The sequence below is a fragment of the Patiria miniata genome, unplaced genomic scaffold (assembly GCF_015706575.1).
Source record: "Patiria miniata isolate m_02_andy unplaced genomic scaffold, ASM1570657v1 HiC_scaffold_1, whole genome shotgun sequence".
Classification (NCBI taxonomy): domain Eukaryota; kingdom Metazoa; phylum Echinodermata; class Asteroidea; order Valvatida; family Asterinidae; genus Patiria; species Patiria miniata.
This window is the reverse complement of record NW_024037047.1, coordinates 31,278,240-31,403,630: the sequence shown is the minus strand read 5'-3', so window position 1 is coordinate 31,403,630 and position 125,391 is coordinate 31,278,240. Positions and strand designations below refer to the sequence as shown.

General features: G+C 41.8%; 3 protein-coding genes, 1 long non-coding RNA gene and 1 pseudogene across 4 annotated transcripts; 2 read left to right on the top strand and 3 right to left on the bottom strand.

Moving 5' to 3' along the window:
- Positions 1–4,292: 4,292 nt before the first annotated feature.
- Positions 4,293–20,662, bottom strand: LOC119728849 (polyketide synthase-nonribosomal peptide synthetase hybrid himA-like). Its single transcript, XM_038201258.1, has 4 exons — positions 20,392–20,662; positions 10,553–12,021; positions 10,130–10,223; positions 4,293–9,969 (listed from the first exon to the last, which is right to left on the bottom strand). Exons 1-4 carry the CDS (start codon positions 20,660–20,662, stop codon positions 4,418–4,420), a joined length of 7,386 nt encoding a protein of 2,461 aa, XP_038057186.1. The 3' UTR covers positions 4,293–4,417.
- A 12,316-nt stretch (positions 20,663–32,978) lies between these two features.
- Positions 32,979–40,780, top strand: LOC119732781 (annotated as a pseudogene).
- Positions 40,781–53,882: 13,102 nt separating this feature from the next.
- Positions 53,883–54,344, bottom strand: LOC119732772. The gene has a single exon (XM_038206382.1). It carries the CDS (start codon positions 54,342–54,344, stop codon positions 53,883–53,885), a length of 462 nt encoding a protein of 153 aa, XP_038062310.1.
- A 26,238-nt stretch (positions 54,345–80,582) lies between these two features.
- LOC119732742 (patched domain-containing protein 3-like) lies at positions 80,583–89,595 on the top strand. Its single transcript, XM_038206375.1, has 3 exons — positions 80,583–81,600; positions 83,881–85,476; positions 89,462–89,595. The coding sequence occupies exons 1-3, from the start codon at positions 80,583–80,585 to the stop codon at positions 89,593–89,595; spliced, it is 2,748 nt and encodes a 915-aa protein (XP_038062303.1).
- A 5,941-nt stretch (positions 89,596–95,536) lies between these two features.
- LOC119722402 lies at positions 95,537–97,148 on the bottom strand. Its single transcript, XR_005270444.1, has 3 exons — positions 96,963–97,148; positions 96,090–96,247; positions 95,537–95,799 (listed from the first exon to the last, which is right to left on the bottom strand). It is a non-coding gene; the product is annotated as an uncharacterized LOC119722402 (long non-coding RNA).
- Positions 97,149–125,391: the final 28,243 nt, after the last annotated feature.

The window sequence follows — 125,391 nt, the reverse complement described above, 5'->3', positions numbered from 1 at the left end:
GCAGTTTAATCAGGTTTATGGACGTGCGGACACCTCGAACTTTTTTGAGAAGATCCCTTATCTCGTTGTTTACGATTATGTCACACGCTGAACGCGTGAATAACTGGCGGTAATTGGTGGAAAGTTCTTCCGTGTACAAGTGATTAGCACGCAATAGTTTGGCGTAGCGTCATTCTCGATTAAACCTCTGACCGGAGAAAAGGCAACAGTTTTGCCCATTGCATTTCTGAATACCATTTCGAGTTTATTTCAGCGGTTCCAAAACATCGTTTGTACTGAGAATTGATATAATAAACATTGGAGGAACAATCATGCTTTTAGGAATGCAGACTTTTTATCCAGAAGCAAAAGTATATTAAATACCTTTTTATTGCCATACAATACACCACGTATTCAGATTTTTTTCCCATGAGTTCTTTCCAATACATAGGCCTAGTGTGCTCAAAATTAGTACGGGTTTGGATGATAAAAAGTATTGTAAAGATGCGTTCCCCGCGCTACTTTTTTCGAGTTTCACCTCGAAAAATAAAATTGTTTTCTTCTCTTTTTCTCCCTAGCAATATAAAAAATATTAAATTTTAAATGACACATCGAATGAAAGAAATCCACCCGCTCTCAGTTATTGAATTATTTCTTTACAACATTTGAATTATTAACTGCCGGATAATAAATCATTGGTGCGCAAAATAAAAGCCCCTTTCAGTGGGTTGCGGACGCCCAAAACTTGGAATAAACAATTTTTTGGAGATAAAACAAAACATTAAAATTAATTAAATTAAAAACACAAACAAACATTTCTTTTAAGAGCACGGGGTATGCAACTTTAACATGGCAAAGAAAGAAATCTTCTACTTGTTCAGTACTCAACGACCATGGTGTGTAGGATAACATAACATTGATGTATTTGATTATTACAATTTTTCTGATCATAATATGAAACCATAATTGGTTGGTAAGCTTGGAGCTTCTAGGGTTAACGACAGCAAAACACCGTATAAAATCGTCTGTTCTAATTTTCGTTCATTTTTTGAGATAAAATAGGGATTGTCTTTCAGAAACAATTAGATATTAATATTTGCAAAAAACCTCCACCAATGCATTAATAAAAGTGCACTGTTATCGTACATTATTAAGCGGTCGCATGAGGCAAAGTGATGACTTTAAAATAGCTTACAAACAAAACCTCACAAACGCCAACCTATACGATAATATTTTGTTGTGATATAATTATCTAATTTACTAAAACAATTAAAGATATCCATATGTTTCTTAAATTGTACTTAAATGCCTCATCTCCGAAAAGCGTGCAATATGATCGTCCATTATATATGATATAAGTAAAATCATTTGTAATTTGCAAAAGGCCCTGTTATTCATAATCGTAGCTTGTGACAAACACCTGTAATAACAATTGACAACTGTACGTTTTCTAACAATCATTCATTTCAGTAAAATAGTTACACACTGTGAAAACTAAATATTCCCATAAACGTCGTGTACACGGAGCAGAATTACCATTCGTACATATGCATAATTAATTCGCCATAATTCCAAAACCATTTGACCTATAGTCATAAAATTTCTTGGGTTTGTTCATGATGAGTTGCTCTATGCATGTCACGATTTTCGAAAATGTTCGTCACTCGATGGCTGAGATCTTGGGGGGAAGGGGGCGGAATCCGCCCCCCCCCCCTCCCCCGGCTGAGTGATGGTCAAAATAACCCGGCCCTGTTCGGGTTAAATCTGTTTCTATCCATTTACCCGTGGAACCTATAGGAATACGAATAATTATTTTGTTCATTAAAAAAATTCAAAACAAATGTTATCTTTCCACCTAAACTTACTTTTCTCCTAATACCAATCTTCTCTTTACAAGAGTAAGTATCTGCATTTCAATCGATATTAACAAAATAGAATAATAATAATAATAATAATCAGGGCACTCATATAGCGTTCTTACACAAACTGGTATCACAGCGCTTTACACAAGAAAACAATTAAAGTGTATAATACAAAATGATGACAGGAAATAAAAACAACCTATGGGGCAATTAAGTCTGGAAGAGATGTGTTTTCAGCAATGTTTTGAAATCAGTGAGGGAAGTGGCATGACAGATTTCATAAGGAAGATTATTCCAGAGGTTTGGAGCAGCTGCATAAAAACCTTTTTCTGAGATTGAAGAATGAGTTTTGGGTTTAATGAGGATTCTGGTATCGGAACTGGAACGCAGGGTACGATTCGGCTGGTATGGGGTGATGAGTTCAGTGAGATAAGACGAAGCACCGTAACTCAAACAATTATAAGTGAATAAACATTGGGCAATAAAACACAAGGTTCTAAGTTAACACAGTCGCTAATTAGATTGATATTATGTTAAAACAAACTACGTAAAAATCAATAATCTGAGCATACTATCACCTGTTTAGTTCTAAAAAACCATGGTGAGTTGGATAATCCGAGGTCAAAATACAAAGTTCTAAGTAAACATAGTCGCTAATGACATTGATATGTTAAAACAAACTATGTAACAATCCATTATCTGGGTATAGTATCACTCGTTCAGTTCTTAAAAAGCATGGCGTGTAGCAAAATCTAAGTTAAAATACAAAGTTCTTAGTCATCACAGTCACTAATTACATTGATTTGATGAAACAAAATAATGATATGGGTACACTATAACCTGTTCAGTTCTCAAAAACCATGGTGTGTAGGATAATTCAAGGTTAAAATACAAAGCTCTAAATTAACTATAAAACAAAATATGTAACAATCCATTATCTGGGTATATTATCACTCGTTCAGCTCTCAAAAACCATCGTGTGTTGTTGACACAATTGCTAATTACATTGATATGTTAAAACAAATTATGTAACAATTCATTATCTCGGCATACAATCACTCGTTCAGTTCTCAAAAAGCATGGTGTGTAGCATAATCTAAGGTTAAAATACAAAGTTCTTAGTCAACACAGTCGCTAACTACATTGATTTGTTAAAACAAACTATGTAACAATCCATTATCTGGGTATCACTCCCTCAGTTCAGTTCTTAAAAAGCATGGTGTGTAGCATAATTCGAGGGTAAAATACAAAGTTCTCTGTTAACATAGTCGCTAATTACATTGATATTATGTTAAAACAAACTATGTAAAAATCAATAATCTGGGTATACTATCACTCGTTCAATTCTCAAACAGAATGGTGTGTAGCATTATCCAAGGTTAAAATACAAAGTTCTTAGTCAACACAGTCGCTAACTACATTGATTTGTTAAAAACAACATATGTAACAATCCATTATCTGAGCATACTATCACCTGTTTAGTTCTCAAAAACCATGGTGAGTTGGATAATCCGAGGTTAAAATACAAAGTTCTAAGTAAACGTAGTCGCTAATGACATTGATATGTTAAAACAAACTATGTAACAATCCATTATCTGGGTATATTATCACTCGTTCAGTTCTTAAAAAGCATGGTGTGTAGCAAAAGCCAAGTTAAAATACAAAGTTCTTAGTCATCACAGTCGATAATTACATTGATTTGATGAAACAAAATAATGATATGGGTACACTATAACCTGTTCAGTTCTCAAAAACCATGGTGTGTAGTATAATTCGAGGTTAAAATACAAAGCTCTAAATAAACTTAGTCGTTAATTACATTGATATGTTAAAACAAAATATGTAACAATCCATTATCTAGGTATATTATCACTCGTTCAGCTCTCAAAAACCATCGTGTGTTGTTGACACAATCGCTAATTACATTGATATGTTAAAACAAATTATGTAACAATTCATTATCTGGGCATACAATCACTCGTTCAGTTCTCAAAAACCATGGTGTGTGGGATAATCTGAGCTTAAAATACAAAGTTCTAAGTTAACATATTCGCTATTTACATTGATATTATGTTAAAACAAACTATGTAAAAATCAATAATCTGGGTATGCTATCACTCGTTCAGTTCTCAAAAAGCATGGTGTGTAGCATAATCCAAGGTTAAAAAATAAAAAGTTCTTAGTCAACGCAGTCGCTAACTACATTGATTTGTCAAAACAAACTATGTAACAATCCATTATCTGGGTATCACTCCCTCAGTTCAGTTCTTAAAAGGCATGGTGTGTAGCATAATCCGAGGGTAAAATACAAAGTTCTCTGTTAACATTGTCGCTAATTACATCGATATGTTAAAACAAAATATGTAACAATCCATTATCTCGGTATACCATCTATCGTTCAGTTCTCAAAAACCATAGTGTGTAGTTAACACATGCCATGTTTTTGTTCATCTTGGAAATGTTTATTTCAATTAAAGCAGGAAAAATACAATCGGTGAAGGGGTGTGGAATGTGTACTGAAAGCACGGCATCCTGTTTAATGCAGAACTGAATGGAATAGTATATTTTTGAGTAGTTCAGTTAATGCCTACTTTCTTGCACGTAAGACATATTTCCTTCACAATCTCTGCCGTGTTTGTCAGAATGTACATATGCCTCCCGGGCAAGGTGATCTTCTTAAAGTTATGCTTCTTGGACCTCTCCAACTCCCAGCCGTCCAGGAGTTCAGGTTGAACAAAACCGTCTTGTTTCCCACCAACAGCTGTGATGTCACATGGCAACGGCTTCTGGTGTTTGCCATCGTAGCTTTTTACCATTTGAATGGCGGCCTCAATGCAAGGTAACAACCGTCTCATGAGGGCGGTATTGAAGAAGGCTCTATCATCCATGAAACTGAACTTCACTTGTTCCATCTTTGCTAATTTTGCAAAGAGCTTTGGGTGGTTCTCCAGGGTTTTCCTCAACCTTTCAAAGGTTTCTGGTGAGATGTTAAGCTCTTCTTGATGAGGATAAGGTGTTGTCGGTGCGTACCAAGCACTGACGAACAGGTGGCGGAGGCAGAAGCTTTCTTCCTTCAGAAGGAGATGAGAAACTTCGAATGCAATCAGGCTTCCCATGCTGTGACCGAAAAATGCACAGGGAAAGCCTAATATATGTGGTTTGAGCTCATCGTGGACAAGCCGTGCAATATCTTTCATGTCTTTTAGAGGTTGCTCGCTTTCACGCCCTTCCCAACCTGGCAGCTGTATCATCAGAACTTGGATTCCGAATGGAAGTAGATGCTGTATCCATTGTGAAAACAACGAAGGTCCTGCGCCGTTGGAGGGAAAACACACAAGTTTTACTCCCAACGATTTTGGTACCTCACCCTCGACGATAACATTTTTCTTTTTGGAGACAAACGAGACTTCATTGTTGAAACCTGTTGGGCTGGTTGAATCTGCCTTCGCCAGTATTTGTCTTGCGATGTTTTTCGAAAGCTGCTGGATAGTGTTCTTGTCGTTTAGTAGATCCACAGCTCCCACCGTGACCTCAAACTGCTGGCTGATCATCTGGCTGACCTCTGAAGCCATGAGGGAATCCACACCAAGGGCAATGGGAGAGGCATCTTTCGGAGGTTCATCAGACAATCCAAGGTGCTCACTGAGAAGCTTGGCCAAAGTCTTGATAACAACCTCTCTGGCTTTGGCGAACGGAAGCTTCAAAATTGACTGCAGCAGGGTATCATTCGTGGCAGTAAGATACACATCTCTGTCTTGAAACAACTCCTTCATCAAGGAAATGGTTCCATGCTTTTCTCTAAAGTGTTGCATCATGAGACCACGATGCGTCGCTGCATATAACTTCCGATTAAATAAACCTGAGATACCCAGCTGTGATTGACGAACCGACAAAGCACAACCGATCACACCAAGAGCTTCCTCAGGACTCATGCTTTCTACGCCCGTTTTCTCCCACATTTGAACAAGATCGTGGCGAACTGCAAACCCAACACCATTTATCAGACCAAGCTGAACTGCCGTCGCTGGTAAATTACGCCTGAGTCGATACTGGGCGAGGGCGTTTAAGAAGACATTGGATGCACAGTAACTGGCTTGTCCCGCATTGCCCATCAGAGACACGATGGAAGAGGTCATGATGAAATGATCGAGTTTGATGCCAAGCTTAAGCGTCAGCTGGTGTAAGAGAAGTGCCCCATAAGCCTTGGGAGCCATGACACTGTTCCAAGACTCTGCTGTGATATTTTGGATGAATCCATCACTGAAGACAGCGGCGCAGTGGAATATACCTTTTAAAGCCGGCCACTGGTCATCCTTCATTCCCTGCAGTGCCTTTTCAACGTCTGTGGCGTTAGAAACATCCAACTGAATGTGTCGTACTGTGGCACCGACCTCTTCTCCTTTATGAATTACCACTTGTAATTCATCATTTATCACCCCTCTCGAACCAGTGTAGATATATCGAGCTCCTCTTTTGATCAGCCACTCTAGAAGTCTGAGACCAAACCCCTTGGTCCCTCCTGTGATGAGGTAGGCCGATTCTCCATCAGCAACGAAACCATCGTTCTCAAGAGAAGGTGGCAACATAAGCTCCGCTGCTCCTACCTCGATGACCTCAGATTTAGGAATGTCAGCATTTTGTGCAAGCAGAGAAGACATTTCCTTAACATTGTAGGTCTTACATGTCAGGTGACTACCTTCCACATTTGGGTCAAACATTTCCCAGAGATTCGACAGAGTAGCTGATATCTCGCCACTCGATAATCCATCAACTGCTGACTGGAGATCAGTATTGAAGGTAACAATCTTCATCTTTGAAGGAAGCATAGGTAGTCTTGCATCTTGTCTCGGTTTCTGCATTATCACAACAGTGGCGTTTCTTCTCAACTTTGGCAACAACGACTGCACTGTGCGACCGAAGGATGGCGATCTGCAAGACAAAAAAAGTGCATCAACTGAGGCATCATCTATCTCACTGAGGCACCTCACATGTATCTCTGTCTTAGTTTCCGCAAGATCATCACGGCCATCAGATAAAAGGACCACTTCGGCTCCCAATTTTGTTGACAGATGAATCATTGCGATGCCACAACTATCGAGAGGGTCGAACTTGAAGACGAGACGCATGCCTGCAGATATTTGAAACGCCTCATTGAAGAAGACGGCGGTTGGGAAATAATCATTCACGATACTGACAGCCTCTTCAGGGGTGAGATGGGAAGGTACTACATCCTGTGACAAAGTGGGCATATATGATTTGACTTTACAAGAAGTAAGACCTAAGTACGTTTCACAGACATCGTTTGATTCCGATGGGTCGACTCTACCAGCGTACACGAATGTGTTTGGTCCTTCATGGCTGTCCCCTTCCAACTTCGGCCTGTTACAAACACTGAAAGCTTCGACCTTCACGTGGACAGTGTCTGGATTTGTGTTATCAAACTTCTCGGAAGGCGTTTTCTGAAAGAAGACACGATTACGATCAGACACTTTTTGCTCGCCAACTGACCAGAACCTTGTTGGCACAACTCCAGAAGCTTTGGAGATATTTTCCATTTTCAAGCGAGGTGAACGGAGATCCCATATTAGAACCCGATCGTCTTGGTTTGTGGAGTTTGATGTCCTTACGGCGATTACATTTTCGTTTTTTAGATAATGATCTTCCTTGTACATTATTTCCCGAGCAATCTTTGCGCACTCAAGACTACTTGCGTTCATCGGCAGGTCTACACCAAGCACTCTAATTGAAGGCTCTTCATGACCGACTGTAACTGCAATGGTATTCAGGATCGCTGCAAATGGGTTGACGTCGTCCTCTTCTCTGGCACGTTGCGCACCCTTTGTGAAGAGAATCACCTTCAAGTTGTTCTTTATCCCCTCATCAAGTATGGCCTTTAGGACGGAGTAGCAAAACAACATGCCTTTTTGGCACTCCTCAAACTCATCCCTTGACATGACCGTTCCCGAATTCAAATGGACATCATAAACCTCTGTTTTCATGATGATCACAAGCGTATCAGATTCATTATTGTCTGAAACGATGGTAAACGCCTGTTGCACAGCATCAGTCTGTGTTGTGTCAACGACTGTAACATCCCAGGCCTGTACGTTCACCAGCGAATCAACAAATGATGTACTTACTTCGGTATCATCCGGGAATAAGACCACCTTCTTTTTAGTCAATGGGAATTCCGACGGTCTGTTTGTAACAACTACTGACCCAACATTTTCCGATGATAGACTCCACACCTGGGGCTCCATCTTGTCAGTTTGAATTGTTTCAAACACAAGTTCCCTAACTGAACAGAATACTTTCTTCGTGTCTGCATCAGCCACATCAATATCACAAAAACGCTGGTCCTTTCCACCAATCTTCATGTGGATACAAACATGCGGTGAGGTTGGAGCAGAGATAGTGAACGTCTTGATGCTTCTTGGAACCCTATACATAGGTTGAAGTGCTTTTCCAGTAGCCTCAATTTCTGCTTCTGTCGCTAATAACAGAAGTACGGCAAAGGCTTGCAAGAAACTATCCATAAAAGCTGGATGGTAAACGTAACGATGAAATTCTCTCTGCACACTGGGCGGGGCGTCAGCATACAATAAGCATTCTAGAAAGTCTCTCGACATTGACATATTCTGGACTCCTCTGAATGTTGCTCCCAGTTCAAACCCAGAACTTGCTGCCTTGGTGTAAAATTCCTCACCCTCTAGAATCACTTCACACCTTGCGATGATGCTCTCTACGTCAACTATAGTTGTCTTCAGGTCACTAAGATTGGCTACAGATGGAGGAATAATTTTCAGATGACAATGCTGGATCCACGTTCCTCTGGATGCGTCGTGGCTCCTGAGCGTAAAGAGAGATTGATCTGGTGTCTTCTCCTCAACTGTCGTCTCCAAAGTTCCTTCGCAGTTTGAGGCAAACATGAATCGATCGAAGGTCAGTCCACTTAGAATCAGTGGATAGGGATCAGAGCTCATCGATCGAGCTGCAGCAAGAGCCGTCTCTGTGTAAGCAGCAGCAGGGACGACTACAGCACCCTGCAGGACGTGATCCTGAACCCAAGGTACCCGTGATGCATTCAGGTCAGCTCGCCATATCTTCACAGGACTTTCTCGAAGATAGAAGGTGTCCATTGGCTCTCCAAGGAGAATGTGGCGACCATCACCCGCAGGAAAGAGCAATTCCTCCTTTCCTTCCGAAGAAACATTCGTGCACTTTTCTCGCTGCCATGGGTAGTGTGGGACCGACACGACTCGGCGAAACGTGGACATGAACAAGCTATGGAACTTCGCTGGAATGCCACTCACATGAAGCCTCATCTGCGCCAACAGGAGATTCTCAGAATCGTTGGCCAATGTGGTGGTGTCTCGGGGCCGTAGTAGAGATGCAGTCGTGATGAATTTATCATCTGTAGCCTGAACGGCAGCCAGTGTTTCTCGGAGGGCCGGCAGAAGCGAAGAGTGAGGACCTATCTCGACGAACACACGGTAGCCATCTTTCGCAAGATTCTGAATGGATTCCATGAAGGAAACCTTCTGTCTGATATTCTGAAACCAGTACTCAGGAGAGTTGGCCTCCTCGGGCGTCAAATAACGCCCAGTCACAGTTGACATCATTGGAATCGTACGTTGCCGCTCTGCCGAGTTTTGTACCTTTAGAAACTTACCCACTTTCTTGAGGAAAGGCTTCTTTACAACCTCTTGCTGTTTGCTGTGAAAAGCATTGTTTACCTTAAGTACCACACGTTGTATGTTATCTGCAGTCAGTTCCTTAGCTATACCCTCTACAGCAGAGGTCTCACCAGAGAACACGATTTGGCCTGGGCTGTTGATAGCTGCAACATCAAGCACTTGCCCATGCTTTCTTTGACTGACGAATGTGAGAACGTCTTCAACACGATGTAAGACAGCCACCATCTTCCCAGAGCCACTGGTCTTACGCAGTTCTCTTCCTCTCCGGTATATGAGCTTGACTGCATGCTCCAGACTAAGTAAACCTGCTGCGTAGGCTGATGCGACCTCTCCTACACTATGACCAACCACTGCGTCTGGAACCACACCGTGCAACTTCCAAAGATCGACAAGACCGATCGCAACCGCAAAGAGGCAAGGCTGGCTGATTTCTGTTTGAATGAAGAGAATTGAACACCTATTAACAGGGTGCTAAACGAAATTGTATAAAAGCATGTTTTGCAAGACGATGGTATTCAAGATGATTTTTTTTGAAAAATCTTATTCACAAATATCACAGACCACGCTTACAATGAAAAGTCATCATGTTACCTGTTTGATTTATTCTCTCACGGTCCTGTTCCTCAGACAGCATGCTGACCAATGACCATTTGGCTCCACATTTCTGCAACAGCTTGTCGACAACCTACAAATTAAATAAAGAAACTTAATGGAAGGTACAATGTATTCGCCGGATAATTGCATTTCTATTAGCTCCAATGCTTTGTATTACTCTTCCAACTGCGAAAAAGACTAAGTATCCGGTTTCATACTCTTGCCGAACTCATTTGTGTTTCATAACTATCTGAATACTTGCATTTTTAATTAGCTCCAATGTGTTTTTTTTACTCTTCGAACTGCGAAAAAGACTAAGTATCTGTTTTCATACTCTTGCCGAACTCATTTGCGTTTCATAACTATCTGAATACTTTCTTTATTAAGCAGAACTATTATAAGCCAACGTACTGTGCTCACCTTCATCTTTGAAAAAAAGGCAGGGTGTGTATGCATCAGCTCTCTAGCCATGCCCCACCACTGAGTCCCCATGCCAGAGAAGACAAAAACAATCTGCCGTTCGGTGCCTGTGGCTGATGGCGCTACACCTTCAACAGACCGGTCCGAGGTCTGCTGAGTTTCAGCTTCAAGCTTCATTCGAAGTTGGTGGATCGCATCTTTCTTGGAGTTGATGGCGAAACCCATCCGGTGTGTGTGATGCTGTGAACGACAAGCGGCCGTGTACAGACACGAGAAGAAAGTTGCACCAGTCATCTGTTTGTCGTCGGTAAGAAAGTGGAGCCAATCTTTGACTTTCTGATGAAGAGCATCGGAACTGGATGCAGACAGCAGAAGGCAGCTCAACTTTTTATCCATCTTTATGAACTGACCATTTCCGTGGGGATTAGTAGGACCTTCAAGAACAATGTTAGCATTCGCTCCACCGAAACCAAAAGAACTGCAGGAAGCTAAGAGGCGTCCGTCTCTGTCTGGCCATGGTATCAGCTCGATTGGGACCTTTATTTTCAGCGCCTTGCAGTCGATGTTTTCGTTCGGTGTTTTAAAGTGAACGACTGGTGGTATCTTGCGTTGATACAGACACAAAGCGGCCTTGATAATACCAGCGACTCCTGCCGCACCTTCGGAATGACCCACATTAGATTTGACAGATCCAATGTAGAATGGAGGATGTTTGGGTCCTCGTCTGCGTCCCATAGCCTCACCCAAAGCACCTGCTTCGGTTGTATCCCCAACCTGTGTTCCTGTACCATGAGCCTCTGCGTAGACAATTTGATAAGGGTCCACTCTGGCGTTGCGACAAGCGCTCTTCACCAAATCCACCTGCGCATCGAAACTAGGGTTTGCAATGCCCGGTGTGCGGCCATCATTACTCAGTGCACCTCCTCGCAGTACAGCGTAAACACGATCACCATTCCTCAGAGCCTCAGACAACGGTTTCAAAACCACGACCCCGGCACCCTCGCTGCGTGAATATCCATCTGCCGATTGGTCAAAGCTTTTGCACTTCCCGTCTCCTGACAACATTCCAGCCTGACAAAACCCAATCGAGGTAACTGGTGTGAGAATCAAGTTGACGCCTCCAGCAAGAGCCATTGTACAAGATTTCTGCTTGAGTGCCTCACACGCCAAATGGATTGAATACAGGGAGGATGAACAGGCAGTGTCCACGGAGAAACTGGGCCCACGTAGGTCAAATTCGTATGAGATGCGGTTGGACACCATGCAGGAGTTGGTGCCCGAGTTAGAATATTGATTCATGTTGTGGAGTGGTTTAAAGGCAAATGATGAGTACTCCTGTGCCGTCACGCCCATGTAGACACCAGTCCTGGAACCTCGAATAGAGGAAGCTGGTATCCCAGCATTCTCAAGCGCCTCCCACGTGACTTCAAGAAGGAGTCTTACTTGTGGATCTAGATGAGCTGCTTCGTCTGAATCAAATGAACAGAAAAATGAATACGCACTCAAACGCTAATATTTGAGTCTAACGTCCAGAGACCAATTTGCCCTTATATAATTATAACATAATCAAATAATTATATTATTCTTATCTGAACACTCCATATGAAAATGTACATTTTTGAAGTCGTTTATATATTTCGTGTTTTCTTTATACAACACTATGGTACGTGAAAAGGTTTGACGTATTCAGGCCACAATCACTTCAGCTATAACCCGCCCGGACTGATAGACGACTACTATTTTAGCCATTATTATTGATGCAGATCCTGTTTTCTAAAGCGTTATCAATAATAAACATTGTGTAAATAATTTGACAAATACATAGCTGTTGACAAACAATCCGGCAAAAAACATTGGTTATCGCTCTGTTGTGATAGTCATAGCACGTCTAAATAAATTTATAAATATTAAACCTATTATTGTCCAACATATGTAATAAATACTTCGAAATTCGGCCACACATTAGATAGTTATCCCTGGCAACAATGCACGTTAACACATGCCGATACTTAGGTATTTGCACAAGTTATGAAATATGTGTGACGTCATCAAAAATGCAATTCTTGAAAACACATATTAGGGAAATTCCGATCGTCATGAAACTTAGTGGATAGCTAGATTATGGTACACGTATACATTATCCAAAATGACGTCACAGTGACGTCATCGGTTGTTTTTAATGATTTTTTTTTTAGTTTACAATTTCATTCCGCTTCCAAAATTTAACACTTTCTTTCATCAGATTGACTTCAAATTTGCTACAAACCAAGACCTCAATGCAAAAATATTGAATGATAAGTGTTATCAAGGTGACGTCATAAAGGTGCAATTTTCAAAGTCTCATATTGAGAAAACCAACAGTCCGATTGTGTTAAATTGCGTACGATGTAGTCCGAAACGTACGTGTTATACAAGTAATTTTACCTGAAGTCGTGATAAAATATCTCCGTGTTATATCATAAATTTGAACAAAAAGTTCAAAGGCTCTTTTAAAGACAAATAAGTTGGTTTGATATTGGACATTAGACATTCCTGTTCGTTTGTAAAGCGAATGTCCATGTTGCTGTTTGGATCATTACAACAAGTAAATGGCCATTCTTTATACAAACGATCAGCGTTGAAATACGCGCTGTATTCACACACACACATGGGTATAGGCTCATGCATACACCCTTGACTTACTGAAACCATAACTCCTAAAAGAAACGGCTACTGAACAAAGTAACTGTACCCCATGTACATTTAGTTTGTCTGCTTGCTGTAGAAACCAGATTTTTCTGCTTGTGGAAAAATTATATGTACGTACTTTTCGAATTCAAAACGACAGCAATTGCACTTCGGGCGCACTGACTCTGTCAGACATCCATTAAAACATGCGATTTAGGTGGCCGATTCGCTCGGCCAGATGGTATACGGGGCAGTCTATTTGCCTGTCACTCTGATTATTCATAAAGTAACTGCACAGCTAGTTGCTGTCAACTCTAGTGAATATTCAAACCAAACTTGAATGAAATTCACAAAAATTGTATGTAGGTACTTCTCAATATTCATAAAACCATTAATCAATCTGAAGCAGTGTTGGAGCAAAGGCTTTGACCCTCAAGGCCAAGGCCAAGGCTTTGACCCTCAAGGCCAAGGCCAAGGCCAAGGCTTTGACCCTCAAGCCTCGAGGCCAAGGCCAAGGCTTAACCCTCAAGGCCAAGGCCAAGGCCAAGGCCCTGTTCTATGAAATGACCACTAATATAGATCTAATTATAGTCACATCATCATGCAAGGGCGGATCCAGAACACAATTTGCGGGGGGGGGGCAAAGAAATTCTGGTCCCCAAAAAAAGTGGGTCAAAAAATTACGGCTTGGGCTTCGGGGCCCGCTTAAGGGCACCGAAAAAAATTTGGATTCGAGATGCTCTGTGGTGCGATTTGAGGCAATTTCTGACCATTTTAACCGATGTTTTTTGAGGAAAAGATGGTGGTGTATTCATTGCCTGCCTTTATTACGACGTCACATAAAAAAGGGGTTGGGAGGGGGGCATGGCCTCTTTTGGCCCCCTGGATCCGCCCGTATCATCACGAATTGCTCGTTACGAAGAACAACATTTCTTTACTTGCAATCAACATGCTCGCATAGGCCTACACCGTTTTATGACTGCATTGTGTCTATTAAAGTATAAGTTCAGGTCTTCAATATGGTTTAACTAAACAAAATAATGATTTACTTCTATATTGACACACAATTCTCCCAAGTGTAACAAAAGGGGGATTCAAGAAACTGATTTGGGAAATTTTTATTTGCTGGCCCAACTTGGTCAGAAATATCAGCATTATCTAAAACAGATACATGCAAATCTTTAGCACTTATCAGGGAGACATATAAATACAACCAATCAGATCTATTCCATAGTTATATGCAATTAAAGTGATCATCTCATTAGCCCCACAAGTGTACGGAATATTTTTGCAGCAAATCTACTACAATGGTAACAAAATGTGATGCTACAAAAGTGGAAGTGTGCCCAACACACAAATCTATAGGGTGCTTCCCTTCTCCATGGTAATACGATTAAAATGGTAACAGCAAAATTTCGAACAGATTTATCTGGAAAATGCACAAATCTATGGGCCTTGAAGAGCCTTGACTCAAAATTGCAAGGCCCTGAACCCTCAAGGCCAAGGCTTTTGCCCTCAAGCCTCGAGGCCAAGGCCAAGGCCCTAAAATCCAGCCTTAAGGCAGCCTTAAGGCCAAGGCCCAGCATCAAGGCACTACATCACTGATCTGAAGTTGATCGAATGTATAATCGACCGATAACCCAATTTTGGCTTGTGTAGGTGTGTGTGTGCGCCGGGTGCGCGCGCGCGTGCAACTCGCGGCGCGCGTGCAGCTTGTTCTTCACGCGCGGTACTGCAGGCTGATTGGCTAATGGTCATTTGTTTACTTCGTTTGCACGTGGCTAAATCAGGTCACCGCGTATTCGCTATAATTGTATGTGTATTCATTATACTTCCCAAACCTGTGCACGCTGTAATTGGCTGTATGTAAATGAAATGATATCAGAGCTCATTAAAGTTTTTCACCTCGCCCGTTCGTACTTGTTGTAATGTATTGGACATTAGATATGTAAATAGTTTTGTACAGTGAATGTCCATATTTTATTTAAAGTCCAGGAGGAGGCGTGATTGTGATCCCCCCCCCCCCCCGCCGTGAATCGCGCCGACGGATCCCACGAGACGCCCTTACAAGTTTGTCTGGTGATTCACGGACATTGGATATGCCCATAGCTTTGTATGGCGAATGTCCATATTTTATTTGGATATTCGACATTCTACATTCATTATTATGTTTGTATAGAGAATGTCCATATTTTCAGACAGGGGCCAAGTTCCAGCAACCATACTTCGAGAGTGCAGACTGAGACCTGAAAAACTGAAATATGTATGAAAAGGAACAAAGTCACGAGGAAAGACACTTCCGGGGAAGACGATAACAAGATCGCAGGAGCAAGACAAACCTCCATACTGGAACACACTTGGAAACGCCAAGAAACGACAAAGTCAGAAGTAGCGTCCCATCGAAGAACAGTTTACAGGATCCGTCAGAAAAGGTCAGAGCGTAAGAATATCAGCCCTGTAAAAGACGACGACGCTCAGTCTGACGGACCGGAACGGCTTCAAAAGAGAAAAGACCGATACAACCGTAAACAGCGTCAACGAAAAAGAAAGCACTGCCTCCTCTAAAGGGAGGGGTAAGGAAAAGTAATTAAGAGTATAGCCTAACATTAGTCAATGTGCTCTATGAAACTTATCTCCTGTAATGTGCGCGATCTAAGAAACTCATATTTATTTCTCATAAACTTCATTTACCTTTCTTTAATAATAGACATAATTTCCAGCGCTTTGAGTACCTAATTGTTGCTAGTACAATTGTAACACACATCTTGCTTGTTCTTTATCCTGGTTGGCTGAAACGCGGTCAAGTGAGATTCACTAATATAGGCTAGTGCATGAAACGCGTAAGCGTGAACTAGGCACACGTCGAGAAATCGCAAGCACATAATTTCCGGGAGTATAAAGTGCCCGATCGGGTACTATACTCATTTTTTTTAACTTGTAATAGCGCCCGCTGACAAAACTCAAACTCAAAAAGTTAATCTAGGGAAACTGAAAGCGTCCCTTTAATTGTTGAATCGCTTACAGTTTAATTGCTCGTGAGTTAATTGTTGAATTAAAACAGTTGAATGATAAAACCCTGAACGGTTTTATTTATTTTATATTTAAGACGGAGGTGAGTTATAAAACACATATGGATTGGCATAAATTGGTCCCTAGTGCATGTCTATGCCCCCTTGGGCCTGTGAGTGACTCGAAGAGGGATCTATTTCTATAAATAGGACCCTCTCCTGGTCACTCACAGTCCCTTGGGGCGCATAGACGTGCACTTGTGACCTCATTGCCAGCCTATATGACAAGACGTTCTTGCATCAAGAAGTCAACACGTACTACTTTCTCTCATTAGTCCAGACCAAACGGGATTTATGAAAGGTCGATTTATTGGCGAAACATCAGACTCATGGAGGAAATTATTCGCCAGTGTGAAAAATGTAACATTACAGGTGTCGTGCTTTCATTGGATTTTAAATAGGCTTTTGACTGTATGGATAGGAAGTACGTTTTGAAGGTCCTGGAAAACATTAATATTGGTCCTTCCTTGAGAAAGTGAATTGTTTTACTGTGTATAATGATTCCATGAGTTGTGTAATCAATAATGGATGGGTCTTACGTTATTTCAAGCTTCACAGAGGAGTAGAGCAAGGTTGTCCGCTCTCGCCTTTACTCTTTATACTTGGTGTGGAAATATTAGCGGCTAAGATCAAACAGAGTCCAATAATTACAGGTATTTCATTGCCAAAAAGGGATTATCCTATCAATACAGTCACCCTCACTCAGTACGCAGATGATATGACTCTTTTTTTTGTCAGTAGCGATCATTCTTTTATTCCTGTTTTTAGTTTTCTAGAAGAATTTCAATATGTGTCAGGCATGTCACTTAATAAAAATAAGACAGAGGCAATGTGGATTGGTAGAACAAGACTGGACCATCACATTGACGTTAGTTGGAAGACAGATATCACCACCTTCGGTTTGTGTTTTCTAGCTCCACTCCAGCTCAATACATTGAGCAAAATTGGGCAGGGAGACTAGCCAAAATGAGGAGTATTTATAAAACGTTGGCTATGCAAAAACTTACTATGAAAGGTACATTTATCGAAGTGAATTAATTGTTTTTCTCACGGATTCTCTACCCAGCTTTGTCTTTAATTGTTCCTGAGTCTGTTCAAAAACAGAAAAGTTAATGTATTTTCAAATTCGTTTGGGATGGAAGCGAAAAGTACAGAGAAACAGCATAATAGGTGCATATGACCAAGGTGGTTTAAATATGATTGATGTGAAACATGTAATTAATACCTCACATTTGAAATGGGTTGTAAAAAGACTAGCAAATGATGATATTCATCCCTGGAAGAACTGTGCTTTGTTTGAATTTGATGAACTTGGGTTAGATCTCTCCGTATTTCATAGTAATTGTAATGCCAAAGTTTGCTGTGCTGTTCCGATTCTTATACCCTTGCGCCTTTCTATAAGAACATCATTTTGTTAGAGCTGGAAGTCAACCCACGGGCAGAGGCTGCAGACATTAACGAAATACCGAAGCATATAATTTGGAACAACCATGCAGTCACATTCAAGGATAAACCAATTTTTCTGGGAAAAAAATGGATCTCGGCTTGTGTCATTTCCGTTCATCATTTTTATGACAACCAGGGCAATTTCAGGAAGAAACTTACTGACAAAAAATTCACCACCCCTATAGCAGAGACTTTCTGTAAAACAAATACCCCAAGCATAACTTTGTCTGGGATGTAAAGGGAAAAGGCTCGATTATTGCTGTCCTTGATAGTAGGTCATTTTCAAATAATTGGAAAATCATACATAATTGTTACCCCACGCAAGTCTGGCTTTACGAAAGAAAGAAGAGCAATTCGCAAATGTGTACATTTGGTTGTATGTAAATGTACATTGAGCACTTGTTCTGGTCATGTAAAGCGGTTAAGCCCCTTTAAAACGAAATCGAAAAGATTGCAGCTTCGAAATATGGTAAATCAATCACTCTATCAGTGGAGGATATTCTTTTCGTATGAAACACTTAATAGCTACCGGTAATTAAATACTTTAATTAACATAGGTAAACAGACAGGGAACCGTTTAAAAGAGCAGAAACTCGAACTTCGTCATGTGAAGTAAACTTGTTTTCATGTAAAATTAGATGTGCCCGTAGAGACAACGATTAACTGTACATACTGTTATTTATTTGTTGATTGAATCTTTGAATAAAATAGAAAAAATACATATCTTCAGTTTCGGCATCCACCTTTAGATGATGGTCCTACAGCGCAAACCTAATTTGATTTAAATAATGGTGTTTGACTAAGCAAAGTTTAAAGCTAATCGGATTTGAAATAATTCCCCAAGTGGCTTGTACAATAAAAATGTGTAGAAAGCCTATGAGGAAAAGTGAAAAAAAAATATAAATAAATAAAAAAGGGAACAAATCTTAACAAAAACAATAGCTAATTGTGGGGTCACGTAACCTCCATCCATGTACCGGCTGCCCAGATACAAGGTTATATTTAGACCCATGTTGTTGTTTACGTGTGACCTATTCAAATGTGGCACTTATTAACTCAATGTCCCTTCACTCTTAAAACAAGTAGGTCCATAGTTTTAGAGGGTTTCTTCTACATTTTCTTATTATAGTTGTATAAGAATTACAATTATGTGTATAGTCGAAGTTCTTTTGAGCATATCATGTCAATTCCGGTGTAGTTAATCCGTAACAGAATTTGTTGAGGGTGCAATCATATTTTAGAGGCACTTGGTGATGTGTCCGCATCGTGCGGTAGCGCGCGAAACGGGCACTGCTTGTCTTCCAACTTTTGGACGGCAGTCACTTATTTTGTAGCCGGGAATTTCTCGGTGAGATTTCACCTAATCATATGCTGAGAGGGAAGGTGGGCGCCTCTGGAACCTGTGGTGAATGTCCTTTTTATCATAACTTTGCGGGAAACTTGCGTTTTTGTGACACTTTCACTCACGAACTTTCCAATTTTGCAGCGTCGTCGTCAAAGCTACAGTCGTGCATATTCCCACACCCACCCACCCACACTTAGCATATGGGGTTTATGGGGTACCTCTTTTGTTTGACCCTAATCCCCTTCTTTTGTTCTCCTTTGTCTCCTTAGAAATCGCAAAATACATAGCGCTACGGCTATGGGGTACTTCAATTTCTAAAGACAGACTTGCGGGGTACCATTGTCCCTATTTTTACCCTTTGTTCCCGGTACCCCATAAGTGCCAATATGTAAGAGCACGTTGTACTTGTATGCACAGCGCATGAATTCGCGTTGTGTCTGGGTGTGTGTGTGTGTGTGTGTGACCTTTGACCGCCATTGTGTGTACACATTCACCATGTATTTTGACCGTAGTTTGTCTTGTCTTATTTTTCCGTAGGCAATATGTAGGCGCGGTCTACTGAGACCTTCATTTATTGCACCTTGGGATCTTTTCCGACCTGGTGATCTTTATCATATTGATTCTTTTTCAGCGATCTTTACTGGATCTTTTTCAGCGATCTTTACTATACGGGATCTTTTGTATTCTGATTCTGCTGATGATTGAATAAATTCTCCATTAATTGTTGAAGATTTAATCTGGTGATGCTGTGTAATTCATCTAGATAGCCTCCAAGTTCCAACACACTTATCCTAATTTAGTTTGGGATCGAACTCCCTTCATCATGCTGTGACACCGCAGTACTGAAATCACTTCATAATAAAGGAAAAACATCTTAACGAAAACAAAAACTGTTCCCAATTGAAATTGGGAGCAGCTAAAAAAGTCCAGGCATGCTAATTGATTTTAAACTTTTCGTATATTTCAAACTGACAACATTTATGATCATGAGACAAGATAAGTTTGCGGTAGCACCATGGGAAGAAATCTCTTTTCTGAGTATGTGTGGTTCTGAAAAGAACCGGAGGGACTCAACGTTTCGAACAGTATGCTCTGCCCGTCATCAGGAGAAAGGAGAATGTTCATGGTCACACGTAAGTTTTTAACACTATAAATATACACACGTACAGCTGCTCAGCTGCTTTATTCCTTAAAAGAGTTTCTAAAGTTGCTATACAAATTACCGAAACTCTTTTATCATGTAAGACTTGATAAGGGTCTCATCTCAGTGTAACTATCGACTGACGTTGAACTGTTTGACCAAAAGAACTTACCGGGTGGCATATGGAAAAACTGCCTGTCGAACATGTACGGGTCCTGAGAGATGTAGCCACCGTTCTTGATGTACATCTTGCCCGCCCTCTTCTCTCCAGGACTTAGGAAGTAGCTGGCATCGAAGCGATCTGCAGGTACCGACGTGGTGCAGTCCAACCCCTTCACCAACATCTCCCAGAACTTCCTGACGTTGTCGATCCCGTTGCCATAGCGACAGCCTATGCCCACTATGGCCACTTTCTGGTTGTTGCGGGAGAGTCCCGCGTCCATAACGCGATCCTGAATCCAAAAAAATGGACGACAGGAGTTAACTCCATGGAAAACCACAAACGATACTGCATCTAGTTTTTATTTATTTATTTATTTATTTTCTATTTTTTTGTATTAGGGCAGTCACTGGCGGGCACCAGACTAATCCTAAATGCAAACGTATTCAAAGTTTTTTGATATGCAAATGATCCAATACCAGGGCGAGAGAGCATGTAGTGGTGGGAGTGTACTGCTCGACACCTACAGAAGCATTTTTGGGACACGACTAATATATCCTGGCTTACTATTCCACGGGCGGGTTACTATTTTCTGGGCGGGGAATTTTCCGACATTTTTGGGTGATGGACCGACAGGTCTTGTTGTCTGTTAAAGCCCTTGTTTTCGTTATTTTTTTTCTTAGTTTGTCTTCTTTTTCAGTAGTCGGTCCAAAGCATTTGTACACGTTTCCTTTCTTCCCGGAGTTTTGGACACTTACATCAATCCGATTGCCTTTATACTTGCTACACAAGTGGAACAACATCCGTAGATAAATGCCGAACATTGACGTCATCATGTGTCATGTGGCATCACATTAAAGGTGCATTTTTTGAAGGCCTTTATCCACAGAACAACCCGTCCGATTTGCTGGTGACTTGGTACCTTGACCGGGATGTGTTACAGATTAAAATGGAAGTGACGTCATGATGACCTCAGCACATGACATGTGACTTCACTTTAAAGGTGCATTTTTTTAAGGCGTAATTTACATTACTACAGTTCTGATTTGGTTGTATTTTGGTGTATACCTAAGCTGGAATGTATTAAACATGAAGACTGAAATGACGTAAGAACGCGTAATCACATGACATGTGGCGTCACATTAAAGGTGCATTTTGTAAAGGCCTATCTCTACAGAATTATTTGACCGTTTTGGTTATGTAACTACAATCCCGGTCAAGATGCTTGGGACACTTCCTTAGCCTCCCACGGTCACCCAGTCCCCCGCTCCCATGGTCAATGTTGTTCACTCCAGCTGACCATGGAGCACACACCGTGTTATGAAAGAAAACATTGAGCGGGGCCCGGGGGGTCGGGACCTAGCGATATTTGGCCAGAAATATCTTAATTTCTTCAAAGTTCAAAATGTGAATGACATGCCGTTGGGGGGGGGGGGGCTGTTTTCCTAAAATTTGTTTCCAAAATATGAAATGGCGGCCGACAGTTGAATGAAAGAACACATATATATTTGGCCAGATGAAGAATTGAAAAAACGACATATATTTTGTAGTGTACGCTAACACGTATGGGTGATAAACAAGGTATACTTTTCACTTCCCGAGTGCTGCGGGAAAACAATCCACATGTATTTATCTCCGGTGAGATTCAAACCTCTGATCCCTCCACTGTTGAGCACATGTCTCAACTGACAGACCATCGAATGTACCGGCGACATTATTAAAAGGCCATGTTGCAATCGTATAAAATCACAACGTTATTGTAGCATTTTCAAGAAAGCATGTTTTACTATCACGCTTTAAAGCGGCAAAGCACTGTTTTGGGTTTGATTTTGCCCCTTTTTTCTGTTTTTACCCCCTTTTTATTCCATCGCAGATCCCATAGACTTTGTACACGCTTATTAACAGCGGCATTTTTAACCTTAAACAAATCCGTATAGTAACCTATTTGAAGACCCCAAAGTGAGTTTGTGTGCCAAAGATTGACGTCATGATAATCACGTGTCACGTGATGTCATTTGAAATTCTAAGACCCTATATCTGAAGAACTGTAAGTCTGAATGGGTTGAAACTTGGTATGTAGATAGACCGTAGATACATGTAGATACATGACGCCGTCATGTATTAAATTACAAGCATTGAAATGTTCTAGATTTTATCTTAAAAAAATCAATATAAAATCAACCGTGGGAAACCTGAACTTGACTTTAGCAGGAATTGGTACAATAATCCAGGATTTCATTTGATCTCGTGTTTGGCAAATCATGTGACACTTCCTTTTGATCCAAAATTCGTGCCGTATAATTTGAAAGTGGAAAAAGATGTGTTGAAAACTTCTTTTCAACGATTTTAGTTTCTGGCTAGGTTGTACTTTACAAAAGATTACCAATGATGTCATAACATGTTAGAGCTACCTCTAGCGGTAGGTTGAAAAATGTTTAATATAATCAGTTCATGTGTACGCTATATATATATGAAAACCTTTATGCAGACAACATCTGTGCGCCCGAAAAAAAAATGATGACGTCATCCGACCAGAAATTTAAATAAAAAGACCTTTTTCTGCTGCTGACCTACAATGTACACTGTGTACATTTGTACATTGTGTACGTGCTGTGCATGATGTTTTCAAGCAGAGGCATTGTCATCCTGAAATTTTATGTTTGAGCTGGGCATATTCAAGCCCACTTATTGCAACGAAATATCGAAGTGTTTTAGACCCACCCTTAGAGTGACCTTTAAAGCAAAAATTAATATTAAACTCTCAGGGTTGATTTTTCAGAAACATTCAAAGGAAAATAAGTTTTCCTTGTAAAATCCGGTCTGAGGACGTCATCATTTTTTTTCGCGCACCGGTATTGTCTGCGTTGAAGTCATCATATACACAAATTTTGAAGTGATTACCGCAAACTTCGCCACAGACATCGACTGAAAATTAATTCAACCTGCCGCTTGAGGGCGCTCTTACGTGTTATGACATTTTTGGTATTTTTTTTTGTGAAGGACAACCTAGCACAAGCAATTTCACCTTTTTTTTGCCAATTTCAAATTATAAGGCATTCCGAGCTACTCTCGGCTTGGACCGGAAGAAGGGGTCACGTGATTTTGCTTACAGAGATAAATTAAAGATCTTGGATTATTCTATCAATTCTCGCAAACGTCAAGTTCGGGTATCTCACGGCTGATTTTATACTGATTTTCGAAGATTGAACCTATTAATCTTTAACGTGACGTCACCTGACCCATGATGACGTCATGATAACGTCACTCTTCGGGACACAACTATGCTATAAAGACAAAACAGTGCTTACCAGTTTTTGTTTTTTCTAAAATTTCGGACTCTTGTCCTTCAGAGTGTAGCAAAGTTGCAAGGTTGCTACTTCATTTGTGCTACCCAGCACCCCATTTTGTTATATGATATAAGGACTATGCCTATGCTGACTTTGAATGATGTACGACTGTTCACGACCATTATGTCCGTTTGGTCGATTACGTCCGACAACAGATTTTATGCGATTTTATGCGACAGTGATTATGTCCGACCCATTATGTCCGACGGCCGATTATGTCCGACCCATTATGTCCGACGGCCGATTATGTCCGACCCATTATGTCCGACGGCGATTATGTCCGACCCATATTGTCCGACGGCCGATTACGTCCGACCCATTGTGTCCGACCTACGATTGTGTCCGACCCATTGTGTCCGACGGCCGATTATGTCCGACCCATTTTGTCCGACTGCCGATTATGTCCGACCTATTGTGTCCGATGGCCGCTCGATTTTGTTTAACTTGCATGTCTCTACCCCGTAGTGTGACAATTCGGCTCTATTGGATACCAGGAATCCGATTTTCTCTGACCCAATTTTGTCCGGTAAACTCTGAAAGTTTGTTGTCATTATAGTTTGGCGTCCTATGAAATTTGATTTATTTCATCCTCTATTTTGTGCTCTAATTACTCTCACCAGTGACTTTTCAATGTCATTATGTTACTTTATAAAGGAATCTCTTCATAGAGTGCCGAGGACTGCGTTGACCAGAGGCTAGCTTTTTCTATACCATAAAGTCGGTCCTACATGGATGATTGCGTCGTATGGGGAAATACATGTACATTTTGTACATGCAATAATATAATGTATAAAACAACTCAGTGGAAGGAAAAACGGTTACAGATATACGGCCAAAACCACTGGACTCCCTACCTCTTGCCATGAACTAAAAATTCTTCGAAGCCATTGGATCCCAATCGGATGATCCGAGAATTCGTGGTCATTTTGATGAACTGAGTGATATCATGCTTGCATGTTCCGTGTTGCCTTGTTGTTTGGAGCGGGATCGGCCATTGCCGGACTTTGTCTGGCACCGTGGTATTAACAGTGATAATGCGTGGATACTTCTTCCGTTGTGTGGAGCGGGATTGGAACTATACTTTGCCCGTGCCTAACGGCAGGCAGTCTGGCACTGTCTGGTCGCATCGCGGTGTTTGCTCGGCGCGCGCTTGGACAGTGCGAAGGTCCGGGGGGTTGTAACTTTTGGTTATTAGTGGTAAAAACCTGATTCAAAAATCAAGTTGTTGTTTTAATGGGGATTCCTATGATATTAAACATTTTGATAGGTTTGGAAAATAACATTTTATAAAACATGCTAAAAGTAAATAATGTAAATCTTACAAAATAGAAACTCCAAATTTGGCCATTTAAATTGTATCTCCAATGAGGTTGAATCAAACGCCATTGATTTTGTTGTGTAATTCGCTTTTCAGTGATACAAAACTTGAGATTTCTTTCTTTAAAAAAAAATTCGCCGGACTCCCTAAGAGGAAACACATTGCAAGCTGTAAATTTGTAAGCCAGGCACTCCAAAACTCAGTGAATTCAACTAAAAAGATGTTAAAACTCCAACATAATCTTAGCCTTGTTTTAGTGATTCATATCTTATTACGTGTTTTTCTGGCCTCGGAGGTGGTGGCCTCGGCCTTGGCCTCGGCCTCGCGGTTGTGGCTTCGGCCTCGGCCTTGGCCTCGGAGGTTGTGGCCTCGACTACAACACTGGTAAAGATCTGCATATTTTTCATTTAAACGGAAGGGCACAATTTTCAAAGTGAGAGACCTAAAGTTAGAGATAATCTTGGAAGATAAGAAGAATATCATACAAAAAAGGTCACGTATTGTTAGGTTGTGCGTTTACATTTTTTTAATGGATGTGAGCTTAAATCAGGAGTGTGGTTTCGTTTTGGAATATACAGAGGTGAAGGGAAAACTGTTGTTGCGAAAATGTGTAGGTACACGATGATCTTTGGGCTATTTTTGCCCTTCTGGTAGCTACTTCGGGGCAACCTTATGACCTCAAAATAACGTGGACAGCCCCACTAAAAATAGTAAAGCTACTGACGACTTTGGGTATTCTAAATATTGATAACAGTAGTAAATGGTATTTCGAATATTGATAAAAGTAATTATTCAACGCAATCGACACAATTTTAATTAAATCGGCTTTTTAATCCTTGCCAATAAGAATAAGAGTAAATATACAAATCCTCCACTATTTCTTGTAACCGTCTACATGTATACCAAAATGTCTGGGCACTGTAGGAAAAATCTGGTTTAATCAGTACTTTTTGATGATGAAAATCATATCATTAAGTGAAAGGAGATGGTTCATACATAAAATAACAGTAATGATTTGCACTTAATTTGATTTAACAGGAAGAAGTATCTAAAGAAATAAGTTAGGCTGTTGTGGTTTTAATTGTCATTGTCTTTGGTTTTTCTTTGATTCTCCTCTGCCAACGTTAACTGTACATTTGCATCGGCTTATTAAATAATTTTCACTAAATTATAAGTTTTAACTACATAACAAGATCTTCATAATAATCATGTAAATAACAAAAGTTTGAAGTATTAAAATGAGACTCAGAAACGTTAAAACACTTTAATATTTAAATGGGAACATTTTTAACAGTGATGGAATTGTTCATTTGATGATAAAAGCAGGGAATTTGGCACACAGTCAGCGTATGTCTTGAGAAAGATAATTGGCTATATGGCCATTGCAGATTTGTCCTGAAAAAAAATATAGGTATAATAGCAAACAATGGCAGCCATGTTAAAAATTTAGAAATTACTATTCTACCTTTAGTTTTTCAAATGCCTAATTCCATGCTTTTATGAACAATTTAATCATATTGTGCACCAATCTGCCAGACTCCAACGTTCTTCCAAAGCAACATGGGAAGCAATTCAGTTATCCCATCACTCCACTTGGATCAAAATTATGCAATTTGAACAATCTGAATCCAAGTGTACAAAAGAACACCATATTGACAAAAAGAAATGAAAAGGGCAAACATAATTCCAATCATACGCAAAACTACTGACCAGAAAAACTAACAATTTCAAGTGTCCCGCGCTTCGAATTTGTCGACCATCTCCAACAATGTTGAGAAAAATGAATTGTCCGTGACAAACTATTGGTGGCGCACTGCATTGTAAATCGCCCGAACACTCCAGTTACCATCCAAAGATAATTTAATAATGTCAGTACACAACCGAATGAATCCAGCGTGATCGACCATCTTAAAACAATAGGTCGGACGTATCCCATCGTCGGACACAATGGGTCGGACATAATCGGCCGTCGGACATAATGGGTCGGGCATAAACGGCCGTCGGACAATGGGTGGGACATAATTGGTCGCACATAATCGGCCGTCGGACAAAATGGGTCGGACATAATCGGCCGTCGGACACAATTGGTCGGACATGATCGCCGTCGGACATAATGGGTCGGACATAATTGGCCGTCGGACACAATGGGACGGACATAATCGGCCGTTGGACACAATGGGTCGGACATAATCGCCGTTGGACATATAGACTTGGTCAATGCTCTCGTCGTTATTCGTCCCGTACGCGGTCAATCGTCGTCATATATCCTCACGCGCTGTGCACATGCATGTAAATATACAGCGCGAACAGCGACCTCATGCGGCCACTATTTTTATATGCAAATCAGTTGGGGACGATCGAGAGCCTTGGTTCAATCGTCCATGTGAGGTTTTTTGGGTGGTACTCATTATGTTAATAGCCTTAGCTGACCTTAAATGTCGTTTTCTTATTGGTCGATCGTTGCGTGGAAACTTGCATAGTGAAACGTGGCACCGTACATAATCCATACACGTACACGCTGTGTGTCTCTGCACATGGCACCAATGCACAAAAACTGTGGTTCCTGTCACGTCCGCAAAAGGCGAATAGCTGCAAATAATTTGATGACGTCCGGATTTACCAAGGTGTGATTGGACACTCCACATATTAGCCCCGCCTACACTTATCTGTATTCGCATACGAGGTCGTGCGCTAGAAATCCAGCGCAAAAAAAGAAAAACATAAGCTTTTGCCGACGATTGAACCAAGGCTCGAGATCGTCCCCAACTGATTTGCATAAAAAAATAGTGGCCGCATGAGGTCGCTGTTCGCGCTGTATTTTTACATGCATGTGCATAGCGCGTGAGTATATATGCCGACGATTGACCGCGTACGGGACGAATAACGACGAGAGCATTGACCAAGGCTATTGGACATAATGGGTCGGACATAATCGGCCGTCGGACACAATGGGATGGACATAATCGGACGTCGGACACAATGGGTCGGACATAATCGGCCGTCGGACATAATGGGTCGGACATAATCGGCCATTGCATGTCAAAATCTGTTGTCAGACGTAATCGACCAAACGGACATAATGGTCGTGAACATACGACAAAGATTAATGCCAAAAGCGGCGTTGAGAAAAGACGTGTACAAAGTCTATGGGATTTAAGCGACAAAATGAAGAGAGAAAACTCAGCACAAAAGAAAGGCTTTTCCGCAACTGTACGGAAGAGCCAAGAAAAATCAGAATAAAAAGAAACGATTTTCCGCAGCTATGTGGTTAAGCCAAAACAAATAGTAATAATATTCAAGGGAAAAAGCTTGTTTCGCAAATTTACGGAAAAAAGCCAAAAAAAATAACCAAAAGAGCCAATGAAAAAATGTTCTTGCTACTCGTAACTGTGCATGAATTTGAAATCTGCTCAAAACAGTGATCGAGGTCTGCAGAACCAGAAAAGATATCTGGAAAATTGCAATCGTAATTGCTACCTACATTTTGGTCTGACCAAAGAGCGCATATAATGTGACACATCAACAACAGAAGAAAGATGGTTAATGTCAAAATCATATGGAAAAAAAATGAAATGACAGCAACACTGGGGGATAGACTAAAACAACAAAATTATACAAATGTACACCTGAGGCTTTCCCCATGTATTTCTATCCGTGTCATGTTCCGAAATTGTGACCTGCATTCTCCACCATATTTTATGACTACGTGGCAGCGCAGCACGACATGACTGGCATACCCAAGAGGGAGCGACACTTCGAAAAGATACAGTTCGTAAACATGTTTCTAGAACAAATACCAACTACTTTAATTGAAACAACTTCAACAAGTGTTGACTAAATTCTGATAAAAGCTTTGTGGGCCCGAGCAACCCGGCGGCACGTTGAGGGACACAGACATCGAGGTCGTATTCGAAATCCCGTTCTCGTGTTGAATGAGCACGAAAACAGGTTCCGAATGACGTGACCAACACGCGAACGGTGTTCGCGAACAAGATTCTCACTCCCCACGTATTGCAGAGTAGCTAAAGAACGTCAAGAACAAAGATGGCGGAGGCCCCTACCGCAACTTACGTTAATATTTTGTGTATAAAGTTTAAAGCATTCATTAAGTGTAGGAGCAGTAACGGTAAAAAAAATGAACTTATAGAGTTTCGTATTAATTCAATTAATTGCCCCTTCTTGTCATTCGGCGTTTTGATACGACGGCTGCCATCTTTTGTAGCCCGGCTGCACTCCACACGCACTTGCGCATTTCGTAATCGGCAACCCGAGAACACTAGAAAAGAGTTTCGAATACGCCCCGAGCGTCCAGAGCCCAGCCCTTTTTATCACATTCTATGAATCTGCGTTATAATGTGGGCAGGTGCAGTAGCGCCACAAAAATAGAGAAACCTGTATTTTACTTTAAGATCACCACAGTTTAACTCTGACTTGAAAGCATGTATTTTCATGTCCATGGCACATGAGGATTAAACAAGTACATGGTTCCATACAAAATTGGTGATAAATGTGTTAAGATTAGAAAACTCACCTATAGGCCTGGCAGCACTGATAGTCAGACTTTACAATCGTCAAATTCTTGCACGAGTCAGTTTGGCTGATTGGCTCGCAATGACCGCCTAACTTCAGCCGGTATGTTCACCTGTATTTAAAGGACTCTCCTTTGACAACGCGCGGTTGGTGTAATTGCCATTGAGTTAGTCTTGTGTATACTGTACGGCAGATCACGGTCACCGAAAACCAATTGTAAAGACTCTGTGACGCACTCAGCATTATTTGATGCACGTCTCAGTAGGAAAATATAAACTCCGGTCTTTTGTGACGTACACTTGGGGTATCCAAAGTTCTACCTTTTGTTGTGCAAGTACATACAACATGCAGTACATGCAGTACACACAGTTCAAGTTTGTCCTTGCTCCAATATCGTAAGCGATTTGCGTTCCCCGTATTCTAAAACAAATTCGCTGTGAGATAGGTCCTTTTTATTTCTCCGTTTTGTTGATACTATTTTTTTTTCTTGACAATTCGTTGTAATTCTCCGCGAATTTTCTTCTAAACGATGCATGTACAACTTGAAACTTGGAAGACATCAACCATGACCTCAAGGTGTACATGTTACTGTGACATCATGGATAACGTCATGTAATATCAAATTAGCGGCGATTATAGTTTCAAATATGACCATTTTCATTTATATATAACTCATGAACAAAATAAACAACTATCTTTCTACTTTGTAATCTGATAGACCATTCTTCGATGAACATTTTGTGTCGAATACGTGAAGTTGCTTGACCTTACTTGAAGGTCAAAGTTAAGTGAATTACAAATGCAAACATAATCATTAAATCAGAACAAACTATCATTTCTTTCAAACCGTTCACCGGATGATGTTAAAACCTGGTACGAACTTGAACCCTAGTTCAAAGATGTGAACAGTAATGTGATGTCATCATGGAATCACCAGGTATAACATTCCAAGCGGTTTAAGGTCAAACATATTTTGGACTCAAAAAGCCATTTGATTATTACTTCTGGTGTTACAGAACGTGCAATGAGAATTTGATATTATTTGAAAACTGAAGCATTTTACTACAATTAAAGAAATTATGAAAACGTTTAGTAAGGGATGCCAAACAGAAAAACGGAACGATGGCGTCATCACCCAAAAGGGCGCCATCTAGCCGCAAATCAGAGACAAATAATTGTGTTTCTACTTTAAAAACCATTAGTCACAATTTTACTTAATTGTCCATAAATATTCTTTGGACAACTACAAAATATTCAGGTTTTAGGATCTTGACGCCATCAACCGGAAAATGATCAGTATATTTTTATTAAAATTGTCCATCATTTTGATCCATGTCCAATGACGATGTTTGTAGCACGGGTATTGATATCTGCTCCTGTGAAACCTTGGGTATCCTAATTTTGTAAAGTCGTCAAATCGGAATGTATGTGTTATCAGCTTTCGTCGTAAACATCCTCAGTATATACTGCACTGCTGTACGATGTCGTTTGAAAACTTCCTTACGCGCGCGCACGCACGCACCCCTAGTAACTGTGTTGCGTACGCGCGCGTCAGTCTCACGCGATGGGGGTTGAGCGCATGTGTAGTGCTCTATTGTTACAAGCTACCACAGGACTGTTACTATTATTTTGACAAATCATTGGCTTGCCTGGGGCTGAACGGGGCTGGATCAATGCTGGTTCAGGGGCCATTTATTCGCTTGATCTTTGAAGCCGGTCCATTATCACCGTTAATGCCCGGCCACGTGATCGAGTCTCGAAAAATCAGAAACCATCAACTCTCCAAGGTATTTATTAATCATTATTAATAATTAATAATAATAATGATCAAAATAATACTGGAGTCTTGTATAGCGCACGTATCTACGGACAATGAGGTACTCAAGGCGCCGAGAATTATGTTTATTATTAAATACAGGTAAATGAAATTTATGAGAAATATGAGACCCATTATGTTGCACTTTAAAAGGGTTGACAAGGTGCTGCGGCGCATACTGCAGCCACTGTAAACACCTTCTCTTAGCGATAAGTGTTACTGGGTTCTTTAACGTGCATTACACGACACACGGGACCTACAGCTTTACGTCCCATCCGAAGGACGAAGCAATCATGGTAAAGTGCCTTGCTCAGGAGCACAAGCAACATGTTCCCATGGTCAGGATTCGAACCCATGGTGTGCCACGGCACACGAGTTGAACACTGTAACCACTGGACCACAGCACCCCACATTTTTGTTATTTTTTTCATTTTCAAGATTGTTCAATTCGTTAAGAATATGTATCCTGTCTGACCTAGGCCCTCAATCAAATTGAGTTTGCTCATTATCAATTGAAGACGTCATCAAACTGGGAGTAACGTGTGCTTATTGATAGAATGTAAAATTGTGGAGAACTGAACAACCAAAAAACTGTTCCAATCTATATTTCGTCGTGTGCCCGGCAGAAGGTCAAATGCACGTATGCCCTTATGCGCGAACGCGTAATCACCAAAATGTTCCCAGCAAAAGGGCACATATGCGGAAAACTGTCTCTATTTCAATGAAATTTAAACATTTTTATCAGAAATTAATACAAGCGTTGTTCCGAAACTTATGATTCATACGTGTGACAAATTTCAAATTCACATGATTTATAATACGTGTGGGAGAGCATTGGATTTATAATACGCGCGGGGGAACAATAGAAACTTTCAATGCAATTTTCTTGAAAGTGATTTTTGCGTCAGAACGCTCATATGCCCTTCTGCCGGGCACCCGACGATTTTGTCTTTCGCAAACAGTCCTCCATGTGGCTTTTGAATTTTGAGAAGCGTGTCTTTGAATCGTGTTAAAATCTTAGCCCAAACGATGAGATAAAAGGACTCCCATATCGAAATAATGTCCCAACTGATCCAGCTCAACAATTGTGGATGTTTTTGAATAAACTGACGTGTGAAGTGTAGGATTATTTGGTCTGTAAAAAAAAAAAACAGATTTGGTGAATCATCATACACTGTTACTGTATGTCTGGACGTTATTATAATTATTAATGAGCAAGTCATGAACATTTCTAACAACGTCACCGTTGTCACGGCCTTAAAGCGCATGAGCAATATCAAGTTAGACACATACCGCACCTATGTATAACCAAGCAGTAACCAAGCAGAGCGACATGGCCTCAAACACATTAGCGAGCTGTGTGACGATAGCTGTGTGACGATGGCGCTTGGAAATGGTTGAAGTCTCCGATGACAAAACAGTTTTCGGGAAAAAACCTAGGCAGTGGCCTAATTAATATGTGTGTTAGACGATATTTATATGTATGTTGTTTGTAGTTTTAAATGTCTGGGATTGCAAGCTGCTTTGTTAGGCGTTCTTTGCACGACCGCAACGCGTGAACACACAGACTGTGGCCGTAACTATAACGATACCTTGTTCAGATTCGAACAGAGTCCAACGTGTAGAAATAAAATGGCGTTCGGTTGCAGTGCATTCGACTGCATCGAGAAATTCATCAAGTCGTTATTCCTCAACTACGGTGGTTTAATCGCGAGACACCCGATTCCCTTTCTACTGGTGCCGCCACTGCTGGCCGGGGCACTGGGGGTTGGGATGATGTTTCTGACGGAGGAACAGAGCGTGGAGAACCTGTACACTCCTGAAAATGGCCAGGCCAAGACAGACAGAAACACGGTGGAAACATTGTTTGCCAAATACGGTGACAATGACACGCTGGTGTCACGTCTAACGAGACTTGGTCGGGCTGGCAGCGTGATTATACGGCACAAGGATGGACAGAACCTCCTGATCCAGGCGGCCATTGATGACATTTTAGATTTACACGAGCAGATCATGAACATCAGCATCACTCACGACAGCAGAGACTACACATTCACTGATATCTGCGTGAAATGGGACGGTGTTTGTAACGAAAACCCCATACTCGCTGCCTATGATTACAACTCGTCTAAGGTTCCGTCGACCACCCTAACATTTCCCTTCTATACCTCACCAACCGTTAACCCCGTAACTTATTTTCTTGGTGGAGGACTAGGCGGAGTGACTTTTGTATCAGGTTCTCCAGATGATGTCCTCTCGGCTGAGTCTATTCAGTTGTCCTACTTCTTGCGGTACGAAGACAGCGTGGAGAACCAACGAAGCGCCTTGTGGGAGGAAAAGTTTCTGGAAGTGGCTGAGGCTTTCACGTCATCGGTCATCACAGTAACTCGCGAGGTGTCTTCTACTCTGGAGAGCGAGTTGGATAAAGCCAGTTCCAGTGTCATTAAGGACTTTACTATCACGTTCACCATCGTGATCACGTTCAGTATCTGTTCTTGCGTGATGCTAGACTGGGTGCGTAGCAAGCCCTGGCTTGCCGCTTGTGGTGTCCTATCTGCCGGCCTGGCCGTGCTTTCATCATTCGGGCTGATGAGCTACATTGGAGTACCATACATTAATGTCGTCGGCTCATCACCATTCCTTATCCTCGGTAAGTAAAGATTAAAGGTAATGAAGTTCTTTTTATTATCTGCGTGGTATTTAATCAAATGTCATCATATTCTTACGTCAAATTATTTTACTGCAATCTCACACATTTGATTATATGTAGGGCGGCGATTTTGTCATGCAGGCCTTAGGCCCCCCGCCCCCCGCCCCAAAAAAGTCTCCGGTTTCTGGTATGCGCGCGCGTCGCCGTAGCCATGCGCGTCGGCAAAATGAAAACGTTTTTCTTTCAATGAAAGATGATGTCTCAAAACTGCCAAACTCACTGGTTAGACTGAAATCCTGCTGCTGCACAATTTTAACGTGTTTTTAGATGGGGTTATGATCGAGAATAAGCTTTATGTGGCCGCTCTGGACTCACCAGGTATTTGCACTTAGTTTAGTCGGGCACCATTTGCAGTCATCAGCCTACATTTTGAGGCAAAACAAATCAGGTAAAAAAAAAAAAGCCGCGTCGCCGCACCACTTTTTGGGCAAGCTCCATACCAGAAACCGGAAACTTATTTTTTTTGGCCTATATATTTTCCCGGCCAATTTCCTAAAATGTTCATTCACTTCTGAAAATCGGTCATTCATTTTCGTCTGAATTTGAATGCACGTCTTTAATCCCATTTCTATTCAACAAAAGTTCAATCGTTTTCATTGTCCGTGCATTCGGTTTTGAGAAACAGACGGCCAATAACGTTACCTGTGCATTCATTTACGCGAGCATACCTTTTCGCGCAGAGTTATGGAATACAATTTCGTGAATGTGCAATATAAAGTACGTTTTTCTCATTCAAACTTAGCAGATTGCATCACATAACATTTAACTAAAAGTGAAATAAAATGACTAATTTTTGAAATCGCCCTCTAAAAGCGAAAAAGGACATCTTGTAAACGAATCTGAATGAGCAAAAACGAAACGTGCTGCTCAATCACTTAATTGATTGAATGGAAATGAAATCCAATGCTCTGATAGCGAAAATGCATGAAACGCGTGTTCAGAGCGATTCTCCAATTCAGACGAAAATGAATGACCGATTTTCGGAAGGGAATGAACATTTTAGGAAATTGGCTGGGAAAATCTATATATACCATGAACAGAGCCCCCTAAAGTCATCTGGTGTGTCCAGCCTTCCCCCTTTCGCCCCCGAATTTCCACAAGTGGAGGATTTGGGGTCATATCCACCCCCAATCTTCGACACGGATGTACCCCATGGCCCACGGATTACCAAACACTAAATACTGAATTTACATGTTAACTATAAACTTCACCCCCCCCCCCAAAAAAAGGAGAAAATGCAACCGACTTCCCTTTTTGAATCCCTGCAATTACAATGAAAATCACGAAAACACAAATTCAATGGAAAGCCTTGTGCCGAGATATAGGCCTAATTAAAGAGACAATCTTATTTACATTGATTTCGGCAATAATATCAAGTTTGAATGACACAACTGTAACATAATTATTATTTTATATTTTAAAACAACAGAAAACACACTTAAAACGAACACGTGTGAATACTTTTAATCACAATCCATATAGAGAAAAGTGCAGCACTCAGAGCAAACTGCAACACTTGGTATATTAAATAATTTTCCATCAGAAGGACCATCAAAATACATGCATTAGCGCATATAGCCAGCACTTCTCCAATTCATTAATTGTTTAGTCTTTGCAATTTGCAATCTTTCTCCTTTTTTACACAAATGTTCATAATTCAAAAAGCATATTTGTAATGTGTGTTTCTATTATAACAAAATTCGGTCTTGTGTTTCCATCACACATCTCTAAAAAATAAATCCTACTATTCAGGCCACCTTTGTAACATGCACTGCGTTTATATATGAACATGTATGTTTACCATAAACGCCTGCGTGTTACTAAGGTAGTGCGAATAGGCCTAAGCCTACACAAGTTCAACCCTGAACGCCGTACTTTTTTTCTCGTAACCATTTCAACATTTATTTTTAGCTGCACCACCCGGATGGTGAATCAAGTGCTGTCAAACCAAAGTGACATGTGTCATTTGCATTATTGTTAAACCTAAACTGCGAGGGGAATTTCAGGCGACGACTTTCTTTGATCTCATTTGCAATTGTACAATTAAAATGACAGCAACAAAATATACAATTAATATGAAACATGAAACAACAACGACAAATTAATTTACATGTTAAAGGCAGCAACATTATAAAACAAACAATTAATTGAAAGAGTAATTAAAACCAATGTTTGTAACGACGAGGTGTCCATAGATCATCATTCGATATATTTTTCAGAACAGCGATTCGAACCTTTGCGTTTTAGTACAGTTACAAGGCTCCCATTCTCATCAAACAAATTTTGAGCATGGATGAAATGGTTATCAACTTCAATATGTTCTCTTTGCATTGATTATCTCGTACGTGGCAGTTATCTTAAGGTATAAATGTCACTACGGTAGCCAAAAGTCATTGAAGAGTGAACAACAATGCAAGGGTAAATGTTAGGTTTGAGGTAAGATGTACCTTTGTTGCATGTACCTTTCTTTTTTGCTGCAATGCATTTTTGGCCGGATCTTTCTATTAAAAAATGTGGCTTTAACATCCATTTAAATTAAATCTAGACATATTATGTTGAAAAATGGCAACTAATTTGAGACAAGATGTCGTTAAATGTAAAGTATTTGTCTGACCGTGCGCAGGGAGATAGTACTCACAGCCCAACGTTGTGTCATTTTTATGGGGGTGGAGAAAGTGCGTGAAAAGGGCACTCGCACATCCATCATGTAATGTTGACAGAGTTTAAGTTATCCTGACACTTGGCCTCCGTAAAATGCAATAGTGGGGGTGGGATGGGGGGGGGAGGGGGCAGGACCATCTTTCATTCGGGACGCTGTTAAAAAAACGGACCATCCTGCACACTATCAGATGGCGCTTTTCAGGGCGGCAAGACTGCTAGCCTTGTTCCAGGCGGTCTCTCGGCTTTTTGTCTAAGGGAGATAATTGGGCCCTGCACCCACAATCAACGCGGCTACGTGCGTGTACCACCGACCCTTGTCAGTACGAACGGTTCGGTACTAACACAACCAGCAAGCACACACACGTGAGTACGGACTGTACGCATGGTGTAATAAGGCAGTAAATGTAGGCCTACTGTGTTCTGCGTGTGGGTGTACGTACGTACGTGTGGGGGATATACGCGCCGCGTGGCCTGTCGAACACGTGGACTAGCTCATGCATGTACTGTGTGTGCATGGCTGTTGCACGAGTACGTGTGTGTGCGTGCGTACGTACATTGTACAAGCATAGCCTTGCTGTATGGTACAAGTTAATTTCTCACTAGCAGCGTACGGGCATCGATATGTGCACGCAATTATGCCTTGCCAGCCAAGTTGATTAGGGATTTTTTTATCGGCGATTTTTTTTTATCGGCGAGTCGATAAGCCCAACGCCTTGGTCAAGGCTACAAGACTGCCGGCAGTCGCTCGAATCTACACATAAGGGAACTCGTACAAGACCACTGGTTAAAAATGGCACTTGTTTAAAAAGGGACACTTGTTTAAAATAAAGAGTACTTGATATAAAACAGCACTCTTCACAAATATTGGAGGGGGGGGTAAAACGCTGGTGAAAGGGGCAGAGGGCAAAACGGTGAAAAGGGCACTTGAATGGACAAGGGCAGTCTTTACAAAATATTCTCTGGGGGGCGGGGGGGGGGGGTAAATACAACCCTTAACCCCCCCACCCCCCCCCCCCCCCCAGCTGGGAACGAATATGTAGTGTGATTTATTAATGATGATTCCTTTAAAACGCTTTGGTGGAATTCGCAGAAGAGTGATTTGGTACCTTTATAAATAATTTTCAATGACATTTGTCATTTAACACATCCTCGATGCGGTGGGGGGGGGGTGTAGGGGGGCCTGGTGTCGGTATTCATCGGCAGTGAAATATTCACCCAAAGTATCCTCGACCAAACAAGAAAGTATTAACCGGCCTTTAATTAACCTATTGCGGTAGAATCGAGTCAACGCAGCTTGTGAAATATTGTCCAATAACATGATATGCAAATGGACGCGGAACGCGCAAAGACTAAGACAACAGAATTTAACGTACACAAATCCATAGGGTTGTTTAATGGTGTGGCTAACTTGCAAACGTCGATAGGTCAATTGACCGCTTCATGTTTTGTCAACGTCACCAATATTGTTCAGACGTTGACTTTAGTGCGCAAAGTGAACCTGTCATTCGTAACAAAGAAAATTTGCGGTTGCAAAACATGTATATTAATGAAGAGAGCGAAATAAATTGAATCCGTTGGAAATTGGAATAGCCATTTAGGTAATGAGTTCTTAGGCGAGACAGTACAAGGGGAAAAAAGTGAGTAATATCTCTCGTAACCTGCCCTGGTGATAACGCCCACACTTATGTTATTGTATTTATTTGGTTGTTCGAAGTTGCATAGAAGAGTTAAAGTAAGGAAAAAAAAAAAAAAAAAAAAACGTAAACAAGTTGCAAACCATTTTCTATATCGCGTCAAAAAGAAAGAAATCAATTTAAATAAGAATCGATTTTTCTCTACAGAATATTACTTTTTAGTCAACTTGAATGACCGACTGACTTATTGGAATTTTGTTTAAAAAACATGTCTGCCGAAAATATTGATGAGAAACTAAAAGAAACTAAAACCCGAAAAAAATTGAAGGAGGAAGTATCAAGACGTAAGGTCTAGACGTGGGGAAACGTACCGAGTTATTTCCGTTATCATAGTAGTTGTTGTCAGAAGATTTTATTAGGCGAGGCTTTCTTTCATTTGAAGATAGTGTATTAATATTTTGGACTTCAAGAAATCACTGAGTTAGATGCTAATAACATTGAGATTTTTGAAATATTTCTATCTCTTTCTTAATAGGTGTTGGAGTTGATGATATGTTCATCATGTTGGCTGCTTGGCGACAGACTGACGTCACATGGTCAGTGGAAGGACGCATGCGCGATGCCTTCTCTGAAGCCGCCATGTCTATTACCATCACGTCCATTACAGATGCTCTGGCCTTCGGAATCGGCGCTATAACGTCCTTCAGATCCGTCCGTATTTTCTGCATGTACACGGGTGTGGCCGTCATCTTTGACTACGCCTATCAGATCACTTTCTTCGGCGCCTGTATGGTGCTGACTGGTCGTCGCGAGGCAGCTAACCGACACTGTATGTCCTGCCTCAAAGTCCGACCTAAGAGTGAGTCTAATTCCAAAGCCTACAACATATTCTGCGCAGGCGGTTCGTCCCAGCAATCTACTGACAGGTTTGGTGGGTACACTAACGATCACGCCCTCATGCTGTTCTTCAAGAATTACTACGGTCCCTTTATCACGCGTTGGTGGGTGGTCATTCTGACAATATTACTGTTTCTGGGCTACCTGGGCACCGCCATCTACGGATGCACCCAGGTTCGTGAAGGTCTCACTCTCCGCAACCTTGCCAGGGACAACTCCTACGCAGCCGACTTTTTGGATGATGAATCGCAGTATTTTACGACCTACGGTCCTCAAGTCTCGCTGGTCTTCACGGAGCCCAGAGACGTGTGGAATCCTGTGGTGCAAGATCTCATTGAGGAGACCTTAGCTAAGATGGAGGCGAGTGAGTACACGTACGGTAAGGATCAGAATCTGACTGTGTCTTGGCTGAGAGATTATCTGGAGTTCCTGCAAACCATCGGCCACAGTAATCAAACCCAGACTCAGTTCATAAACATTCTGCGCCAAAATTTCCTGAAGATTCCCGCCTACCAGAAATACTCCTTAGATATCGTCTTCGGTGATGATGACACTACTGTGGCAGCGTCACGATTCTTTGTCACCACCAAGGACTTGGTTTCCACAGACAAAGAGCGATCCATGATGACAGATATGAGGGAGATAGCTGAAAACTCAAAGCTTCCTGCTATTGCTTACCATCCGGAATTTATTTTCTTCGATCAATACATAGTCATCCTACCTAACACACTGCAGAACATGGGTATCGCGGTGGGCGCCATGTTCATCGTGGCCCTGCTTATGATCCCCAACCTCATCTGTTCTCTCATTGTCACCCTTTCCGTAGCCTCCATCGTCACAGGGGTGGTCGGGTTCATGACCCTGTGGCAGGTCAACCTCGACTCCATCGCCATGACCAGCCTTATTCTCTCCATAGGTTTCAGTGTGGATTTCTCAGCCCACATAAGCTATGCTTACGTATCAGCAAACACAGGCTACCGTCGTGACAGCGTCATCGACGCCCTGTACTCCCTCGGCATGCCGATAGTCCAAGGATCCCTTTCCACCTTACTCGGTGTCGTAGTTCTTGCCTTCACGGACTCTTACATCTTCCGGACTTTCTTCAAGACCATGTTTCTCGTGATCTCCCTGGGAGCGCTGCACGGCCTGCTCTTCCTGCCAGTATTTCTCCTACTCACGATTCCCGTTAAATCTAGCAGAGTGGATGACTCCGGTGAGAATCTGCAAGATCACCGTGTTGCAGCAGTCCATCACGAGAGTCAAAAACACCTTGACATGGAGCAATATTCTCCTCCCAACTCTCCGTGAATCACCCTCAAAGATCAGCGTCCGTGCCTTACGACATTAGAAGAAAGTACTGTGGGTCCGAACCCCTGTGACGTCACCTACAGACAAAAACCACCACCAGCACATGGTGGCAATTGGCAAAATTGGGCCCTGTCTGGCAATTTTAATATTCCTAGTGTGAGGCCCACTTCGGTTTACTAATCATAATCTATTAACAAAAACAGAAATGGTTCCAAGGTGATTGAAGCAATTTTGGTTGGTTGTTATAAACCAATACCAGAACACCAGAAAGTTAATGTTAAATACCACCAATAAAACTGATTGTATGGGTTTTTGATATCACACATTCAACATGTTCTCGGGTCTTTGAACTATAAATGAAATGATAAATCTTTCTTACGGCGATTTGGAACAAACAAATGTTTGTAGTGTTTGCCCTTGAGAATGAACGTTTTAATTGTTGTGTCTTTTGATGGAAAATACGATGGAAAACAAAATTAATCTCGCTTAGATGCAATGAAGTTATTATGATTTTTTTTTTTTAAATTTGATCACATTATCTACGCCGTATTGGTGTTTTATATGAATAACATATACATTTTACTATATGTTATTGCTTGTATTATTATCACTTGGTTCTGGAAATACTTAAGAATTCAATACAGATTTTCTTTTTTATTTAGCTATTGAAAACTTAAGAATGCATTCCCCAAGCTATTTATGAGACATCGACCGAAATAAAATCGGCCCACGTTTAGTTATAAAATGTATTACTTTACAAATTTAGAACTATTACATATAAAATATTGTATACAATTATACCGTTCCCGCAGGTTAGTTGTACTGGTTCTCATCCAGCAATCAGTATCTTTACCATGTAAACACCGGGAGCCAGTCTGCTCGTACGGTAGTCTGGTTCCCTAGATCTGACAATTATTCCCGACGCTCAAATTGTAGGTCAGGCAGCCTCCGTGGCTAAAAATAAACATGACAACATACATTGACGGCCCTTTTTTCAAAACTCGGCTTCGTTTCCGATTTCGCTTTATCACTTATAGCTTTTAATGTTCTGATCAAATTTGTAAATAAATCACTTGCTTCGTAAGATCACAGTTATGATAATACAGTTTGATATTTCTGTAAGATAACATTGACTAATATTGATCTGGAATCTTCGAAATCTGAAGCACCCAAATAGCACTGTTAGCAGGCGGAGCCGAATAAAGACCGAGTTTTGGAAAATCTTGGTAACGGTCGTCAAACTCAAAATAGTACATGACGCAGCAAACCGTTCGTCATATACGATCGGAGTATACCTGATGTACAAAATCGTCGTTGAGTTTCAAGTTTTCTTAATGAAAGCAATGAACATTAATTATCAACTCATTAAAACAAGTTTTTAATAAGCAATTAGCAGTAATTAAACACTCGGAAATCCTCGGGCGTTATCCAATTGTCGACGAAATGAATTCGGTAAACTTCGGACATTTTGGGGGGAAAAAATTGGCAAAAGCGCCACGGGTTTATTGGGAAGGGGCGTAATCATACATGCCGCAACTACATCAAAAAATAAAATGGGAAGGAGAATGGTCGCCACCATGAATTCTTATTAACCACAGACTTTAATTCTTTAAGAAGTAATTTTATGGCTGAGAAAATAGCAAGGCCAAAGAAAACCGGTCAGTGCAAGCAACGTTCAGGAAATAAATCGTCGATACTAATTTGTTGTAGGATAAATCCAAGATTATTCCAAGAGAGTTGCTGCCGTGAATCAGAGTTTATAAAGGAGTGGGGCTCACTATCAGCGCCATCAGGGCCGTTCCTCATTTCTTTACATTTCGTGGGGTGCAAAACAATTACGAGGATGGGAGGCTCTGTGAGCTGATGCATTTTTTGAAGAGTTTTTTTTCCTTCCGACTAGCATGCAGAGAAGAGTTCCGTTAATTTGAGACTAAGTTCACCCATGGGCGTCGCGAGGGGGGGGGGGCAAGAGGGGTGCTTCCCCCCCCCCGAAAAGCACCCCCCCCCCACAAAAAGGAAGAAAAAAAAGAGAAAAACAAGAAAAAGAAAAAGAGGCGCGAAGTCATAGTGGTGTAAATTTAATGAGTTGGGGGGGGGGAGGGGCAACATGTCCCTGTCCCCGTCTAAAACTGAGAAATCGAGAATTTGTTGAGAAATACAAGAATTTTTTGGGAAAAATATGTTTTGCTCCCCTCTAGCCAAAATCCTGGCGACGCCCATGAGTTCACCGGTGTGTATACCAGTGAAGGCACACGATTAAGCTGCCCAGAGTATGGATATAGAATAAGAAATAAAAAAAGAAATTAACTTAGAACCTAGAACTCATTTGCCCACCCACCCCCGGCTCAAGAAACCAAGAAGCCGAACAAGACCTCATGATGCTTAGCGATAGCGATGATGAGTTGCCCTGTGGACAGTCTTCCACATCATCGCAGAAAAATATCAGCCTGCAGGGCAGAAAGAGGGCTTGTTTCCGGCATCAAATAGTTCTGTATTCACCCGAAACAAACCAAACGGCTCTTTTCAGAGCCACCAAATTTTCATAGAAGAGCTTAGAACTGTGCATCTGAACGATAACACTTCTCCTTTGTTTAGTGTCTCTCCCTTACCCCCCCCCCCCATTGTTTTAAAGTTAATTTCTTTCTTTCTTATTCTATATCCAAAGTCTTCGCCTGTGTTACGTTCCTTACATGAAATCCACAGGCTAACCTCCTCTGTCGAAAGCGTTGCAACTGTCTAATAGAACGATCTATTTCTCGATTTGTGAGTTCTCTTCAACTCAGTCGTGTTTATTGGGAAGGGGCGTAATCAAACATGCCGCCACTACTTCTAAAATTAAATGGAAAGGAGTATGGCCGCCACCAGGAATTCTTTTAATCACAGACTTAAATTTTTTGAGAATTGATTTTATGGCTGAGAAAATAGCAAGGAAAACCGGTCAGTGCAAGCAACGTTCAGGGAAGAGTTTTGAAAGTCCCACTCTGCAGAGCATGGGAATATCTAACCTAATGGGCCCGCGGGCGAGTTGTTACGTGTTGACAAGCCTTACCCACCCACTACCGCAGCCCTGCAGGAGAGCCTTAATTGACTTCCTAGATGTGTGTGATATACTAAAAAAGAAAAAAAAATAACTCATACACTCTGGGCAGCTCACTTGTGTGCCTACACTGGTATACACACCGGTGAACTAAGGCTCAAATTAATGGAACTCTTCTCTGCGTGCTAGTCGGAAGGAAAAAAAAACTCTTCAAAAAAATGCATCAGCTCACAGAGCCTCCCATCCTCGTAATTGTTTGCATCCCACGAAATGTAAAGAAATGAGGAACGGCCCTGATAGCGAGTCACACTTTCCCTCCCCTTTATAAACTCTGATTCACGGCAGCAACTCTCTTGGAATAATTTTGGAATTATCCTACAACAAATTAAAATCGACGATTTGTTCCCTGAACGTTGCTTGCACTGACCGGGTTTCCTTGCTATTTTCTCAGCCGTAAAATCACTTCTCAAAGAATTAAAGTCTGTGATTAATAAGAATTCCTGGTGGCGGCCATTCTACTTCTCATTTTATTTTTTGATGTAGTAGCGGCATGAATGATGTATGATTACGCCCCTCCCCAATAAGACCGAGGCGCTTTTGCTTTCGCCGTGGCGCTTTTGCTTTTGCCGCGGCGCTTTTGCGCTTGCCGTGTCGCTTTTGCTTTTGCCGTGGCGCTTTTGCGCTTGCCGTGGCGCTTTTGCGCTTGCCGTGACAGTGACAAAAGAAAGCTCACAAATATTGTTAATAAATCAAAGCATTCTTTTGCTTGATAATCGCCGGTTTCGATGAAAATGAGTAGGAAAGGGAGATTGGGTCTAGTTAACGATAACAGAGGTGTTGCATCGAACCGCTTTGAATCAGCAGTAGAGAGAAAACGTAGTCTGATCAAGTATTGTTCCTTGTGCACTGTGTGAGCATAAAAACATTGTAATGTACATGCACTTGTACTGGTTTATATTGATTGAATATTTTGCGTTTTTGTATTTCATGCCGGGCTCAATTTGAAGTGACATGAGATTGCATGAATAAACTATTAGATCTCCCAAACAATTTGTATGTGGTATAAAACAAACAAATTGCTAGAACTAACAGAATGATATTCTCAACAATCATTACTTAAATTAATCTCTACCAACCGAGCCATTGTTGACACTTTGGCATTAACTGTTGCCATACATTTCTTTTGGAGACTCCAATTGTCCACTGGAGGCCAGTGGCTGAACAGGTGTCTCCACATCTTCAACGGGCGGCAAGTCGTTATTGCCGGGTTCCTGCTTGGCGAGAGATCCAGTTTGTGACTGCTCTACGGAATGCGTGGTCCAGACTTGGCCCACCGGTCCAGGTTGAGCAGTGGGCGTGGCAATGTAGTTGGAGGTGTCAGATATGGCTAAGACAGGCATTGACACTTTATAAACTGTTTTTGAGGTTTTTTAGTTGTGTAAATGAAACGAAATGACATAAACGAACTATGGTACGATTGTAATAAAATAGCCTTATCTGAATAGTCGCCAATTCATACCGACATAAACAAGTTAAAATAAAATACCTGTTACGCTTTTTGGATTCAGTGTTATTGGTGCTAGCTCTTTTCTAAAATGAGAGAAAAACATCTTTCTTTAAAGATTACACTCTGTCAAAATTCTGTTATATTCAATGTAACCCCCCCCCCCCCCAAAAAAAGGAACCCGGTTCAAATAATGATAATACATGTTTTAACCCTACCCAAGCTGTTCTGACTTTTTAGCCTCAAGCCAAGCTTGCGCTTCTTTTGATACCAAAAACAAAAAAAATCGGACCACGGGTTACCGCGCAGCGAATCATTTTAAACTGAATTTCCCAATATACGTAGTGTACACTGAGCATAATTACCAATCGTGCATATGAATAAATAATTTGCCATGATTCCAAAACCGTTTGATCTTGAGCCATGAAATTTCTTGGGTATGTTTAGATAATTTCATTGAGAGTTTTCACTGGAGTGACACTTTTCAAAGTACATGTATTTTAATAAGACATTTACTTCCTCTGTAAATCTGCAGATCCCTCCCTCTTTTTCAAAACGATAACATAAACGATATTTTGTTCACCACCCTGTACATGTAATGCAATTCCAAAAGTAACTTGCAGCAGTGTCAACTCAGATATGTACGCCTGTACATGATGTACATACGTGCTACATGTTCAAACAGCGTTTCAATAGTCGTCTGGTGACCAGCACCCCCCCCCCCTCAAACACACACACACACACACACACACACACACACACACACACACACCCACCCACCCACCTACTTGTTTCACATGACTAGTGTGGACTTTCCATTGCTTTCGTGTAGTTAAGAAAAACCAGTGAAAAAACTCATTTTTCTCAAACTGTGAAAACTCTTTCAACCCAATTTTTTTTCTATGATTCCCTTTAGTGTTTCTCTTCATTCTGCTACAGATAAACCTAACCCAAAAATGCCTCTAAACCTGTTTTCCAGAAATGGGGAAACACTGTGTGGACGTGGGGCAAGTCCACACAACGTCGGTGCTACCTACATTATGTGGACGTCTTTTGTTCGGAAGTCCACACTGCGTATGTAAGACAAACTCACCCACACCCACCCACCCACACCCACACCCACACACACCCACACCCACCCACCCATGCTCTCAAATTTGTTTCCTTGTGGAGACATTTCTTTGTTTGGGTGTAATAAAGTGTGTGTACTAAAATTTTGCAACGTCGCACACTAATGTCAAAATCAGTCGAGACCGGATAGTCCGAGACCGAGACCAAGACCGAGACCTGAAGCTGCGAGACCGAGACCGAGACCGAGACCAGCCCCTTCAAGGCGGACCGAGACCGAGACCGAAACGGTCCGAGACCGAGACCGAGACCGAGACCGCGGATAATAAATATAATCTAAATAAACAACAAGACACTAATTACAGCTGAACAGTCTGTCCTTTAGATGTTGATGTTCATGGGGATGTGAAGGAAGTGATTGAAAGTTAGGAATCACTTGTACCTGCTTAATTGTGTCATGCGAGTGCTCTTCGTGTTTGCTTCATGCCATGAATTACAACATGGCAACAGAATCTGTTATTGTCACAATCAATTAAAAAAATATTGTTTAACTACTATAAAGGGTAAATCTGATGAAAAGACTCTAACTTAGGAGTACGACAATTTGTACTAGTTTTTGCAAAACTTGAACATGTTGAAACTTGACAAAAGTAAAAAGTTAAAGGTGTATGTTTCATCTGTTATAGGAACTCGGACCCTAAACTCCAGAGCCAGCCCTTGGTTTCAGCAATGACCACTAACGGATATTTAAATGCAACTTTAATTTTACATTGGACCTCCTTGTAAACCTGATTCGAAAACAATTTGGAGCAAGAAAATATTGATTTATTTTTTAAAATTTCAGTCATGGAATATAGATTTGTACATGTAGACCAAAAATTGAGAGATGGTAGCCAGATATGGATAGGTCTGCCCCCCCCCCCCCATCCCTCTTTGTGATTCTCCTTCCAACCCTGCATGTTTGTGTGTCCCCTACATGTTTGTTTCTTGTTCCTCTGTCATTTACCTCTGAAGAAGGCCTGGCTAAGGCTGAAATGTAATGCCACTTTATTTTTGTTTTATGTCAATAACGTTACATATACCACAGAAGATCGATGAACCATATTTGCCTGATCTATCTTCTGTTCATCTGCCCGCCGTCATCATCGTCATAAGTCTTTTAGAGAATATGGCCGACACAATAGAAGGGCGCTGTAACAAACTGAATGTGGTGGGCAAGATGCACTTTTAGGATGCATGGCTCGGTGCGCACGCCTCTCTACTTTGGCTACTTTGCCGGGCAATTTACTTGAGTATTTTAGTGACAAGTACGACATTGCCAATATTCTAATCGCTTATTGTGATGGCCGTAAACAGCATATAGCGATTAATGAAACAAAAGTCTTCTCGACTCATGCAAACGCAATTGACATTTAGGAAGGAGACGAGGCAGGCAATAAGACTCTATTTTTGTGTGACCATGGCAGTAGCTCAATTTGTGTTTATCACAAATGAAAAGATGAATACATGGCGAGTCAAAAAGAAAGTGACCGTATGATAAAAAAAAATGGCACGCTCCATTTTGTAAAAAAATATAATTGGGATAAAGAACATGTTATTGAGTAGTAACTGTGAACATTTCACGTAATTTGCGTACTATTCCCAAGTCGTGACTAGTTTAATTAAGAGATCACAAAATTCAGCTGTCCACCACTAATACCAATTTAACGGTCTACGAATTGATGAATATCAATTAATAAATATAATTTTTTTAAAATTTCTATAAGTTAAAAAAAAAAAACGTTTTCTTGCCTCCACGAATAAAGGAAAAATTGAAAAGGAAAATCGAAAAAAAATCACCAATATTTCTAGGGAAAAAGAGTTGAATTGTTCCCCATATTCAAAATACAAAATCTGACGGTAAAAATAATGTTTCAGTCTTGATTCATAAGATTTAAATCTCAGTTGTATTTGGAATCAGTGAGGATGGGTATAAAGTGCTTGTTTCAACATATCATCCCACAATAAAAACGAGAAATAAGAAGAGGAGCAATGGTTATTGGACTATGCCTCACTCACTAGAAAGTGAAGAGAGACATGTCCATTAGCATCACACTGCAGTCACATTTGCCCTAAACTGATTCTTTACTTAACCCTAAAAGGGCCGTGGCGGAATACCCCCCCCCCTCACTTTTTGGCTGGTCTCGACTCGAGACCAGCCAAAATATCCAGACCAAAGGGGACCGAGACCGAGACCAAGACCGAGACCGCAGCTCCCGAGACCGAGACCGAGACCGAGACCGGCAAAAAGTGGTCTCGAGACCGAGACCGAGACCGAGACCGAGACCGAGACCGGTCTCGAGACCTACAACACTGGTCAAAATGCTCTTATTTTAACCAGAGTTAATGTCCTGGGCTGAAATTCGGACTTAATATCCCTTTTCTAAAACTATTCCATTTGCGACGTATCAACCCACCTTGGAAATTCCTAGTTTTCGAGTAAAATCTATATATCTATTTCGTGAAAAACTTGTGGGTCACCAAAACGGTGCCCCGCCATATAAGAAAAAAAGGGGGGGGCGGGGTTTTCATTATGCCCACCCTGGAAATATTGTTCCCACACTCATAGAGAAATGGAACTTTCCACAAACATTGACATTCATGAGAAAAAAATTCCAGATGTAGAGCCATCTCGAACACACCCTTTCAGGGGCGTGGCGACCATATAAGAAAAAAAGGGGCGGGGTTTTCATTATGCCCACCCTGGAAATATTGTTCCCACATTCATAGAGAAATGGAATTTTCCACAAACATTGACATTCGTGAGAAAAAAAAATTCCAGATGTGGAGCCATCTCGAACACACCCTTTTAGGGGCGTGGCAGCCATATTGAAAAAAGGGGCGGGGTTCTCATTATGCCCAACATGGGAAAAATGTGCCCACATCTCATAAAACGAATGAAGCTAATTCCCACAGACACTAATACTCACGAGAAAAAGATCACACGTGGAGCCATCGTAAACACACCCTTTTAGGGGCGTGACAGCCATAATAAAATCGGGGGGGGTAGTCACGATGCCCCTATAAAAGAAAGTTGTGCCAACCTTTCATAAATGGATTGGATTCCACTCGGACAATATATTCATAAAAATCTTCTTTTTTTATGTGAAGCCATCACCAACCTACCTTTTTAGAGGCGCGGCATCCATTTTAAAAATGGGGAGGGGGGTACTCAATATGCACAACATGGAAAATTTTGACCGCGTTTTATATAATAAACTCCACCTCAGATAGCTGTTCAATGTGTTGGAGTAGGGCCGCCTTTATAGTTGGAAGTTACTGTAGGCAAACCCTTTGTTTTCTTACTCTATGCATTATTGCCTCATCTATATTAACCCAGTTACTGGTTCCGTCGTCTGTAGAATTATTTTTAACCTTTCAACTGCAGCAATATCTGAATTGGGGTATAAACTGGGGTACCTTAGTTAGTCCTGGAAAGACTAGTGTTACTTCTACAAATATACATTGTTTCCTCTGCCATTTTTTTCTGACAGACCAAAAGGCATATGCAGTGTCGCACCTGTATAAAGTATAAACAATTTTAATGGATTTGGTCGGGGTAAAAAAAAACCACTCATCAGAGCTTTTTTTCAACATGGCTGCCTCGCCCCTAAAAGGGTGTGTTCACGATGGCTCCACATCTGGAATTGTTTTTCTCATGAATGACAATGTCTGTGGAAAGTTCCATTTCTCTATCAATGTGGGAACAATATTTCCAGGGTGAGGATAATGAAAACCCCGCCCCCCCCCCCTTTTTCTGATATGGTTTCCACGCCCCTAAAAGGGTGTATTCGAGATGGCTCCACATCTGGATTTTTTTTTCTCATGAATGTCAATGTTTGTAGAAAGTTCAATTTCTCTATGAGAGTGGGAACAATATTTCCAGGGTGGGCATAATGAAAATCCCGCCCCCTTTTTTCTTATGTGGTTGTCACGCCTCTAAAAGGGTGTGTTCGAGATGGCTCCACATCTGGTATTTTTTTTCTCGTCTGTGGGACGTTTTATTCGTTCATGAAATATTGACACAATGTTTTCCAAAGTGGGCATAATAATTACCCCCCCTTTTCTTTTAATTGCTGCCGCGCCCCCCAAAAAGGTACTTTTGTGGTGGCTCCGAATCTGGAAAACACTAATAATCTATATAGTTATGTTTTGTGAAGTTTCCTGCTTTTGTAATAAGTGGGAAAAATCATTTTCACTGCGGGCACAACAAGTCCCGCCCCTTTTTTTTTAATGGATGCCACTCCCCTAAAAGTGTAAATTTGCGATGGCTCCACATTTAAAACATTTTCTCGCATGACTATAAACATCTGTGCCAAGTTTCACGCTATTATGCAAAAGTGCACAATTCATCGATATTTTGTCACATATCCGCTGGACTAACACAGCATAATTCACGCATTCGGTTGCGAAGGGCGATTTCTAAAGGTTACGTAACTCATTTTGAATGAAACTACATGTGCACGTACATGTTCACGTTGGCGGGCGAAATCTTTGAAAATTAATTCCTCCCGTTTGGAAGACCGTATCTTCATGCAATTTTCAGGGTTTACTTTCCTCATAATGATCCAAGTATGCGCTGAAAATCGTTGTGATGTGTTCATTATACTTTCGTTGAAATTGGACAAATAGGCCTGGCTACGTGCATCATTGAAAGTTGTAACACTGACGTTTGCAATAGCTGTCAATCTTTTCAAGCCTCACGAATATTAATAAGGTTCATATCCATTAAGGTGTGCAGTAAACATTTTGAGAAAAGCCTCCTTCACGAGTTATTAATTGATAAATATCAACCTTTTCGCCGGCTTCCATTGGTCGATACCGAGACCCACGCCAAAACACGCCGAGGGACGCTAATGAATATGTTAATCTACAATACGATATTGTGTGGCTTGGCCGAAATCGGTCAACCGTAGCGCCTAAGACGCTTTGCTGAACAATGCATGTGACTTGGGTTGGCAGAAATCAGCGGCGAAATTTTCAATGGAGACCGTTAAAATTGTAGCACTAGCGTTTGCAACAACATATTAAGCTGAAATTCGGAATATACTTATGATATAAGCGTTCAACTGCTCGTGAAATAACAATTTTGGGAAATTCCTAGAAAAAGATATAAATACAGAGACTTGGGGAAGTTTTCGAACGATTTCTTCCAGACTTAAAGGTCAGCTATACCAGTAACCAGTATTGACGTTTCGGCATCGATGACGGCGATTTTTTTCACTGACATGAAGCTAAGCATTTCTTCGTCCGTTACAATTTAACTTTTCAATTATAATGTGCATATTTTCTGAGAAACACAACGTTCAAAAGGCCATGTTTTTGTGGTGCATGAATTTAACTGCTCTGCTATAGCGTCGAAGTACGTAATCGGATTAGCTTTGCCTAACAACGGTAGACGCTTTGCCTCAGCAACCACATGACTGAATTATTTGCCTGCAATTGGGACCCCCTATTGTCCCTCTTTTGTTTGTACACTTTTTTTAGGAAGACCTCCCATATGCTTTGTAAGCGATCGCCAAATTGGGGACCTTTGGGAATTGAGGATCATATTGTCCTCTATAGTTCAATGTCCCTTTTGAATGCAGAATCAAATTCACAAACACACACGACTTAGCCTTTTCGCGACCCAAGCTTTTATGACTTTTTAGCCTCGAGCCTTGCGCGTCTTTTGACACCAAAAACATAAAAATCGGACGAGGGTTTGTCCGGCGCTACGCGCCGTGAAAACTAAATTTCCCCATATACGTCGTGTACACAGACCAGAATTGCCATTCGTACATATGAATGATTAATTAGCCATAATTCCAAAACCCTTTGACCTTTAGTCTTGAATTTTCTTGGGTATGTTTATGAAGCTCTATGCTCTATGCATGTACCGAGTTTCAAAAATTGTCGTCACTCGATGGCCGAGATCTGGGGGGGGGGGCGGAATGAGCCCCCCCCCCACCCCCCCCCCCCCCCCCCCCCCCCCCCCCCCCCCCCCCCCCCCCCCCCCCCCGGCTGAGGGATGGTCAAAATAACCCGGCCCATTTAGGGTTAAGAAAAAACGGAGAAAAACAATCTTATTTTACTCCCACTGTTAACACTCTTTCAATCCAAATGTTTATCATGATTTCATTGATGTTCCTCTTCATTTTGCGACACATAAACCTAACCCCAAAATGCCTCTAAACCTGTTTTCCAGAGAGAGAGAAACCTAGCCCTGGTTCGAATCGGATGTAGCAACGGGTACAGCTATGAACTATTCATAAAAGATGGAATTTGCGTCTGGGTGATGTACATCATTTTAAATAAAAGCATAATAATAAACGCGGGCTTGAAAGAGCTCGCGTGGTACACGTGCAACCAAAATAAGAGGACCCACCTAAAAGGTTTTGATAGATTTTGTGATTTTTGAGACTTGTATGAAGATTAACACAAAATGACACTTAAAACCTCTTTAACTGCATTAAATACACTCCATCACAAGGAGAGTAAAAAACCGCACATGTTTATATATGGATAGTTTAAAAGACATATGCAATATATGGGTAGTTTATGATATTAAAGGGCCATTTCTGGCCAATATCATGAAGTTGTTTTTCAAAACTTATGTTTTGTAAAAAGATTATCCAAGGTTCTCAGCTAGCAAAGTCGATAACCATTAAGTTTTACTACATGTGTAATGTATTTCGATAAAAGTTTCGCCGGTTGCAGTTTTCTAATCATATCTGAAAATATGGTATTGACAACCGTCTAAGATTAAATTAAAGATAGTTATAAACTTATTCCTTCCTTTAGTGTTCATTCATATTTTAGATAAAATGGGATTTAATAACTTGATAGCTTAGGCCAAAAAAAAAACAGTCTCCGGTTTCTGGTATGCGCGCGCGTCGCCGTAGCCATGCGCGTCGGCAAAATGAAAAAGTTTTTTTTTTCAATGAAAAATGATGTCTCAAAACCGCCAAATCGATGGTTTGACTGGAATCCTGCTGCTGCACAATTTTAACGTGTTTTTAGATTGGGTTAAGGGGGTCGAGAATAAGCTTTATGTGGCCTCTCTGGACTCCCATATATTTGCACTAAGTTTAGTCGGGCTCCATTTGCAGTCATCAGCCGACATTTGAAGCAAAACAATCAGGTAAAAAAAAGAGAGACTTTTTTTTGGCCCTATTCGCCACTGAAAACACGACTAGCCAAGTCAAAAACGGCTGCCGTGTTAGGTGTAAAGAGAACCGAGATTTTCAACATTTTCTCCGTTGACGTAAAGTTTGCATTTCAAGGCAAAAGAAGACCCAGACAGCAAGCTGCAGGGCGTGCCACGTCTTTTTCTGTCACCCGAGTGTATGACCCACGGCTTTCGGATGGAAAAACAAAACCTTTTACTCGAAAATGTGCAGTATTGAGATAAGACCGCTTCAGGGCATATTGAGGGCGCTAATATCTTTTTGAAAGTTTTAATGTCTTGTATACATAGTTTTGAAAATGCATGACCCATCTTACACTCTGTGTGAAATTTACCTGATTGCAAAAAAATATATATCTTTGAGTTAAGTCATGCATGTGTCTCTGGTTTTCCATGGCAAAACAGCCTATTTCTCAATTAAGAAGTAGCTAACATGATGCGATGCGATGCAATGCGAGGGTGCAGCCTAGCCTACACCAACTCGGGACTTGGTCGCCGCCCTCCACTTATCCCTATCCAGCATTAGGGACCTCAGCTCCCCTGTGTCACTGAGACCAACCGTGTCGATGTACGTAGCTGGTCTCCGCCCCCTCCTTGCAGTTCCATGAGTCGGCTTCCACAGGATGGTGTTGTGGACTGCTAGCTCCGGGAGGCGGATGCAATGTCCTGCTAGAGCCATCCTCCTCTCCCTGATCTTGTCTGAGATGTGTGGAAGGCCTCCATCATGGTCGATGTTGCTGATGTGGTCTTTCCATGAGACATTCAGAGCCATGCGCAGCATCCTCGTGTAGACGCCATCAAGCGATTTCTCCTGCTTTACAGTAAGGGTCCACGATTCAGCTCCGTAAAGCAGTACAGACTCGACCATCGCTACAAAGAGTCGCCTCTTGAGGTCGTCATTGAGCTGGGCTTTCCACACTTTCCTCATTGAGTGGGCCGCACTCAATGCCAGAGCCCTCCTGACCTTCAGCTCCTTCTCTATTGAGGCGATGTAAGATCCCGATGTAAGGGGGCCAGTGTGTCACCCTGCAGTACTCAAAGTAAGGAGTCTCTCTATCAGGAGAGAGCACCTTGGCGCGAGTGCCCTTGTAGCCAGCTGCAACTGCCCGGACCACCTTCTCTGGTACACCATAATTATGCACGTAGGATATGTATCATTTTTCCTCTTTGCACAGTGTCGAAGGCTTTGTGGAAATCAATGAAGGTGGGCACTGCAGGTAGGCCTCACTCTTCCATGAAGGTGCCAACATGAAGGTGCCAGCTATGAACAAATATCATACGAGGAAGATAAGTTCAATGTGTGTACACTTTAGAGATGCGCTTAAAAAAAATTAAGTCTAAATTAATTTAGATTGACTGTTTTACCTTACAAGGTATTAGAGTTAAGTACTTGTTATATTTTGTGGCAAAGAATGCCAATTCAAAATTATATTTAAAAACCTTCAATCCATCTATGATCCAATTTGGAGAAATACACAATACAACTTTCCTATATTCACGGGTTCTTTCGGTCTTCTACCCAGTCTCATATCACAAAACGTCAAATGTTTAAACTTGAGACTCAATTTTATCGAAATCCTATTTTTCGAGTTCAGCTGTTTTGCCATAGGGCCTTCACAAGGTCTGCCTATAAGCATCAGTTTTGCGACGAAATGTTACGAGAAAACTGAAAATCTAAATGTACGGCGTTTGCCCAGGACCACTTGAAAGCTAACCCTGCACACATTCGACGAGTTATTTATTAAACTATCCTTTGATCGATAACAGACAGAACAAACAAAGCAAGGACAGAGTTTAACTGGAATTTCCCCTGGAAATCCCGGTCGTTTGCGATAACATTCTTCTGAACGTACCGAAGTTTACTCAAGGACTATTAATAATATTACTGGAAATTCACCTGAAATTCCGCATCAGTATTTATTACTGCCGTTAGGCCTCGCTCTTTCATAAGGGTGCCAACATGAAGGTGCCAGCTATGAACAAATATCATACGAGGAAGATAAGTTCAATGTGTGTACGCTATAGAGATGCCCTTAAAAAGATAAGTCCAAATTAATTTAGATTGACTGTTTTACCAGCAAGGTATTAGATTGAAGTACTTGTTATATTTTTTTGGCAAAGAATGCCAATTCAAAATTATATTTAAAAACCTTCAATCCATCTATGCTCCAATTTGGAAAAATACATAATAAAACTTTCCTATATTCACGGGTTCTTTCGGTCTTCTATCCAGTCTCATATCACAAAACGTCAAACGTTTGAACTTGAGACTCAATTTTATCAAAATCCTATTTTTCGAGTTCAGCTGTTTTGCCATACACAAGGTCCGCCTATAAGCATCGGTTTGCGACGAAATGTTACGAGGAAACCGAAAATCTAAATGTACGGCGTTTGCCCAGGACCACTTGAAAGCTAACCCTGCACACATTCGACGAGTTATTTATTAAACTATCCTTTGATCGACAAAATACAGAACAAACAAAGCAAGGACAGAGTTTAACTGGAATTTCCCCTGGAAATCACGGTCGTTTGCGATAACATTCTTCTGCACGTACCTAGGTTTACTCAAGGACAATTAATAATATTACTGGAAATTCACATAAAATTCCGCATCAGTATTTATTATTAGAGTGCGAAGTTTATTCAAGAGCAAAAGCTTAGCCTTCACGAAACCTGCCGTTTATGCTTTTAAATTATCATTTTAAAAAAAAAGGTATTGCCTCATAAATACGCTTTAGAAGAAACTTACAGAGCCCATTTGACCCTTCACATTTGGAAAAATTAAAAAGGCATTTAAAGATTCGTTCCCCGTGATATTTTCGAGTTTCACCTCGATTTTTTCCCCTACCAATATAGAAATTATTCAATCTTGAAAGCGACCTCAAAACGAAAAAATCCACTGACGTTTAGTTATAAAAAACCACCTGATGACGTAACTATCACGAATTTCTTCTAGGACTATCTTTTGGTGGTGACCTAAGTATGTACTAAGTCTGAAGGCGATCAGATTTACGAAAGTGCCCAAAGTAGGGTGTTTTAATCGTGTACAAGCCCTCTGGGGAAAATGCATCTTTAATGTGACGTAACCTGACACCTGATGACATCACGATCACGACTTTCATCTAGAACCATCTGTGGGTGGTGGTCTGAATATGTATTAAGTCTAAAGTCGATCGGATTTTTACGAAGATGCTAAACTGGAGTGTTTTAAAACGTGTACAAAACATATGGGGAATAAATGCATGACGTCACGATCACAAATTTCTTCTAGGACCATCTGTTGGTGGTGTTCTAAGTATGTACCAAGCCAGTATGAAATCAATCAGATTTTATAAAAAGTGCCGAAGTGAACTGGTAGAAGAAGCGTGTGCAAAACCTATGAAGAAAAAGTCTGAAAAAGGAGAAAAAAAGAAGGAAACTAGACTTGTGTTTGTGGACAAACACAGGGCTGTTTCGGTAACTTTTTGTGACATGTGACTTGTAAAGTTTCAATATTAAGTTCCATCCAGGAAGGATGTGTAGTTCTGTTTATAATAACTGGTGGCATATAATATGTGATTACATTCCCATGGCTTTGAATCATGACGTCACATGCGACGTGATGATATCATGATGACGTCACATCAATTTTCATCTATAAATATATATTTTGTTAGTAAATAACAACTTAGCCAGAGCATACATCTTTCACCAATTTGAAATTATAAGGCACTTCCGGTTTCAGCCGGAAGGAAGGGTCACGTGATTTTGCACATAATATAAAAAATGAAGACCTTGGATTATTCTATCGATTCCGGCAAACGTCAAGTTCAGGTCTCTCATGGTTGATTTTATATTTATTTTCAAAGATTAAATATATTAATCTTTAACGTGACGTGACCCATGATGACATCATCGTTGCGAAACTTCAATTTTCATTTATAACACATCCCGGTTTAACCCTAAAAGGGCCGGGGGGGCGGAATCCGCCCCCCCCCCCTCAACATTTTCCGTGATAGCCTCTAAAAAAATTTTTTTCGCGACCCGAGCTGTTATGACTTTTTAGCCTCGAGCTTTGCGCATCTTTTGATACCAAAAAGATAAAAATCGGACCACGGGTTGCCGCGTAGCGAAAAATTTTCCGGCGCTACGCGCCGTGAAAACTTAATTTTCGCATATACGTCGTGTACACAGAGCAGAATTGCCATTCGTACATATGAATAATTAATTGGCCATAATTCCAAAACCCTTTGACCTATAGTCATGAAATTTCTTGGGTATGTCAAGGAAGAGTTGCTCTCTGCATGTATTGAGTTTCAAAATTTTTCGTCACTCGATGGCCGAGATCTTAGGGGGGGGGCGAATCCGCCCCCCCCCCGGCTGAGAGATGGTCAAAATAACCCGGCCCCTTTAGGGTTAAATACATACTAACTTTCAACCCAATCGGACCTGTAGTTCTGTAGATATAGGCCTTCAAAATATGCATTTACATTGTGACGTCCCCGGTCACGTGATGACGTCATCATGACGTCAAGTTAATTTTCATCTATAAGATGGTTAAAGGTTAAGGATGTGCTGGGGCGGTATGGAGAATCGAGCAGCTCCATTTCCACTGAAGTACTCCATTGTATAGCACGGCGTCTCAACATTAGCCTCTCCTAATCAAATCCTACTGCCTGGCTTCTCGTGCCAACTCCCGTTTTTACAGAATGGCAGAGGGTGTCAGCGAATTTCTGGCGCTATAACCAGTTGCTCCGGGTAGGTGGAGCTCGTCAACCTTGGTTGGTAGTCCGCCTAGGAGAAGGACAACTCTGATTCCAAACACGGGTAGGTGGAGCTCGTTAGCCTAGGTCGGCGATCTGCCTAGGAGAAGGACAACTCTGATTTCAAACCCGGGTTGTTGGGGCTCGTTAGCCATGTAAGGCAGCCCACCTAGGAGAAGGAAACTCTGATTTCAAACCCGTGCAGTATCGGCCTGCTTATATCTGTATGGTCACGGATCAGAATATGACCATCGCTCCCCACAGCGTGACGTAGGAGTCGTCTTGTGGTTGGCGTCAGGAAGGGCATCCAGCTGTGAAATCTTGCTCCAATTGTTCAAACTATGGCTAGTAATATGAATAGGCGGGGTACAGCCTCAAGTACTCCGTGGGCCGCTTCACCAGCCTTCGTCAAACATAGAGGTGGAGGAGGAGGCCAAGCCGCAGTAAGTTATGACGGCTATTCGCCCGATGTCCTGCGGGGAGGTCAGAACAGGAGGGGGGTTGAGCGTTTGAGGTTGGCAACGTGGAACATTGGCAGCATGTCGAGGAGGTCTGGGGAGGTGGTGGATGCGATGGTGAGGAGGGGAGTGGATATGTGCTGTGTGCAGGAGTCAAGGTGGAAGGGAGGTAGTGCAAGGTGGCTTGGTAGGAGGGGTGAGCGGTATAAGTTCTTCTGGATGGGCACTGATGACGGAAGCGGAGGTGTCGGGATGTTGCTGGTAGAACGGTGGGTTGACCAGGTGATGGCGGTTCAGCGAGTCAGTGAACGGATCCTGTTGGTGAAGCTACTGGTCGGGAGGAGAGTGGTCAACGTTATCTCGGCCTATGCCCCACAGGTCGGGAGGTCACGGGAAGAGAAGGATTCCTTCTGGGATCAGATGGTTAGGGTAGTCTCGAGGCTGCCACAGAGAGAGGGTGTCATTGTGGGAGGTGATCTCAATGGCCATGTGGGTGCGGCTGCAGATGGTTATGATGGCGTGCATGGAGGCATGGGTTATGGTGACAGGAATGTCGCGGGTGAGCGGATCCTCGAGTTTGGTGACGCGGTCGGGCTGGTGATATGCAACACATTCTTCAGGAAGACCCCCAACCAGCTGGTGACGTACAGTTCCGGTGGAAGCAATAGTGCTATCGACTTCCTGATGGTCAGGAAAGGGGACCGCACCATGGTGAAGAATGTCAAGGTCATCGCAAGTGAAGAGTGTGTTTCACAACACCGTCTTGTCGTTGGTGACCTGGCTCTGGCTCTGGTTGGTGCTAGGAAGGTGAAGAAGAAGCAAGTGCCGAGATTGCGAGTGTGGCGGTTAGCCAAGGAGGATGTGAGCGAGAGGTTTAGAGCAAGGGTGGAGGAATTGGCAGAGCAGGCTGTGATGGAGGAAAGTGTGGATAGTAGGTGGTCTGTGCCCAGGAATATCTGGTTGCAAGCTGCAGAAGAGGTCTGTGGGTGGACGAAGGGTGAGCCTAGGCACAAGGAGTCATGGTGGTGGACCGAAGAGGTCAGGAATGCAGTTGATGAGAAGAGGCGCCGCTTTAATATATGGAAGTCATCGGGCGAGAAGACGGATAGGTTAGCGTACCTCGAGGCAAAGCGGATATCACGGAGACAGGTGTGGATGGTACAAGATGCCAAGAGAAGGGAGTTTGCAGCGGATCTACGGAGTGGTGAGGGTAGGAGGCAGTTCTTTAAGATTGCCAAGCAGATGGCAAAGGAGCGGCAGGATGTGACTGGTGCGAGCTGTGTCAAGGATCAGGATGGTAATTTCGTGACGGATATTGAAGGTGTGCAGGAGGTGTGGAGGAGATACATGGAGCGGCTGCTCAATGTGGAGAACGAGTGGGACAGGGAGGTGGAAAGTAAAGTGGTGGAGGGTCCATTTTGCCTCATCGAAGAATGGGAGGTGGCTCAGGCACTGAAGCACACCAAGTCTGGGAAGGCCGCTGGTCCATCTGGAGTGGTTAGTGAGATGATGAAGGCCTCTGCAGGTGTCAGTGTACAGTGGATGACGGTCTTGTGCAATTCCATTTTAGCAGAAGGCCGTATTCCCACAGATTGGCAGAACAGCATCTTGGTTCCCCTGTTCAAGGGCAAGGGTGACCCTTTAGAGTGTGGCTCTTTCAGGGCCATCAAGCTCCTGGAGCAGGCAATGAAGGTGTGGGAGAGAGTGCTTGAGGTACGTCTGAGGATGCAGGTGGAGATTGACGAGATGCAGTTCGGCTTTACGCCGGGTAGAGGAACTACTGACGCCATTTTCATTGTACGACAGCTGCAGGAAAAATTTCTGGCCAAGAAGAAGAAGCTCTACCTCGGGTTTGTGGATCTTGAGAAAGCTTTTGACCGGGTGCCAAGGGAGGTTGTGCGATGGGCCTTGAGGAAGCGGGGTGTGGAGGAATGGCTGGTGAGAGCAGTGATGATGTTGTACACTGGTGCTAGTACGGTGGCGAGGACAGGTGCAGGGGATAGCAGGAGTTTTGAGGTGAAGGTTGGTGTACACCACGGCTCGGTACTGAGCCCCCTGCTATTTGCTACTGTGATGGACGTGGTGTCCAGTGAGACGCGAGGCGGGCTGCCTTGGGAACTGCTGTATGCGGACGACCTAGTCCTTATAGCAGAGACAAGGGAGCAGCTACATGCAAAGATTGCAGCATGGAGAGTGTGTCTGGCATCTAAGGGTCTGAAGATCAACGCCGGGAAGACCAAGGTGATGGTTAGTCGCGTCAGCGGTGGGCCAATGACGAGCTCTGGTGCATGGCCGTGTGGTGTGTGTGGGAAAGGTGTAGCTGCCAACTCAATCCAGTGTACAACGTGTAGGAAGTGGGTTCACAGGCGATGTAGTGGCTTGAAGGGTAGTCTTCAGGCTGCTAGCGCCACGTTCGTTTGTAAGAGATGTCGGGGTGATGATCTACGGCCAGAGGAGAGAGAAGCGGGTCTGGAGGTCTGCGGTGACACGTATGAGGTGGTGGAGTCGTTCTGCTACCTGGGTTACATGCTGGGTGCTGAGGGAGGAGCAGATGCAGCAGTGACATCACGCGTGAGGAGTGGGTGGAAGAAGTTCAGGGAGCTGGCCCCATTTTTGACATCCAAGGCGCCGCCCCTGAAGATGAAGGGCCAGGTATACACCGCCTGTGTCCGAAGCAGTATGGTGTACGGCTGCGAGACATGGCCCACAAGGGTGGGGCACATCCAGCAGATGGAACGAGCAGAGATGAGAATGATCAGGTGGATGTGTGGGGTGTCTCTGGCTGACAGGCTGTCAAGCGAGGAGCTGAGGAGGAGAGTGGGAGTGGAGGGGATCGGCATCGTATTGAGGAGGCACAGGCTGAGGTGGTTTGGTCATGTGGAGAGAAGGGAGGATGTCAACTGGGTCAAGAGGTGTACCAACGTAATTGTGGGTGGGCCCACACCCGTCGGCCGACCGCGCAAGACTTGGCAGAGCTCCGTGTCAGATGACATGCGACTGCTTGGAGTCAATGCGAGGGATGCGACGGACAGGGCCAAGTGGAGGAGAGCCATAGGGAGAAAGCAGGCCAACCCAGAACAGACTGGACAACGGCCTTAAAACCGACATGATGAAGACATCCCGGTCTAGGTACATACCAACTTTCAACCCAATCGGACCTGTGGTTCTAAAGATATAGCCCAATCTGTCATATCTAGCCGACTTCTGCTAAAAAAAATTCACATCAAAAAAATCGCATATAATTTGACGTCAAGTGACTCATGATGACGTCATGATGACGTCAATGTTCGAGGATCAATTTCAGATGCTGGTCTTATTGTGTGCAGAGTATGAAGGCAATCGGATTGATTTTAGGGGGCAAAGTGCCGGTAACAAAAATACGTGTACAAATGCTATGGGCAAAAATGACTGGAAAAAAAAACCCTAGATTTATGTCAAGTATGTTTGTGGACAAACATAGAGCTGTTTCGGTAGCTTTTTGTGACATGTAACATGTAAAGTTTCAAGTATAAGTTCCATCAAGGAAGGATGTGTACTTTTGTTTATAATAAATGGTGGAATATAATAGGTGGTTACAGTCTCATAGGGCTTTGAATTTTGACGTAACATGTCACGTGATGACGTCATCGTGACGTCACTTAAATTTTCATCTATAACACATCCCGGTTTAGGTACATACCAAGATTCAACCCAATCGGACCTGCAGTCATGGAGATATAGGCCTTCAAAATATGCACCTATATTGTGACGTCACATGTCACGTGATGATGTAATCGTGACGGCACTTAAATGGTCATCTATAACACATCCCGATTTAGGTTTCAACCAAATCAGACGTGTAGTTCTGTAGATATTGGCCTTTAAAATATACATTTTTTTAATATGACGTCACATGTCATGTGATGACGTCATCGTGGCGTCACCTAAATTTTCATCTATAACACATTCCGGTTTAGGTACACACCAACTTTCAACCCAATCGGACCTGTAGTTCTTGATATATAGCCCAATCTGTCAGATATAGCCGAGTTCTGCTAGAAAATGGTCACAACAGAAAAATCGCATATAATGTGACGTCACGTCATCTATAACACATCCCGGTTTAGGTACATACCAAGATTCAACCCAATCGGACCTGCAGTCATGGAGATATAGGCCTTCAAAATATGCACCTATATTGTGACGTCACATGTCACGTGATGATGTAATCGTGACGGCACTTAAATGGTCATCTATAACACATCCCGATTTAGGTTTCAACCAAATCAGACGTGTAGTTCTGTAGATATTGGCCTTTAAAATATACATTTTTTTAATATGACGTCACATGTCATGTGATGACGTCATCGTGGCGTCACCTAAATTTTCATCTATAACACATTCCGGTTTAGGTACACACCAACTTTCAACCCAATCGGACCTGTAGTTCTTGATATATAGCCCAATCTGTCAGATATAGCCGAGTTCTGCTAGAAAATGGTCACAACAGAAAAATCGCATATAATGTGACGTCACGTGACTCATGATGACGTCACGATCATGTCAATGTTCGGCAAAAAACTTCAGATGCTGGTCTAAGTGTGTGTCAAGTATAAACTCAATCGGATTGATTAAAAAAAAAAACGTGTACAAATGCTTAAGGCAAAAATTACTGAAAAAAAAAAATAATAATAATAATAAAAAAAGACCTTTAACGACAACAAAGGCTGTTTCGGCTGGTTGCCGAAACAGCCCCCCCCCCCCGAAAAAAAAATAAATCTTAACGAGAACAAGATCTGTTTCGGTGTATACACCGAAACAGCTAATTAACATTACCAAAAAAACTCTACCAATGTATAAATAAATGAACAAGTGCACTGTTATCATTATTAAGCGATTGTTTGAGGCAACGTGATGACTTTAAAAGTAGCTTACTACATTGTTATATTTTAAATATTACTTTTTTCTTTTACATTATTTAATAGCAAACAAATTTGTCAAATCAAATTTCGTTCATTTAAAATAAGACGTATTCGTTCATATGTGAAAAAGGTCATTTTATGTGACTGCACATGGACTAAAAATGCATAAACTCATAAAAAACCATCAAAATGCAGAAAAGCCCATTATTTCTGTTCATCGAACAGACATATACCTGTAGCATTTCCGCCAAGTTGCGGAAAAGCCTTTGGTTTTGTTCTGAATTTTTGTTCTTTCTTCTTCTTCCCTCTTTTTAAGTTCTTTCAAAAAAGACTTTGTATACGCTTTGGACGCAACATTTGGCTTTCATCTTTGTCAAACATCATTCAGCAAAGTTGTGGCCCAAAGAGTGTGTCATTGTGACGTCATCATGGTTTATGTGGCGTCATCTTAAAGGCGTATATTTAAAGATCAATTGTCTAGAAAAATATAAGTCTGATAGGGTTCAACCTCGTTTACATGGGTACGAAATCTTGCTGCGCCATTTTTCCCATCATGCCTTGCGCGATCTCAACCCTTGGAATTGTGCAATTTAAATGTGTCAAAATATGTGTTTAATGTTAGTGATTTTAAGAATCAATACTTTCAAACATAAAGTTTGGACGTTGCGTTATTTAGCAAAGATTTGTATTAAATGTACGTACCCCTTTCGTCCCTGTACAACGGCAGATACAAAGTTCAGTTGTTTTAACGAAAAATGAGGCTGCAATAATCCATATCGTGGAGGCATCGCTAGTTTTGAATAACAATTCATAAATACCTGAGACAGTTTACGCATTCCTATGAAATCCGGTGCCTTTTAACGTTTCATTGGTTGAACGTTCAAATTCCTCCCGTATGCATGCGCAATGTACTACCAGTGAATCAGTATTTCATGGTCTGAAATTTACACTTCACCAGCCCACCTGCGTTTTGCGCGTCATCGTGCAGTACGCGCGACGCGCACGCCGATGTCTCTATAAGGTTACGAGTTGTGGAGGGGCATTCCATATTACAGTCAGAGGGGTGATTCGTAAAACATGATGTAAAATTGTTTTGTTTTTGTTTTTTTGACCGAAAAGGTATTTATGAATGGGAATAAATGTATGTTCGGTCGGTAGTAATTACCCTCGGTTTCGCTTCGGCTAATTATCGCCCATCCAGACTCAAACCGGTCTTAAACAGAGTGTTATAATATCTCCCAAACACACATTTATACCCTTAAAAATTGTTGTGCGTGACGTAACATGCAAAGCACGCGAGCGCATTATTATGGACGCGCAGGGCGGGATATCTTCAAAATGCGCGCGCATATACGCTCTGAATAGCCAGTCAGCATCGTTCACGTGTTCATCACGGACAGGGATTAGTGAAGGAACGCGCACGCACCCATGGAGTCGAAATTGGATTGGTTTGAAACTTGGTATGTAGTTTAACTGGGATGTGTGATAGGTAAGAATCGAAGTCACGTTCTGGTGACGTCATCGTGGATTTTTATGTCATTTTAAATGTAAAAAATGTGAGTCGCCTATCTTTTTGTACTGCGTCCCTCTTCAACAGGTCGAATACCCACACTACTAGCTGACTCGCAGCAAGCTCTGGATGACGCACACAGTGGCTTTCCAGCCTCATCCTCCACTCCCTGACGTGAGCTGAAACTCTGCGCAGGGTGTTGTAGAGCTGGATGTTGGGCACACGGTCTTCCCAACTAACGTTGACTGCCATCTTAGCATTTGCCTGTAGACGCCGTCTAGCGCTCTCGTGCTTTGCTGTCCTCGTCCACATCTGAGCTTCATAAAGAGGTAAAGACTCAACTGTAGCCACAAACAGACGTCTCTTGATGTCGTCGGTGAGACCAGGTCTCCATACTCGACTCATACCATGAAAGGCCTTCCACGCTAACGCTCTCCTCGCTCTCATCTCGCTCTCAGTTGTTCTTATAAGGACTTCGAGGTATTTCAACTCCTCAACGACCTATCGGGGAGCGCCATTTCGGGACCTGATGATTCTGTCCTCATAGTTGAACGTCATCACTTTGGTCTTCTTTGAGTTAAGCTGTAGCCCTCCTCGGCAGCACTGGAGCTCCACAGCTGCAAGCAATGCAAGTGCTTGGTCCACCGTGTCGGAGAGGAGACTGATGTCATCAGCAAAGTCGAGGTCAGTGATCACCACTGGTGGCACTCTCCGACTTCTACGACAGGCGAGCGTACAGCCATGCTCTTCCTCCTTTCTCTCGACGGCCCGTCTCAGCGCAAAGTCTAACATGAGCACGAACAAGAAGGGCGACAGCGTGTCCCCCTGCAGGGCTCCGACCTGGATCTAGTAGAGGTCCATGGTACCGTCTGGGGTGACCACCTTTTCCTCCTCATCTTGCCAAGATTGCCATCACCAGCTTCTCTGGAACACCGCACGCGCGAAGGATCTCGATGAGCTTGTCTCTTTGCAAAGTGTCAAATGCTTTTTTGAAATCAAAGAAGGTGATGACACACGACAGGTTTTTCTCCTTGACTCATTCCAATAATCGCCGCAGGGCAAGGATCTGCCTGACTGTAGATCATTTCGGGTAAAAGCCGTTCTGCGAGTCTCGCAAGAGTGGATCAGGCACAGGGCGTATGCGATGCAAGATCATACGGTTGTATGTCTTTGCAACAAGCGAGGACAAACTGATCTCCCGGTAGTTTTCGGGCTTTGAGAGGTCTTCCGACTTACGTACCGGTACGATGTTGAGAGTAACCCACTCCCAGGGATTTCCTGAGGGTCTAATTCTGACTCGATTGCACCAAACGTAGGCTTTGTTTATGAGAGTCAATACTGTGTCGTCTAGAGGGACATACTTCAGTGGTTCAGGTGTTACCCCGCCCCACCAAAGCTTTTCCTAGTTTTGATGTACGACTTGGCCTTCTGGTACTCCTTCAAGGGGAAGGGACCTTCAGGTATAATCAGGTTGCTAAGCACTTGGACTACTGGTGTGTCCTCATCTACTATCTCTGGCGGATTTCCTAGCGGCTTCTTAAAGTGGGCATGCCAGAGCAGCACTATCTCCTTAGCGCTTTGGGCTTTGAGCTGGGCAAACTGGGAGCTACGAGAATCTCGATCTCTGTTGAAGGCGCAGTATATGTGCCTCGAGCAGCCTCTACCTCACCGCGGCATCTCTTGGTTCCTTGCTTCTCTCCTTCTTCCGCTTCATCTCTACTTGCTTTAGACAAGCTTCCACAGCCTCGTGGTTTGCAGACAGAAAGTGCTTGTAGATGTCCGAGAGCTGGTCATCGTCACTTTGCAGTGCTTGGTACCTATTCTTGACTTCGACAGCGAAGCGAGTCTGTAGCTTTTTGTTTACGGCTGGTTCGCACCACTTGTATTTGGCTTCCTTGGTACTATCAAGCTGAGTCGCACTGTTACTGTCACCACTCTGTGATCTGAGTATAGGGACCCAAAAGAATTGTAGACTTCACAGTTGCTGACAATCGTCCTCCACTTCCTACGCACAAGTACGTAGTCCAGCTGGTGGGTCGTATCCTGCGGTGACCTCCATGTCCACATCTTGCCTCTCCTCTTCTGGAACAGAGTGTTGGCCGCTAGAAGCCGGTGATCCTCCATGACTTCGAGAAGTCAGCTATTGTTATCGTTGGTCTCTGGGCTGGCTGTGAACGCTACATCTTCAGGGCCTAGCCTGGCATTGAAGTCGCCAAGAACAGCCAGGAAGTCAGGTTGAGCAACTGACTGACATTGATCCGAAACTTGGCTCAGAGGTTGGCATTGAAAAATGACGTCGCCACATGTCATGTGACCTCACCTCAAGGTTGATTTTTCAATGTCCATTATCTAGAGAGATGTTTAAAATTATGAAAAGTGCGTCAGACGTCATCTTTACGTCATCAATAGAGAACATTTCTTAAAAATATATCTAAGAAATGATCGACGTAAAAACATTGGTGGTAATAACACTTTGTTTGAATTCATTACCAACATTTTCTTTAACCCTAAAGGGGCCGGGTTATTTTGACCATCTCTCAGCCGGGGGGGGGGGGCGGATTCCGCCCCCCCCCCCCTAAGATCTCGGCCATCGAGTGACGAAAATTTTTGAAACTCACTACATGCATAGAACAACTCTTCCTCAACATGCCCAAGAAATTTCATGACTATAGGTCAAAGGGTTTTGGAATTATGGCTAATTAATTATTCATATGTATGAATGCCAATTCTGCTCGGTGTACACGACGTATATGCGAAAATTCAGTTTTCACGGCGCATAGCGCCGGAAAATTTTTCGCTACGTGCAAACCCGTGGTCCGATTTTTATGTTTTTGGTATCAAAAGATGCGCAAAGCTCGAGGCTAAAAAGTCATAATAGCTCGGGTCGCGAAAAAATTTTTTTTAGAAGCTATCGCGGAAAATGTTGAGGGGGGGGCGGATTCCGCCCCCCCGGCCCTTTTAGGGTTAAATGCGCAATGGAATTTACAGTGTGATGTTATGATGGCATCGTTTTCTTTTGTTTAATTGTTTCCCCCCCCCAAAAAAAAAATAGGACATTTCCATACATGTCATGAATAAAGCGCGGTATTGATAAGATGGTATCTCTACCGTTTGCGAGATTGATTTGAACCAAATTAACAGTCGCATTCATATTACTCGTCCATTGCGGTCATGGATCGTAAATTTCCATTACAATGTTCAAGCCACTCAAGTATGGGTTAGTAAATAAATGTTGCCTGGTGTTGTGGAAATAAAACAAACAAATATTTTATGCTTAGGATCCTCACGAACATATTCGAAAATAACAACGTTGGAATTAAGATGTCGTAAGGTCAGAGATTGAGATTGAGAGAATTTCTTTTTTTTTGGCAACTGAGCGATATCGCACAGCGTAATTTTCCAATGGCATCCGCTGGGTGTGTGTGAATTGTAGTCGGTCAACAACTGCCGTTTGTGCACGGTAACATCATCATATTCGAACCAGGCGCGCGCAGATGTTTTAAAGTTTTCACTTTCTTAGGATGGCTAACCAACATAATTGTGGTGGCCATGAAGGTACATAATTATTATTATAACAAGTCATGACATTTTTTGGCGATGTCCTGAACTTTTTAAGGACTAGTCGTGATTTTTTTCAAGACGGTGTCATTTTTTTTTCGAACATCGTGAAATTCTCACAACTGGTCATGAAATAATTATTATTAAGCGACTTTGTGATTGTTTGTTTTCTTACGCCAACCCATCAATTGTTTTGCGACACAGTGAGTTTTTTTTAGGACAAGTTGTGAATTTTGTCACGTGAAAAAAATCTTGAAAACAAATTAGCGATGTTTGAAAAAGAAATTAAAGATATCACAAACTAATACACGTCTATTATGCCAAAAATCACGATGTTGAAAAAATTTCACGACTAGTCGTGACAAAATTCAAACTGGTTGTAAAAAACTAATTTATGATGCATTAGTTTCAAGAGTCATAATTGGTTTTGACGTCATGATTTTTTTAATCAAAAACAATGTCTCGGGGAAAACGAATTCATGATTTCTAGTTTCAACAAACTTCACCACTGGTTGTGACGTCGGTGAACATTCCATTACTGGTTATTTCAAGAAAATCGCCAATTTTCGTAGAACTCGTCAAGAAAAAAAATCACGACGTCGTTGGTATACATGGATAAATTCTATTTAATTTGTTGAAGTAACAAATAGGACATACTAAATTAATTTTGTTTACAATAGGTTTGGCAGATACATTTTCAAATTGTGAGAAATGTGTGTATAATGTCACAAAATTTCTTAAATAAATGCGCGCATTTAAAACACAAAATTCACAAAAGTCCTATGCTCTGTTCATAAAATGATTCGGTTATTCTGATAATAATGTTGTGCTTATATAGCGCCTTATACGTGAGACGCTCCACAATTATTATCCCTCTTCATCTGGAAAAGACCATTTTTCTGCAGCAGCTTGAGATCAGCGCAATCTGGCCTCAACCTTCACGGGTACCCTTTTAAACCCAAGTGTGGAGGGAGGAAATTGTAGTTAAGTGTCTTGCCGTGAACACAAGCACTATGTTCCCCGCCAAGGCTCGAACCCATGTACAACGGCACATGAATCGAACGACGTAACCATTCTATCCCAACGCTCCAAGCTGACGACTATATAATTCCCTCTTCAGACATATCCGTAAAATCTACAAGTATTGGATGACAAACTAGCAACGCCTTTGTACAGTAAATCAAGACTTACATTCAGATATCAAAGAACATGAAGCTAATTCAAACTTCATGTTTGCCATTGAATGAAATGATTTTCCTCAGTAGCCTTCTCCAAAACTAAATATATAAGCTACATTTTGCATCAAACTCCATTCGATTTTTGTCAAAATACATGGAATGTGGCCGGTTTTAGTGTTGCACGAATCAAGTTTGCGCTAGAAATAACTAGCGGAAAGAGTTCCTTTGACCGAAACCGAATCTTTTAGCACTCAGGATCAGTGGTTAGGGGATGCAGTTAACATAAAAGCTCATCAAGCCAAAGCTTGACACTAGTGATTTATGTTGGTATCGTGCACCTCGTCGTGTTTGTCTATACTATAGATGACAAGGTATGGCTTTTTCCTGTTGTCTCATAGACCAAGCAAATAAATAAACCTATCTGGGTTAAACAAACAGTTGACTCCCGACAATGAGAAACCGTCCGTTGGTCTTTCTTTGTAATATACAAATACACATACACATAAATCACTTATTAAAGTCCATCATTTGCAGCTATCCGAAAAGTCACTGGCGTAATTATTGTTGAAAAACATACTTGGTTGAAAGATAGTAAGGGGACTAAACTCCCTGTGAAATTATTATTTCTGGCAAACTGTCATTTTGAAGTAAATTACGAAAGAAGGCCTCTCCAGCGATGCTTCTTAAGACGCACCGTAGTAAATTTAAATTAGTATTTCGTTTTGTTATTCGGCGAACCGCGCGCAAGCATTGGCACGACGCACACGCGTGCGCGGTTGCTATAATTCGTCGGATCTGTGCGCGACATCGCGTTGCTGCAATCGGCTCAGTGAGAACGTGTCTCGGACGCTGAATTCAGGCCCAATTCAAAACATGATTCAGCAACTAAACTTTTGATTTGAAATTGAGATGCTAGAATGCTGTTTTTCTCGAAATATACAGCTAAAGCTGAGCTGAAATTTCATCAGGTTAGTTGTTCAGTACCCTTCTTTAGATTTTGAGCACTTTTGCTGCTTCAAACGAACAAAATGCACAATTTACAAATAATGGACTATATCTTTAACAAGAGATTGGCGTTTGTTGAGCTACAACCACAGAGTGATCGAGTAGACAATCATTTCATTAAAAACTGTCCAGTAACGTTGTGAATATATTAATGTCAGAACAGAAAAAGAATAACGAACTTCAGCATTTTCAGTTGAAAAATTGTTTAAATTTTTAAATATAATGCATCTTTTTGGATTTGATAAATTTCAGCACACATTTTATTTACACGTACACCTTATTTCCGGTTTGATGACGTCATATCAGTTACAATCTGTCAGTAAATATTCCTATTAATATTATGTTTGTGCATGTAGGCCTGAGTCAGGGCTGAGCGAAGGGCCTAGGCCTACTTCGCTCGTACCCCCCCCCCCCCCAAGCCCTGCAAACAGGACGCTGGGATACTCTGATGAATTCACGCTCTGATTGGTTGGATTTTGCGTGACCTGTGACCCCCGCGTCATCACGGTCATGTCTAGTGCAAGGTTGAAAACGGCCGTTAAGACTGATTCATTACTCTTTTATTCCAGTTAAGAGATTGTTTTCGTTGAAAAGCGTAATAATGTAGGAAATCTGTAAATCTTATCCGTGTTCAGTGTGTTGTAAATTTACAATTCCCGTCACTTGCTCAGGCTTCGTTTCGAATCGATTATCACGAATGTTCGGATTCCATTATACGACGCACAAAATGTTGTCCACATGGTCCGCAATGAAACAGAGATCACATTCGGTATATTGGAAAGTGTGCATTTGTATGAAAGTTTTCGGATGGCATTTGCGCACATTGTCTAACTGCGGTCTTGAACAGCTGCACCCAGATGCTTTATACATAGGTCATAGACCACTTCCTTCCAAAGATTCTGTGAAGCTCATCAGAGTATCCCAGCGTCCTGTTTGCAGGGTGGGGTACGAGCAAATAGGCCTACATACACAAATAAGCACGTGCGCCGTACGCATCTCCAGATAGCGCCCTTTGCCTTCTCAGAAAGTAGAGTACCGAAGTGAATACGTCCCCCGCACAAAATGTGTGAATGACATTAGCGCGTGATTCAGCCCGTGAACCGTGAACCAACTCGCGCGCGTACTCCATTCGTTTGCGCTACACTTTCTGGTTCTAAATGACGTCACACTTCGGTACTCCATAGTGGTACTATAGTGGTACGGTGTGCCACCGTGCGCACCATCTACCGCGGGCCTGTACAGCACACCGTCCCGCGGTGAACGTAATGTAGCGTGCGGTATGACACTAACTTGCGAGGACGCTTTGTGCATCCTCGATTGGCCCCAATATGCGTGTGGGTCACTCACACTAAGGATTGATGGGTGTAACTTATAGGTTTAAGCCTTTTAATGCCCCATATCCATTTTCATCCCAATACTTGTCAATCTTGACAGCCCCGTAAGGCCGTCCGGCCCTACCCGGTCACACCGCCATGCAACCCCTTCCGGGCGTACTATCCCAGCCACGTAACATAATATTCATGTTAATCATGAAGTGAAGAGAACTTCTGAAATATAGATATTATAATGGATGTTTAAATTTATGTATAAATAACACCTAACTTTCGGTTGGATGACTTCACAGCATTTCGAAGCCCAGGGACAACATATTGGCGTATATCATTATCTGTGCTACGAACAGTTATAAGACAAAACAAATGATGGATTTGAACATTGATATTTTTGAAATTCTCCTCACAATAACGTCCAGTCTGATGACGTCATGATTTTGAAAACTAGCAAAGTAGTTTGCGGTTGTCATCTTGGGGCAATTTAGTAATCTTGTTGACGAATGCCTTTTCTTTTAATAAAAAAAGTTAAACCGCTAGGTTTTTTATGTTTGGCATTCCTCACTCAGCAATTCCTTAATTTATTTGTCTGTAGTAAGACTAAATGCTTCCGTTTTCAAGTTAAATTCCATTTTCAGAAGTAATGGTAAAGTGTTTTGTACGCAGGAATAAAAATATTGCCCAAAGCACATCAACCACTTCACGAAAACGAACCCCATACTCTATGTAGTTAGAAGACACAGTTCAAACTTTTTTGTCAAGTTTTGCCCTAAAGTGCTTGTAATTTGATACCTGATCACGTCACAATGATGTCACAACATTTATAACATCTTTGGACCGAGGTCCAAGTGTAAACTAGGTTTTATCATCACCACGTCAACCGTTTGAAAGAAATTTTGGTTTGTTGTGATTTTAGGCTCATTTTTATATTTTAAATTCACTTCACTTTCACCCTCCGGTCCACCCCGAAATGAATGTCAAGCGATTTGAAAAATCTCATTGCCAAGTATGAACGTGATTTATCAATTTTGCTAAAAAGTTACAACTTAAAGAAATTGGTCATTCTTTAAACAAAAATCGCTTTTAATTTGATACCTGATAACGTCATAATGACGTCAGAGTAGTATGCACCACTTGGGATTAAGGTCGATATATGTTTAAAGTTACAAGTTCATACCAGAGGCATAGCACAGTTTTTGTATTGGGGGGGTATTTTTTTTGAAAATGTCACTTGCACATCCGTGCTTAAATGTGGACTTTTTTTTTTTCTCCGTGCACTTGGCCTCCGTAAAATCAAATAGTCCGGGGGAAGGGGTACCATCTGTCGGTGGGGGCGCTGTTCAAAACCCACGATTATATACACATACGGGCAGTATATGGTGCTTTTCAGGGCGATACATGCGCGAAATGTAAAGAAAAGGCACCCGTACCGGCTGATGGAACCAAAAAGGCACAACTTATTTTCAAGAAGTGCACTTTGTAAACAAACAGGGCATTTGTTAACAAAAGAAGCGCACTATTCGCAAGTAGGTTTTTTTTTATTTTATTTTTTTTTTTTGGGGGGGGGTAAAAGCTGGTGAAAAAAGGAAATTGAATGGAAAAGAACAGTCTTTAATAATTATTAGGGGGGTTGAATACCCCCCCCCCTCCCGCTGGCTACGCCTATATGCATACCATAAACCGTTTAGGAGAAAAACCGCGGATACTTATTGTGCAGAAAAGAAAAAAAAAAATTATCTGAACGATTTTAAATAGTGGTCGGTTTGTGCCCAACCACTCAACAAACAAAGATGATTTATTTTTACCATTTCAAAAGGGTTACCAGGTCTTACCCGATCTCTCAATAACAACTGATATCTTCAGGCCTACTTTGTACTTCGATCGATCTTTACAAAATGTTTGTTCTGGTGCTAATGCGAGTTTACGCGTTTTAAATAGTAAGTTGTTATCGGCGCCCGGGGAATTTTAAAGGGCTTGCAATTCGTTATCTGATAAAGTTCACGATCATTTACCAACACACACCAAACGACAAAGAAAGAATTCCCGATAAGCACTGGTCCGAGTCAATACAATTATTTACTTTGAGTCAAAGCAAGAAGACTTCGTCTTTAACGCGTCATTTACTACTGCCTGCCTTGTGTCAATACAACCTATTCCAAAATTAGAATCGAGTCATTTTGTATTCCTTATGCCTTACCGTATTATTAAGTTTTTCTCATTATATTGTCCTAAAATGTCTTCTAATAGAAAAGGCACGAAATATTTTTTCGTACTCCATCCTGAAAATGGCGCAAGAAAATCAGAGAATCCTTTTGTAATTCAAGTATCGAAATCCGCCATTAAAGAAACTGCAGTCATCCGTTGATAGACCATTTTCAAATTGTCAGAGAAAATTGTTCATTTTTATTATGAATTAGAACAGACAACATCGCTTCTAAGATAATTTACATAATTCTCAAAGAATATGCTATTTTTTTCCTTTAGTTTTATATGTAGGCGCATGTGGTCATTGAAATGCCGACATTTTATACCAATTAGGATACATATATTTTCATGAGTATTTTTGTCGTATTTGACTGTACGTTCTATGAAAACTAAAATGCGCTGAAAGAACTTGATCGTGACAATGATGAAGTACAGTGTCTTCCAACAATGTTGAAATTTACGTTGAACAGTGTTACGTTCTGGTACTCGGTGAATTCGTGGCGTATGCCAGATATGATACAAAAGCACTGACCTACTTCTAGTAACTTCTTATAGCCTTTAGTCAAAATATAATTGTGACTTTTGTTACGATCTTCCTATCGATACGAGATCTGATTTTAACGAGATTTCATGTATAGCGCCGGTTGTTGGCGATTACCATGCCAACGGATATTAAGGCTCGTTATCACGCATACAACCAATTAAGGTAAATCCGTTCAGTACTTTTCTTGCACTAGAGCTCAGAACAGTCGTTCATCCTTCCCTCTAGGATCCGTGATCTAGTTAAACCAAACAAAGCCTCACATGCAAACCTCTTAACACCTCATTCATCATTGCAAGGTACTAGGAGCATTATGTAATCCAAATGGTAGACCATTAAACTCATACAAATTGCCTTGTGTAATAAAAGTGGTTTCTTTTAGACCGATTTTCAAATAACTTGATGCCAAATCTAAGGTGGAAAATATGCAGGCCAACTCATACCTGAGTTGTGAAAGGTATCTGAAATAGTCGGTAATGAAAAATTGTGTGATTTTGTTCAAAGCTCGAACATCTTTTAACCCTAAAGGGGCCGGGTTATTTTGACCATCTCTTTTTTGCTACGCGGCAACCCATGATCCGATTTTTATGTTTTTGGTATCAAAAGATGCGCAAAGCTCGAGGCTAAAAAAATGTTTTAGAGGCTATCGCGGAAAATTTTTAGGGGAGGGGGGCGGATCCCCTCACGGCCCCTTTAGGTTTAAGAGCCTATACTGTCCCATTTTCTTTTACACCATTACAACTGTACTCGAAAATGGTGAAGTTGACTCTGAAATGACGCCATCTTTTAGCATTTTGTTAAATGCTCTCTGATGTGCGTTGTAAGATCGGGGAATGCCTAGTAGGGGCGAGCTTATCCAGTTCGCATAGGATGAAAGTGATAACACGCACTGGCTGTTTGTATACACAGGCACGGCTGACGGGTTAAGACTTCAAGATTGCCTCGACTCGACTCGACTCCGGGTGAAGTCTAAACACACTTTTCCCTGGCTCCTTTTGTACCCACACAAAGTCCGTGAAGTCCGTGACGGTCCATGGACCGTGTGTTAATCTTGAACTGGCCGTCGTGCACGGCCTATTATTCTCCAAAATACGCTCAAGTGTAAAAGCATTACATTCACATTTACATTCACTGGACTTCCGAACAAAAGATGTGCACAAAAACCAGGTAGCAGCGACGTTGTGTGGACTTGCCCACGGCCACACAATGTTTCCCCTTCTCTGGAAAACAGGTTTAGAGGCAGTTTGTGGGTTTAGTTTTTCCGTGGCAAAATGAAGAAAAACATTAAGGGGAATCATACAAACAAATTTGGGTTGAAGGAGTTTTCAGAGTGTGAGTAAAATTATTTTTACAGGCTTTTCTTAATTACACACAAACAAAAGAATGTCCACACCAGGTATGTAGCGTAAACATGGGTGCACACCCGGATTATTAAAACATATGAGATTTCGGCAAAAAATATCGTACAAATAATGTTATAATAACTCTTGCAAATCAATAAATATGGCGTTTGGCTGTACAAGGTGTCTAAAAAAACTAATCCTACTTTAAAGGCCAGACTTTATGTTTACCAACCAAAAAGCATGGTATCATCTTATAGCCGAAGCTTTATGCTTTTCAATGATACCTTGGGTTACATTCCAGGGTCACGCATCATGGATCTTGGAATTGTGGTGCAAAAATGCAGTTGGTTCCCTTTTGAACCAATGTCATTCCGGCCTTCAGACAGTGTGTAAACCTCGGGTTGTCACTAGGTTTCACTTTCAGCTGACGGCAGAACAGAGAATCTGTGTGGTCAAGAAATTGCATGAAACCAACAGTTTGCAGGCTACACAGGAAATTGGGGTTGACCGAGAACCACCAGCAAAGAAAACAATCTGGGCCAATGTGAGAAAGTATAAAGCACACGGAACCAGCCTCGACCGCAACAAAGGACGTTCAGGAAGGCCAAGGACAGCGAAATTTCAGGAAAACATCGCTGCCGTACGACAGCAACTGATTGACCACCCACAGGAGACAAGTGCAAGACGGAAGGGTGTTGGACTGAACCACGCCACTTTTAATCAGATCACTCGTCTGGAACTTCATTTCCATCCGTTCCACGTCCACATCCGTCATGACCTTCTGCCTGCTGATTTTGCATGAAGGCAGACTGTTTGTGAGTGGCTTCTTGAGCGGTGTGAGAGCGATCCTCTTCGTAACATCTTGATCAGGAATGGGGCTGTGTTTGCAATGAACGGTGAGGTCATCCCCACAATGTTGTTCATTACGCCCCAGCTGGGCGTAACAAAAATGAGCAGAGATAAAGTGACTGTCTGGGTCGGACTGTGTGGCAATGGCATGATCATCGGTCCATTTTCCTTTGAGTGAAATCTCAATTGTCAGGCCTATCGTCAAATGATCAACGAGGAGGTTGTGCCACAGATGGAGACCCACTTCCAGCGACGGCAAAATGGAATGTTCCGTTCTTTGTGGTGTGCTCTAGATAGTGGCCAGCACATCGTCTCATCGCTGTTCAAAATCGCCTCCACGAACTCTTTCACGAACGCGTGATTGCTTTAGACAACCCCTCCACACAACATGCAGGATTTGCGTGAAAGGATTCATCGTGAGGTGGACAGTTTGCGACAGGATTCACGTACCGTGAGACGAGCTGTGGACGACATGCGCCGCGGATTTCAACTGTGTTTGGAGAGGGGAGGTGGACATGTGGAGGGTCTTGGCCAATGAGAGAAAATCATAAACTTCTGTTAGTAAGTGTTTTAATCATGATGGTGAATAAAATCCGTGAATAGAAGCAATGAATAAAAAAGATGAATTTGTTCAGCAGGAAAATGAACGAACTGCATTTTTGCACCACAACTCCAAAACAATGGTGCTCCATGATGCGTGACCTTGGAATATAACCTAAGATATCATTGAACAGCACAAAGCTTCGGCTTTATCCCGGCGCGAAGTGGTTTTAACTGGAGAATTATCACCAGCATCGAATCTGTGCTGAACCTTATTGTTATAACCACGACGGCTGTTTTGGGTTCCAAAGACATCAACAAAATGTTCTAAGTGAGATTTGAAATGCTTTTGTTGGATACGTTATAAATATTATATGATACATATATTCACCTTTTCAAGAACCTAGTGAGTGTTGGATGAACATGATGGGGATTCTGTAACACATCTTCACTGTTATCCAACTCTACGCCATCAAATTCGGAAAAATTAGTGATGTCAAATTTAAAATTTGAGTGATATTAGATTGGCGGGGGGGGGGGGTCCAACCGTTCAGGGCATGCCTCCAGGAAAAATCTGCGATGCTTTCTGCTGTATTCTTCTCAGTAAGGCAATTTGATATCAAATGTTTGAGCTTAGCATTCCATTTATTATTTTCGGTTCCATTATACTATATATAAGATTAGTCAGGGGCTGGGCATGTCGTTTAAAGGGAAAATACAACATTTGCAAACATCGAAAAATAAAACTACCAAGTGGTTACGAAATACCTTACTAGGATGTTGGTAAATGACGGTCTAAAGCATCCTGTATATTTATGGCACCTGGTGTGAAGTCATTTTTAAGAAAAATGGTACTTGTGTATACATTTCCAACGGTGGTCGGCCGACCACCGTTGGAAAAACCTAACTATTTTTCAACCACTGCTCCAAATTTACCATTTTTGTTCCAGTCCAAATTTTGTTTGCTCTTGGTTCCATCGGTAATTCATGAACGGGTGCAGGCCAGCTAGACTGGTTCCCTGACCTTACAATTTTCCGGCATTTTTTTTTATCCATTTCATCTACAGTGGAGTCTGGGAACCAGACTACCTGATCATTTTTGTTTTTCTTGGTTTTTCCAGCATTTTCGAACGCAAAACTTCAAACATGTCAGTGTAACAATATTTGATCTATTATACTAACCCCCAAATAATTCATTTCTAAAAAAATTACAGCAAAAGCCAACGATGTACATTTGAAACAAAAGTTGACCCAAAACGAACCATGTTTTGACACACCTGAAACAATCAGGAACCAATCGGAGATACACCCTTCGATATTAAACCACCCTTTGTTTGCGATTAAGCAAATAAGAATTAAACTATACGCCAGTGACTCGGAATGCAACCCAAAAGACTGAATCTTGTTTGATAACAATGTAGGTGATGTAATTTACCTTGAATCGCTGGGAAAATAGTTTCCAAATCCCTTCAATAACTTTGGCACATATAAACAGAACAGACACCGGCCTATAATTTTCTATCATGACTTTTATCGTCAGCCGGGGGGGGGGGGGCGGATTCCCCGCCCCCCCTAAGATCTCGGCCATCGAGTGACGAAAAATTTTGAAACTCAGCATATGAAGAAATACCAAGAAATTTCATGACTATAGGTCAAAGGGTTGTGGAATTATGGCTAATTAATTAATCATATGTACGAATGGCAATTCTGCTCTATGTACACGACGTATATGCGAAAATTCAGTTTTCACGGCGCGTAGCGCCCGAAAATTTTTCGCTACGCGGCAACCCGTGGTCCGATATTTATGTTTTTGGTACCAAAAGATGCGCAAAGCTCGAGGCTAAAAAGTCATAACAGCTCGGGTCGCGAAAAAAAATTTTTTTAGAGGCTATCAGGGAAAATGTTGAGGGGGGCGAATTCCGCCCCCCCCCCGGCCCCTTTAGGGTTAACGTGCATTACACGACACACGGGACCTACGGCTTTACGTCCCATCCGAAGGACGAAGCAATAATGGTAAAGTGCCTTGCTCAGGAGCACAAGCAACATGTTCCCATGGTCAGGATTCGAACCCATGGTGTGCCACGGCACACGAGTTGAACACCGTAACCACTGGACCACAGCACCCCACATTTTCGTTATTTTTTTTTATTTTCAAGATTGTTCAATTCGTTAAGAATATGTATCCTGTCTGACCTAGGCCCTCAATCAAATTGAGTTTGCTCAGTATCAATTGAAGACCGTGACGTCATCAAACTGGAAGTAACGTGTGCATATTGATAGAATGTAAAATTGTGAAGAACTGAACAACCAAAAAGCTGTTCCAATCTGTATTTTGTCTTTCGCAAACAGTCCTCCATGAGGCTTTCGAATTTTGAGAAGCGTGTCTTTGAATCATGTTAAAATCTTAGCCCAAATGATAAGATAAAAGGACTCCCATATCCGAATAATGTCCCGACTGATCCAGCTCAACAATTTTGGATGTTTTTGAATAAACTGACGTGTGAAGTGTAGGACTATTTGGTCTGTAAAAAGAACAGATTTGGTGAATCATCATACACTGTTACTGTATGTCTGGACGTTATTATAATTGTTAATGAGCAAGTCATGAACATTTCTAACAACGTCACTGTTGTCACGGCCTTAAAGCGCATGAGCAATATCAAGTTAGACACATACCACACTTATGTATAACCAAGCGAAAGCGACATGGCCTCAAACACATTAGCGAGCTGTGTGACGATAGCTGTGTGACGATGGCGCTTGGAAATGGTTGAAGTCTCCGATGAAAAAAAAAGTTTTCGGGGAAAAAAACCTATGTCGTGGCCTAATTAATATGTGTGTCAGACGATATTTATATGTATGTTGTTTGTAGTTTTACATGTCTGGGATTGCAAACTGCTTTGTTAGGCGTTCTTTGCACGACCGCAACGCGTGAACACACAGACTGTGGCCGTAACTATAACGATACCTTGTTCAGATTCGAACAGAGTCCAACGTGTGGAAATAACATGGCGTTCGGTTGCAGTGCATTCGACTGCATCGAGAAATTCATCAAGTCGTTATTCCTCAACTACGGTGGTTTAATCGCGAGACACCCGATTCCCTTTCTGCTGGTGCCGCCACTGCTGGCCGGGGCACTGGGGGCTGGGATGATGTTTCTGACGGAGGAACAGAGCGTGGAGAACCTGTACACTCCTGAAAATGGCCAGGCCAAGACAGACAGAAACACGGTGGAAACATTGTTTGCCAAACACGGTGACAATGACACGCTGGTGTCACGTCTAACGAGACTTGGTCGGGCTGGCAGCGTGATTATACGGCCCAAGGATGGACAGAACATCCTAACACAGGCGGCCATTTATGACATTTTAGATTTACACGAGCAGATCATGAACATCGGCATCACTCACGACAACCAGGAATACGGATTCATTAATCTCTGCGTCAAATGGGACGGTGTTTGTAACGAGAACCCCATACTCGCTGCCTATGATTACAACTCGTCTAAGGTTCCGTCGACCACCCTAACATTTCCCTTCTATACCTCACCAACCGTTAACACCGTAACTTATTTTCTCGGTGGAGGACTAGGCGGAGTGACTTTTGTATCAGGTTCTCAAGATGATGTCCTCTCGGCTGAGTCTATTCAGTTGTCTTACTTCTTGCGGTACGAAGACAGCGTGGAGAACCAGCGAAGCGCCTTGTGGGAGCAAAAGTTTCTGGAAGTGGCTGAGGCCTTCACGTCATCGGTCATCACAGTAACTCGCGAGGTGTCTACTACTCTGGAGAGCGAGTTGGATAAAGCTAGTTCCAGTGTCATTAAGGACTTTACTATCACTTTCACCATCGTGATCACGTTCAGTATCTGTTCTTGCGTGATGCTAGACTGGGTGCGTAGCAAGCCCTGGCTGGCCGCTTGTGGTGTCCTATCTGCCGGCCTGGCCGTGCTTTCATCATTCGGGCTGATGAGCTGCATTGGAGTACCATACATTAATGTCGTCGGCTCAGCACCATTCCTTATCCTTGGTAAGTAAAGCTTAAAGGTAATGAAGGTATTTTTATTATCTGCGTGGTATTTAATCAAACGTCATAATATTCTGCCGTCAAATTATTTTACTGCAATCTCACACATTTGATTATATGTAGGGCGGCTATTTTGTCATGCAGACCTTAGGCATCATTGTACAATTAAAATGACAGCAACAAAATATACAATTAATATGAAACATGAAACAACAACGACAAAATAATGTACATGTTAAAGGCAGCAACATTATAAAACAAACAATTAATTCAAAGAGTAATTAAAACCAACGTTTGTAACGACGAGGTGTCCATAGATCGTCATTCGATAAATTGTTCGGAACAGCGATTCGAACCTTTCCGTTTTAGTACAGTTACAAGGCTCCCATTCTTTTAAAACAAATTTTGAGCATGGATGAAATGGTTATCAACTTCAATATTTTCTTTTTGCATTGATTATCTCGTACGTGGCAGTTATCTTTAAAATGTTAGAGGTATACATGTCACTACGGCAGCCGGAAGTCATTGAAGAGTGAACAACAAAGCAAGTGTAAATGTTAGGTTTGAGGTTAGATGTACCTTTGTTGCATGTACCTTTCTTTTTTGCTGTAACGCATTTTTGGCCGGATCTCTCGAAAAATGTGGCGTTGACATCCATTTAAATTAAATCTAGACATATTATGTTGAAAAATGGCCACTAATTTGAGATAAGATGTCGTTAAATGTAAAGTATTTGTCTGACCGTGCGCAGGGAGATAGTACTCAGCGCAACGTTGTGTCATTTTTATGGGGGTGGAAAAAGTGCGTGAAAAGGGCACTCGCACATCCATCATGTAATGTTGACAGAGTTTAAGTTATCCTGACACTTGGCCTCCGTAAAATGAAAAAAGTGGGGTGGGATGGGGGGGGCGGACCATCTTTTATTCGGGACGCTGTTAAAAACGGACGATCCTGCACACTATCAGATGGCGCTTTTCAGGGCGGCAAGACTGGTTAAAAATGGCACTTGTTTAAAAAGGGACACTTGTTTAAAATAAAGAGTACTTGGTATAAAACAGCACCCTTCACAAATATTGGAGGGGGGGTTAAACGCTGGTGAAAGGGGCAGAGGGCAAAAGGCTGAAAAAGGGCACTTGAATGGACAAGGGCAGTCTTTACAAAATATTCTCTTTGGGGGTAAATACCAACCTTAACACCCCCCCCCCCCTGGTAACGCATAAGTAGTGTGAATTATTAATGATGGTTCCTTTAAAACGCTTTGATGGAATTCGCAGAAGAGTGATTTGGTTCCTTTATAAATAAATTTCAATGACATTTATCATTTAACACATCCTCGATGCGGTGGGGTCGAGGTGAGTGGGGGCCTGGTGTAGGTATTCACCGGCAGTGAAATATTCACCCAAAGTATCCTCAACCAAACGAGAAAGTATTAAACGGCCTTCAATTAACCTATCGCGGTAGAATCGAGTCAACGCAGCTTGTGAAATATTGTCCAATTACATGATATGCAAATGGCGCGGAATGCGCAAAGCCTAAGACAACAGAATTTAACGTACATAATTCCATAGGGTTGTTTAATGTCGTGGCTAACTTGCAAACGTCGATAAGTCAATTGACCGCTTCATGTTTTGCCAACGTCACCAATATTGTTCAGACGTTGACTTATAGTGCGCAAAGTGAACACGTCATTCGTGACAAAGAAAATTTGCGGTTGCAAAACATGTACATTAACAAAGAGAGCGAAATAAATTGAATCCGTTGGAAATTGGAATAGCCATTTAGGTAATGAGTTCTTAGGCGAGACTGTACAAGGGGAAAAAGTGAGTAATATCTCTTGTAACCTGCCCTGGTGATAACGCCCACACTTTAGAGTTAAAGTAAGAAAAACAAACAAACAAACACTCCAACAAACAAACACACAAAAACAAGTTACAAATCATTTTCTTTAAAGCTTCAAAAAGAAGGAAATCAATTTAAATAAGAATTGATTTTCCTCTATAGTATATTACTTTTTAGTCAACTTGAATGACCGACTGACTTATTGGAATTTTGTTTAAAAAACATGTCTGCCGAATATATTGATGAGAAACTAAAAGAAAGTAAAACCCGAAAAACGTACCGAGTTATTTCCGTTATCATAGTAGTTGTTGTCAGAAGATTTTATTAGGCGAGGCTTTCTTATATTTGAAGATAGTGTATTAACATTTTGGACTTTAAGAAATCACTGAGTTTGATGCTAATAATATTGAGATTTTTGAAATATTTCTATCTCTTTCTTAATAGGTATTGGAGTTGATGATATGTTCATCATGTTGGCTGCTTGGCGACAGACTGACGTCACATGGTCAGTGGAAGGACGCATGCGCGATGCCTTCTCTGAAGCCGCCATGTCTATTACCATCACGTCCATCACAGATGCTCTGGCCTTCGGAATCGGCGCTATAACGTCCTTCAGATCCGTCCGTATTTTCTGCATGTACACGGGTGTGGCCGTCATCTTTGACTACGCCTATCAGATCACTTTCTTCGGCGCCTGTATGGTGCTGATTGGTCGTCGCGAGGCAGATAACCGACACTGTATGTCTTGCCTCAAAGTCCGACCTAAGAGTGAGTCTACGCCCACAGCCTACAACATATTCTGCGCCGGCGGTTCGTCCCAACAATCTACGGACAGGAAGAGTGTGGACACTAACGACCACGCCCTCATGCTGTTCTTCAAGAATTACTACGGTCCCTTAATCACGCGTTGCTGGGTGGTCATTCTGACAATATTACTGTTTCTGGGCTACCTGGGCACCGCCATCTACGGATGCACCCAGGTTCGGGAAGGTCTAACTCTCCGCAACCTTGCCACGGATAACTCCTACGCAGCCGACTTTTTGGATAATGAATCGCAGTATTTTACGACCTACGGTCCTCAAGTCTCACTGGTCTTCACGGAGCCCAGAGACGTGTGGAATCCTGTGGTGCAAGATCTCATGGAGGAGACCTTAGCTAAGATGGAAGACAGTGAGTACACGTACAATAAGGATCAGAATCTGACGACGTCTTGGCTGAGAGATTATCTGGAGTTCCTGAAAACCATTGGCCTCAGTAATCCGACCCAGACTGAGTTCATAAACATTCTGCGCCAAAATTTCCTGAAGATTCCTGCCTACCAGAAACACTCCTTGGATATCGTCTTTGGTGATGATGATACCATTGTGGCGGCATCGCGATTCATTGTCACCACCAAGGACTTGGTTTCCACAGACAAAGAGCGATTCATGATGACGGATATGAGGGAGATAGCTGAGAACTCAGAACTTCCCGCTATAGCTTACCACCCGGCCTTTATTTTCTTCGATCAATACATAGCCATCCTACCTAACACACTGCAGAACATGGGTATCGCGGTGGGCGCGATGTTCATCGTGGCTCTGCTCATGATCCCCAACCCCATCTGTTCTGTCATGGTCACCCTTTCCGTAGCCTCCATCGTCACAGGGGTGGTCGGATTCATGACCCTCTGGCAGGTCAACCTCGACTCCATCGCCATGACCAGCCTCATACTCTGCATAGGTTTCAGTGTGGATTTCTCAGCCCATATAAGTTATGCTTACATAGCAGCAAACACAGGCTGCCGTCGTGACAGCGTCATCTACGCCCTGTACTCCCTCGGCATGCCGATCGTGCAAGGATCCCTTTCCACCTTACTCGGTGTCGTAGTTCTTGCCTTCACGGACTCTTACATCTTCCGGACTTTCTTCAAGACCATGTTTCTCGTGATCTCCCTGGGAGCGCTGCACGGCCTGCTCTTCCTGCCAGTATTTCTCCTGCTCACGGTTCCCGTTAAATCTCGCATAGTGGAGGACTCTGTGCCCTGCAACATAAGCGGAGGTCTTGTCGTTCCGATCCAGTCTGACGTCACCTTCAGACAATCACCTCAATTATCATCACTACATAATGGTGGCAACTGGCAAAACTGGGCCCTGTCTGACAATTTTGCTATTCCGAGGGCGCATTTGCGTAGCCATGAAACCTTGTCGCCCCACCAGTCGCCCCCCACTGAGATTTTGAGTCCTGAACAAATTAGCATAGATCTACATGACGCCCCCAATGAAAAGTCCTGGCTACGCCACTGCTAGGGCGAGGCCCACTTCGGCCCACGGTGTTTACTTTTCATAATCTTTAAAAACAATACAAAATCAGAAATGATTCCACTAAATATAAAATAATGGGTCAATCTGAAACGAGCAAGGGGAAGGTAGCATTGGTTGATCGTAGTCTCGTACCAGACATTTAGTGTTATATATGCCCTACCACCAGTATAGCAAGTTGCATTTTTTTGTAAATATCCCTTTCAACATATTCTTGTGTCTATTAACTGTAAATATGATGAATGTATCCAATAATAAGATAAAAACCTTTGTGTAATGTTTGCTCTTGGGAAGTAACAACGTTTTACTGTGCCTTTCAATGGAAAACAAAGTAAATATCGATACTTGTTTATGTAAAATATGTGTTTTTAAATGAAATTATTTTTCGGTTTTTTTATCACCTTCAACATGTTATTTTGTTCTTGAGAAGTAACGTTTTCATGGCTGTGTCTTTTGATGGAAAGCTTCCCAGTAGTAATAATTATATCATAGGAATAGTAAAGTGCTTGACAGGGGGTGGTGTTTGTGAGTTTTTGTTTTGTAAGTAAACTATTCATTTGAAGTCACCACTTTACAAACAGTGCACTTTTTCACATGGGCGTCGCAAGGGGGTGGCAAGAGGGGGGACGAAGACATAGCGGTGTAAATTTAATGGGTTTTGGGTGTCCCTGCCCTCCTCTAAAACTGATAAATCGAGAATATGTTGAGAAATACATGATTTTTGTTGGGGGGATATTTTTGGCTCCCTCTAGTAAAAATCCTGGCGACGCCCATGCTTTGTTAATTTTTTAATACATGTGTGGGGATTTTTGGCATTTTTCAACTGTCTGAACAATATTTTTTATCGGTGTTCTTTGTCTGTCCTTTATCCAAGAAACTTGCAAACGCAAAACTGGTTTCATCTTATGATCAGAACAAAAATAGTAACAGTCAAACAAATCAATGTGATTAGCGACTTTAACTAATAGAACTTTGTATTTCAACCTCGAATTGTCCTACAACCATGGTTTTAGAGAAGTGAACAAGTGAAAGTAATCAGATAATGGATTATTACATAATCAATTTTGTTTTAGCGTACTTGGCACATATTCCATTTTGAGCAGAACAATTTTCCCCCAGGGATTCTTATTTATCGTTCAGTCATCTCTTTCTCAACATACAAACAATTAACGCACAAGCAATGTATATATGGCAAATACAAAATTAAATTATAATAAAACAAATTAGCTTCGGCCTAATATGAAGAATTGGTCGCATTTCTGATAGAATTTGAAGCTGACTCCGTTAGGTGTAAAACATTAATTTTTCAATAGAATAATAGTTCATCACATCTCTTTTTAAAAACCAAAGTGAGGGGTGTTTCTCATTCATTTTCATTTTGTACACATGGAATCTACCAATCATGAGCAGAAAATTTTTTCTTCGTCATGTTAAGGTGCATACCACCTGCTCTTAAAAATGAAATCGATTTGTATGTTTTGTTTTAACGAAAATCTACTTTGTTCCGATTTTTTTATCTCCTGTTTATATATACGTGGTGTGTTTTATTGTAATTAAAGAGGTTTTTAATATACTTTGGCTTCGTGTAAAAGGAAGTGTTTAGTACTGTTGCGTTTCCTAATATTTACTTCGAACCTTTATATCAGAGTCTACAATCCTTATGAAAGGCACTCTTTACAAATATTTGGGGTGAAAACTTGGGCACTTGATTGAAAAACGGCAGTCTTCACAAAATATGTTTCGGGGGGGAATACTTTCTAACCCCTCCTGGCACCATTGGTTAAAATGTTCACGGCAGTACCGTGGTTGTTAGCTGAACCAATACGGGGGTATGGCTCTCGTGAGCCGGGCGGGCTGTAGCGGGGACGGACCGCGACGGTGTCGGGTGGGCACTGCCTCTGGGCACAGTTAGCCTAATATGTCTAAGCCAATCAGCCCGTTCAATTGTCAATCACCGCACCGCACTAAGTGGAAGTATTTTACTACTTTTCTGAGCCTACAGTCTCCTTGCAGGGAGTGGAGCTTCGTTATAGTAAAGGTTTTCCCGCTCATTTTAAAACTGTTTCCATTCTAATTCATAAACGGTTAATTTCAATTTCGTCTCGAGAAGACTGGAACGCACAAATGCTACATTTAATTTAGTTGTTGGTCATTCCAAGTGATCAATGGTCAATCCATTTTAAGATTTGTCCATTCGATGTCGTCAGATTTCAATGGAATTCGTCTCACTTGATGATAATCTACATATTGTAAGGATTGAATTTGTCTTTGTTCAATCGATTGCACTAATTTTTCGATCAAATTCGTCGGCTTCTCTGGCTGTAAGAGCTTTGTGAACAAGCGTCTATAGCCCTACTCTAAGTACTCCATTGCAGTTTACAATTTTCAGGCTAGTTTCCTTCACTTGCTCTCATGATTCCGAACTGTCAACATCCTACAAAAATATACTATAATATACTTCGAACATCAGAAATATACGTAACATAGGCCAATGGCTGCTAATGGAAACGGGGCCAGAGGGCCATTCAACAGAGTGACAAATCACGACAGTTTCATTTGCCTGTGTATAGAATTGATTTCTTCCAGTTGTTGACGAATAAAATTGCCGAAGAACTAAATAAATGCACACATAAGTATTGAAAAAGATATAATTTTGCATATTAATATACATTAAAAATATACATTAAAAAAATGTTTATTTAAGATTATAGAACTACAACGAGGAAAATACTAAATGAAGTAAATATGTTTAAAGTAGAAATGAGCAGATGAAAACGTAAAAATACCGAAATATGATCAGAATAATAATAGTAACAGTCAAACAGATCAATGTGATTAGCGACTATGTTACCTTAGAACTTTGAATCTTAACTTGGGATTATCCTACAACCATGGTTTTTGAGAACTGAACAAGTAAAAGTAATCAGAGAATGGATTATTACATATTTTGTTTTAGCGTACTCGGCATATATTCCATTTCTGGCAGATTTTTTTTTTTTTTCATGTTAAAGTTGCATACCCCTGCTCTTAAAACAAAATCGATTTGTATGTTTCGTTGTAACGAAAAAAATACTTTGTTCCGATTTTGGGTGACTGCTATTTTGAACACATAAATATGCATTGCAAACTACCATTGAGAATTGTTTTATCTCCTGGTTACGTGGTGTATTTTATTGTAATTAAAGAGGTTTTTAATATGCTTTGGCTTCGTGTTAAAGGAAGTTCTTAATACTGTTGCGTTTCCTACATTTACTTCAAACCTTCATATCAGAGTCCACAATCGTTATGAAGTTTGTGGGAAACTTGACTAGGGGTGACAGTGAGACAGTCACAATGCTGGTTTAAAATTTAATCTCTTCACTTCGTGATAACTTTGTGGGGGATCTTTCATGTGAGCTTAGGTTAATTAGGTTTGATTGGTCTGTTTTACAAAGTCTAATACTCGTCACCACAGTAACCGGCGAAACCAAATCAACCAACGCAAGCCCGCTGGAACAAATTTTTACTGGGGGTGCTGAAATTTCTAATGTAGGACAAAATGACTGCGGAGCGCTGAGCGACGTGGGTTTCGGGGCCGGCTAAATGGCCCCGGTAAATTTTGGATTCTGGATGCTCTGTGGTGCAATCTGAGGCGATTCCTGGCCACTTTCACCTGTAATTTTTTTAGCAAAACTTTTTAAAAGGCTTGAACACTTTTTTTCCCCCGGGATTGGGTGGTGCTTCAGTATATTCCGGCACCCCATCCCAAAAGTTGGGGGTGCTGCATTACTCACAGCACCCCCGTTCCCGCGGGCTTGAACCAACAAATCGCTTCGCAGAGACGGCCGGACCGCAGCGGGAGCGGACCGCTTTCTGGTGATGGGTGAGACAACACAGCTGGACGGGGCCAGAGAGTGAACAGAAACACACTACAGTTCGAGCCAGTGTGAGCATGTGGCGCATCCAAGGGCATTTTTATTTGGGGGGGGGGGGTTGCTTAAAAGGGCACTCGCACATCCGTGCTGAAATGTAGACAGGTTTTTTTCTTTTTGTGCGGACACTTGGGGGGGGGGGGAGGGTACCATCATTCAATGAGGGCGATGTTCAAACCGGACAATCATACACACTATCGGACAATATATGATGATTTTCTGGGAAGCACACGCTCGAAATTTGAAAAAAGGCACTCGTTACAGCTGCTATATAATTAAAGGCACTCATTGTTTGTAAAAAAAGGCACTTATTAAAGAAAGGGCATTTGCTTTAAAAAAAAAAAAAAAGGGCACTCTTGAAAAATATATTGAGGGGTAAAAACTTGCCCAAAAGCCGGGCGGGCAGTAGCAGGGACGGACCGCCACGGTGTCGGGTGGGTACTGCCTCTGGGCAGGGCTAGCCACCAGGCAACCCCACCATATTCGGTTTCGGTTTATATCTCTAATGTTTCGGGTCGGTTTGGCCTGGTCCACCCGACCCGATGCACATCATTAGAACATACCCAAGAAATGTCAGACTATATGTTAACCCTAAAAGGGCCGCGGGGTCCGCCCCCCCCCCAACATTTTCCGCGATAGCTTCTAAAAAAAAAATTTTTGCAACCAGAGCTGTTAAGACTTTTTAGCCTCGAGCTTTGCGCATCTTTTGATACCAAAAGCATAAAAATCGGACCACGGGTTGTCGCGTAGCGAAAACATTTCCGGCGCTACGCGCCGTGAAAACTGAATTTACCATATACGTCATGTACACAGAGCAGAATTACCATTCATACATATGAATAATTAATTAGCCATAATTCCAAACCTATTGACCTATAGTCATGAAATTTCTTGGGAATGTTAAGGAAGAGTTGCTCTTTGCATGTACTAAGTTTCACAAATTTTGAAATTATGGCTAAAAATTATTCATATGCACCAATTGTAATTCTGCTTTGTGTACACATAATGGAGAAATTCAGTTTTCATGGCGCGCAGTGCCGAAAGAAGTTTTCGCTGCGCGGTAACCCATGGTCGGAATTTTATGTTTTTGTTATCAAAAGATGCGCAAGACTCGAGGCTAAAATGTCAGGAAAGCTCGGATCGGGTGCTTGGGAAAAAGTTGAGGGGGGATTCCGCCACCGACCCTTTTAGGGTTAACAATTATTTGTATATTGGGAAAGTGTATAGAATGGACCTAGAACCAAACAAAAGCAGCTCGCCTATTCAATTATACACGCTACACCACAGACTACAAAGAAGTATTTATTTATTTTATTTTTTTTAATCACAATGCCCAACCCAGCCTTTTATAGAACTAAAATAGTTCTTAATATCAGACTGCAGAATATCTTCGTAAAAACAGTTGCAATGTAATTTGTAATTGCAACTTCGAGATCTCAAAGGAGAAATAATCCCCGGATGTGAAAGCTCAATAATACTTTAAAAGCATACACGGCAGTTTTCGTGTGGGCTAAGGTTTCAAGTGTCATTGGATATACTTCGCATTCAAATATAACTACTGAAGTGGAATTTCCAGTAATATTATCAATAGTCCTTGAGTAAACGTCGTTACCTTCAGAAGAATGTTATCGCAAACGACCGGGATCTCCGGGGTAAATTCTGCTTAATCTGTCCTTGCTTTGTTTGTTCTGTCTTTTGTCGATCAAAAAAAAAGTTTAATAAATAACTCGTCGGATGTGTACAGAGTAAAGCTTTCAAGTTGTTCTGGGCAACCGCCGTAAATATTGATTCAAAACAATGGTACGGATTAACAGGGTTTTTCCCCTATCTTTCCGTCGAAAAGCTTATGCTTGGACGGACCTTGTATGGCAAAACAGCCGAACTCGACAAATAGAATTTGGAGAAAATCGATTTTAAAGTTTAAACGTTTGCATTTTGTGATAATGGAACTGGGTTGGAAACCGAACGAATGCAATAAAAATAAGGAGTTTTTTTATACTTTTTTTTCTAAATTGGAGCATAAATGGATAAAAGGTTTTTAAAATATAATGATTTTGTGATGTGGTATTCTTGGCTCCAAAATATAACAAGTACTTCACTTCTATACCTTGTTGATAAAATCGTCAATCTTCAGTTCGAGTTAATGTTTTAAGCATAACTCATAGCGTACATGTACTTGTCTTCCTCGTATGATATCTGTTGGCAAAAATGCCTATGTTCAAGTTAACGGCGTAACTGGGGGGGGGGGGGGTGATGGATTATTATTTGAAGCAGACTGGAATTAATTAGAAATTAACTTGTTTTCATTTCTCTTCGCAAGTTGCCAAAATTAAGATTGTACCTCACTTTAAAATTCAATATGGCCAACTCGTGAATAAGGCCCCTTAACCACGAGGCCACGTCACTCCACACAGAACCAAATTAAAGCAATTCACCTTTTTATTTCTGTAAGCCACAGACAAATATTCCTTAGTCACATCGCCATGCTCAACCCAGCCCCCCCCCCCACCCCTTTTTGAGAATAAATACTTTTTTATGTCGAACATGTAGAATTTTACATAAACAATTGCTATTCATTCTGTAATTGCACCATCGAGATCTCAGAGGATAAACTCCTGGCAACTGTGAAAACTAATATTTACTCTCTAAAAAATTATTCAAGGTGTGTTTATGAGCCAGTAGACCTTTTTATAGCAACATACTTTAAAAAGATCATTATCAGGTTGAGTGCAGACTTTAAGCTTTCAAGTGCCCTTGAGTAAATTTGCAAAAGTGATAGCCGGGAGCTCAGGGGAATTTCCAGAAAAAAAGTCCATTCTTATTTGTGCTGTTTAATTGATGTCTTACCTTACAATAGTTCCAAAGTACCTCGTTTGTGTGGGTTGCAAAACAAGCTTTCAAGTGTTTCTGGGTAAGCATCGTAACTTTAAATTACACCCACTACGAGGAGGTTTTTGAGTGATTTTGGGTAAATTTCCATCCGAAGAATTAAGTTAGCTTCCCGTGGACTTCGTACATGATTATTTCAAAACGCAGAAGGTACATGTGACCAGTCGACCGATTTATAATACGGTCAACCGGTCCCTTGCCAAGATTGCTTTTCGCTCTTAATCCACCTGGTTTTATTCCCCTGTGAATAAAACTTGATTCTTGTAATAGTGCGCCCTCTAGCGATAAAGCGTCATGCAAGTTGCATGCAGTGAGGCGTTCGACTGTGACACACCCTGGATAGCAGACTCAACCAGGGCAAAATGACGCGCCACTCCCGATATGTTGCTTTTGACTACCGGCACATTTTCGTCCGAAGATCAACAAAATGTGTTGTTTTGGATTGTTAACTAACCTGGACGGTGATCCGGGGGACGGGGTGTCCCCAAATACTGTTGGGGGGGGGGGGGCGTCAATGGCGAATGTTTCCTCCCCCTCCCCCACTATTATTGCCCCAGTACATATATTTGTTCAATCAAAATTAACCTACACTCTCAACATTGTATTCTTATAGAGTCAAAGAAGTGCCATTTTGACTGGGAAACTGCTATATTGACCCGGAAAGTGTCATCATATTTCGACCCGGAAAGTGTTATTTTGACCTGGAAAAGTTTCAAGCCCCATTACAACCCAACTTCTTGGTCAAATTAATACCGTGTATAACGTATGAGTGTACAATAACCTCACACAGAAACATGGCACCTTGCGTCATATAAATTCACATTGCACGAGAACAGCAAGTCTGAATGTGACCAACTATGAGACAGAATTCTGGGAGGGGATTCCTTGCCGGCCTTGTTAGGGTTTCCTCCTTTTAATCTCCCTTTGCGAAAAATTTCTAAATGAAAGCGCTGATGCCTTTTTATATAAATAAAAACCCAACACCCCAAACCCTATTTTTTTTTAGCATTGGTAATAATAATTCATCAAAGTGCACTTAATAATATTTGCACTTCGATTGTTTTGTCTGCATTTATTTCGACCAAACCACTCCAAAATAATAAAAAACAAAGACCACCCCCCCCAAAAAAAAACCCCTGTCCAGCAAAGTAACACCGGTCAGTATTAGGGAGCCTAAAATGAAATATACCGACGGCCGGAGATTCCGAGTGGACACTCTCTAAGACTAGGGGGCGCTGTTGAAGGTAGGCGGGACAGAATAACATCTGATATTATAGGTGGCGCTGTTCATCTGCTGCATTTAGCTACACTTGCTCGCTATTTCAGCGACTAGACGGATGAATATGTTAGGACCGATGAGATAAAACGGGGATCATCCAAGGGCGGATCCAGAACACAATTTTTTGGGGGGCCCAAAAAAAATTTGGTCCCCCAAAAAAGTGGGTCAACAAAATTACGGCGGGGGATTCGGGGCCCGCTTAAGGGCCACGAAAAATTTTGGATTCTAGATGCTCTGTGGTGCGATCTGAGGCAATATCTGACCACTTTAACCAATGTTTTTTTTTGAGGAAAAGATGGTGGTGTACTCATTGCCTGCCTTTAAGGCCATCAGCTGAAACTCAAAAACCGGCTGTAAAATGAGTTTCGTTCCAGCAACACTGGGTCTACTTTTTTAATGCACATATGTGGGGTTCAGTACATCACAAACACTATGTCAAAAGTTCTCCAGCAAATATCCTGCAGGTTCTTTTTTACACTTCATCAACGTTTGGCAATGTTATGTACATGTTTGTATGCTAAAAACCCACATTTTCCGGTTTGAAGCCTTGCGTTGGCACTTCCAATTTCAAAACTACGGACGAACAGCACTGTAGCTTGTCACATCCTACACTCTAGAAACTCCTGGGTCAGACTCAGTCTGCTCAGTCCTTTTCCGGGTCAAAAATTGACCCCCTTTGGAGTCATAAATGACCCCTTTGGAGTAAAAAAAAAGACATGTTTCTCGGTCATTTTGACTGAAATGTGTATTTTTTTACCCAGAAAAGGACTGAGCAAATTTGGATTCAGATTCTGGGTCAATCTGACCCAAGAGATTTTAGAGTTAAAAAATATCTTTTATGTACATTGGCAATTGGGTAACACAGAACATGACCCTTTGTTTTCTCATCTGGTAGACATCACCACAGTCCCTCTTCCAAAAATATTTCACTGTAATCTAACTCATTTGGCAGCATACAACAATGCAATTATTTTGAAGGTTTATAATGCAGTGGTGGAACCAGCTCATCATTAATGAAAGTGAGGGGGTGCCCAAAATGGAGGTGTCTTTAGAGTAAATAAATACCTGTACATGTAACCAGCAGAAGAAACAGGAAAGCAGACAAGACATGTCCCTTTAAACAAAACAAACTAACGCATATAAAAAAATGGGTGCTATGCCCCCAAACCCTCTGGATCTGCTGTGGTGAACCAGGTACGTCACTTAAAGAACCTTCTACTTGTAAGAAAGACCACCTTTTTTTGAATGAAACAGGCTTTAAATACAATTATAAATCAAAGGACCATCAGAAGTCAGAGTCTGGTTTCATAATTTCAAAAATCAACCATTGTACATTTATTTGTTATCTTATCAAAACAGCCATCTTAGTTTGGAGAAAAGCCTTAAGATCAGTCTTTTGTCAAAGAAAATTTCAGCTTTTTATTTATTGATACATTGATTAGCACCGAAAAAAGTTTGCATGTATATCAATAAAAAGAAAACAAAACCATAACTCATGCTATTTTGTATGCTTACACATTAAAGAGAGTGATTTGGCTTGTCATATGTGGCTAGTCTCACTGTTTATATTCACAGAATTTGCCTTTCTACTGGAACTAATTTTTTATAATTGTAAAAGAATTAAAATGAATAAAACCAACAATAATGAACAGAAGGATACAATTATGTAGTTTTGAAATCTAGAGTTACTCATTATTTTCATTATAATGTTAAATGCTAACTAGTCATGCTGATACAACTTCAAGTAAATGTTATCACTACATCAAAGTTCTCATCAAATCTTGTGCAGTAACGGCATAACAACAGGATGGAGCGTATGTCTTGCTTTCTAAGCCAAAGTTTCAGTTTTGAATCCTCCTCTGAAGTCCTCAGAGATTCAACCACACATCCAGCAGATAAAGTAGCGGTGTAGATGATGTCGCATATATCAAGGAGAGAGACCTGTGGATATTCTCTTCTAAGCCGATATGTCAACTTATCAGTTCTGTAAAAAAAATAGTAAAATATAGACAGGTTAAGTATCTGATGACCAAAAACAATGATTACTGTGGATGTGCTTTAGAAAAAAGAAAACAACTTTTTTAATCTAGAGTTAAATTACTAGAAAGATCACGTGCCCGATCGTTTTGCCTTCCACTGTAAATATGTAAACATTGGTAGCTATTGAGAACAAACCTTTTCAGCTTCCAAAGCAATATCAAGAAGTTTTCATTTTGAATATTCTATTAAAGTTTATTTCTGTTTGCACTCTGAATAACAATCAAAACATCTTACCAATATAAAGAACCAAGGCCAGTTCCTTCGGCTTCTAAATCATTTCATGATTCCAACAGTTCAGCAAGCTGGGACATTCTCATGAAACTAAGTTGTTGATCGGGGTTGAACAGTCAGTCGCAGAACATCTCCCTTTTCCTGACGTTCATCCTTTAGGCCTATATATATAGAATCAAATAGTAAATTCTATAAAAAGCTATTTTGCTATTTTATACAAAGGGAAAGACTACCCTCACACCTCCATATAAGTTTCCTTCAACTATGGAGAAAGAGACTGCACGACATTTTATTATGGGATTTTGTGCAGTACCCGTTGTAGGCCTACTTTGGCATCTTAACGTTAGACATTTATTTTCACTGCCAAAGGTACTCGGTTTGAATCATGGAACTAAAAAAAAAAAAACTTTTTTTACTGGGTTTTTCAAATAAGATCTATTTGTCATTGAAGACATTTTTTTTCATTGACTTAAGAGAATTTTTCTAAAAGGAAAGTAAAGTCCAAGAACCATTTGGTAAACAAGTGACGTACCCAACAGTCCAATGCCGTAGAGAAAGAAAAGGTGTTTTTTATAACCAGGAATCTGTTATCATTTTGAATGGTATCTTTTGCAAGAAAATAAAATTTTCCTATGCATTTTCAGTTGACGCCATCCAAATCGATGCGGTTCTGTGCATTCACGGTGCATCGTGGTGACCACCAGCTTTGTTTTCGCATTGCGTTTTTATCGTTGTGTCACCCCATTTTCCCTCAAAGAAATTAAAACCTAACCTTACCCTTAATTCAAGACAATTAAACTCAAACATGGATTTTTTGGTTCTTTTTTGGGCACATAAATACACAATCGCCTTCATTATAATGACATGTAGGCCTACCTCCAACGGAAGTTCTGCTTTTTGTACTGTTGCAGCTTGTCCTTGAATTGAGGTTTTCATCAAAATCAAAATCCTGGTTGATTTTGTGTGCAGCATGACACAGTTATGTAGATAGGCAATTAAAAGAAACTTGAACTTTGCCCGGAGCTTTTTCGGTGAAGAAATCTGGGTCTCAGCTGAAGTGTCTGGTTTACGTTTTCTTGCAGACGTTTACTATCTATAAAAACCGCCACGGGTGAGATCGGCCGGCCGGACTGCCTTGTTTACATGCGCCGGTAGTGCATGATGTAGTAGTAGTACGTACAGTACGATACAGACATAGCAGATCCACTGCCCACACATCGTGGGTATATTCGGCGATGCCATTGTGAAATTCAACCACTCTTTGGCACAGGAAAATTAACTTACTATCACCGGACATCAGATCCTTTGCATTTCCCCCCTCAAACGTGACAGATTATGAGTGCAAACACTTCTTTTTTGCACCGGTCGATGTTAACGTTGACGCACTTTTGCCAATGGACGCCGCCATGTTTGTTAAATGTCATGACCTGCGACCTCATATCTGGTGTCTAATTGGACAGTTCACGTCACGTGGTACGATGCGTCATACGCGGCGGATTTTTTAAACGTAGGCGCGGTACGTTTTTGAACGTCCACAATGGACAAATAGTTCGCTTTTTCGAGTCAAATTATCAAAAAACTGCTGGACGAAATGTGGAGAACTTTTGTAGTATCATTCTTTGGTAGTGTATTTCGGTACAACAGTTAAAAAAATTTAGACCCGCGATTGCTGGAGCGAAACGAATTTTCCAGTCCAGCTGACGGCCTATTTATTGCGATGTCACATAATAACAAAATTACAAAAATGGTTTCGTTTGGGAGGAGGGGGAATGGCCCCCTTTGCCCCCCCCCCCCCCCCCCCCTGGATCCGCCCTTGGGATCATCTCTGCCCATTGTAGTGACGACCCTTGCTATGAACTCGAAATGTTAGTTGGAACGGTCCAACGGAACGCCGGACGTTCCGCCGGGCACAGCTGCCGTTCCGTTGGACCGTTCCGTCGGACCGTTCCATACTTTTCCTGGCATATGTGCCCGGCGGAACGTTCCATCGGAACGGTCCGCCGGACGGTCTGTTAGAGGAAATATTCTCGCCGAAGTGCGGATATGACGGTTTCTAACCAAGCGAGCTGGTACTCGTCAACATTGGTCATCGTGCATCTTTGTGTGTGTGTGCGTGTGTATTTACATAATTACATGGTATACCTACGTACACGTACGACATGCTACGTATACAGCTGGGACGTGCAGTGTGAATGTGTGAATGGCTGTGCATGTACTGTTCACGCGCGCATACTTGTCCTTCCCACGAAAATGACTGAAAAGGCTCCAGTTGCAGTAGACTTGACTCAAGTCGGAATTGCTTTAAGTCGGTATCTAAAAAAAAGTAGCAAAAATCACTTAGTTTACGTCTTTTTCAGATGCCCAACAATTAAGGTACACTTCACCGCGCGTTCCACTTCAGTGCCGTATAACAATGCGCACACACTGTATGTGCATTGTACAACACGCGTATTACACGTACATGTGTGTGCATGTTTTGCAGAGCATGTGCATACATGTGGTGCAAAAGTTAGCAATTGGGTTGCTGCATCACTTGAAAATAACATGTACATGTACGTTTTTAACATGATGGTCCGGATTCGACGCATGAGGGCGCGCGTTATGTACTGTAAGGACGTATGCGATATGCGCTGTGAGTGGATTTATTATAATATAGGCACAGACCGAGCGCAACCCAGACTTGGCCAAGTCTACAGTTGCAGTCGAGCGCGAATCTTGCGGTTACTGAAGATGTGTCACAGAGGCTAACTTCTGTTCCTGTTTGGGTCTCATGTTTTATTGAATCGAACCCCAGATTACTGTTTCCTTTTTTTTTCACTGCAAATTTATAACATTAGGTCTAACTTATCCATTTCAACAACTTACCTCATCGTCATCACAAACGAAAAAAATATGTTAAGATGTGCGCATGATACGCAATTACGGGTATCCCATCTGGATCGTTCGCGTTCCCAGCTAAACGTTCCGACGGGCACATGTGCTCAGCGGAACGGTCCAAAGGACCGTTCCACTAGAACGGTGGAATGGTCCAACGGAACGCTCGCCGTTCCGACGGGCACACAGACCGTTCCAACGGAACGCTGGAACGGTCCGATGGAACGGTCTAACGGAACGTTCCCGTTCCGACTTTTGGGACGATCCCTTAACTCGTCTGGGAAGGAATTCCACAGAGACGCGGTGCACAGCTGGAAACGGCCCGGTCTCCCTCGTAGCTTGCCAGGTGAGTTTTGGGAACAGAAAGTAACTGTGATGAAGAAGATCTGAGGCCTGGTCGGAGGTTGCGAAGTTGTAACAGGTCTCGTTTGTAGGATGGAGCTAATCCGTGAAGGGCTTTGAATGTAAGCAGCAGGATTTTGAATTGTATTCTGTATTTAACAGCCAACCAACAAAGTCATGTCAACACAGTTATTGTGAAATTGGGAACTCAAGATAAACACATTGTATTGCACTGACATTTCCTGTAATATTATGTCATGGTATTTGACACGGAAATCTAGAAACTTGACAGGAACAGCCCAAGAATGAATGTAATAGAATTTAAGGATATTGCAGTAAGAAGGACACTCCCCATTTTCTCGTCTTGTCAACACAGTTTTTGTGAAACTGGGAACTCAAGATAAACACATTGTATTGCAATGAAATTTCCTGTAATATTTTATCATGGTATTTGACACGAAAATCTAGAAACTTGATAGGAACCGCCGAAGAATGAATGTAATATAATTTAAGGAAATTAAGTATGAACTCCACATTTTCTCCTCATGTCAACACAGTTATTGTGAAATTGGGAACTCAAGATAAACACATTGTATTGCATTGAAATTTCCTTTAATATTTTGGCATGGTATTTGACACGAAAATCTAGAAACTTGACAGGAACCGCCGAAGAATGAATGTAATAAAATTTAAGGACATTGCAGTAAGAAGGACACTCCCCATTTTCTCGTCTTGTCAACACAGTTTTTGTGAAACTGGGAACTCAAGATAAACACATTGTATTGCAATGAAATTTCCTGTAATATTTTGTCATGGTATTTGACACGAAAATCTAGAAACTTGACAGGAACCACCGAAGAATGAATGTAATATAATTTAAGGAAATTGCAGTATGAACTCCGAATTTTCTCGTCATGTCAACACAGTTATTGTGAAATTTGGAACTCAAGATAAACACATTGTATTGCAATGAAATTTCCTGTAATATTTTGTCATGGTATTTTGACACGAAACTCTAGAAACTTGACAGGAACCGCCGAAGAATGAATGTAATATAATTTCAGGAAATTGAGTATGAACTCCCCATTTTCTCGTCATGTCAACACAGTTTTTGTGAAATTGGGAACTCAAGATAAACACATTGTACTGCAATGAAATTTTTCTGTAATAATTTGTCATCGTATTTGACACGAAAATCTAGCGACTTGACAGGAACCGCCGGAGAATGAATGTAATATAATTTAAGGATATTAAGTTTAAACTCCGCATTTTCTCCTGATGTCAACACAGTTTTTGTGAAATTGGGAACTCAAGATAAACACATTGTATTGCAATGAAATTTTTCTGTAATAATTTGTCATCGTATTTGACACGAAAATCTAGCGACTTGACAGGAACCGCCGGAGAATGAATGTAATATAATTTAAGGATATTAAGTTTGAACCCCCGCATTTTCTCCTGATGTCAACACAGTTTTTGTGAAATTGGGAACCCAAGATAAACACATTGTATTGCAAAGAAATTTCCTGTAATATTTTGTCATGGTATTTGACACGAAACTCTACAAACTTGACAGGAACCGCCAAAAAATGAATGTAATATAATTTTAAGAAATTGCAGTATGAAGGACACTCTGTATTTTATCGTCATGCAACAATTACTTGCAAAGAGGGCTCGCTACACAAACACTGCTCACCGCTCTGATCCGACGAACGTCTGGCCGTTCGTCATGTTAACACAGTTATTGTGAAATTGGGAACTCAAGATCAACACATTGTATTGCAATGCAATTTCCTATAATATTTTGTCATGGTATTTGACACGAAAATCTAGCAACTTGACAGGAACCGCCCAAGAATGAATGTAATATAATTTAAGGATATTGCAGTAAGAAGGACACTCCCCATTTTCTCGTCATGTCAACACAGTTTTTGTGAAATTGGGAACTCAAGATATTCACATTGTATTGCAAAGAAATTTCCTGTAATATTTTGTCATGGTATTTGACACGAAAATCTAGCAACTTGACAGGAACCGCCGAAGAATGAATGTAATATAATTTAGGGAAATTAAGTTTGAACTCCGCATTTTCTCCTGATGTCAACACAGTTATTGTGAAATTGGGAACTCAAAATCAACACATTGTATTGCAATGGAATTTCCTGTAATATTTTGTTATGGTATTTAACACGAAAATCTAGAAACTTGACAGGAACCGCCGGAGAATGAATGTAATATTATTTAAGGAAATTGCAGTATGAAGGACACTCCGTATTTTATCGTCATGCAACAATTTCTTGGAAAGAGGGCGCGCTACAAAAACACTGCTCACCGCGCTGATCCGAAGTACGCCTGGCCGTTCGTCATGTTAATATGCAAAATTATATCTTTGTCAATACTTGTTTGTGTATTAATTTAGTTCTTAGACAGTTTTATGCGGCAACAACTGGAATATTTAAGATCTACACACAGGCAAATGAAATGTCCTGATTTGTCACTCTGTTGTGTGGCCCTCAGCCAGAGTATCCAATGAATTTGATCTAATATTCTTGAAATCGATTGAACAAAGACTAATTCAATCCTTACATTATTTAGATGATCATCAGCAGAGACGAGTTCCATTGAAATCAGACGGCATAGAATGGACACATGTTGACATTGATTGACCATTGATGACTTTAAGTTAACCGTTTATGAATTTGAATGAAAACAGTTTTAAAATGTGCGGGAAAATCTAAACTATTACGAAGCTCCACTCCCTACAAGGCGAATGCAGGCTTAAATAATTACACCCACTTAGTGTGGTGCGTTGATTGACAATTGAACGCACTGCTTAGCTTAGAGTTAACCTATGGTGCGGTTGCCTGGTGGCTAGCCCTGCCCAGAGGCAGTACCCACCCGACACCGTGGCGGTCCGTCCCCGCTACGGCCCGCCCGGCTCACGAGAGCCATACCCCCGTATTGGTTCAGCTTACAACCACGATCCTGTCGTGAACATGTTAACCAATGGTGCACAGTGTACCCCTTCAGTGGCGTAGCAAGCGTGAGGGGGGGGGGGGGGGGCAAGATGGGTATTTACCCACCCCACCCAATATTTTTTAAAAGACTGCCTTTTTTCAAGTGCCCTTTTGCACAAGTTTTTACCCACAATAATTTTCAAAAGCCTCCTTTTTTAAGCAAGTGCCTTTTTTTTTTTTTTTTTTAAATAAGTGCCGTTTTTGTTTACAAACAATGAGTGCCTTTAATTATATAGCGGCTGTAACGAGTGCCTTGTTTTGGAATTTCGCGCGTATGCCTCCCTGAAAATCATCATATCGTCACCGTCACCACGAAGTGAAACTAACATAAACAAATCGATATTTTACGGTTTCCATTTTTTTCCTGATTTGTAATTAATTACACATAATTAATCTATCACCTCAAGAAGTTACTAATAACATAGTTAATTAGTTTTGTCAAAATATTAATGAACATTAATGAACGTTTGCAACTTAATGGGTCGAAACCGGGAAATGCATTTTCAAAACGTGTACTATACCATTCTTTCGCGTGTAAACCTCCCCCCCCCCCTCCAATAAAAATGCCCTTGGATGCGCCACATACTCCCACTGGCTCGAACTGTAGTGTGGTTTGGTACACTCCATGGCTCCCGTCCAAATGTGTTGTCTCACCCATCACGGTATAGCGGTCCGCTCCCGCTTCGGTCCGGCCGTCTGTGCGAAGCGATAACCTGTACCGTGCTCACTCTGTTCAGCTAGTACGATTGTTGGTTCAAGCCCGCGGGAACAGGGTTGCTGTGGGTGCACCCCCAACGTTCGGGATAGGGTGCTGGAATATACTAAAGCACCACCTACTCCCCGGAAAAGCCTCTTAAAAGGTTTTGCTAAAAAAAAAACAGGTGAAAGTGGCCAGGAATCGCCTCAGATTGCACCACAGAGCATCCAGAATACAAAATTTTCCGGGGCCCTTAAGCCGGCCCCGAAACCCACGTCGCTCCGCGACTCCGCAGTCATTGTGTCCTACATTAGAAATTTCAGCACCCCCAGTATTTTTTTTTCCAGCGGGATTGTGTTGGTTGATTTGGTTCCGCCGGTTACGGTGGTGACGAGAATAAGACTTTGTAAAACAGACCAACCGAACCTGATTAACCTAAGCTCACATGAAAAAACCCACAAAGTTATCACGAAGTGAAAAGATTGAATTCTAAACCAGTATTGTGACTGTCTCACTGTCACCCCAAGTCAAGTTTACCACAAACTTCCCAACGATTGTGGACTCCGATATGAAGGTTTAAAGTAAATAGTAGTTTCATATGTGCCAATGTTATTGAAGGGTTTTTAGTACTATTTTCCCAGCGATCACCTAAAGCATGGGTTTTTCAAAGGCTGCTCCGCGGTAAACAACTTTTTTTCTGTCAATCATAAAGAAAGTTGCGTTTTGGATAATGCTGGGCAGGTCGATATGATTTATGTAGATTTCTCCAAAACTTTTGATAGCGTTTCTCAGAACGCAAATTGTTATCAAAATATCCTTTAGTGTTTTGGGGTTTCATTCCGAGACACTGGCGTATAGTTTAATTATTATTTGCATAATCGCCAACAAAGGGGGTTTAATATCGAAGGGTGGTTTAATATCGAACGGTGTATCTCCGATTGCCTCCCGATTGTTTCAGGTGTGCCAAAACATTGTTCGTTCTGGGTCAACTTTTGTTTCTTAAACGACATGCGCAGCCGCTGACTAATGATATAGTATAATGGAACCGAAAATAATAAATGGAATGCTAAACTCAAACATTTTGATATCAAATTGCCTTACTGAGAAGAATACAGCAGAAAGCATCGTAGATTTCTCAATTTTCCTGGAGGCATGCCTTGGACCCCCCCCCCCCCCGCCAATCAAAAATCACTCAAATTTTAAAGTGGAATACCTTGGAGAAGATTCAACGGTCGAAACTCAGTGAGATCTCGATCTATTCGATTGTCATGACTGAATTTCACTCTGAATCGTCACACGGGCGTCGCTAGACCATTGGGGGTGCTATCATGAAATTTGCCGGCGGACCGTCACGCAAAATGCGAGTAATTGATAATTTCCGCCCAAAATGATCCTTTTAACTCCATTTCTAATTTCCTCCACAAATATATGAATGGTTAATTATTATGTTGATTACTTTGAATGGATTTAAGTTTTCAGTGGAATAAGTTCAACTTCAAATGTAAATCGTCAAAATTTGGCCCTATCATATTAAAAAGTTTTGGACATTTGCTTGTCGCAAAACTGCGTGTACATACTCAGTACGTTTGCGCATACCTTGTTTCAGGTCCGTTGCTTGATCCCAGACTGGGGGGGGGGGGGATGTCTTTAAATTCTTAAGTGGAACTTTTCATATGCGAGCGCGGAGCGGGTAGCCCTGAAGGCGTGGGGTCCGGGGCCCGCCTAAGGTTCCCTGGGAAATTTTTCGATTTTAGATGCTCTGTGGTGCAATCTTGGCCACTTTCTGACTTTTTGAAAGAAATGTGTTTGTGTCTAGGGAGATGGTAGTGGGTCATGAAAGGTGATATATTATATCACAAACTTCACATCAAAACTGTAGCTTGACTCTCTTTCGAGATTTGTCCTCTTTAGCTTGATCCATGATTTTGAGATGTCACCAAGAATCAGCTCAATTCGTAACTGCCTGCGAGCGATCACGTACTTGTGTTTTGCACAGCTGTAGCTGTCAAGCAAATTATGAAGCGATCTCGCGCGGCAGCTTGTGCTGACATGACAGAATGTACTATCTTTTGCCATGGATCTTGCAGAACCGTATTTTAGCTTCGCGAGGTTTTGAGCAACAGTGTTTATTTTTTACATTATCCCTTCTCTCTTGTTCCCTCTTACTCTCTCCCCTTCCTTCTCCACTCTTCATTTTCCATTTTGCTGACAGCACCATGATTTTGCCGACCAAACTTACTAATGGGGGGGGGGGGGAATCGTCTGGCCGCTAGTTTCAGTAGGACGGATAGAATATTCACTCGACTGAAAGAGTGAATTTTCACCGTTTTTAAATAGAAGTATACTCTGCAAATACTAGTTTTCTTAACGGAGTAACTCATAATTTGTCATCCACTTCTAAAACATTACTTAAACACTTCTTTAACAAACACTTTTAGGAAGAGTCGTGTTTTTAAAGATGCAGACTTTTTTGTTAAAAACTCTGTGATTACATTCGAACACACTACATCGCAACACATAGGCTATACATCTGGCCACTATCACGTGTCCTACTCTCCAAACCATGGTGTGTAGAATAAACCGAGGTTAAAATATAAAGTCGTTAAACTCATTTATTTATTTGACTACGTGTGTATATTGTATTTCGAAAAGTTTTGCAAATGACAGTATTTCTCATCACACATAGGCCTTCTCGGGGAAAAAAAAATTCCACGTTTTGCTGTACATTTAATACGGAAATAAATGTACACGGGCGTCGCTAGACCATTTTGAATGGGGGGGGTGCCGTCATGGAATTTGCCAACGGACCGTCACGCCAAATGTAATCCCTGCTAGTGTTTTGAATCTAAATTTACGGTGTTTGCCTAGGACCAGTAAAAAGCTTGCTCTGCCCACACACGACGATTTATTTTTGAAACTATTGTTACATCGAAAAAAGAAAACAGAGACTGTAAGGACAAAACTGAACGGGGATTTTTCCAGAAATCCCAGCTGATTGTGACAATATCCTTTCTGAATGTACCGAAGTTTAGTCAAGGACTCTTGGAAATGTTGTCAACAAGCTACAGGGCAGAGATTTATGCAAGTATTGTTAGATTATTAAAGAGACAAAGAAACACAGTACGAACAGACTGTTGCTGGAAATTCCCCTGAAAAGCCGCAGTAGTTTTATATTTGAAAGCGTGAAAGCTTAGTCTGCACGACACCAGTCGTAAGGCTCCCCCTCTCCCCCCCCCAAAAAAAAAGAAAACAAAAGACAAAAAAAAAATGCTTTAATCCACCCTGACAGAACCAATCTTGAAATCTCCAGTTTTACATACTTCGATTTAATTATTCTAGAGCCCACCTTTAACTTAAGCTAATACGTTAATTGAACATACAGTTGAACTTACAACTTCAGACCCTGTACGAGGTAAAGCTTACCCAGTGCCTCATTCAATGCAGCAATCAGTTAAAGACGAAATTGTAAGCATGCTTAATCTGGGTGTGATAGAAAAATCACACTCTCCTTATGCCTCACCAGTGGTTATTGTTAAGAAACCAGATGGGTCGAACAGATTTTGCATCGACTATCGAAAATTGAACAAAGTAACAGTCTTCGACCCCGAACCAATTCCCAACATCGAAGATTTAATGAGTAAGGTTAGAAAAGCCACATATTTTTCCAAACTAGACCTGACTAAGGGGTATTGGCAAATACCCATTGCCAAGTGTGACAAACATAAAACAGCATTTGTAACAGCAGAAGGGTTGTATGAATTTAATGTACTTCCTTTCGGCATGGTTAATGCGCCGGCCATTTTTCAGTCGCATGATGCGGAGATTGTTAGAAGGTCAGAAGAATGTGGTCCGTGGTCAGAACAGGTGCAAACACTCGAGAATGTACTAAGTCAGTTGCAAGACGCAGGGCTAACGGCAAAACCTAGCAAGTGCAAAGTAGGATATAACGCGCTTGAGTTCTTGGGACACATTGTGGGTCAAGGCTCGTTAAAGCCACACCCAGGAAAAGTACAGAGCGTACTTCATGCTGAGCCTCCTAAGACAAAGAAGGAAGTGCGATCATTCATGGGGCTTGCGAATTATTACCGCAAGTTTGTGCCGAATTTCGCTGCTATAGCCGCCCCTATCACCGACCTAACAAAAAAGGGTCAGCCAAATCATGTCCAGTGGACCGAAGCGCAAGAAAACGCGTTCAGAACTCTGAAATCCCGTCTTGCGTCTGCGCCGATTTTACGACTACCAGATTCAACTAAACCATACATTCTACGCACCGATGCGTCTGATGTTGGAATAGGTGCCGTATTGATGCAAGCAAGTGGGGACGAACAATTCCCCGTGTGCTACGCAAGTAGAAAACTGTTGCCCCGTGAAATGGCTTATGCCGTAATAGAAAGAGAGTGCCTTGCTGTGGTTTGGGCTGTGGCAACATTTCATGTCTATTTATATGGCACTGAGTTTTTGCTGGAACAGATCAACCATACAGGTATCTGGTCAAAGCCATTAAGGGGTCTGACAACCATGGTGCAGATTATTTAAGTAGATGTCCATCGGAATAATGAAACCATGCAATAATAAGGTGTGTAGTATAATAAGTGAATAAAAGTAATTTCTTAAGAGGGGAGTAATTTGTTGGGGGCTTGTCCGGGAACCCAAATTTATTTGGTTTGCTAAGCCACAGACTGACATCATTGGATCTCTCTCACACTTGAATTTAGCTAACCAGATCTTATTTCATCAAGTAGAGAAATTTTGCTTATTGTTTGAGTGGTCAAAATGGAGTTCCAAAAACTTCTTTCCCTTGGTAAAGAGATGGGTTTACAAGGCCAAGAACTTTTGACGTTTGTTCAAGAAAGAGAAGAAAAAGCGGAAACAAAAGCCAAAATTAATTTTGAACGAGAAGAGCGACAAAAAGAAAGAGATCACCAAAGGGAAATAAAAGAATTGGAGCTCAGAATAGTTCAGGAACAAAGAGCAGCAGAGACTGTAATGGAAAGTTCAACGGCTAACTTGACTATGCGGGGTACTCTTAAGCCAAAAATGCCAAAATTACCTTACTTTAACGAACAAAAGGATGATATGGGTGCATATCTTAGCCGTTTTGAACGCTTTGCAATTTCCATGGGCTGGCCTGAAGCAGACTGGTCTGTGTCATTAAGTGCCTTACTTACAGGAAAGGCTGTAGATGTATATTCACGTCTGTCAGTTGAACAATCCAGTGACTATGAGGAAGTGAAAAATGCACTTCTTCACAGATTTCGTATAAACGAAGAAAGTTTCAGGCTCAAGTTCAGAAATGCAAAAACCGAAGAAGGGGAGAGGTATTCACAGTTTGTAGAGCGTCTACACTCTTATCTGTTAAGGTGGATGGAATTAGGCAAAACACCTAAAACGTATGATTCATTGAAGGATCTTGTGATACGGGAACAATAGTTACAATGCTGTGACAAAGATCTGAAAATGTTTTTGAAAGAAAGAAATCCTAAGTTTGCAGATGAAATGGCCACCCTTGCGGACCAGTATGTAGATGCTCACTGTAAGTCTAAATGTGAGGGTATGTCTAGGAACCAGCAAAAGAATTTGAAAGGAAAACCAGTTAGTGAATCGCATACAAACGCTAGTAGCTCGCGACCTAGTGCACAGAGTGAAAATTATGCAAAATTATGAAGCTTATTTGCGGCCATACTTTGCCCATTGTTAGTGCAGCCTGCGTTAGACACGATACTATGCCACTGACAAACGGTTTTGTAGGTAAAAAGAATGTTAAGGTTCTTAGGGACAGCGGTTGCAGTACTGTTGTTGTAAGAAAAGATCTCGTGGAAGAGAAACAAATGAGTGGATTAACTCAAAAATGTGTGTTGTTAGATGGTACACTACAGTCCGTTGCGTACCTGTTGCGAATATTCAAGTTGATACCCCGTACTATGTTGGATCAGTTGAAGCTCTTTGTATGGAAAACCCATTGTATGACCTGATTCTTGGTAACATTACTGGGGTCCAAGATCCAAATAATCATGATCTTCAGTGGCAAACCCATCTGAGAATAGTTGATGAGAATCATACAAATTCCGTTGCAGCAGTGGAAACAAGGGCACAGAAAGTGAAAAGAGGAAAGACCTTTAAACCGCTAAAATTTCCTGAAATAAATGGGATAACAGCAACAAGAGTTGAAATTGAAAACACAATTGATAGGTTTTACACAAAAGCGATAAAAATGCAGTTTTTATCTTTATAATTAAAGTTACTCACAGAGCCTTAGGTTTTCCTCCTATGTTCCCTATGGTCTGGCATTCCCGGGAGAATCAAGCTGCGAGCCCGTGGATCGGCGGGCCTTCTACGTCCGTTTTCTGCGAACCACTCCCTGCAAAGGGTACCCAAAATCGCCCGGCGCTTCTAAGCCACATCGACGATCTCTAAAAACATCACCAGTCTCGGCGCTGATGGCCTTGTCCGCTGGACATCATCCCCCGGTGAGACTAACTCAACTCCCGGTACCCACAGCGCAAAACTCGATCCTCTAAAATTTGCATCGCACTTTTGTACCCGGGGAAGCCAGTTTTACATTCTTCGATATAATTTACTCTAGAGCCCACCTTTAACTTATGCTAATACATTCAAACATGACAAAAGTAACTAGGTTAAACTTTTAAGTCCCCATAGGGGTTGCGGTAATCAAACCTAGTCGGGCATGGAGGAAAGCCCGTTGAAAACGGTCAGTCGAGACGAACGCCTGGTCGGACCGCTAAAATTAACACAAACATCAACCAAGGAATTACGCATTGAAATTAACATTAACTGAAATTCATAACTGAAATCAACTTAACTATTTACACCAGTTTTATATACGGGGTTGGAATTCATAACATCATAATAGTAATTTTTGTATCGTCTTGCGACAGTGAAGACACGATTAAATTATAATTGATATTTGATACAAAAAAATTGATACTTGATACAAAAAAAAAATAAGTAGCACCAAACATAATAATGACTGGAAAGCCCATTTAATAAGCTACTTTAGATGAAAAAAAGAAAACTGAAATTGCTTAATCAGTTCAAAGAATATCACCATTTAAACGCAATGACCCTGAAACCTCTGTCGTCCAAAATTTAATGCGATTTCAAAAATCGTCGTCACAATTGTCTTCAAGCATGGAGGCTTTCAGATCCAGGTCGACTATCGGCAAGCTAGTCTGGTTTCCTGACGTGGAAATTACCTGACGCTCTGGCCATGGAGCTATTGGTCATGCCATGGATCCTATACACAAGGATTAAAGGGAACTTTGTCCTTGAACAGCTCAATTGGGCTACAAAACGCGCTTTGAACGAAATGATGTTGATCAGAAAGAACATTTAAAAGTAGGATATTAACATCCACAGAACTAGCCTTTGGCTTTCAAAACTTGGTGTTTTGTGTTATTCCTGTGTTATGCGTGCGAGAATGTTTTGGCCCCAAAAAGTCGAGCTGTTTGGATGCTAGTTGTAATTTCATCCGTAAAGTGTTCGCCTTTTGCGAACGTGTAAGAAACCATATTGTGTGCATTGGTGATTGGTCACCGCTGTTCGCAAGCACGGTGCTGTGTATATCGTACATTGACTGAGAACAACAGGAAAAGCATATTCGTACACAGTCGAGTGCGTTGTAAACAACAGGATATTTTTTCGTCTTTTCTCGGGAACGGTATTAAGATATTGTGGTTTTTTTTTTTTTTGGGGGGGGGGGGCAATTTTAGGACCTAGTACCCCTTTAACGACTCAAGCCAAACTCCTGGTAATAGGCGCGTAATAACGGCCTGTACAGGTGGCAATTACTATGACTACTTGTCAACAAAGACCCAGACGGCAATTACCATGAATGCTTGTCAACAAAGACCCAGACAACTTAACCGCTTCACTGCGCGCGGCGTTTTTTTTTTTAATTTGCAGGCCGGCTCTGCCTTCGATCTGGTGTCGAATTCTGTCAAGCCAGCTAATTATATTTTTGAATATTCATGATGCTACGTTTTTGGCCTTTATTATTGAATTCTGATAATGTGACACCTACATAACCATGGTAACGCCGAGCACAATATCTTTAACTTTAAAATGAACCATGAAATGTCGCATTTGTTTTATCGGTTCGGGACCACATCTCTCTGAAACTTTTGAATGCAAGCCTTATTAAAAACGAAATTTGGGTAAACGGTGTTCTCATCTAAAAAGGTGTAACATTTGACGTTTTTTTCCCGGGTAAATACTTCATCTATCGGACGACAAAAACTGCACAATACCATCTGTTTTATCCTGGGGTATTTATTTTTTACACAATTTTGGAACAAGTATAATTATTATCTTACATAAGGAGCGGTTTTGCTTAAAATTTTATGAATATTTCCGTTTTAGATGGCATGCAAAAATAAAAAAAAATAAAAAATGAGAACCTGGAAAATTCGCGATTAACATGCCAGCGGGTATTAAGACCCGTTTACGCGTCCAACAAATAAGACAAGTCCTTTTAGTGCATTTTGTACTACAGCTCAGAACAGTTGCTCGTCCTTGTGTTAAGCGCAAGCAATGAATATTAAATATCAACACTTTTTTGATTTTTAATAAGCATGGCAGGTACTGAAAACCTATTTTATATACCCGGAAATACCCGGGTGAAAATGTATTCAAGTTGTCTGTTCAATCTGCAAACAAGTGTATATACATTATTCCATTACAACGCCCGATTGCAGCACATGTACAGCGCTTGCTCGCGACGACCGGTCGTCGCGACCTTATACAATTCACCTCTTGGTGAACTAAGTGAAATGCTTTCTTTGAAGGATATATCTACCCACAATTCAGGACTGTATTTTCCCCTGGAGGCTTATTGCACTTTTTCCCGGGATAATGAACTAGCTGAGTTCAATAACCGCATGTTGTGAGTGAATAATGTGGTGACCTGCCCTACGATCATTCTAGGGTTGGGGTTCGTCCATGTACTGAAACATAGATGACGCTGGAATCTGACTCCAATCACTTCTCTTTTATTTATTACGATGCTAGGGCCTGTAGGTCATAACAAACCCCAGGGTCAGTCAAGTCTATAAAAGTTATGATGTCTCATGCATACATGGAGTGAGGTGACTGTACACTCGTCTGCATTCCTGAAACTTCAATTCACCAAAATGGTACAATTTCGTCCCATTTAGGATGCCCGGTTTTAATTCACTCCCGAGTTCCTGACATACATGTACATTGTAGGCCTCTTCGCATGTACACGTGTCCGGATTTCTCATCGCCCGGTTTACGCGAAAGTATTGCTCATTGAGGGAAAGTCCCTCCGCACGCAATAGCGCGCGGTGTCATAGAGAAAACCCTCTCACGACAAACACACCATACACAATGGCGGTGACTCCCACAACTTCCCTGCTTTTATGCCATGCGACCCGAATGGCACGTACCTAAGCATCATAATGACCCAAGGAGACATGCACATCAGTTTACATTAGTTACAGTCAATAACTTTTAAAACAAGCAATGGGGGTAATAGATATCTTCAACAATCTGAACGTTTGAGTTTGGGATGCTCGGACCAGCCCCTGTGGTCACATTTGTAATTAAAAGTAAGCTCAAATGAAAGCTATAGAAACTCCCTCTCTGTTCCTTTCAAGTGAAAAACACATAATTTAAAGGTACACATCAGTCCTTACTATATATTAAACAAAACTGGTGTCTAAAAGAAATTACAATGAGGTACATCGATATAATAGAATGCTATCTGAGTTTATAGTCAACTCTCATCATTTAGGTTGATCGAGATTTAGTTCTCAAAACTACCTCTTTTAATCCTCGGCAATATTTCTGCATGCCTTCCTCGGTCAGGTGGCAACCATCGACGAGAAATTTCGGAAAATTAATCCGTCGTTGGGTATAAAGAAACGCCTGTGGGTACTTCTCTCTAATAATATGACTCATCGGAGCGTTGTAATTTCTAGCTCGACGATTAAATGTAGAGAGAGAGAGACCTGACCTGCTCTGTCAATGCGCGATCTCTGTATCACCGTTAGTAATTCGATGTGGCGGGGAGCATTACCCCCTTCAACATGAGGTCTAGAAACTTACAAGTTTGTTGCACTACTACCTCGTTGGTCCCCAAATCTAATATCAACACATCAATTCGCCGAGCTACCAGCTTCTGTGTATAGTGATCCTGATTTGCAAATATGCGATCATATGACAAACCAGGATGACCTTCAATGTAAATACTACATGGCTCATCTGGAGACAGGTCAAGCATTTCCTTGATTGATTGTCTCGTATCTCGAGACCTTCTTAGCAATCTAGCAGGAAAAGAGTGTCCATACATGAAAATGTGCCGAAAACCTCCAGCTGCCATAGTTAACGCACAAAAGCTGACAACTAGCAATCTATAATACAATATATCAAATATAAACAGCAGAATATCAGAGGCGTTCAATCTTACTCCTTAACTCTTACAAACAAAGTATAACTATAGATAAAACAGAATACGTCTTAGTAGAACAATATAAAACTTTGGACTTCTCGTCTTAGTAGAACAATATAAAACTTTGGACTTCTCGTCTTAGTAGAACAATAGAAAACTTTGGTTTAAATAGAAATGGCTAGCACACCATAAAACATTCGTTGGCTTCGTTGCAGTTGAGGTACAAGGTGGACTTAGTCCATATCCCAGATGGGTGTCCTCGACCTCCACTCCACGAAGCAACAAATCCTAAAATGAAAATAAGCGTCGTGAATGAGATAAGCCTGTAAAAATTTCTCTACGTTGCAATTTTTATATAAATAAACTTAGTCTGGTGAATAAACATATAAGTATCCACCCATGGCAACCCTTCTACGACTACAGCCTTCCACCCTTTTCAACTCGGCAGCAGCCTTGCACATCAGGCGCAGGAAGATACGCGCACGGGGCGTGTCCGATAAAAAGTCAAAACAAGTGGACACGAGTCATTCCTTACCGTAGAACTTTGCATTAATTACTATGAAACACAAAGCTGGCTGGTCAAACCATGTCCTATTACTCAACTCGACCGTGAAGCAAAATCATCGCTAATCAAGTAATTGCATTCAATAATATCCCAAAGGACAACAGTACCAGCCATTCCCCAAACACACTGGCACCAACTCAAACCACAAATACTTAATATGTAATTTGACCATGTTATTTCACATGTATGAAAAGTTGCAACAGCACAATCATTTGTGTCAAACAGGGCACGCAGCGGTTACGACAGAAAAGGAACAATAATAAATCGCGTAATGCTTTCACGTTTTCTGCCCCTAATTAGTAATCTCAGAACTTTACAGTTATTATAAAACATGGACAATACAAAAGAACATAGGGTACCAGGCTGGTCAAACCATAACATTTACAGGTGTACCAGGTCCCCATGACGTAACTCCTTTATCTGACATCATATGAATGATTGATTAGGTGATTGCACTTGGCCACTTCCCCAACTGCCTTTCCTGAATCCGCTTCGAACGGTGCAGCACGCTGGAAACATCCTCCGGGGGCTGACCACTGTTCGTTGGACGCTTTTTGCTGTTAAAGGCAGAGGGAGGTTTCTCCACGTCCACGGTCGTAATCTCAGTTGGAGCACACGTGGAAAGTTGTGTATCATCAACACATGTGGGTGACTGTGTATCGTCACAGCCAGCAAGGGGTTGCTCCACGCTCTCAGGCGAGACCTCAGTAGAAGATGGGAGCGGGGGTTGTTGAGGCTGAAAGACCAACACCCAATCATCGGCATCTGACTCTTCCGGAGACGGGGTAAGTACTGTGTCACTAGCTCCACCAAGACTTGGCAATCCCTGAAAGGGATCCCCCGAGAGTGGGACTATTGGTTCCCCACGCGGATCTAAAACCAACATTCGCCTGTTCATCCACTTTGCTTCACCACCTTCCACTGGGCGAACCATAAACAGGTCCTGTTCTAGGATGACCTCAACAACCACATGGGCATCTCCCTTGAAAATATCGGCTAGCTTGTGTCGCTCCTTATGCCCCATCTTCTTCAGCAGGACCCAATCGCCAACATGGATTGGGCTCACTTTGGCCCATTTATCATAGTCGCGTTTGTTTAGTAAAGCAGCCCTACCAAGACGCTCATGGACAATCAGATGAGTCCGTTGAATGATCCTAGCCTGCTTCGTGATTTTTTGTTCGTTCCAATTTGTTCGAGTGTTGTTCAGGAGCTGATCGAGAGGCACAACAGGGTCCCGACCAAATAACAAGGTGAAGGGGGTATACCCTGTAACACTGTGGGGGGTGCTATTATATATGAAGACCAAATGTGGCAGAAGGTCTGGCCAAAGGTGCCGCTGCCCACCATCCAGCGCTTTGATCAAACTGCAAAGGGTTTTATTGAATCTCTCAGTCTGACCATTCCCCTGGGGATGGTAGGCAGTGGTCCTTGTCTTCTTGATGTTGTACAGAGCGCACAACTCTTTGATCAGCTGACCCTCAAAGCTGGCACCACGATCAGAATGGATCTAGGCAGGAACTCCGTAATGGGAAAACCACTGATCTCTGAGCACTCGGGCCACAGTTGAAGCTGTCTGGTCCCTACATGGAGCGGCTAAGGAAAACTTCGTGAATGAATCCGTCATCACCAAGACCAACTCAACTCTCCCTTTTCCCTTGTCCAGTTTCAGAAAATCTATTGCAAGACGTTCCAATGGCTGGAAAGCCAGTACATGTCGCATTGGAGGGCGAATGGTCGGGGATGGAACCTTTGATAAGGTGCAGTGTAAGCAGGCTTGAATGTGGCTTCGCACCTGAGTGACCACGCCAGGCCAGAAACAACGTTGTTTAATGAACGCCAAGGTACGATTCACACCTTGGTGGCCCCATTGGTCGTGGGCAGCTTCTAATATGGTATGACGGAGCTTCCTTGGTATGAGTAACTGAAACACGTCTCCCACACCAGAGTCAGACACACAACGATAAAGTACTCCATTCCGCTCTGTCAGCTTAGGCCACTCTCTCAGCCAGCCCTGGATTTCAGGCGGCTTTGACCCATCGGGACTGATCTGTTGACCAGGCTCCCAACGATTTTGCCTTAATTTTGAGACCAAATTCAGTGCCTCATCCTCTTTTTGAAGCGATTCCAACTCTGAGAATGTGAATGACGGAAGGACTGTAGGTATGGAACAATTTGGGCTCTCTGTCAAAGAGCCCGACAATGAAAACTCGGTACTATCGGCTCTTAGTTTCAGGGGCACTTGGGTGCCTTGCAACGGATCCTCGCAAGCCAGACCTTGAGCAAAGGATAGGGTATTCAGCTGTGGGTACCGGCTGAGTGCATCTGCGCACTTGTTGGACTTTCCCGATCGGTATCTGATCTGAAGATCAAAAGGAGCAAGCTGGGCCACCCAGCGTTGTTCGGTTGCCCCAAGCTTCGCTGTCTGCAGATGGGAGAGTGGATTGTGATCTGTCCACACGATAGTGTGATGACCCAGCAAGTAGTCACGAATTTTTTCCGATACTGCCCACTAAAGGGCAAGTAACTAGAGCTTGAAGCTGGAGACCCCTGTGTAGTTTCGCTCTACACTTCGAAGTCCCCTGCTTGCGTACGCTACTGGATGTAAATGGCCATCGACATCTGCCTGAGAGAGACATGCCCCAAGCCCTCTGGCACAGGCATCAGTCTCCAACACGAAATCTTTTTCAAACCTCGGGTATGCCAGTACCGGAGCCTCACAAAGTGCTCTCTTTAGGGTGTTGAACGCCATGTCAGCTTCATCAGTCCAGATGAAGGAAGTGCTGTTCCCTGCTTTTTCTGGTATCTTAGCAGTGAGGAAATGTTGTGGGCGAGCTATTTTAGCAAAGTCGCTTAATTACAAAGCGTCTGTAATAAGACGCCAGGCCAAGAAATGACCGGAGTTGTCCTACATTGTTTGGAGTAGGCCAGGAGTTCACCTGTTCCGTTTTCCCAGGATCAACTGATACCCCTTCGCTTCTCACAATGTGTCCCAAGTGGGAGACGGAGGATCTAAAAAGCTGGCACTTTTTCCCATTCAGCTTGAGGCCGTACTCTCTGAAGCAAGAGAAGACTTAACCCAGTCTCACCATGTGTTCTGAGAAGTCAGAGGAATACACCAAAAGGTCGTCCAAGTACAGGATTAATTTGGACAAATCCAAGTCACCAAGTATCAGCTCCATTAACCGCTGGAAAGTGCTTGGGCTATTAATTAGCTCCTGAGGGAGACGAAGGAACTCAAAGAGCCCCCATGGGACCCTAAACGCCTCTGTCCAAGAGGTCTTGTAGCAATTTTTGACTTCTCCAACCTGATTTGGCGTGATTCTCCGGTACGGTAGGTTGACTGGGGTGTTGTCACTCAGTCTGATCTGGTGAGGAATGACATCGCAGTAACCCAAGTCATAATTTCCACCAGAGAAAACATCGGAATATTTCCGAAGCAGTTCTGCTGCACTAACTGCATCTGAAGGATTAAGGTGCTTCAAAGTCACACCAAGAGGTAACACAAACAACGAGCCATCAGGAAATTTAAATGTCTCCCCTCTTACGTCACAATTCTCATCCTTATTTGCGTTCTCCTTGCCAGAGGCTTCATCACGTTCATCAAGGTGATCATCAACGGACGCACACTGACCGACATCGGCCATAACCTGGTGCACAGAAACATTGAATCCATCCGAGTCCCTTTCAAGAAAAATATGCTCATCATGGGTTATTGCTGACAGAGCAGCAACCTGAGTAAAACCTGGGACAACCAACGACTCTGAACTTGCATTTGCTATGTAAACATCAACACCAGCACCATCGATGTGTGCAATACCCTCCAACACCTGACACGATATAGTTGACTCGTCGCCAACACCAGGCCTCACTTCTTTAAAGCTTCCATTATCACTCATGCGTAAGGGGATAGACTGAATCAGAGAGCATTTGTCTGGTACCAAGCCCAATGACTCTTCGACCTGACATCGAACCAATTCGACTGTCTCAGGGGGGATAACAACACGCTCTTTGGTTAAAACACCCTGTGAAATCTCCCATGAAACAGCAGCTGGTACACATGTATGTGCATGCGAGGGGGACTGTAGCCAACGAAGGGCAATCTCCCAATCCGGGTCCATCTGAAGATTGCCCATACGACCTAACCTAGCAGCTATTTGGCGTAGTATATTGCAGCCAAGTATTACTGGGCAATGTCCATGACGAGCAGGAGGGGGTGGAGCTTCCCTGTCCCTGGATACCAAGAAACATGCATTAATCTTATGTCCGAATGCTTCAAGACAGACCTCAAGGTATCCCTGAACAGGAATCTCCAAATCATTCGCACCCACAAGCCTCACAAGTGTCCTGATTGGCTTTACTTTTTTGGTGGTGTTTGCAATATGGTCTCGAAAATATTCAAAGGACAGAAGCGAAGCCTCAGCTCCCGGGTCCAAGAGACACTTTGCTGGAATGCCATTTATTTTGATGTTACCCGTGGGGGATCTGGCCAAAAGCTTACGGCGAACCTCGAGCAGCACTGAGATTAACACTACCAATATCAACATCATCATTGCTTTCCTTACACACATGATTATCAGGGACACCTGCAAGACAAGTGGGCACTACGATAGGTCCATCCTCCACTACACTGCCCTCTGCAATGGAGGGTGGGCGTTTCCCGAATTTGTCGGCTCAGCGGGGGCAGTTTGATTTCTTCCGGCCTCCTCTCTTTTTTTCTTATAGCACGTTTCCACTGCGTGCCCTGTTTTCTGACAATAAGTGCACTTCAGCGCATTACGACCTCTATAGTTACTGCGATCCCGCTGCCCAGCAAGTAGGCTTTCAATGCCAGTTGCTACTGTCGACAATTTCTCACTCACTTGTGACTGTTGTGCGACTAGTTTTTGCATAGACTCTGCTAGCTGTTTTTGGCAGTCTATTAATTCACTGAACCTGTCCTTTGGCACCGGCGTGGCCCTACAAGCGGCAGCCCTACCAAGTTCAGGGTCGCGTTCTCCCAAATTTTGTTGTTCGCGCTCTGGAAACAACTCTATTGCAAGTTCGCGCAGCTCAAAGAAAGTAATAGCCGGTTGACTATATATGGCTTTACGCAGCTCGCGTTTCACCGAAATATCACTAACCCCATTCACGAACTGCTCTATGAGGGTTTTCTCACGCAGCCGTTTAAGCGCGTCTTTTTCTCTCTGATCATGTGCAGCAGCCTCCATATTATCATGCAAACGAATCAAGGCTCGCCCGAATTCACCCAGACCCTCTTCTGGCAATTGAGACCGTGCATAAAGGGTCCTGGTTAATGACTGTACCGTTTCAGGAGGTCCGAACCGTTTCGTGAGAAGGGTCGCGAGCTTTGGGAAAGTGTCTCTATTCTCTATTGGGGTACAAAGTACCTCCTCTTTAGCAGTGCCCCCTATGTAATCAAGGGCAGTGCTGAGTCTCTCTGCATCAGTCAACCCAGATTGTCTGATATAGGTCTCGAAATCTGAAAGCCACTCCTTAATGTTCGGGTCCCCTGACTCACGGGGTTGGCCATAAAATTTTGACAAATTGATGTTGGCCACACGTTGATATCTTAAGTTTTGAAATGCGCCCGCCAAAGTTTCTGCCAACGCCTGGTTTGACTCGCGTATGGCATCAGCCACACCGTCTGCCATAGCCATATATTTTTCCTGGGTCCCAGATGCAGAAGGACTCAACAACAATATAGTATTAGGCCTACAAGTAAATGTGAATTGTCTACGATAAGCAATGAGCAATCACAGGAATGGCAGAATACACATGTAAGTGCATACTTATCTATGGAAAGACCAGCATACCATATGTAACAAAAATAGTATGGCTGAGTCGCGAAGCACAACCCAAAATGTGTCACAGCGATCTACTCATTTAAGATTAACCAGGATTCATAATCCTTTTTGCTTCCTTAATCAATTAAAGCAACAATACTAAAGAACGATGAACTACTAATCCCAACAAACAAGAGTGGGAGTCAACATGGAATTATAGCTCACTATTAATCTCATTAAATTTTCAGAGATGACATGTACATATTTAGAAAAACATCCCAATAGTTGTACTCATTTTTAACCAACACTTGGCTTGTTTATAGAAGTACATTCCGACACTGGGTGTCTCTTCGGTCCAACTACAGGTAGTTTGTTGACGATATTCCCAGCATCCTGTCTACGACGCCATTTTTACTGTGGTGACCTGCCCTTCGATCATTCTAGGGTTTGTCCATGGACTGAAACATAGATGACGCTGGAATCTGACACCAATCACTTCTCTTTTATTGATTACGATAAACATATACTTGCAAAAAACAAGACTTGGGAAACATATACTTGCAAAAAACAAGACTCGTGAAACATATACTTGCAAAAAACAAGACTCGGGAAACATATACTTGCAAAAAACAAGACTGTTACTAAAAATAGACTTCACAAAAACAAGACTCGCGAAACATACTTGCAAAAAACAAGACTCAGGAAACATATACATCCAAAAAACAAGACTGTTACTAAAATAGACTTCACAAAAACAAGACTCGCGAAACATACTTGCAAAAAACAAGACAATTTGGATGTGTGACGAAAATGCCACTCTGGTCATTTTCTTAGACTCACCTTTACGCCTGGGTAACTTTTTATTAGGTTCCATCCACTTTTATAACTGTTTGATGACTTATTTTATCGCTAGTATTCACCAACCGTCAGTGATTTTCATGCACTGCCACTGCCATGTGTTTGTGTGTGCTAAAAATAGAGTTAGGGTAAATCCAACATGGCCGCCTCCTTGTTTCTAAAATCTGTTCGGATTGGCCTAAATTTTTAAAGAATATTTCTGATTTTAGATTATAAAACTGAGATTTATAAGAGCAGAAAGTTGTATTTCCTTTATCTTTACCTATTTCAACACTTAGATTAAGTTGTTGGCAGAAAATATTTCAGTAGGGAATTATTTACCGAAATTTGCAGTGATTTCGTCCGCCAAGGCCTGAAATGCTTCATGAATATTCATAAGTATGACATCACTGGATTTTTATCAATGAAATTAGGTCATGTTTATGTTCAGTCACCAACTTTGTATTTGCCTTATTGTGAGAAATCTGGGGAAATCTGTTGTTCTGTTTTCAGTGTAAATGAAAGCTTAGGATTTAAGGATTATTTGTGATATGAGTGATGAATTTGAGTGAATTACTTTGAGTGATGAATTTGAGTGAATTACTTTGAGTGATGAATGTACAGCATATATTATTGATTTTTCAGATAAATAAAAACTTTTTTGTGTGTAGTAATTTTTGCTAGTTTACAACTTGTGGGCGTGGCTTATTTACCACGCGTACGCGCAGTCTGTGTGTGAGGCGCGCGATCCAAAGAGTATAAATAGGGCAGATTTTTGTGAATTCGGGGTTCGGGTGATTTAGTTCTGAGTTTGTCAAGTTGTAGTTTGTTACGAAGTCACTTCAAATCCAATCAGACAACATAACAGACACAATTTTAAATAAAGGGAAAGGAACACTCAAATGAATGAGGATCGGAATGGAGGCGTTTTTGGAAATGAAATTAGAATTATTTTAATTATTTACAATCCGCAAATTAACGCACATAAACAAGATTAAATAAGCAGATGGGAAAGCAATTATTTATACATTACAAATCAAGTAAATCATATCATACGGTTGGCCATTGGTGAGAGGGGAGGTACCTCCAGAGGGTGGAACCCTGGACTGCAGTCTGCCGGAAAAGTTCGGAAGTCGCGAGAGAGAGAGTTCGTGTCATAACGACTTGCGTCTTGATCGGCGACCTCCGAAACCAGGCGCTTGGTGTGATGGACGGTACGGGTGTAGACCGGATCAGGGGAACGATTGTGCTAGCTGACCAGTCGACGAAGTGCCATAGCAGAGGGGCGTGGCACCAAGACACTGGCCCAAGCCAAGGAGAGCCAAGTCAGCGGTCAATCTGGCAGTCGTGGTGGTAGGGACCGTGCCCCTTGCAGACGGCAACGGGCAAGCCACGGCCAAGTCAGCGGCCTCAGCAAGCCAGACGGTCGGGCAGCATGGCATCGCCGGAGAGCGAGTCCCTTGACAACACCTCAGCAAACTGCAGTTCAGAATCCGAAGAACGGCTAAATTCCAGAGCTTTTAAGTCCAGCAGGGAATTCCAATGTCTATTCCACTGGTAAGGAATGTGGGTTGGCCTCCAGCGCGGAGTCCCAATGCGGGACCAAAAGTTCGTTGCAACAAAAGGGGACTATGCAGGACGATCGCGGGCCATTGGCCTAATTTACATGAAGTTAATTTGCCTAAACCTTAAACAATTTACGAATTCTTAACAAGTTGTACTGCTGATCTCTGTGAAGTTGAGGAGCTGAGAAGCTGAGGAGCAGAGGAGCTAGTGAAGGCGCTAATAGGCACGTACAGAGCCTGTTTAATGTTTACATTAGCGTGCAGATTCACTGGGGAGAAATATTTATTATAAATTAAGTTAGGGAGGTTTGGAATTAAGAAGTTGAGGAGTAATTGAGGAGCTGAGGAGCCAGCTGAGGAGCCAGTTAAGGAGCTCTTAGGTGCAAACGGAGCTAGGTTGTTATTCGCCTATTCGCTAGGGGAAAGTGGTTTAATTAAATCTTAATTTAAATTAGGGAGGGTTGGAATTAAGAAACTGAGGAGCCAGTGAGGAGCTGAGGAGCCAGCTGAGGAGCAGAGGAGCCAGTTAAGGAGGTGAGGAGTAGAGGAGCCAATTGAGGAGCTGAATTTGGAGGACATTATGTAAGTCACTTATTATTGGAATGGAGGAGCTGGATAAACTACTGGCAGACCCGTCAGAGGCCTTGACTTAGCGAGACATTTGGACTGGCAGACGGAATTGCCTAGTCGTGTTTATATTTGGGAAACTACCGGCAGACGGAATTGCCTGACGTAGTGATATTTGTTTTTGAACTGGCAGACGTAATTACCTATAGTCATATTGTTTTTATAAGGGCATAGGATTTTCCCGTTGTTAAGTTTATAGTAAAGGTTAGGTAATAACTTAGAGACTGATTGGTTTGCCTCCCAGTGCAGAGAACATTATCCTTTAAAGGTATCCCCCCTTCGGGTAAATAAATTCCAGAGATTAGGGCCCTAGACTCGTTCCTCACCAGTGCAAAGTGCACTGCCATTAACTGTATTTTCTGAGCTTTGAATTAATTTAAGTTTAAGCTCATCTTTGGCATTGTTCTTTTGGCTGTTGTTCAGTTTTAGATTAAATTGCTAGTTTTCGAGTTGTGCTGAAGATTTGCCTGAGGTGAATCTTTCTTGAGTCAGTCCTTAGGAACTAGTTAGACTGTTTGTCACTTCACTTAACTTCTTCACTGGGTCATATATTTTGACTACGAACTTTAGACGCAGATTAAGAAATACTACACCGGTGAGGCGGAACTCTGGGGGTTTGGAGCCTATACATTTTCCGCCTGGTGGCAGCGCTATCGTCCTGGTAACATCTTGGACAAGTTTGGCGGACCGCGAATCATACGGACCGATCACACTTTTTAAATATCCGCCACAGATGAAAATGGGGCCCTTAAAGCGCTCTATCTTGCAATGGGGTGTAGGCATCGTTTTTCAAAATGGCGATGGGCTTCAGGACTATTTTCAGGGGTGATCATCTTCGGATGGAAATTTCTTATAAAAGTCATCAGTTGACCCCCCAAAAATTGAAAAGAAAAAGAAAGATGATGACATTAGCTTTAATTTGATGTATGTCTCGAACACCTTGGACAGTTGTGAGTGTTTTTCCCGAATTTCTGAAGTGGGAGCATTTACCATTGGGGTCTATGGAAGTTTATTTACTGGTCTGCAACCCTATGGGCAATATGATTATCATTACATTAAGTCATGTGATACCTGTTCGTACACCAGCACTCCGTGGGAACCTCTCTTCACAACCTCGACCCCAGGGTGTCGAGTAGTACCTGCCAAACACTACCTGCTTTCACACCCTGGTATTGGAACATTTGCATGTGCAAGCTTTTTGAACACATATGCAAATGAGGAATAGTCTGTGTGCCTGCCTGTGCGCTACATTTGCATTTGTTTTTGTATGCTGTGTCTGGGGTAAAAACAGAATCAATTCGTCGCAGCGCGAGCATGGCACAAGTTACGAAAATTCGATATTATTTTAATTAAACTGTTACCATCTTAACGAGACAACATGCAGTATCACATTTCATATTAATATGAACAAATTGGAAAGGAAAGGAATATTTTAAAGAAGGCGTGGACGAATGATCGAGAAAACAAGTACTGCACGTAGTGATTAACACATTGGTTCACAAAAATGGCGCTGGAATCAAAACTACTGGACCAAATTGGGAGTTCTTTGTATCCTTTTCCTTCTAACAAAATGTCCCATCCATATATATCAATAGTGTAGGTCTCTGAAGAGTCGAAGTATGAGGTTGCGGTTGTTTTTTACCACCCTGTATGAAGGCATCCTCAGTCAATGTAGTAGGGTCTTTATGTCAAAAAATCTGGTGAGGCCTAGTTGCCATCTGAAAACAGTTTTGGAACCCTTAACCCTCCGACGCAGACGGCCCATTGACTAACACACTTACAGTAAGGGGTCCCTCCGGGGACCCAGACATTTAACGCCTTGGTTTGAGGCTACACAACACTGTATCTATATGTATACAATCTCGACATGTCTGTAGACTATAAATAAGGAGGTCATTGACAGGAAACAGATGTTGTATACATAGTCTGTGGTCAAGTCGTGCACTTGGCTACCCGCAAGTGACTTTGTTTAGTGCACGTGTATATGGGCGGTATGTCGCCAGGCCAGGTTGTCAGGCTCAGATATGCCTCACACTAAAGGTGACTGCATATATCCGTAGTGGGTGCCTCTGGCTAGGATTAGATGGAAGATCACCAGAATTGGTTTGAAATTTTTTTTTTTTATTAAGGTAATTAACCAAATTGGGTCCCCAAAAGGGCTAGTTTCTGCGTCGGAGGGTTAAGATATTTATTTTGAGACATTAAAAAAAACACATGTTTCTCGCCCGGGTTTTTGGAAAAAAGGAGGAAGCAAGGAGGGGCTGGTTTTTTGGGGGGGTTTTTTTTGGTTTTTTTTTTTGAAGATTTAAAATTTCCTGCAACGGTTGATGTTTCCACTGTTCAAAGACACTTTTAAAATGAAAGACAAGTTGGACAAGAGAACTGAACATATTTACAGTCATTTATATTAGAGTTGTATTGGTCTACAATGAACAGTTTGCATATGCTTTAAAAAATTTTTCAAAATTAAAAAATAATAAAAAATCCAGGGGGCCTCCAAAAAGGAAGCGGGCAGGAACAAGAAACATGTTTTTGTCTTTTTACTTCGCCTTGCATAATTATATGTGCA

What these genes read in the sequence shown, in the direction of transcription:
- LOC119728849 (XM_038201258.1), bottom strand. Translation starts at nt 20,662, where the DNA reads ATGGACGCGGGACTCTCCCGCAACAACCAGAAAGTGGCCATAGTGGGC. An exon ending in CCTTTTTTTCAAAGATGAAG is followed by an intron (nt 10,224 to 10,552) that starts GTGAGCACAGTA and finishes TTTAATTTGTAG; the next exon opens with GTTGTCGACAAGCTGTTGCA. An exon ending in TGAGAGAATAAATCAAACAG is followed by an intron (nt 9,970 to 10,129) that starts GTAACATGATGA and finishes TCATTCAAACAG; the next exon opens with AAATCAGCCAGCCTTGCCTC.
- LOC119732772 (XM_038206382.1), bottom strand. Translation starts at nt 54,344, where the DNA reads ATGAGGAAAGTGTGGAAAGCCCAGCTCAATGACGACCTCAAGAGGCGA.
- LOC119732742 (XM_038206375.1), top strand. Translation starts at nt 80,583, where the DNA reads ATGGCGTTCGGTTGCAGTGCATTCGACTGCATCGAGAAATTCATCAAG. An exon ending in AGCACCATTCCTTATCCTTG is followed by an intron (nt 81,601 to 83,880) that starts GTAAGTAAAGCT and finishes CTTTCTTAATAG; the next exon opens with GTATTGGAGTTGATGATATG. An exon ending in GCCCTGCAACATAAGCGGAG is followed by an intron (nt 85,477 to 89,461) that starts GTCTTGTCGTTC and finishes GTGGTGCTTCAG; the next exon opens with TATATTCCGGCACCCCATCC.